We start from the raw sequence: 144,179 nt of genomic DNA on the forward strand, positions 1-144,179 counted from the left end.
AAGAATATCTTACATGTCGTTAAGGAAACGGACATGAAGGGCAAAGAAAGAGGGATCAAAGAAGCAGCTGGTATATGCGTATGGCTTAAGTTGTGTTGTCTTACATCTCCTTTGTGCAAAATTTTTGTGAGAGATTTGTATTCGTTACGGTACCTTTTAGGGAATGTCTTATTAGATTTCAGGTCTCTTCCCAACGGAAGAAAATCTGTTAGTATATATTTTATATGCATATTGTCGTCTTAAAGCCCTTTTCTTTTGGTTATATTCACAACAGAACTGGAGACTGGCGCAGTTATCACTTATCATTTGGTGTATTGCAGTCTCAGACAATTGGCGCTAAATCTGTTACTACAGTGTTTATGGAAGGGAACAAGGCCATTGGAACGGTAAATACCTAATTTTCTACAAGACTATAACCACTGAAAAAGTTTTTGAAATGGTTTTTTTTTTTTTTTTCCTCATCATTTTGGTATTGTAAGTGTTGTAGAACGTAGAAAATATTTGGAAAGAGAATTTAGATGTTTTTTTTTTTCCCCTTTTTGTGTTTTTGAAAATGTGGTAGCATCCGCTGAAAGTATGTATAGAGTATCAGTGGGATGTATTATTTGTTAACTGAAAATACCATACAAAATGTAGTATTGGTTTTTATGTTTGCTTGTCGTGTAAACTGATGATGGTGCCGAGTTAAAAATTTTGTTTGGGAGATGGATACAACTTTTAGTGATTAGAGATGTTTTGAAGGAAAATACAAAAAGGGAAAAATGATTTCTATTTTAAGAAAATATAACGTGTTTGGCCACCAAAGCATGCCCAGATTTGGTCTTAGGGGTGAATTCGATTTGGTCTAGTCAGTCTATAGGGGGTTTTTGAGACTGGACTGAACTGAACCCTTTCGGTCTAGCATTTTTTCATTCTAGACCGAACCGAATATCCATATGGACCGGATCGTTAACTACCGGTCCGGTTGGTCCGACCCAATACCAAATGGGCCACTTTTATGCTTTTTGGCCCAATTGATATTTATAGTTAGATTTTGGCCCAAGATACATTTTATCCCAATTTTAGCCTAAAATTATTTTACAAAAAAAAAAGAAAAGAAAAAGAAAAGAACTTGAAAGTGCCAATAACATCCAAACTCTAAATAAAAGAAAAATATAGAAAAAAGGGAAAAATAAAAATTATCTATATCCATTCAAAAAAGGTTATCAATTATACAAATAAAATTAAAAACAAGAAATATAGAAAAAGAAATTTAAATAATCCCTGATCATCTAAACTCTAAATAAACGAAAAAAAAAAAAAAAGTAAGGGCAACTGACACATAAAAATTATTACAATTTACAATCCACACATCTAGCCATAACCCACCTATAGGATTGTAATCGAGTTAAGTCGAGTTGGTTTTTAAATTATTGAGCTCGACTCAACTAAAAAAACTTGAGCTTGAGATTTTTAATTTTTTTTTTTGCTCGAGCTCGGCTCGATAAGTCAAGTTTCTAGATCGAGCTTGAGCTCGAGCTCGATCTTCAACACAAAAAGGAGCTCAAGCTAAGTCGGCTCGACTCAAGTTGTGTTTTTTTAATTTTTATTTATATAAATTAATAAAATAAAGTATTAGAGAAATAAAAAATGCATGTAAGATAACTTAATTTTTTTTCATTGTATCCATTTACAATTTAAAGAATCAATAAACGAGCTAATGCTAGTAATTTAGAAATATACACAAGGGCTTTCAAAGAAAACCACAAAAGAAAAACAGTTATTTACATTTAGAAAAATGAAAAAAAGAAGGAAAGAAAATATTGACATAGGAAATCCAATTAAATCAGGGATAAGAGTGCATGTCGAATAGAATATTAGGAATTATTTTTCTATAGTATCTCTATCAGCATCAATGGTTAAAAAAATTATTTCAAATAAACAAAATACATGTAAAGAGACTTCAAAGTCTGAACTACATCAAATTTTGAAATCTCACAGAATTCTAAATGCATAAACTAATAGAACTTGTCATATATTTTTAATTCCTTGTATTTTTTATCAAAATTATTTAACCATAGCAAATATGTCCAATGAGGTTTGACAAATAGCACATTTTAATAGAAATAAATTTTGATAAACTCCAGTTCATACTATCATGTTTCAATCATGTTCATAACTTTGATAAAAGTCAGTTCATAATATCATGTTTCAAAATATTAATTACAATATGAAAGGACCCTGCATATATGCTCAAAAAATATTTATAAAGCATTTTTACTCCCCTACATACACAAGCTTGAATTATGCATAATTCTATAAAAGTATTGCATTGCATAGCATCCATCCATAACCTTCAATTATGGCAATACAATTTCTACCAATTCCAACTCCTCCTACAAAATAAAAAATAATCACATACCTTTCTACTTCAAAAAATAATTAAAGTGTTCATGAAAGTGATAGTTCATTTTTTTTTTTTTTTTTTTTTTTTTTAATGAAAGTGATACTTACTTTTAGTTTTTTCTTAACTCCATGGCGTGCTCTAACCCCATCTGCTCCAAATAGTAGTATTTGAACCATTGCAATTAACAAAGATGCTCGATATGGATCGATAACTCTACCACCAGCATTAAATGTGGACTCTGAAGCAACTGTACTTAAAGAAATTGCTAATATGTCACATGTCATCTTAGACAAGATTTTATATTTGAGGATTATTGACTTTCCACCATTCTAAAGCATCAAACTTTGCATCAGTACTTTCCTCACATATGTAAACATCCTCTTCCAAATATACATCCAAGTCTGACTTAATTGACTAAAAAGTATCAACACTTCTAAGGAAATATTGGAACACTGACCGTCCTCTTGGCATGGTTTGTGCAAAAATATTGGTGGAGATGCTCGAAGAACCTACATTAATATTTTTCTGCGTAGTTTGGCCCATAGCTATTGAATTATGAGCTTGGACATATTCATCATATAACTCATGCAAAACTTTAAAAACAAGATCAATATTCTGAGAGGCTTCAAACTGGGGATAAAATAAAGGAAAACATAATTTTATCAACACCATTTTGTATCTTGGATCCAATACCGCAGCTATTACCATTAACAAATTACATTCATCCCAATATTTTTCAAATTTTCCATTCATCTTTTTTTGCCATTGCTTGAATATATTCATTTCTATCAACACTCTTCGCAATCAATACTTTTTTCATCCTCCATTCCTCGGGAAGAAACAAATTAGAAGTTGGATAGACGCTTCCAAATACAATGTTGGTTACTTCATTGAAAACTTCTAAAATATCACAAATATTTTTAACTTTCATCCAATCTTCAATAGTAAGCACCCATTGAAAATCTTGATCCCTATCTTGAAATCTAGGGAACACTTCCTTGAATTCCATAGCAGTCATCAACATCAAGTAAGTACTATTCCATCGAGTGGAAACATCCAATATCAATTTTTTAGAAGGTAATTGCAATTGTTTTGTAATTTCACTGAATTGTCTCAATCTTCCCTCGGATGCTACCAAATACTTGATTCCTTCTTTAACACAATCAATAATATTTCCAATTTGGCCAAGCCCATCTTGCACCAACAAATTTGTTACATGGGCACAACATCGCACATGAAATAATTTACCCCCAACAGTTAAGATGATATGAACCCGCGGGAATGAACTCTCTTGAACCCACAATCAATTTGAAAACTCCCCAAGAAAGTCAAATTCAAGTCAATGGATGGAAAAACCTAGACCCGATGAGAACTCATTTCAAGAACCTAGATTATATCAAAATCTAGACCCGTTGAATAACCCGTCTCAAGAACCTAGATTACAAAGGAGGAACGCCACAAAGGTTGTGATTTACCTTTGATAAGTTTAAGAGTTCAATCAAGAACAAGAGGAAAAACCTCAACTCACAAATAACATTCAATATTGTCTAACCTTTAAATGGGGCTATAATGAGTATTTAAACTAAATCTAATTAAACCCTAGCCAAAATAAAGCCCCTTTTTAGCCAAAATGCCCTTGATGAACAGTGTCGCGCTACAGTATGGCTACAGTAACGCTACAGTACTTCTTAAAACCTTAATTCCTAAAAAGTAACTTTCCAAATAAGCCCTTGGCCAAAATACAAGGCCTTCTTGAAAACCCTAGTTCATTGAAAATAAGACGTGTGGGCCAGGCATCTTCAAGCCCACTTATTCTAAACTAATAAAATAAATCATTTAACCAAATTGGAAGTCTCCAATAACAATAGGCCCTATCTCTAAATCATGTCGTCTTTCACAGTTTGAATCAAGTGGATCAAAGCTGGTTCTCCTTCTTTCAAGCCCATCTTGAGTGTTGGGCTCTTGCTAGCTTCATCCCAAGTGGATTGCACCAATTCGTGCATTGCTTCCTTGATCTTCTTAGCCCTTGATCTTGTAAATGGCCCATCTGGAATTTGCAAATGATCTTTAAAAGTAGGCCCAACTTGGTTTCCATCATCCCCCCTCTCCTCAAAAGGATTCGACCTCGAATCTTCACCTACATCAAAAGGAGAAAGATCAGAAACATTGAAAGTAGCAGAAACATTATACTCACTGGAAGATCCACTTTATATACGTTGTCATTAATTTTCTCAAGAACTTGGAAAGGTCCATCTCCTCGAGGATGCAACTTCGTCCTTCTTTGGGCTGGGAATCTTTCTTTGCGTATGTGAACCCAAACCCAATCTCTCGGTTCAAAAATGACACGCCTTCGCCCTTTATTGGCTTGGGAAGCAATCCTTTCATTCTTTTGGGCAATTTGAAGTCGTACCCTCTCATGAAGTGACTTCACCAACTCCGCCTTCTTTTGTCCATCCAAGCTACTCCTGCCATCAACAGGTAAAGGCATCAAATCCAAAGGAGTAAGCGGATTAAATCCATAAACAATTTCAAAAGGAGAATATGAAGTAGTAGTATGCATAGTCCGATTATATGCAAACTCTATAAATGGCAGACAATCCTCCAAAGTTTTTAAATTCTTCTAAACAACAGTGCGTAAAAGCTGAGTTAGAGTCCTATTAACTACTTCAGTTTGTGGATGATAAGTAGTGGAAAATAGGAGCTTAGTACCCAATTTTCCCCACAACACCTTCCAAAAGTAGCTAAGGAATTTAACATCCCTATCAGAAACAATACTCCTAGGTATACCATGGAGTCGCACTATCTCTCTAAAAAACAAGTCAGCTATGTTTGTGGCATCATCTGATTTATGGCAAGAAATGAAATGTGCCATCTTACTAAATCTATCCACAACCACAAAAATAGAATCTCTACCCCTTTTTGTCCTAGGCAGCCCAAAAACAAAGTCCATAGATATGTCTACCCATGGCTCACTAGGAACGAGTAAGGGTGTATACAACCCATGTGGCAAAACCTTAGATTTGGCCTTTCTACATGTAATGCATCTTCCACAAATACGATTAACATCTCTTTTCATCTTAGGCCAAAAGAAATGTTCATGCAAAATGTCCAAAGTTTTCTTGACACCAAAGTGTCCCATTAATCCCCCACCATGTGCCTCACGCACCAATAACTCACGCATAGAACAACTTGGCACACAAAGTTTGCTTTCCTTAAATAAATAACCATCATGCTTGTAAAACTTACCAAATGCCGCTTTATCACATGCCATATACACATCAGAAAAGTCAGCGTCATCAGCATATATTTCTTTCACATATTCAAACTCAAGCATTTTAGCACTCATAGAAGTAAGAAATATATACCTCCGGGATAGAGCATCAGCAACAATGTTCTCCTTACCTTACTTATAACGAATGACATAGGGAAAGGTCTCAATGTATTCCATCCATCTAGCATGCCTTTTATTCAACTTACCTTGACCCTTGAGATGCTTCAATGATTCATGATCAGTGTGGATTACAAATTCCTTTGGCCATAGTAGTGCTGCCAAGTCTCTAATACACGAACAAGAGTATAAAGCTCTTTGTCATAAGTAGGGTACTTCAGGGATACCCCACTTAGCTTTTCACTGAAGAAGGCTATGGGTCGCCTATCCTGCGTCAAAACGGCTTCAATCCCTACTCCTGAGGCATCACATTCAATCTCAAAAGCTTTGTTAAAATCAGGTAATGCTAACACAGATGAAGAGCACAACCTTTCTTTAATAGTGGCAAAAGTATTCTCTTGATTAGCCCCCCACTGAAACCCAACATTCATTTTAATTACCTCAGTGAGTGGTGCAACAATAGTGCTAAAGTCTTTAACAAAACGCCGATAAATGCTAGTTAAGCCATGAAAGCTTCTTACCTCAGTGGTGTTTTTTGGCATTGACCATTCCTTGATAGCCTTAATTTTCTCTTCATCCACCTCAATACCTTTTGTGCTAACAACGTAACCAAGAAAAACAACTTTTTCTATGCAAAAGGCACATTTCTTGAAATTAGCATACAACTTTTCACATCTCAACACATCAAACACATATCTCAAATGCTCAATATGTTCATTTAAGTCCTTGATGTATACTAAGATATCATCAAAGTACACAACCACAAACTTGACTATGAATGCATGTAGGATATGGTTCATTAATCTCATGAAAGTACTGGGCGCATTTGTAAGTCCAAATAGCATAACCAACCATTCATAAAGCCCATACTTAGTCTTAAAAGCAGTTTTTCATTCATCACCCTCTTTCATTCTAATTTGATAGTACCCACTTTTAAGATCAATTTTACTGAAAATACATGAGCTATGCAATTCATCAAGCATATCATCCAATCTAGGAATGAGATGGCGATACTTTACCGTAATATTGTTGACCGCCCTGCAATCAACGCACATCCTCCACGTCCCATCCTTCTTTGGCATTAGTAGCACTGGTACTGCACAAGGGCTCATGCTCTCCCCCACGTACCCCTTGCCCATCAAATCCTCAACTTGCTTTTGAAGCTCCTTTATCTCCTATGGATTACTCCTATAGGCTGGTCGGTTTGGAATGGCAGCTCCGAGCACAAAATCAATCTGGTGCTCAATGCCTCTAATGGGTGGCAACTCATTTGGCATCTCCTCCTGAAATACATCCTAAAACTCCTGCAACAAAGAAACAGCCAAACTAGGAAGAGACTAGTTAGTTTCATCAAGAGTAAGATAGGACTCTTTATAGACAAGAAAAATCATAGGGCGATCTGCGAAGAAAGCCCTCTTAACCTCACTCTCTCTTGCATAGAAACTCACTTTTGCCTTTCATTTTTTCTCTGCAGACTCTCTTTCTTTTTTCTCTCGTGGCTCCACTCTTTTTTCTTTACTCTCAGCCATCTCTCTACTTTCTTTTTCACTCTTTCTTTTATGTTCATTTGCACTCTCACTCTTTCTTTTTTGCTCAATCACTTTTTCACTCTTTCTTTTTTTATCACACTCATTTTCACTCTTTCTCTTTTGATCACTCTCATTTTCACTCTTTCTCTTTTGAGTAACCTCACTTTTCAATTTCAGTTGGTTCTCATAGACCTGACTTGGAGTTAAAGGAGCAAGCTTGATTGTTTTGCCCTCCTTCTCAAAGCTGTACATGTTCTTGAACCCATCATGTGTCACCCACCTATCATACTGCCACGGCCTCCCCAACAAAATATGGCCAGCATGCATAGGCACAACATCACAAGGCACCTCATCCTGATACTTTCCAATAGAAAAAGTAACTAACACTTGTTTGTCCACCCTAATCTCTCCACAATCATTCAACCACTGTAATTTGTATGGTCTAGAGTGTTTTAAGGTTGGTAAATTCAATTTCTCAACCAAAGTAGTGCTAGCCACATTAGTACAACTCCCCCCATCAATGATCATACTACATACCTTATTGTTGACATGGCATCTAGTATGGAAAATATTCTCTCTCTGTTGCTCTATATCATCCACCTTAATGTGTACATTGAGAGCACGCCTAGCAACAAGAGACTCACAGGTCACGGGGTATACCACTCCATCATCATCACTAGCATCAACCAACTCGGGCACCTCATCACTATCATCCTCACTCTCAGTCATCACCTCCTCATTGTTACGCATAATCATCACCCTCCTATTTGGACATTGAGAAGCAATGTGCCCTGAACCCAAACACTTAAAACATTTAATATCTCTATTCCGTGAAGGTTGGGATTCTACCTTGGGTTTGTTGCTAGCTCCCTCATCTTTTCGCTTAGGTGGTTCGGTCTTTCTTTTTGCTTCACCTGTATCATTCCTATCCCACTTTAATTTCCAAATAGTGCTAGAAACCGAAGTGTACTTTGCTGTCCCTTTTCTCTTTAATTGCCTCTCCACCTTCATTACCATGTGTACCATGTCTTTTATCTCTACATAATGCTGCAATTCAATTACATTGGCTATGTCCCTATTCAAACCACTAAAAATCTAGCCATGGTGGCCTCCCGGTCCTCCTCTACATTAGCCCGAATCATTGCCACCTACATCTCCTTATGGTAATCCTCCACACTCCTAGACCCCTGTGTAAGATTTTGTAATTTCTCGTAAAGGTCTCTATAGTAATGGCTAGGTACAAATCTCCACCTCATGAGAGCTTTCAACTCTCCCCATGTCTCTACTGGCCTTTCATAATTCCTCCTCCTTTTGGTCACTAATTGATCCCACCAAATAATAGCATAATCGATCAACTCAATTACCGCCAACTTCACTTTCTTCTCCTCAGAGTAATTATGGCAATCAAACACAAACTCTATTTTTTTCTCCCACTCTAGATAAACCTCAGGGTCAGCTCTACTTTGGAAATGTGGTATTTTCATTTGGATGCTCCCAAGGTCTCTATCTACACCATCCCTACCCCTGAGATTCCCCTCAAGTCGTCTTTCACGCCTAACTCTTCCATGTCTACCCGACCCAACTTCAGATGCTAAGTCTTCCTCATCCTCACCATCTCCCTCATTCTCATACTCATTTTCAACTCTATGCTCACGTCGCCTTCTATCTCTCTCACCTTGCAGATTTCTAATCGTTGCTTCTTGATGATCTATCCTATCTCTCACTTCACCCAACACAAAGTTCAACCGCTCAAACTGTTGTTGCATGGCTTGCAACACATAGGATGAGTTATCTGCTCTCCCCCTTGGTGATGCGCTACTCCGCTGAGACATTATAAGGTGCTGCACAAAAGAATGTTAGTGGCAAAAAAAGTAAACCTCACACACTCCCTTACGTGTTTACACTCGAATAATGGCACTCCACTCGTGTTTCACTCTTAATTGGCTTTTTCCCGATAATAGTCTCACACTCTCTTGCCTTTTACCTCAAGATTTTTCCCACTCAAGTTCTTTAAGAACTAATTGAAATCAATCAAGACAAAGCAATCATGTTTTATCCCAACTAGTAATTAGGTCCAAGAAACAAGAACAAGAGTAAGACAGAAGGAATAAAAAAAAATGACACGTGAATCTAGGAAATTATACGAATGAAACAGTAACTATAAGACAAGATATCAACTAGAATAATGTATGCAGCCCCTTTGATGATAAGGCTCAAGAGAAATTTCAGTTTTCTTCTTTCTCTTTTTTTTTTTTGGACGATTTTTTTATTTTTTTCTGGACGATTTTTTTTTTCTGGGTGAATTTTTTTTTCTTTTCTGTTTTTTTTTTCACCAACTGATTTGATCACAATCAAGAATAAGCAATTAAGAAAACCCTAACAATAGTGAAGAAATACAACAGCCACTATTTTTTTTTTTTGTAATCAATCTTAGAGCAATGAAACCCTAGAATGAAATAAGCAAGAAATAAAAGATAGAATCAGATCTGATTGGAAACCTTGCTTTGAATACCAAATGATATGAACCCGCAGGAATGAACTTCCTTGAACCCGCAATCAATTTGAAAACTCTCCAAGAAAGCCAAATTCAAGTCAATGGATGGAAAAACCTAGACCCGATGAGAACTCGTTTCAAGAACCTAAATTATATCAAAATCTAGACCCGTTAAAGAACCTGTCTCAAGAACCTAGATTACAAAGGAGGAACACCACAAAGGTTGTGATTTACCTTTGATAGGTTCAAGAGTTCAATCAAGAACAAGAGGAAAAACCTCAACTCACAAATAACATTCAATATTGTCTAACCTTCAAATGAGGCTACAATGAGTATTTAAACTAAACCTAATTAAACCCTAGCCAAAATAAAGCCCATTTTTACCCAAAATGCCCCTGATGAACAGTGTTGCATTACAGTACCCGCGGCTACAGTACATCTACAGTAACGCTACAGTACCTCTTAAAACCTTAATTCCTAAAAAGTAACTTTCCAAATAATTCATTGGCCAAAATACAAGGCCTTCTTGAAAACCCTAGTTCATTGAAAATAAGACGTGTGGGCCAGGCATCTTCAAGCCCACTTATTCTAAACTAATAAAATAAATCATTTAACCAAATTGGAAGTCTCCAATAAAAATAGGCCCTATCTCTAAATCATGTCTTCCACAGCTTGAATCAAGTGGATCAAAGCTGGTTCTCCTTCTTTCAAGCTCATCTTGAGTGTTGGGCTCTTGCTAGCTTCATCCCAAGTGGATTGCACCAATCCGTGCATTACTTCCTTGATCTTCTTGGCCCTTGATCTTGTAATTGGTCCATCTGGAATTTGCAAATGATCTTTAAAAGTAGGCCCAACTTGGTTTCCATCATAAAAGTTTTCTAAATCAAAAATCATCTTTGAGAATTCTAACGGCAACATAATTAGCTTTGGCATTGTCGACTGTCACTGTAAATACTTTGTTTTCATTACCCCAATCAACAAAACACTTTTGCAAAGTATCTGATATGAACACTGTTGCACTCTTCCATAGCTTGTATCACGTGAATGATCACTGAATCTCCTTCTCTCAAGCCCATCTTGAATATTCGGCTCTTGCTAGACTCGTCCCAAGTGGATTGTACCAATCATTGCATTACTTCCCTGATCTTCTTAGCTTTTGATCTTGTAATTGGCTCATCTGGAACTTGCAAATGATCTTTAAGACTAGGCTCACCTTGGTTCCCATTAGTATTAGCAATAATAAACCACTATGCAGAGGCGGCACACTACAAAAGTTCAAGACTCGTTTTTGAAGAAGCCAATCTGGATCCACAAAGTGACAAGTCACCACCATATATGAAACCTTTTGGCCAGAAGTCCACATATCAGTAGCGATGTTAACTTTATCAACACCACTTAACAATGCTTTCAACTTTCTCTTCTGATATGTGTCTATACAATCCTTTTTAGCAGTTGCACAAAATATTTTTTGCCAATGAGGTGTATTTGCCTTCATAAACTTGTTGAATAGCACATGATCCACTATATTAAAAGGATACTCATGATAAAGAATCTTATGAGAAAGAAGTTTAGGTACCTTCTTATGATTGTATGTAAAGTTTTCAATAGTGACGACATCATCATTCTCCTTAGATTCAATATTAGAATCTTTTGCTTCTTGTTAGATACAACACGTGCAAGACATGTATCTCTATGCCTACACAGTACTAATAGAACTTGACCTCGATATAATGAGTAATGCCTTACACCACTTGCACTGTGACTTCTTCTCACCACTAGGTAACTCTATTATTGAGAAGTCTTTTCAAACAACTGAAGTCTTTTTCTTTGTCTTCTTTTCATATGCATGGTCAAGCGGATCCTTGGAAGTCACACTAGTTACACCCGCCGTAGAGGTAGTATTCTCAATATTTTTGAGGTCACCATCTTCGTGGGCAGAGAGTGTAGGGCTTTCAACCAAATTAATATCAACCGACTCATTTTCATTTTCTATATATTGACTTAGATACTCCATAGCAATAGAATTTGTTCTAAAGCATAATAGTGCAAACAAGATATTTATAAGTATAAAAACTCATTTGTTTTTAATTAAGAAGGCATAGAAGTCCAGAAAATGCACACATTATAAAAATAATAACCAATATTGTATACCATTTAATCTATTTTTATTTTCCTTCAAAAGAATTAAGTGCGGGGTTGTTCATATATTACCCGTATGTATGTATAAAGTACTCTAAAAAGTTATTATCTTTTATACAATTTTCAAAACCTAAAGAAATATTTTATTGGATCTAATGAGAGATTAAGATTTCATAATAAGTATTACTAAAAATAAAAAAGAAAATTGTATACAAAATTATTTATACAAAAAAAAAAAGAAGTAAACGTAACACACTACAAGAAAAATGGACTTTTGTGACTAATTTATTGCAACCAAAAGACTATTCGCAACTAATTTTAGTTGCAAATAGTCATTTCACTGGAATTAACTGATCGCAAATAAGCAGTTTTCTTGTAGTGACAATAACAAAACTAATTATATACGTGTGTCATGAATTATATTAGCATTGCAACAGGCAAACCAATCATCAAACCAACTTCTCAACAAATATATGTATTAAAGTTGCTTTGAAAATCCATAAAATTACAAACAATAACACAAATTCATAAAATATATAAACACGTACCTATAGTGGTGAGATAAAAAGAAATCTTTGTCTTGTTGTCCAAACTCTGTGGAGCCAAGAGAATGAGATTCAAAGGCTGGAATCCAAGAGATAAATTACAAACTGAAAAAGTTATTTTTTTATATGTAGAATAGGGAAAAAGATTACTTTTACCGAAAGCAATAAGATCTGAGCCTTTGGCACTTTAAAATGGAAAACTTGCAGTGAAACCCTTGTTACTGACTGTGAGTAGTGCGTAGAATGGTTGAGGAAAGGTGAGAAAACTTTACCGTCGTTTGAAGGGTCTCTGGGTCTGACTTGTTAAAGTAAATTCAATAAAATAAAGATTAAAAGAGAGTTGAGAAGTTTAAAAGATAATTTAAAAGTTATACTCGATCATCGCAAATGCAATCAGTATACATAATCTTAGCATTTAAAAAAAAAAGAAAAAAGAATTTAACTCTTTATCCGCGCGGCTTCAAAACTGCATATACCAAAAAGCACTAAAAGAAATCATATTCATAAAAGACAACATTATACAATGTCAGAAAGACAACTTCCAAGGCAACATTTCAGTTGCCTTTTATAACAATTAAGCATAAAGAAAAGTTTGTCAAAAAAAAAAAAAAAAAAAAAAGCATAAAGGAAAGTATGTATTATAAATAATATAATTTTTTAAATATATTATGCGTTAATAATTTAAGAAAAATACTTATATAACTAAACTTATCAAATATATCCTAGATAGAATTAATAATATTTAACTATGGGCTATAGACCTTGTCATAAACATTTTATACAAGATACAATTATAACATATAACAAATTTTAAATTTATGTAAATGAATAAATGTTAACTAGTTACAGATATCTATCTATATCTATATATATATATATATATATATATATGTATATTAGCATCATGGTATGTGTCTCATATTACGTACGTTACATAATAATATATAGTAACATATCCTATATGAAATTATTAAGTCATACCGGTTAACTATTGTATTAATTATAATTTAATGACTTAAGAAGTCTTAAGTGCTAGACTAAATAATACTCTCACACACACACAAACATATGAATGAACGAGCTTTAATCTAGTTGAGTCGGGCATAAAGGAGGAGCCTTAACAAGTTTTAACTTAATCGAGTCAAGTTTAATCGAGTGGGTATCTGTTTTCACGAATAAACTTTTTTTTCACGAGTCAAGTTCGATTCGAATTTAATCGAGTGAGTATCAGGCAGTCTTTCAAACAGACTGGTTCATTTACAGCCCCATCCACCTACTTATAAAGTAATATTAGAAATTACAAATATTACAAATGACAAAATGGTAATAAAAAAAAAAGAAAAAAAAAAGAAATGGCTAAATGACAATGATGCCACAACACGAACTCCAAGTCTTCAAGTTCACAACAAATAAAAATAATTTTACTGCAAAAACATAGCAAAAAATATCTTAGTTTAAATTTTTTTTTCATGCTAACCAAAATAACTAGTAGAGTAGTATATTTTTCTCACCTCAATCATCTGCATTGAGTATAGACATTGTATTTGATGCCTCCATAAAAATTTCAACCTCCCCAACAAGTTCTATACATAAAAAAAGATAAAACAAAACAAATTATAAAAATTTGCATAACATATAAATCAATGAATCACAAAAAGATATAAAAAGAAATAAATTTGTGGCATACCCATATCCAGTTGCTTTTCACAATCTTCCACCTCATCCATTAAAATCCGAAGGCTAACTGGAGTAGAAGAAGAACGAAGCCAATTCTATACACAAATGAGGCCCTCTATCATCATCAAAGATAAACTACTTTAAAAAGGATCAAATACATGACCCGCTGTACTAAATGCAGATTTAGAGGTCACTGTAGATATCGGTATTGCAAGAACATCATGTGCAACTTTTGAAAGTACGCGATATCTAACGGAATTAACATTCCACCAATTTAGAACATCAAAATTTGCACTAAGTTCTTCACAGCTTTCAGTTAGGTATCTATCAATCTCTAACTTGTTTTCCAATGAGTTTTCCGATTGTAACCATTGTTTAAATAGGGCCAATCTCAGTACCTTCCTATTCTCAAGTCTACTAATTGTAGTATTTGCATCTTCACGTGAGAGACTTGTGCGTTGTTGTTGTTGACTAGAATTGTTCCATTCTTCATTTCCAACGTATGCACCATACATATGGGTTAAATCACTTTTCATATTCAAATTCAAATCAATTGCTTTTGTTGGATCATGGACATATATTGATTTCAATGAAAACTCAAGATATCACATCTTGTACCGATGATCAAGAGTAAGCCCAACATACAACAACATATTCATATTATCAAAATTGCCACAATATTTTTCAAATATTTTCTTCATATTTGTTGCCATTAATCCCCCCATAGTGCTTCCTTCTTCACACTCCATGTCAATCGCATCTAGAATTGTAACTAACTCTGTAAAAAAAGAGTTGCAAGTTACATATTCACCTCCTGAGAAACGTAAAGTTGCATAATGAAATAGTTAAAAAAACCTCACAAACAACTTTATCTTCTCTCAATCATCATTGTTGGGTGGCTCTAAATTTGTTTACGTTCTCCTCCTCATCGTATCATCATCGTCATCATTATCATCATCTCCAATAATAGGAAGGAACTCCAAATCTTCTTCCTATAACGGTTCAAATGTTTTTCAAACTTTTTTAGCCATCTCCAACATAAGATAGCCACGTTCTACCTAGTTGGTACATCTAGGCAAACATAACTTTTGCAAGTAATTTCTTCTAATTGTACACACGAGTTAAATGTACTCCACCTTTGAGGAGAGGATTTAACGTATTTAACAACTAGGTGGGTACATCTAGGCAAACATGATTTTTGCATGTAATCTCTTCTAATTGTACACACGACTTAAATCCACATTTGAGGGGAGGATTTAACGTATTTCATAACTAGGGGTGTAACCGGTCTGTTTCGGTCCACTTTTGTACATTTTTTAGAATTGAACTGGTATACACCGAGTTAAAAAATTTAAGAACCAATACCGAAACAATTCACTACCGAAACCAGAATTTCCAGTTTTTCGACTTTCGGTCCAGTCTTTCCGATTTTACGGATTATCTATATTAGTAATAATATGATATTTACATATATTAAACTATTAATATATTTATATTATAGTGTATGTATATTATTTTATAATAATCAACGCATACTAGTATAACATTGAATTTAACTGCAGTCTATATAAGTTCTAGACTTTTTATACGAGTATATATGATCAAATATGTAAAAATGTATTTACAAAAAGAATATATATATTATAATTTATTATGCCAAAAATGTATTTATCATTGATATATATATATATATATATATCAAAGTTTATATTAATAACTTAATATTAATTTTTATCTTTAAGATCAAAATCTTACGTTATATTAATTTTATATTATAAGATTAAAATTTATATGTTATATCAAATGTTATATTAAAAATTATAAGATTAATTTTATGTTATATCACATGTTATATTAATTTTATGTTATAAGATTAGTAGACTTGAATAATAATATTAGAATTTTATGCTATATTAATTAGCAATTTAGTATATAATATATATAATATAATATAAAAAATTATAAATATATATGCAAGTCTGGTTCGGTTTAAACCGATTTTCAAAATATGAAAATCGGTACCACACCGATTTAGAACTGGTTTTGGTTCTTAATAACGGGTACCGCACCGAACCATTTACAAATCGGACCGAATATGTGAGTTCAGTATGGTCAAGTTTGGTTTAACCAGTTTTTCCAATTTTTTTCTTACACCCCTATTCACAGCACCTCTCACCTTATGGCACAATTTCCATGTGGCATGTGGCTCTTCAAAACCGAAGCCCCTTTGGCTTATTCCCTTCTTGAAATCTCAAATGTTTCATCTTGCATGTGTGCCAAGTGGCACCTTCTTCAATTGAAAATGACCTTTCTCCTTCCTCCTTTAAGCTTCTTCTAGAAGTTTGGTCGCATTCTTGTCAAGTGTCAAGTTTTCTTGTCAAAACCAAATCCCCTTAACGATTAGGGCTTAGGGAAACACAAGGGTCTCTTCTCCATTGGACGCCTTTTCCATATACCTAAACTCTAATTGAGTTCTCCTCCAAAACCGTAAATCCTAATGGTCGAAAATCACTAGACCTTTAGGCTCTCTTGTGGGCTTGGGTGCCTATCTTATTAGCAAAAGGTAGGGTCCATTTTATTTACAAGGTTCCAATCTTAACAGTCTATTGGGCTAAATTCTAATTGGACTAAGACAAAAAACAAAAAAGTAACAAGTGAGGACTTGGCTAAGTCCAGGTTATCAAACCATGTTGGGGTTGCACGCAGGTGAAAAATCCAAGTGATAACCCAGACTCCAAGCCTTGTCACAAACCAATCGAGTCCCCTTGATCTGAGGCTAAAAATGCTTGCCATTTCTTGGGATTTAGCTAGACGACCAAGGGTTTAATTAGCTCTAGCTACAACAACACTGAGTTGCTAGTCTTGAAGTTCCAAATACTAATTTAGGATAAGATATTCACGATCAATCTCGTGCAACATTTTGTGAACACATTGGTACTCTTTCGGCTAATGGTCAATATGCTCAAAACCTTGGATAGGTCTTCCTTCAACTGAATGTGCCCGTTTAGAAAACACCTACACTTCCTGGATGCAATGCCATCAAGGCCTTTCTCCCACACCACAGCTGCCTCAAGTTCATCCTCTGAAATCTTGGACTACATCTAATTTTGCTTGGATAGCCCTGATGGAAGCTTCTAAGTCACAATCTTGATTGCCCAAACAAGGATAAGCCCCCCCCCCCCCCTCCCCTCCCCCCCCCCCCCCCCCCTCTCTTTCATGTCCTTGAGCAAGCATCTCAGGATCAACAATGTTCTTGAAAGTCTAAGTCCCTCCTGTTAGGAGAGAAGAAAGGCGCCTTGAAGGACCAACATTATTAACAGCTTCCTTAAGGGACATATCCTCTATAGAGTTAGAAAGAGGGGGAATGGAAGGTTGTCACACCTTAGGACTATCCACAGGTTGTCATGGCTCAGTAGCGCCAACTTTGATTGGAGCATCACGAGCAGCCAAATTTGAAGGCTCCTCAAATCATGGTTTCTTGCCAATGACAAGGGAACTAGTTGCCTCTCACCCAACACGTCTTTTTGGGGCTCTAGCTAGAGCATCGCCCATCACTAGAGTTAGGGGGGGGGGGGGGGGGGGGGGGGGGGGGGGGGGCTTTCTTGTCAGCGATGCCACATTGAACGTAAGGCTTGATATATGAGAACGATTGAGCTCCAAGAGATACTTTTGGAGATTCTCCTTGAAAAGGACCACCTCAAAGAAGTGTCTATTTGGGTCTTCACTCTCCTAGCATTCAATCAAGTTGACTTGATGCCATTCCTCGGGAAACAAATTGAGACAAATCGAAGACCAAAAGTGCATGAGCATACCAATATCCCTAATCGCGCTTGACAACAAGCTCCCCACGTGTTGACTCCTCGTTGAGAAACTGTCAAACTCAGCCCATGGCGAAGAAAAAGGCAATCCCAATTTTTAACGTCAGCCTATCGTGTCTCCAACTCAATTAATCTATGGCCCTTGCACAAGTGGAAGTTGTAAATGTTTCAATCGGAGTTGAACTCTCGAGTTGTGGTGTAAAGGTTAGGAACAAGCATGCGCTACAAGACCTCTAGTCTGAACACTCAACAAGCGGTCAGAATGAGCCAAGCATTAGGATTTAGTTGCGTTAGGCCAAGATTTAAGAAACACAAGATCTCCCAAATGGGATGGTGGGGTGGCAGTCCGCTGCAATGGATCTAGCCAACTAGATGCTAGGGTGGTCGTAGACCACCCTATCCGTAAGTTGGCCAATGCCACCTCAACCGGGGTGGTTTGGTGAGCTTGCTCTAAAGCCATCACAATGACAAATGGGATGGCATCCCCTTTTGGGGTTGTCAGACCATTTATTACATGCATTTCTTGCAAGTGGAAAATCTTCCTATTCCTTTAATTTTAATTTTTTTTTATTCAATCTAATCTACTTTGGATATGTTTATCTTGTATTTCAATAGAAAACTGGTTTGTTAGCTTTCTATTGAAGGGCGTAGAGGACCTAGTTCATAAAATGTTTTTATTTTAGATAAATTCTTATTATAATTAATAATTGAATAATGCAATGTAACACCACAACTAAGTTGTAAAATGAAAAGTCTTTCTTGCACACTATGCAAGTCCACGACTATAGTTGGTAATTTGCCAATTGCGATATTTCCAAGTGTTTACATCTCTAAAACTTAAATATTTAAAAATTTGTTTTATTTTTTGGTAAATTTGGTCTAACACTCCCTGTGTAGACCCACTTAGAATTTATTTTATTATAAAGAGTATACTTTTCTATTTATTTTAAAGAGTTTTATTTTTGTTAAGAAATTAAGGTTAACACATTGCAGATTGTGATTGGGCCACACGTTTTCCATTTATAGTGACAGAAAATTGAACATAAGAGACCTATTTCTAATTAACTCATACTATAGTGTGTTCTTAAAAAAAAAAAAAAAACCATAGTACAAGGGGTGCTGGACCAAATTTACCTTTTTCTAACCAAGGTTACATTGAGAAAACAATCATTACAATGCATGGAAAAGAAAGTAAAATGAGAAATTGAGCTAAGAAATTAGCTAAGACAGTACTATGTTTACTAAATCAAATGGTCAAGAAATGGACCAATCAGAGGTCGTTTTTAGAAAAGTCCAACTAGGGGTGATACTCGCCTTAAACAGGCAGATTGTCTCCGCACCCTTGCCCCCAACACTGCATTGTATCTGTCCGTCCCACAACAGTTGGGCTCATAAGAGTGGGCAAACAAGGGCTAGGCTTGCCTAAAATCCCGCCAATGCAAAACATCCAAGCCAAAATTACCATATCAAAACATTTGCCAATTACAAGTGTCCATGTTCTCTTTCCTATTGACTAATTGTTAACCCACGATTTTAATTTTGAACAAAGGTTACAATGATGAAAAGTTCAAGATATAAAATGAATGGTGGGTGCCTATAACAAACATCTCATGACAACCAATACAATGAATAAAAAGATGATAAAACCATCAATGAAGCATATAAAGTAGTTCTATACCATTTTCTTCACCAAATTGTCACAAAATGAAAACCATGAATGCGGCTCTAGAAGAAGTCTCATTGATGGATTGCTATGAGTTTAGTCTATGAGTTTATTTTGTAAGATCCCTTTGTGAATTTAAGACTTCTCATTTAAAAAAGGTTATTTGTCCAAATTCCATCAATTCAATGACAAAAAAGTTGTTGTGGCAAGTATTTATTACAAATAACCAATCACAAAATGACACATGTCATGTATATAGAATCAACATTACAAAAAGTTTAAAAAATGCAGAGCTGATATGTCACATCAAGAAGGGATGCTTGGTTAGTCGGTACCCGCCCGCCCGACTCACGCTATGGTTACGAGTTTTATTGTAAACCTTGATCACTTTACACTTTCTTCTCTCTTTGACCCACTTTCTTCTTCCTCCATGTCCTCCTCTATTCCTTTCTTTCTTCTTTCTAGTCTCTCTCGTCTTTTTTCTTCTTTCCTCTTTTCTTGTAACCAACTGTTCATTTTCCTCTCGATTGGTCACAAGTCTCGCCTATACGTTTTAAATCTCAAATCATTATTTTTAAATTTAACGGATCATTTTTAATTAATTGCGTCAACTGTTTCTAAAATCTTCTAAATATTTTTGAGTCCAAACTTATTTTAAATGAGGTATTTTTAATGTTATTGAACCAAACCTAATTTTCATGTAAGTCTCTTTAATTTTTGGAGCCCCGAAAATAATATAGTTTTAAAATATCATTTTAATTAAATGATTTTATTTCTCTATCATTTTATGTTATGTTAAAAACTCTATTTATTTATATGATTTTAATTCTCTTAAGAAATATTTATTAAACTCATCATTTATTTTATCATACAAAATATTATTTTGGATCAAGAAAACAAAGTTGAAATTTTAAATATGGTCTCATTTTATTTTATTTTCATTTCTCTACTTTTATTTAGTTTATTGTCATTCTATTCATGTTTAATCTTGACCCTTGAATTAGAGTTAAGAACTCCAAGATGTAGGGTCTTGATTAATTCCTCAAAAACCCTAATTCCCCCCTCTTTTCCTCTCTTCTCTCCTCTCTCCCCCCTTCCCCACGCCATCACCTCTCAGCCAAAAACTCCCCAATGCCCCTCCCTGTAAACTAGCTAGTGTTGCCAGCCCCGACAGCCTCCCTAGCCACAACGAGCACGCCATCATCGGCCAACCACCCCCATCCTCTCACTTGGCCCCTCACTCCCTCGATGTTGCCGTCTCTCTCTCTCTATCTCTCTCTCTCTCTCTCTCTCTTACAATTGCCACCACCACCTCCTCTCATCCCTCTCGGTTTCACTCTCCTTTTCTCAAATCTCTCTCCCTTCCATTCTCTTCTCTGTCTCTCACTTTAGACTAGGGCTCCATCTCCGCCATCCTCCACGACATGACACCATGGTCGGCGACTGTTACGAGCTCTAAAACTGCCATGTGGAATGAAGAAAAGAGATCAGAGTTGAAGACAAGCTCTCACCTAGGAAGGAATATGGGGCTCACAAGGTGGCGACGTTTAGTTGTAAATAAGAAAATGCTGCGTTTTATCTTAGACTTCTAGAATACCTTATTTTGTATTTCTGTTACTAGATGCCAGCTAGGCATGGGCTGCAGAGTTTGTTAGAACCATGAGGGTTATAAGACAAAGGGAATGGGAAGGGAGCTGTTGTCGAGTAATTTCATGAGTGCTGAATCTGGGAGGTTAGGATTGCCTAAAAAGCCCTTTGTTACCAATGAAGTTCCATATTATCATCTATAATTTTTTATAGTTATATTCTGTTCTTCTTTATAATTACCTTCAAAATCTCAGTACTTCATTGAGGTTCATAACAAGTGGTTTCAAAGCCTCAGTTAAGAAAGCATTTTTTAGAATGGATGAAATGATGCGTGGACAAAGGGGTTGGAAGGAATTAGCTATTTTGGATAATAAAATAAACAAGTTCACTAGCATGATAGAAATGCTGATTTGGTCTCCAAGGAGCAGTTATAGCAATGAACAGGTTGATGATTGGGCTTTCGATCATTCTGACTTTTCTGGACCAACTTCTTGGATCACAGCTTGTGTTGCAATTATTAGAAACAACCAACTTGTACCCAACTTGTTCGATAAAATGCCTGGGCGAGATTTATGTTCTAGGAGGGTGAAATCTGAGGTGACGAAGAAATGAGAACCAAATCACCCACACCTAATAAAAAGTAACCCATTCTTAGTGCATTCTATTACTGTGGAGGAAGTTAATGAGCCAAAACCTGGTTCAATGTTATATGGGTTTTATAAACCTTATTCCATAGACATGGCTTACGGAGATGGTGATGAGGTTTCTGACAAACCTCTCTTGCCACAAAAATTTTATCCCCTCTTTACTGTTGCCGTTAAGAGCCAACATGTTTCCATTAAATTCCAAATCCCTCCTGCTTGTGAAATTTCTCAAATGAGTGCAAACCTTTGTTCACATCTGGTGCCATTGGTTGACTACATTATTTTTGGTGTTGTGGTTGCTATAGTTTGGGATGGGTCAAGGGTAGAAATTGTTGAGACTCTAGAGAATGAATTTACAAAATTATGTGATAAGGGTGATGCACAGATTGCATCTGGTGGTGGTCACATGCAGTTCACAAGGGATTGTTACGTGAATAGCTGGGAACCAGTTAAATGAGAGTGGGATGCCCGATCTAAAGATGGGCAACTTGTAATGCAGGAGCTCGTGATTCTTCCTATGGGTGCTTCTTTCAAGGAGGCTATAAAGATGGATGTGGAAGTGTATCACAATCTAAAGAATGTACTTAATAATGAGGAAATTACAGATTTGGCACATCCAAGGATCAAAGACTATGTTGAGAGTGAAATGTCCCATATGATTGAGGTAGCTGCTACTTGTGCACCATACTCAGCTGCCACGAGGCCACAAATGGGACATGGTTAGAACCTTTGATGGTTTAGCTGCTACATTATTTCAAGATAAATCATGAATGTTGTGGGTATTGGTTATCCATTGGATATTGTAGTTTGCAATGTTTCAAGGGTTGACTTGTATGATTGTGTTTATCCTACTCGGTTGGGAAATGATTTTGCTCAGCCCTCCTTTGCAACAATTATGGTTGTATGTGCTGTAGTTTCCATTTTGGCATGTATATCTTTAGGTGAAAATAATATCCTTATTTTTTACCCCAACTGATGGACATTTGATATCAGTATCTTGGCAATGGATAGTGGGGTTGGGCTCATAGAAGTATGGACTACATCAAATTGAGTAATAAATGGCATGGCAATTTTCTTGAGTTTGGTGCGATCATGGGAATTTTTATAGGGCTCGTATGGAGCTAGTGGAATGGTAGGTGTATTTGTGGGATTCCTATGATGGCTGCATCTACCAGTTCCTCAAGGTACCCAAGGAGTGTTGCAAGGTCTGGAAAGGTTGTTGGTTCAGTAAGGAAGCATAGCCATGGTGGAGCAGCAGCCACAACCAAACTTCCTGCTAGTGCCAATCAATATTTTGCTTCAGACTGCTCTTATCCACTAGAAGTTTGATACAACAAATCTCAGTTTCTCTATTCTTCTCTTAGAGGTGGGTAACAATTACACCAGTACAAGCTTCTTTAAGTAGGGGAGATTGTTATGAGCTCTAGAACTGCCATGTGGAATGAAAAAAAGAGATCAGAGCTCAAGACAAGCTCTCACCTGGGAAGGAATATAGGGCTCACTAGGTGGCGTCATTTAGTATTAAATAAGAAAACGCTACGTTTTATCTTAGAATTCTAGAACACCTTATTTTGTATTTTTGTTACTAGATGCCAGCTAGGCCATGGGCTGCAGAGTTTGTTAGAATCGTGAGGGTTATACGGGAACAAAGGGAATGGGAGTGGAGCTTTGTCAGGTAATTTCATGAGTGCTGAATCTGGGAAGTTGGGATTGCCTCGAAAATACTTTGTTGCCAATGAAGTTCAATTTTATCATCTATAATTTTCTATAGTTATATTCTGTTCTTCTTTACAATTACCTTCAAAATCTCAGTACTTCATCGAGGTTTCATAACACCGACAGCTCCTCCGCATCCCTCTTTCACTTTTCCCCTATGCCGATCAACCCACACTTAGCCCATCGCCTACCTCAGCCCCTATATTTCTCTTCCTCTCTTGGTAGTCTTCCATGCGCCGCTGCAAGCCAACAACGCCACCACTGTCTCCTCTACCTCGCTGTGAACCTTCCCCCATGAGACCCAACCGAGGCCCCCAACACCCCTCAAGGCAGATCACATCCCATTCTCCCCTCCTCCCTCAATCGGCCTCCAACACACACTTTCTCCCTCTCTCTCTCTAGCGTGCACCGCCTTAAACCCCAGCCCCTACCACCACCTAGCTCCGCCCAGTAGCACCACTGAAGCTCTCCCTCCCTTTTTTCTCCTCCCTCACGCCCAATCGGCCTCCTCCTCAAGTTAGCCACGACCAAGGGAAAATCACAGCCCAAACCAATGGCTTTTGATGCCACGAGGCCACCGAATAGAAAGCAGCATCAAGCTCTCAACCCCTCAATTTAGGGTATAACATCTGTCTCCCCTCGAGTTTATTATGTTTGTGAAGCTTAATCAGTGTTGTGAATGTGTTGTGTTGTCAATCATTGTGAATTGTGAATGTGTTCTGTGTTGTGAACTGTGAATGTGAAGTGATGGAATTAAATGTGAAGTTTGTGGTGTGGTTATGATTGTGAAGTGGTGGGATTACTGTGAACGATGCTCTGAGTAGCTTGTGATGTGGCTGTGTAATTTGAAGTGATGAGCATTATTGTGCAATTTATGTTGTGGTTGTGCGTAGTGTTCAGTGAGGGGGGTTGTTGTGCAGTTGGTGATATGACAATATGTTATGAAATGACGGGATTAAATGTAAACTTGTGATGGGATTGTGTTGTGTGAAGTGGTGGGGTGATTATGTAGTTTGTGAAGTGGCTAGATGCCATGTGAAGTGATGGAATCTTTTGCAGTGTCATGTGGTTGTATGTCGTGTGAAGTGTGAAGTGTGAAGTGTCGGGATAAGCTATATAGTTTGGACATGATGTGTGAAGGGATATGTTGGTTGGGATTGTGTTGGCTTGTAGGAAGCTTGTAAAAACAAGTGAATGTTTTGGGTAGTCTATATGTTGAACTTAGGTGATGAAAAGGCATGGTACATGTGTAATTCTAGTTGGATGTTAGTGTCGGTGTGTATAAAGCTTGTATACACAAGCAAATGTTTTAGTGAACTATATGTTAATCTTAGGTGATAAAAATGATAAGGTACATGTGTAAATTAGTTGGACGAGCATGTGCTGGACAGATTTACCATATGTAATGAATAATCTGTCTTAAGAAATATACAATATTTAGGCCTCAAAGTTGGCTTAATATTGTGTATTATGCATGGTTGGGATTATGATAAGGTGTCGGTTAGATTATGCATGAATGAAGGAAGGGAGAGATGGAGTTGATGAGATTGTGCCTTAACCTTTAAAGTGAACTAAGGAGATTCACTTTAAAGTACAAGTACATGAAGTTGAATGAGTGTTGGAAGTGTGACTTAAAATGAGTCTAAGTGAAGGAAGTATAAGTCAATGGTAGTTTTATTCATTTCTAAGTTAATTTGCATATGCACTTGAAAAGGGAATGATGTTAAGATTATGTATACATGTAGGTTACCATCTGACATGCACATGAATGGACTGCATGAAATGAAAATAGCATGGAGTCCAAGTAAATATTATGTTCATACTCCTTTAAAGCTTTCTAATGCTATGAAAATGAAAAAGAAATAATATTTTATGAAAGTATGTTAAGTATTAATGTTTAAATGTATGTGTATGTAATGACCTTCTCTGACAACCCCTATTTATGACCTCAAAGAATAGTTATATGCATATGAATAGATGTTGTTTTATGTAGTACTTCTTGTATTTATGTTCCATGAAATGAGTTTTTGAGGTTTATGCTTGATATTAAGAAATGATGTTTAAATAAGACTATGAAATGATATTTAAATGACGCTATGAAATGATATTTAAATGAGGTTATAAAATGAAGTTTAAATGATACTATAAAAGGATGTTTAAATAATGCTATGAAATAATGTTTATTAATGATGTTTATGATTATGCTATGAAATGATGTTTATGAAATGAAATAGACTGATAAATGAAAGAAATGACTGAAATGAATGAATTAAATGACTAAAAGGAAATTAATGAATGTTTTAATGTATGAAGCTATGTAATGACCATGACTGAATGAATGAATGATGGTACCAATGGACGGGACAATTGCAATGCAGGGTAAGAAGTATTGGTAATGCACCCAGTACTGCCCCCTGACTGAAAGAGATTCCCAACATGTGGCCACGAGCGAAATCTGACTCCAAATGACCGCTAACCCCAACACACAAGACGTAATGGTGTATACCAGTTAAAGGAAAGTGATAAAAATAATTAAATGTATTAATGGTTTAGTTTCTTTATGAATGAATGTACAAGATGTGTGAACCATTTTATAAGAAATGAAAACATTTTTTTAGAAAAACTCCACATTGTAATGCTTTCAAAGGAAATGAATTTTTTATGTAAAGTATATAGAGGAATGATAAATGCATGAATGAGAGCTTATGTTAGTATATTTTTACAGTATGAAGTAATGTTTACTAAGTATTCGACTCATTTTGTTTTTATGTTTATCCCTCCCCCTCTCAGGAACAAAATGAGAAAGAAACGTTAGGACAGACATGACCCAATGGAAGAGTGATAGAAGCCTAGGCACGTTTTGTAATGCATGAAAGCAACTTGTTGTAAAAGGACTTTGTAATTAATTTAATGACTTCCGCAATAAACTCTCTTTTAATTTACAAAACAAGTTTTAATTTTAAACATAGAATCTTTCATATGCTGGGAAGGAAATGAAGAATTTTTAAAAGGTTCAATAATTCTCGTCTTATTTTCTAAAATTATTTCCTAAAGTTCCACCACAAGGACTGGCATTACACCTCTCTCCTTTCTTCTCACATTGCCTCCAACACAAGGCTAGTCACCTCCAATACAAGGCCTGTCACTTCCAATGCAAGGCCCATGGCCGCTAACAAAGTGACCCAAGGCACAATCGTGAGTCCTTACAGACCCATGGAACTGTCGTGGGTCATGGTTCCCTATGCAAAAAAACCAAGATCCAACTTGCCCGACTGACCCACCTAACCCCACATCATAAAGTTCAATTTTTATCAATGTCGAATTGATTCAGGTTAACATTGAACAACCCAATCAGATAGTTCAGATGATTCCAAGTTTAAACAGACTCAACTCAACATACCTTAAAATTCACTTTTTATTTCCTATGTCACATCAACCAAATTCAATGCTCAATCCTTGTGTCTGTTGTGCCACTGCAATCTCCACACCCTTCTTCGTCTTCGCTTCACTTTCTGCATGATCTAGGATGATTAATCACTAATCTGCCCATTGTTCTGCCTATAATGATTGAACTAGCAAAGTAGAGTGCTTCTATCTTCATTGCAAAGGGTGTGGTGGTGGTCGTTTGACATCAGCAGTTTTGGCAGCTGGGACTTAAGAAAGGTTGAGACTGTACGCAAGGCATGCATGGGTTTATGAGAAACGTGAGCTTGGAGCTAAGTTTCGGGCTCTAGATAATGACCTTATTAATCTCGTAGAAACAAATCTATTTGTAAATCTCTTTTGACACACCCAACAAATAAAACTTCCACATCAGTTATGTTAAGAAAATATTGGTGTTTTGACTTTTTGAAAGTTGTAATAGGTCCCACAACAAGTGGTGTGTTAACACACTAACTCGTATGTAGCAAAACTAAATCTCATAATGTTGCTACTACTAACAATGCGATTTAATAATTTTTAGATTTCTTATCTTTGGAGATGGATGTGCAAAACCCTCACTCCACCCATTTCATAATCTCAAGCTCTCTGTCTCTCTACTCTGCAAAAAGATATTTCTAGAAGGAAATAAGTTGATGTGGTATTATGAAGGAGAAGAAAACAGGCTCGGGATGCAAGTGATTAGAAGACAAGAAAGGGCTACTTCTAGAGGTATCCCTTTTTTTCTCCATCATTTTCAACGATCTGCTTCTCTACCATCGCTGACATTTCTATCTTCTTTTGAAAGCCCCCATTAGGGTTGAAAACCGATTGTTTCGATTCGAATTCGGTCCAAAACCAAAACCGAACTGACAACTACTATACATGGATAAAAGCGTCTGAAACCGGCTGGTAAAGGGGGAGAAAACCGGCAACGTCGATTTCAGTGTGATCCCGATCGATCGTCGTCAATGTCCTTTTGACGTCACGAATGGTTTGAAACTCATAAATTGAGCTGCAAGTCGCGACCGTGCAATGAGAGAAAGTGTCAGAACCCCTAGGAAAGTGGCCCCGGGCCACGCCTCGACACTGCTATTGACACACCAGGACAGCCCCATGGCAAGCACCGCAGCCAGCCTTGGCCAGTGCCTTGACACGCAAGGGGCCCCTAGTGAGGCTACCACCTATGCGTAGCCCGGCACGCAGGCCAACATGCGCATGCCTGGCCACAGGCCCAACGAGGTTAGTGGTCGTGCGCAGCCCAGCGCACTGCCTGGCATGCGCATGGCCTTGAGCACGCCCCAGCACCTGCCCATGCGCATGTTGCTGCACCACGCAACCATGCGCCACACACCCTAGCAGCTGCCCTATGTCGCACGATCAGCATGTCAGCGAGGCCAGTGGCATGCCTTAGTAGTCATGCCATCCAGTGCATGGCTCTAGCCCGTGCCCTACAGGCAAGGCCAGTGGCATGCCCACCAGGCATGCCATCCAGCTCATGGCTCCAGCCTATTCTTTGCAGCACTAACGCACAGGCCACCTGCCTGGGCCATGAAGAATGCACGCATGGCACCCTGCCAAGACCAACAGCAGGCCTTGCATGGCACCATGTCGTGCCCACCAGTAGGCCCATGCATGGCACCCTGCCATGCCCACCAGCAGACCATGCCATGCACCACACCAGCCTTGGACCAGACCAGCCTAGCTGAGGGCCATGAACCATCCTAGCCCACCTTGGCCCTTGCAACCTATGTTATTGCTTTCCTTTTATTTTTATTTAATTATTTTTCAAGGGACCTTGTGGGAGTTTCCACTTTGTAATCTCTATAAATTGGACCCTTAGTCATTTTATTTACATCTTTTGACAATTCCCTTCGTGAACGGCTTATTGTTCTTGAGATCATTTTCGATGCTTAGCACTTGGGCTCTTTAGGGTGCAATTCGTGAATCCCTGAGAGAATCATACTTTGCAATTCATAAATAAGTGTGATTCATGTTATCACTCTTATGAGTATTATTCAGTCATTCTCGTCTTCCATTATTTCTCCATTTATCTTATTATTTTATGTGCATTGTTCTTGCATTGCTCATATATGTTCTTGTGAATTTCGGCCAACAAACACTTCCCTTGCATCCATTTCATCTCTTCCATATACATATTTTGGCCACCCTTGTGTACACCTACTTTCCATATTCGGCCACTTCCCAAAATTACCCTTCTTCCATCATCCATCAACCCTAACCGAAATCCCCTAGTCCAAATAAGGTAACTCCTACCTTTTTGGCAACCTTAACCTCATCCAAATCACATTCATTGATTTAAGGAATTGCCAATCATCATCAATTCCTTAAAACTCCCATTTCCTAACATATCTCAAGTCAAACATTGACCTTCCATAATAGCCAATACAGAATCCCTCTTCTTGCCTAAAAAGATTCCTACCACTTAGGAATCTTTCCTAAATCACCGCCCAACCCTATCCAAACCTTCCATTTCAGCAACCCTAGTTGCCTTGCACCCGAAACCCTAATCCAACATCCCAAACTCGGAAACCCTAGTTGCCTCTCACCCAAAACCCTAACCTCACTCCATTCAACCAACCCTAGCCTCCATCTACTCGGCACCACACTCAAGGAACAAGCCCTAGCAATTCCACATTGCATTGCATGCCATCAAACACGTAGAACCCCCATTGCATCATCATCATCACTTCCATCACTCAAACACTAAACCTTCACCAACCTAGGAACCCTCCATTGCCACGGAAGTTGAAGGCCAAGCAAGTTGGCAAGGCCCACTCGGTCATCATCATCACCAAGGCAAGCTCGTGGACCTTAGTGTTTATGGACAAGAATGAAGTCCCTAACATTAATTGGTGCTTTCATTGAGAGTGCTACCTTGCTTGGTGTTTTGAAAAGTTCTCACTTCTCGAGGTAAACGACGCATTAACTTGAACTTTGTGAATTGGTTGGGGGAGTCCCTCGTGGATCCCATTATTATTGTGATTGATTCTTGTTAAACGAAGTTTAAGGGTTGAGGTAGAGGACGGAGTATTGTTGAAGGGATCAACCACCCTTGAAGTTGGGGACCCAAGGTTGGACTTGTGAGCCGTGATCAAGCTCCACCAACCGAATTGTTGTCCAAGTGTCGTGCGCAAGCCCAGTTTGCAAGACTCAGTTGCAAGTTTTGAAGAGCCATGAACCATGTTGTACAAGAGGCGGAGGAACAAGGTGGTTCCAACCGGAAACTCCTTGAGGCCATGGAAGCGCATACCACAAGGCTTACCAATATCCTTGGTGAGGTTAGCACTACATTAGCCGAGCTAAGAATGGCCTTGAATGCCACATCCCGAGAGAGACCGAAGAGAATAGAAGGGCAATGGATGCCATGAGACGTGACAACAATGCAAGCCTTGAAAGGCTTGAGAGAAGATTGGCCAAGACCAATGGCCAAAGAGTACCACCTAGTCCGAATGGGCAAAGGCATGATGCCTTTCTTGATGGAGCCATGACAAGCGTGATGGGCTCCATGCATGAACCACCAAGGGCTGAATACCGAAGAGGGGATTGTGTTGAGAATGACCAAGTGGCAGTGGAGAGGTGGATCCGTGATGATGGTAATCATTCTAGAAGTCCAAGTGTATTGAGAAAGCCTCAAGATGTGAGGTTTGAAGTACCAAGATATGAAGAATACCATGAGGCCAAGTATGAGTTTAGCCATGAAGAACCAAATGGTCATGTTGACCATGTTAATAGAAGACACCACAACCGTGATAAAGAAAGAGGTCATAGGGGCCGAAGACATGATAAGGACCACTTTGATGATCGAAGAGGAAGCCGGACTTATGACCGGGGACCTAGGAGGTCAAAGGTGGATTTCCCCAAGTTCAATGGAGGATCCATATGAGTGGTTGGTTAAAGTGGACCATTATTTTCGTGTTTATGAAGTACCAAGAGAAGAAAGAGTGTCCATGATTTGTTTTCATCTAGAAGGAAAGGCAAGTAAATGGTGGCGTTGGCTTCATGACCAATATGAGAAAGAGAGAAAACGCCTAGGGTGGACGGCCTTTGAGAGGGAATTCTTGATGCAATTTGATCCCTCACCCATTGTCAACCACCATGGGCAACTTGCCAAATTGAAACATGAAGGGAAGGTGCATAACTACATTGATGAGTTTCAACAACTCCAAACCTTAGTGAGGGGTTGGTCGGAAGAAGCACTTATTGACACATTTGTGGATGGTTTGAGACCTTGGTTAGCCAAGAAAATTAAATTGAAGCAACCAACTAGGCTTCAAGAAGTTATGAGGATGGCCGAAATCTTAGAGGAGAGCACTTACTTAGAGAAGCGTCATTCCAAGGACATGGGGAGCAAATTCTCAAAATCTTTGCAAATCAAAGCTCCTTGGTAAGGCAAGGAGGAAATGGGGAGTTTATCAAAACCGAAGCCTTATGAAATAAAAAATTGTCTGGAGAAGAAGTTCAATAGAGGATCAAAAAGGGACTTTGTTTCAAATGTGGTAACAAATGGAGCAAAAAACACAAATGTAGATCCGGTCAAGCATATGTGTTGCTTGAGGAAGGAACAAGTAAAGAAGAGGAAGATGGCCATGAGGAGTCATCTAGTGAAGAATCCGAGCACGAAGAGGCCAAATCTAGTGAACCACTAGAGGAGGCTGAATTGTCCTTGAATGCAATTTCGGGAGTACAAAGACCCACATCCATGAGAGTCACGGCATGGGTTGGGAAGTTTGAGGTGACTCTTTTGGTGGATAGTGGTTCCATGCATAATTTCATCAATGCCAATATTGTTACCAAAATTGGATTGAAGCCGAGTGCTATTGAGCCTTTTGAGGTTAAAGTAGCAAATGGGGAACAAGCTAAGATATGAAGGGCTTGTCAAAGAAGTGAAGATGAAATATTCAAGGTGTGAGAATTGTGGCCGGCCTTCATGTGTTGGCACTAGTGGGCTTTGATGTGGTATTAGGCAATGCTTGGCTCAAGGGCCTTGGGAGAGTAATTCATGACTACCACAACATGACCATGGAGTTCAAACTTGGGTCAAATAAGAGAGTTTGGATAGCCTTGACATCAAAAGAAGTGAAATCATGTGAGGCCATTATGTTTGAAAAGTTGTGCAAAGGTGGAGCCCATTGTTTTGCCATAATGGTGGCCGACGAAGACTATTTGTGCAAGGTTGAGAAGACTGACGAAGAAGGCCACAAGGATGAATTAGAGGGGCTGCATGTGGAAGTAAGAGAGGTCTTGGAGGACCATAGAGGGGTCTTAGAGGTGCCTACTTCATTGCCACCTTTTAGGCTCTTTGATCACCAAATTGTGCTTGTAGATGAGAAGAAACCGGTGAATGTTCCCCCTTACCGTTATGCCCATTTTCAAAATGGAGAAATAGAGAGGCAAGTCGATGATATGTTGAAGAATGGCTTGATAAGGCCGAGCACTAGTCCATTTTCTTCCCCGATGTTGCTTATGAGAAAGAATGATGGATCATGAAGGTTTTGCATGGACTATAGGGCTTTAAATGAGGCCACGATGAAGGATAGGTTTCCTATCTCCACAGTGGATGAGATGCTTGATGAACTTCATGGTGCAAGAATCTTCTCCAAACTTGACTTGAGGGCCGGTTATCATCAAATAAGAATGAAGAATGAAGATGTACACAAGATGGCATTTAGAACCCACTCCGGGCATTTTGAGTATCTTGTGATGCCCTTTGGGTTATGTAATGCCCCATCTACATTCCAAGCTGCCATGAACACTATCTTCAAGCCACTCTTAAGGAAATTTGTGTTGATATTTTTTGATGTCATCTTGGTTTACTCCAAGACTATTGAAGAGCATAAGGAACACTTGAGAATTGTGATGAGGATTTTGGAGGAGCACCACTTATTTATAAAGGCTTCTAAATGTGCCTTTATGGAGAAGGCGTTAAAGTATCTTGGTCATTTCATCTCGGGAGAGGGGGTTAAAGTAGACAAATGGAAGATTGAGGCCATGGTTGATTGGCCATTGCTTAAGGATGTTTCAGCCTTGAGAGGATTTTTGGGATTGACTGGCTACGATAAACGGTTTGTGAAAAACTATGGGCTTATTGCTAAGCCACTTACCTCCTTGTTAAAAAAAGATAATTTAGAGTGGACCCAAGAGGCAAGAAAGGCCTTTGAAGAATTGAAGAGGGCTATGACCAATACTCCTGTGTTAGCTTTGCCTAACTTTGAAAGGCCATTTGAAGTTTATACCGATGCGAGTGGTGAAGGAATAAGGGCTGTTTTGGTTCAAGATAAGAGGCATTTAGCCTTTATTTCTAAAGCACTTGGGCCAATGAAGAAAGCTTGGATTACCTATGCTAGAGAGATGTTAGTAGTTGTTCATGCCATGAAGATGTGACAGCCTTTCCTATTGGGTCGCAAATTCACTATTGTGACGGATCAACAAGCTTTGAAGCACCTCCTTCAACAAAAAATTGTGACATCCAAACAACAAAAGTTCCTTGTAAAATTGCTTAGTTTTGAGTATGACATTGTGTACCAACCAGGTAAAGAGAACAAGGTAGCCCATGCATTGAGTAAAAGAGATTAGAGTTCACTATTATGGGTTGTGCAAGAAGAAGATGACTCTTCCATGTTGGCCTTGAGTGAGGCCGAATGGAGGATTTGGAATAAAATCCGAGAAGCTACCAAGCTTGATGCTAGAGCAATTGAAATTGTGGAACTTTTAGAAGCCCAAAGTGATGGAGTGGTCGGCTTCAAGGTAAAAGATGGCTTGATCTACTACAAAGAATATGTGTATGTGCCGAATGTGCCCAACTTGAGGAAGGAGATTCTTGACCATTTTCATAATAGCAAAGAAGGTAGTCATTTAGGTTGGTTGAGGACCTACATAAGGATTAAGCACTTCTTTTATCGGGAAGGGCTTAAGAAGGCCGTGAAGACTTTAATGGCCGAGTGTGATAAATGCCAAAAGACTAAGTATGATATAAGACCCCCATCCGGGCTCTTGCAACCATTGCCAATTCCAAACTTGATTTGGGAGGACTTGACAATGGATTTTGTGAAAGGCTTACCCATTAGTGGTGGATATGAGGTTATATTGGTGGTGGTGGATCGCCTAAGTAAGTATGCTCACTTCATCCCTCTAAGGCATCCTTACACGGCCAAGAGTATCGACAAGGCCTTTTGTGGATAATGTGGTGAAGCTCCATGGCTTTCCAAAGAGCATAGTGACCAATCGAGATAGGGTGTTCATAAGCACCTTTTGGAAGGAACTCTTTGAGTTACAAGGGAGTAAATTGAAGGCTAGCTCATCCTACCATCCTCAAACCGATGAGCAAACCGAAGTTGTAAATAGAACACTTGAACAATACTTGAGGTGTTTTTGATATGAGGAGCAACGAAGATGGGTTGACTATTTGACATGGGTCGAGTATTGGTACAATACTACTTTTCATGCTTCCATCCAAAGAAGCCCCTTTAAAGTTGTGTATGGAAGATTACCACCCAACTTGGTCAATTATGAGAGAGGCACCACCAAGATTGATGAGGTAGAAAGTGAATTGCTTACTCGGGATGAGATATTGACAAAGGTGAAGAGAGAGCTCAAGAAAGAATGAAGAAGTATTATGATCAAGGAAAGCGTGTAGTAGCCTTTGATGTAGGAGACTATGTCTATTTGAAAATCCAATTGTTTGGACAAATGACCTTAAGGAAGAAGCTTAATTTGAAGCTATCTAAAAGGTACTATGAACCTTTCAAGGTGTTAGAAAAGTTGAGGGAGGTAGCCTATACGTTGGAACACCCTCCAACCTCCAAGCTACATCCAGTTTTCATGTGACCATATTGAAAAAGAGAGTTGGTGATCCAAAACTTATTGTGGAAGAATTGCCAAGATTTGATGAAAAAGGGAGAATGCTTTTGCAGCCGAGGGAGATTCTTGATTATAGGATGGTTACAAGGGGGAGGAAGAGAAGAAAGGTGTGGCAAGTTTTAATTCAATGGGGAGGGGTGCTAAGAAAAGAGGCCACGTGGGAAGACTATGATCACATAGGGGAGAGATTTCCTCAATTGATCCTCGAGGGCAAGGATGTGCTTGAAGGGATGGGGAATGTCAAAACCCCTAGAAAAGTGGCACCGGGCCACGCCTCGACACTACCCTTGACATGCAAGGACAGCCCCATGGCAAGCCCCACGGCCAGCCTACATGCATGCCTTGACATGCACGAGGCCCCCAGTGAGGCTACCACCTGCGCGTAACCCCAAAACGCAAGCCAGCATGCACATGCCTAGCCACAGGCCCATCGAGGTTAGTGGTCATGCACAGCCCATGCACATGCCCCTGCGCATCCCCCTGCGCCGCATGGCCTAGCGCACACCCTATCACCTGCCCATGCGCATGTTGCTGCACCACACAGCCATGCGCCGCACGCCCCAACACCTGCCCTTGTGCCACACGACCAGCATGTCAGCGAGGCTAATGGCATGCCTTAGTAGGCATGTCATCCAGCGCACGACTCCAGCCCGTGCCCTGCAGGTAAGGCTAGTGGCATGCCCACCAGGCATGCCATCCAGCGCATGGCTCCAGCCCATGCCTTGCAGCACCAACGCCCAGGCTACCTTCCTGGGCCATGTCGAGCCCACACCCAGGCCACCTGCCTGGGCCATGCAACACACGCATGGCACCCTGCTGGTGGGCATGCCATCCAGCGCATGGCTCCAGCCCATGCCTTGCAGCACCAACGCCCAGGCTACCTGCCTGGGCCATGTCAAGCCCACACCCAGGCCACCTGCCTGGGCCATGCAGCACACGCATGGCACCCTGCCAAGACCAACATCAGGCCATACACGACACCATGCCATGCCTACCAGCAGGCCCATGCATGGCACCCTGCCATGCCCACCAGCAAACCAGCCCAACCGAGGGCCATGAACCATCCTAGCCCATCCATAGGCCAATGCATGCCACGGGCCACCTTGGCCCTTGCAACTTATGTTATTGCTTTCCTTTTATTTTTGTTTAATTATTTTCCAAAGGACCTTTTGCTGGTTTCCACTTTGTAATCTCTATAAATAGGACCCTTAGTCATTTCATTTACATCTTTTGACAATTCCCTTTGTGGACGGCTTATTGTTCTTGAGATCATTTTCGATGTTTAGCACTTCAGCTCTTTGGGGTGTCATTCATAAATCCCTAAGGAGAGAATCACACTTTGCAATTCATGAATAAGTGTGATTCAAGTTATCAATCTTATGAATATTATTCAGTCATTCTCGTCTTCCATTATTTCTCCATTGATCTTATTATTTTATGTGCATTGCTCTTGCATTGCTCATATATGTTCTTGAGAATTTCAGCCAACAAACACTTTCCTTGCATCCATTTGATCTTTCCCATATACATATTTTGGCCACCCTTGTGTAAACCTACTTTCCATATTCGGCCACTTCCCAAAATTACCCTTCTTCCATCATCCATCAACCCTAGCCGAAATCCCCTAGTCCAAATAAGGTAACTCCTACCTTTTTAGCGACATTGACCTCATCCAAATCACATTCCTTGATTTAAGGAATTGCCAATCATCATCAATTCCTTAAATCTCTCATTTCCTAAAATATCTCAAGTCAATCCTTGACCTTCTATAATAGCCAAAACCGAATCCCTTTTCCTTCGTAAAAAGATTCATACCACTTGGGAATCTTTCCTAAATCACCTTCCAACTGCCCAACCCTATCCAAACTTTCCATTTCGGCAACCCTAGTTGCCTTGCACCTGAAACCCTAATCCAACATCCCAAACTTAGCAACCCTAGTTGCCACTCACCCGAAACCCTAACCTCACTCCACTCATCCAACCCTAGCTTCCATCTACTCGACACCACACTCAAGGAACAAGCCCTAGCTATTCCACATTGCATTGCATGCCATCAAACATGTAGAACATCCCCATTGCATCCTCATCATCACTTTCATCACTCAAACACTAAACCTTCATCAACCTAGGAACCTTCCATTGCCATAGAAGTTAAAGGCCAAACAAGTTGGCAAGGCCCGCTCGGTCATCATCATCACTAAGGCGAGCTCGTGGACCTTAGTATTTAGGGACAAGACTGAGATCCCTAACAGAAAGAGATGGCTCGACATCGCGATGAGAGAGAGAGACGTGTAGCAGACAGCGGAGAGAGAGATATGCCGTTGTATGAGAGAGAGAGAGAGTCAGGGGAAGAAGAAGAATGGAAGAAGGGTGTATTAAACCCTAAATATGGACGCCTAAATTAAACCAAACGGCATCGTTTCATTCTAAATTTTCTTTCTAAACAATCCGTGTAAAACAACGTTGTTTCACTTAAGTGAAACAATGTCTTTTTATCTCAAATATTAATAAAATATATATATAATTGGCTAGTTCAACGATTAAACCAGAACCAAACCGGCCGACACCGATTTCAACTTATTTCTACCACCGGCCAACTGTTTTTCTGCCGGTTTCAGGATGAAAAAGGCCCTCTATTTTGACGCGAAACCTACAAAGGTGGGAATATATTAGGGCATAATTTGGGTTTTCATTCCCACATTTATGGACTCCTTAGATGTTTTTTTTTCCTAATATTTTGTAGCTAAATTTTTTTTTTGGTATGTTGATTAAATTGGTTTTCTTATTTCCCAAGGGCTGAAAGGGGAACAAATTAAAAGCTAAAATAATCTATAGATTTCTTGTAGGTTCAGCTTTTGGTCGACTCAAGACCCAAAATTCCTGCTCGGGTTGAACTCCTAGAAAACCCATGGCGCTGCATAAAAAGAAATAAAATGAGAACTAACGCCAAGGAGTTAGTTCAGTGCCCTTTTTCCTTACCCAAAGAATCAAGAAGTTTGCCACCCTGAACGCAGTTTTTGAAGAAAAACTTGTGCATTGAAGTGAGTCGTCTGCTAAGATTGGTACCCCAAGTATTCGACAATTATAAAAGCATAGTCTGTGACTTGCAAATCAGAGGGCTTATATTCTTCGTTGTCAAAATAAACTTTTAATAGTTTGACTTTTTTTTTTTTTTTTTTTGGCAACATTGCATTCAGAAAATTAATGGTATGAAAAGTGTAGGAGACCCAGAAATACCTCATAGCATTCATTACAATGCATGAAAATGAAATAAAAAAGAGAAATGGGGTCAACAAGTTTGCCTAGTCTCACGTTTCTTAACATGGTTTTCTTCCCTGAGTCAATAAAATGGATCACCAAAAATGCTATTTTTAAAGTAGTTAATTGATTGGTTCTTATTGAGTCATCTACTGCAATTGGAAGCTAAAGCAGGGAAATGTAGACTAAGTTAGACCACATTGAGGCGGGCGATGGAAATCTCCTTTCCTGCATCGTTAGAAAGTGGAGCATAAAATAAAGGCAGCTCTCAACAAAATGGAGATCTAATCCCACGCTTGTCGAGAGATTGTGGGATCCAGACCATATAAAAGAGGATTGACAAAACCAAGAAACAGTGGCTCTCAAGTGTCACCTACAATGGTCATGGGAATCATGTGTTGATGTAATGGCAGACTGATGGTGATGTAAAAGGGATGAGAAGCCAGTGGTGGGTGGGATGTGGTTGCCTCTTGGCAAAGGTGGGAGGTGATTTTCATGTGGACTGGGGCAGAGGTGTGGTGCCGAAAACAAACAGAGATGTATCAGAGCTGTCTACAAACATGCATGTGAGCTCTTTGCTGTGGCTTCAGACGCCGCTTCCATCTACAATATGCAAGGGCTCGTGACAAGTCCAATAAGTGAGTGTTTTTATCCTTCTATTATAACCAAAAGGAAAAAAACTCTTGGTTTTCTTTATGACGGATGTGAGAATTAGTTCAATTAGAGAAAGGAATCATCTTGCTGTGCCGTGACTTGTGTTAAAATGGTCATCCCAGATTCGTGTTAAATGGATACAAAGCAAAGCTTGAGGTGTGTTCCAAATATATTGGTCATCGTACACGCTAAAAAGATGATAACTCTGGTGAAATGACTTTTTAACCTTAGTAACAGTACCCCATTCGGCAGTAGCCTCCACATCTTCCTTGAGTGTATTCAACTTATCGAAAATAGAATAAAACAATAAAAATGAATACCAACTCTTTTGGGTGTATCCTAAATGAATGACTCAAAATTTAATATCAGATCTCTTCACGGGAGTTTTGACAGAATTTGGGTGTATCCTAAATGTATCCTAACTAAATCACCAGAGTTTAGGATCACCGAGCATTTTAACCCAAAACGATGCTCCCTTCAAAACGGGCATTTTCTGAGGAAAGAGAGCATCAAATAATATATTGAGATGAAATTCTGACTTTAATACATAAATGCCGCAAATCCTACCTCTATCTTTGTTTTCAGAGGTAAGGATCTTGCTCACATGATATATATATATATATATATATATATATATTTTATTGGAACCGGGTGTTCAGGAACAGCATCCCGACTAATCTCAAGGGCGCACATGCCCTCAGTAAGAAGTTTCTCGCAAGTACACATTAGGTAATTCAAGAGGAAAAATAAGAAACAAGATAAATTAAAAACCACTATATTTTGAAGAAGCAACGCATGCATTTAGGAGGCAGTCAATCAATCTCAGCACCTCACACTATCTACACGTAATATATTGACACTTTACAAACCACAATCTGGCTTGAATATTAAACCAATAATTTTCCAAATACCATTGGTTTGCTTTTATCCAAACCGAACATGCTACAAACTATCAAAATCATCAAAAGATTAAGAGATGTCTCATCAATAAAATATCTGGGACTACTAATAATGACTTTATAAATCATATCTAGAGATAAATCAGATTAACAATGGAATTTCAAGATGCATGATAAACATGAGAACATCTAATCCAATGGTTGGTCACCTAAAATTTCATTCTAATGAAAATTTATTTAATGGCCTTTTTACCAAGTGTTTCCCCAATTGCAGAAAGCAAAAACCAAAATATCAGTCCATGGCAGATTTAGTAGTGAGGGATCTGAGAGGGTGATGACAAACGATCTCCAATGAAAAATCTTGAAAACAAAATGGCAAAAAACGGCTGCTGTGAAGAAGATTTCGAAATGTAAACACTATCTTTATCACATAAGTGAATGATCGAGCAATCAACAACAAATTTTCTGTGTTGTGTTTATATCATAGATCATGAAGCAGATCACATATATGATAAATAATAAAATGATATTAGAGAAAAGAACCATCTATTCTTGAAGCATGTAAGAGAATTATCATAGAATTAATATCTGAAGCATGTAAGAGAGCCATCCTCATTTGGATAGAAGTAGTCTAACAGGAAAGTGTACTAGTTATTAGCATCATACAACATTTACCTCAAAATCTTGTAGTTATATCTGCCACAATGTATGAAACCATATTAGTGGATTGATGACCAGATTGATAGCCTCAAAAATGGTGGACATTTTGGTTTTAATGTTTTTCCATAACCTGTAACAATACAATATGTTATTACAACAAATTCTGAACTAAATTGTACTTCGGTGAAAGACAAAAGAAAAGGCATATATAGCACAGTACTTGTTGCTTTCCATATACTCCAAGCGGGCTATATTTCAAGCATGTACTACAGATGCATGAAAATTACAGCTGGTCATATCGACAATAATTCCCTGATTCTTACTTATCAAAAAATAATAATAATTCCCTGATTCCATAACCTATTAAAGATAAATAGAACTTTCAAGTTGAACACCCCTCCTAAACTCCCTCAAGGACAAATGCCATCTACTCTTACAAGAAACAAAGTGGACTGCCTCTCTTGGGAAAATTTTGACGTTGGACAATTTAAGGAAGCGGGGTATTATAGTTATGGATTGGTGTTTCATGTGTAAGAAGCATGGGGAAACTGTAGATCATTTACTTTTGCATTGTGAGCTGGCAAGAGCTTTGTGGGATGGCATTTTTTTGTAGATTTGGTTTGGCTCGGGTGATGCCTTTGAAAGTGCTTGATCTTCTTGCATGTTGGAACATGCTTCATGATTGTGCTCCAATGGATGGGGCTAGGAAGTTGGTTCCTTTTGTTACCGTATACTATTTAGGAATAAATATACAATTTAGGAATGTTGACAAGTACATATACATTTATCTCTGTGTTAATATTAGTTTTACAGAATATATTTACCATGTATAGATGCCAAATATTAAGAATACTTGAGACTTTCCGGTGTATAGCATAATATCTACTTTTTTCTTTTCTTATTTTTTTTAAGAAGAGGACGGTATCCCAAATTTATTAATAACCCTCACTTATGGTGGAGGAATACCATGGTTACAATCCGGATGCCTAGGGGTTACAAATAATCAAGAAAAAAACCAAACCTAGGCATCAAAATAAGAAAAAGACTAACTAACTCAAGCACTATACAATATTAAATAGACCAGCATAATATCTACTTTCCTTGTAAAGTTCGGTGATTATGTTGATAATGAGAAGTGGCTGAACAGTGATGGTCAGTTTTTCCAAAAGCACTCTTATTGTTTTCTTTGTTTTATCAAGTTTGACATGGTATCAAGAGCAGGTTCATAATTCTTGCCTGTTTTGAAATTGTTTCTCTCGGGGTGTTTTTTTGGGGATTTCGGCTCTGTTTGTTGCTGCTTTCTGGTTCCTGTGTTGATTTTGGCGCCTTCTGTTGGGTGCTTTTGGTTCTGTGCTTGATTTCAGCGCCTTCTGTTGCGTCTCACTGGTTCGGTTCTTGTTTTGGTGCACTCTATTGCTAATTTCTGGATTTCGGCGCCCTTTTCTGGCTCTGTTCTTGTTTCGGTACCCTTTGTTCCTGGTTTGGCTTCAATTTTGGCACTCTCTATTGTGGTTTTCTGGTGTGGTAATTTTTTGACAACTGTTTCGATTTTCTGGTCTAGGTTTTTCTCGGCACGTCTGTTTTTTTTCATGTTTGTCGCAGCAATCTTCTGGTTGGATAATTTCTTTTCGGTTACATCATGTCATCAGATAAATTAGACTCGTTCCATATTCCGTTTTACTAGCAAAAATTATTCTGCTTGGGAGTTTCAGTTTAAATTATTTGTCAAAAAGAAAGAATTGTGGGGTCATTTTGATGGGAGTGATCCCGCACCTAGAGATGTAGAGGCTTTGTCTAAATGGAAAATAAAGGATGCTCAGGTTATGACCTGGATCCTTAGCTCGGTTGAGCCTCACCTTGTTCTCAATCTAAGGCCTTACAAAACTGCCGCTGACATGTGGAATTACCTCAACAAAGTTTACAATCAAGACAACACGGCTAGGCGATTTCAATTTGAGTATGAGATGGCTAATTTCACACAGGGGAGTCTCTCCATTGAGGAATATTTTTCTGGTTTTCAAAATATTTGGGCTGACTATTCAGACATTGTTTATGCTAATGTTCTCGCTGCAGCTCTCTCTGTTGTTCAAGCAAGAGAGATCAATTCTTAATGAAGCTACGCTCCGATTTTGAAATTGCACGTTCTAATCTGAATGAATCGTCATCCTGTACCATCTTTGGATGCTTGTGTGAGCTACCTTCTTTGTGAGGAGCAGCATATAGTAACTCAGGCTGCCATGGAACATCGGGCTAATGTTCGTGCATCTGTTACTGTGGCTTATGCAGCATAGGGGAGGAACAAGGGTAGAGACATGTGTGTTGTCCAGTGCTTTAGTTGTAAATGTTTTGATCATATTGCTCAGGATTGCCCCAAGAAGTTCTGTAACTACTGCAAGAAATAGGGTCATATCATCTCTGCTTGTCCCATTCAACCTAAAAGGAAGCAGGGTACTGCTTATCATGCCTCCGTTGGTGCCTCTAGTTCTGCTGCATTGCCTGCTGTCTCGCCGGTTGTTCCTATTCCTGCTCATACAGCCTTAGCAAACCCGAACACACTCACTCCTGAAATGGTACAACAAATGATTATTTCTGCTTTTTATGCTTTTGGGCTCTCAAGTAATCATAAAGTTTCTTCCAAGCCATGGTATTTTGACTCCGAAGCCTCTAACCATATGACCAATACTGTTGCTCCTTTTTCCAATGTCAGAAATTATGATGGAAATCTGAAAATTAACACCGCTGATGGCAGTTCTCTGCCTATTAGTGTTGTTGGTGATCTTTTCTCTTCCTTAACTAATGTTTTTGTGTCTCCTAGCCTCTCCACAAATCTTATTTCTGTTGGTCAATTGGTTGATAATAATTGTAATGTTCATTTCTCTCATTCTGGTTGTGTTGTGCAGGATCAAGTGTCAGGGTAGATGATCATGAAGGGACCTAAAGTGGGACGCCTCTTTCCTCTCCACTTTTCTCCTTCCACCATTATTCCTAGTTATCATTTTTACTTTCATTTGCATGTAATGTTGTTAGTTCTGGAAATAAGATATGGCATAGACATCTAGGCCACCCAAATTCTGATGTATTTCGTACTTTGTTTAATTTTGGTTTATTGGGAAATAAAGCATGTTCTTCTCTTGATCTTTCTTTTGATTGTACATCATGTGGCATAAGTAAATTTCTACCTTTTCCTCATCATGCATCTCGTGCCTCACAAGTACTTTGTTTCTCATAGTGATGTTTGGGGGATTACACCAGTCGTTTCTCATGAGCATTACAAGTACTTTGTTACTTTCATTGATGACTTTAGTCACTTTACTTGGATTTACTTCCTACGGGCTAAGGCCGAACTTTTTCAGTATTTAAGCGCTTTCTTGTACTTCTTGAGACTCAATTCTCTGCCAACATCAAGGTCTTGCGCTCTGATTCTGGCGGAGAATACATGTCTAATGAGTTTCAGGACTTTCTTCAAAGCAAAGTGATCATCTCTCAGCGTTCTTGTCATTCGACACCACAACAAAATAATGTTGTTAAGAGGAAAAATTGTCACCTTCTTGATGTCGTAAGAACCCTTTTGCTTGAATCATTTGTTCCTCCTCGTTTTTGGTGTGAAGCGCTTTCTACTTCGGTTCATTTGATCAATCGCTTACCCTCTCTTACATTACATCATGTTTCTCCTTTCTTTAAGTTGTTTGGTCATTCTCCTTCATATTCTGATCTTCAAGCATTTGGTTGTGTTTAGTTTGTGCATCTCCCTGCTCATGAACGACATAAACTTACTGCTCAATCTGTTAAGTGTGCTTTTCTTGGTTATACCATACCTCAAAAGGGTTGTGTTTGTTATGATTCCCATGCTCGTCGTATACGGGTTTCTAAGAATGTGGTTTTTTTTTTTAAATCAATATTTCTTTCCATCTCATGTTAAGTTGCCATCTTCATCTTTATCTCTTATGCCTAGCTTCTCTGATTCTCCAATGATTGTGGAAAGGTTTAAACCTGGTTTTGTGTATGAACGACGTCGTCATGAGTCTGGTTCCATTTCCTCTATGCCCCCTCAAGATCGCGACCTAGTGCCTGATCCTGCTCTTGTTTCCACCACTCTCCGCCGGTCTACTCGTCCTTCTCAACCCCTTGATCGGTATGGTTTCTCATCCCTTGTCTCTCTTGTAGCTACTTTATCCTCTATTTCCATTCCTTCTTCCTACAAATAGGCCATGGAACATGAGTGTTGGTAAACTGCAATGCAAACGGAACTTCAGGCATTTGAGGAGAATCATACTTGAGATATTGTTCCTTGTCCTCCAACAGTCAAACATATTGGAAGTAAATGGGTTTTCTCTATAAAGCTTCATTCTGATGGGTCTTTGGACAGATACAAAGCTCGCCTTGTAGCTCTGGATAACAAACATGAATATGAGGTTGACTATGAGGAGACATTTGCTCCTGTTGCCAAAATGACCACGGTTCAAACCAACTTAGTTATTGCCATTTCACAGTCATGGTAACTACATCAGGTGGATGTGAAGAACATCTTTCTTCATGGTGATCTCCAAGAAGAGATCTACATGAAGCTTCCCTTTGGTATGACTACTTCTTCTCCTCATGATGTCTGTAAGCTAAGGCGTTCTCTGTACGGGCTCAAGCATGCTCCCAGGGCTTGGTTTGAGAAGTTTCGTAGTACACGTCTTACCTTCAGTTTTACACAAAGTCAGTATGATTCCTCTCTTTTTTTCCACAAGTCTGATGTGGGTATAGTCCTTCTCTTGGTTTATGTGGATGATATTATCATTACTGGCACTGATTGTGGTTTGATTACTAAGCTTCAAAAGTTGTTACATGCAACTTTCCATATGAAAGATCTTGGCCAGTTCACATACTTCTTGGGACTGGAGGTTCATCATCGGGCTAATGGTATTTTCTTGAACCAGCATAAGTATATTCAAGATCTTATCACCTTGGCTGGTTTGGAGGACACTTCTTCTATTGATACACCTATGGAGGTAAATGTCAAATACAGAAAAGATAAAGGGGATCTCCTGGATGATCCTACTCTCTATCGGCGCTTGGTTGGGAGTCTTATCTACTTGACCACTACACGACCGGATATCTCCTATGCCGTTTATCAGGTCAGCCAGTTTATGTCTTCTCCTCGGCACCTTCATCTTATTGCAGTTCGCCGCATTATCCGTTATCTTGGAGGCTCGCCTACTTGTGGGTTGTTCTTTCCTACAAGCTCATCTCTTCAACTTGCTGCCTACAATGATGCTAATTGGGCTGAGTGCCAAGATAAGCGTCGATCTACTATGGGTTGGTGTATGTTTTTGGGTGATGCCTTAATTTCTTGGAGATGTAAGAAACAAAGATCATGTTTCTAAATCATCTACTGAAACTGAGTGTCGTACCATGTCTACTGCTTGTTCTGAAATTGTATGGTTACGTGGTCTTTTGGAGGAGCTTGGGTTTCCTCAGACTAATTCTACCCGCTGATAACACTAGTGCTAGATCCCTTTCTCTTTTCCTTTTTTGGTTAGGCTAATGCTCCACCAATGGGACGAGAGCTGACTAGTTTGTTCCCACATAACTTCAACAAGTTTCATTCTTACTCAAAGACCGAACTGGGAATAGAGGAAGAAGCCTCTAATTCTAATTACCCAGATCAGTTTCAAAATAGACTCTATTCAGATTGCAACCAATCATGTATTCCATGAACGCACCGAGCATATTAAGGTTGATTGTTATTCTATCCGAGATACCTTAAGAGTCGGGTGATATCTCTTCCTTACATTTCTTCTGATCGCCAAGTGGCCGATGTCTTCACCAAAGCAATGACTCGACAGCGGCATCAATTTCTTGTTGGCGAATTGTTGCTGGTTGACTTACTAGCATCAATTTGAGGGGAGATGTTAACGTATACCATTTAGGAATAAATATACAATTTAGGAATGTTGACTATTACATGTGCATTTATCTCTCTGTTAATATTAGCTGTACAGATTATATTTACCATGTATAGATGCTAAATATTAGGAATACTTGAGACTTTCTGGTGTATAGCATAATATCTACTTTCCTTGTAAAGTTTGATGATTACGTTGATAATGAGAAGTGGTTGAACCGTGATGGATAGTTTTTCCAAAAAGCACGCTAGTTTTCTCTGTTTTCTCGAGTTTGGCACCTCTGTGTCTTATATGGTGCATTTGGATGCAAATGAATGAGCGGTGTTTTAATGACAAGGAGCATACTTTGGAGCAAATCCAGAACTTTTTGTGCACTCTTTATTGCTTTGGTTTTTTGCTTTAGTGATTAACGGAACCTTTCTTCATGATTTTCTGTTGTCGCTTTCTATTTCATAGAATGTATATCTAGGTGTTTTGTTTTGTATACTTCTTGTGTACATGGGTTTCACCTATACATTCGTTTCTAATAAAATTACGTCTTACTTATATAAAAAAAAGAAACAAATACATTAAAAAAAAGAGAATCTTTCAGAAACACCTGGCTTCCACAACTGTGCCACTCATCTTAAATCAGATACTATGATAGAGTAGGCAATTTGGGAATTTAAGGAAAAAGGATGTCAATATCATACATTATGATTGAAGGTGAAATCAGATGTGAAGTACAGGTATGAAACAAAGATGCTATTTAGACATCGCTAAGAGAATAAGAGTGGAGGCGTGAAGGGAGTGCAGCATATTTAATCAATATAGACAGATCTACAAGAAAACCATATGAAACTAAAAATGCACCATGAAATGTCAGGCAAAAAAAATAAAAATAAAAGGAAAACAGAACCAAAGACACAATTGTAAGCTTCTACTCTTAACTCCTAAATTACTTCTTTCCAACTCCCTTAAACATCCTAATCCACATTATAATGGTATCTGCAAATTTAAAAAGTAAATACGGGGTATCACAGCATGGGAGAAAGAAGTTCAAGCCGGGCTCCAATTATAACATTAACCAGTCTTTTTGGAGTATATGTCCAGAAATCACTTTGGATTTCCTTAAGCCATTACAGTAAAGTGTTAAAGCCATGTTAACCAAAAGTGTGATGATGATGTAATGGCCTGACGAGATGTCAGCAATTTAAGGGGGACCCTGATTGCGTATAGTAAGGTGGTGAATTCTCACTCCAAGCACTTTACAATGATTCCAAGGAGCTCTAATCGTAACATTAAAATCCTTTCGGAGTATCAGTCCAGATTGAGATTTGGACTTTCCTTGGGTCATTACAAGATGACTTCCAAAGCAACAGGAGGGAGCGGAAGAAGTGGGATGGTTAAAAAGGTCATTTCAGGAAATTGAAGTCCATGAGGTGGTGAAAGAAATAAATGGTGTGAAAGGTGGAAGGCACCTACAAAGGTGGCTTTCTTTGTCTGGACAGCAGCTTTAGGGAAGATTCTGACTATTGATAATCTTAGAAGACGTGGTTTAATTATCACAGATTGGTGTTGTATGTGTAAAAATAGTGGCGAATCGGTGGACCATCTATTCTTACATTGTGAGTTTGCAAGAGAAATTTGGAATTATTTCTTCAGTAGAATGGGAATTGCATGGGTAATGCCGGGAAGAGTGGTGGAACTTCTAGCAAGTTGGAGAGGAATTACTGGGACACCACAGATTGCAGCTGTGTGGAAGATGGCTCCTTTATGTATTCTTTGGTGCATTTGGAGTGAAAGAAATGATAGACTTTTTGAGGATCATGAACGCTCCTTGGAAGAGTTTAGGAATTTTATGTGAAAGACTTTATTTATGTGGGCCAGTGCTTTAGATATGAATGGTCTCAGCTTCCATGATTTCCTTGTAACTGTTTTTATTTCCTAAATAGGTGTATTCACATGTATACTTCCAGTGTACCTGGGTTATGCCTACTCTTTGATAAATAAAATATCTTATTACTTAACAAAAAAAAAAGAATCAGAACCAAAGCGAGACTCATGACTTGTCCCCAAGCCTATTGAGAGGAGGTATGAGAGGACTCACTGAGGGTTTTCATGACTTTCGTACTAGGGCAGATTTGAAAAAATCCTTCATGTGACGTCCATTGTCCTTATATTCCAAAGAACCGCCCCCCCCCCCCCCCAACACAAAAAAAAAAAAAAAAAAAAAACAACATGGCAACATATGGTGTATGGACATAAAAGTCTTTGGACCTATAAGGCTTGTGAGCATAATCCACAAAATCAAGGCAAGAGTCCTAGCTAATAGATTGAATTCAGGCTTCTAGCTGTGTATGTTGAGGAGATGCGACTCCGTGGAGATGTGGTGCCGGTGGACTTATAAGTCTTGTTGAATGTCTTTACCAAAAAGGTTTTTTTGAAAGCTCATATGGATTGCGACAATCATAGGAAATGTTATGGAGGCTAGGGGTGGGCAGCGGGGCCCCGCCCGGCTTCCACCCCGCCCCCGCATGGCGGGCGGGCTAACCCGCTCCGCCCATGCGGGGGCGGGGTCCCCCGCCCCGCATAGAGAGGGTATAGCGGGGGCGGGGGGCGTGATGACCCCAGCGGGGCCCCGCCCCGCCCCACATTAAAAAAAATTTTTTATTTATATATATTAAATAAATATATTGTATATAGATATACACAATTTATAAAAGACTTAAAATTATATTCAAGTCTACTAAGTCCCACATTGCTTAAGGATGACTATTGTATTGCCTTGGCCTCCTATATAAAGATTGGCCTAGGAGGCCAAATCAATCCAAAATCTAACTCTAATGAGTTTAAATTTTTTTATATTTATAAATTTTAATTTATTGTTTAAAATATATTATAATTTTGGTCTAAAAAAATATTTTTAGACCAAAAAGATTTTTTTTTTAACATAATGGCGGGGGGCTGGGCGGATGGGGGTTTTTCCCCCGCCCCCTGGCACTGGGGCGGGGGGGGGAATCCCCAACCCCGCATGGTGCGGGGCGGGGTGCGGGGAAGGGCACCCCCCTCCCCGCACCATGCAGGTAGCAGGCCTAATGGAGGCTCCAAGAAGAATGATCTCAGTTTCCATGCTGCGGGTTTGCTTCAAGTGTCTCAGAGGAGACCCATAATGAGGGAGGACTTCTAATCTCAAATCTAGCATTTGCAAATGATACAATGATTGTTTGAGAGGCAAACCCAAAGCATTTGAACTCTTTGTATTGCTTGTTCCTTTCTCTAACGCATTTTCAGGGTTCAACATTAACTTGGCTAAGTTGAGTTTCTACCGATTGATAATGTAAATGACACTGAAAGCCTGACAAGTATCTTGGACGTTGACAATCTAGCATTTCATACTGATAGGTGACTGAAAACACACAAAAGGCTGCTAGAATTCGGTGCATTTAAGAAATATGTGCCTAAGTTCAACATATAAAGGAAAGAAAACCGACCGAACTCCAGAATAATAACGTTTGAAACTTAAGATAACCAAAACAATGAATCTAAAGATACTAGACCAATTAATAAGACTTCACCATCAACACAAACTGGAAATAAGTTATGTGTGGGGCAGTCCATCAGTTCAAAGATTAACTAAGAGCAGGAATGGATGGCAAGGAAGAATTTTAAGTGACAAAGCATTGCAGCTCTCATGCATCCCACTATCACCACTAAAAAAAGGCGCACATCTGTCTGTATGTGTGTGTAAATGTAAGTTCAGGTTTAAACAAGTGTAACCCTTTGCAAATGTCATACCATCATCGTACATAGATATAATATACAAACACATACGCACGTGCACAGTTGTGTTCTATGGCAGGTAATGTTACAACATCAATAATTTCTAATGATTCACTTCATATCAATATCATGTTATTTACAGATCAATCCTTTATTTAATGCTTTTTCCAAAATATAAGAGAATAAAATTTAAAGATGAGAAAGAGTTTAATCTCAGATCATCTTCATCCTTTGCGAGTAGGGTGGCTATAGGAAGACTGCATAAGCCAATGGTGAAATTACCAAAACAGTCAACCAATAAAATGTTCCTGAGTGATAGCAGCTAAATCAAAAGTAACTTAAACCCTACACATATATCAAGTAAAATAAGGGAAGGGACAAGGGACAGGAATGACACAAACCCAATTAGTGGAGCATATTACATATATATGTAAGGGATGATGAGACCAGAGAACAAGCCCAATGAAGAATAATTTAATTTCCCCAAATCTCGAATTTGGTTTAGGAATTCATTGCTATGTACAAAATACTAAAATAATTACAAGAGTTAAGAAACAGATGCACTAACCAAGTCAGAGACATGGGCCTACACTAGGCAGAAAATGTTCTCGGGATACACCTGTCAGGAAAAATTTAAATATACAGAGTCCTGCCCAGAGCCTCCACTAGTTCTTAACACTGCCTTCAAGTGTAGATGGATTGCCCTGAAATTCAATCTTACTCCGAGGCAATTTGTAATTAGCATTTGCTACTTGGTGCAACCAAAGTAGGTGAGACAAATTGATCACCTGAGAAAGAGAATGCCAGTTAAATTAGCTCACCCAAGAACACCCCCTTCAAGCCAAAAGGAAAATAATAACAATAACAATAACAATAACAAGAGGTTTCTATAAGCCAACAAAGGAGTACATGAACTAAATGGAGTGATATCGAGTAAAGAATATGAGAAATGCTTTAGCTACAAAGAAATTCTACAAAAGTAAACCCACAAACTAATGTGGCTAGATGTGGTACGTCAGATTGTAAAGCTACTTCTATTGAAAAGTAGATCTAACATATTACATGAAGCAATGTCAGCTTGTGAGTTTACTTTTGTGAAATTTTTTTGTTGCTGTAGCAGTTCTCTAAGAATATACAAGTGATCAGTCCTAAATGTTTGCTTAATGAAGCAAACAGAAATTTTGGGAATATTTGATCAAATGGTCGTCCAATTATTTAAAATATGCTGACAAGGATTCCCCTGTAATGTGCATTTAATGTTAAAATAGGCACCAAAATATAATATTCAGATAAATTTGTCACATTACATACATGAGACCTTCCACTTCATTTGGAGAACGGTAAGGCATTTCCTTCTAAATTAAATCAGCTGCAAAGTACTGAAAACCAATTAGGTGTTCTCACTTGAGGCTATCAAGCTGGCCTCCAACAGTTAAGAGAAGAACTGTCTGGTCTACAAGGAAACATCTGGGACACAGCCTGACCTGGAGAAAATGAAGTCAAAAAATAATTCTTTGTAATAGAAATCAAGTCCTAAATAGTATAGCAAGCACAGGTACTAAGACAGGATATAGGCAGTTATGTTCAACCATACATGGGTAAACAATTCAAGCAATGAAGTGAATCTGGTATCCACAAATACCAAAAAATTACAACTATAAAATCTTATCTGATAATTAAAATAAAATAAAAAAACAAGAACAAAGGTTTAAGACAAAACTAACACTTGACAGCTTTCCTCTCTATCTATCGTCTCTCCCATCCAATCTACTCCTGAGACAGAATATTCTCATCATGACAAATGTAGATTAAGTTCCAACCGTTTTTCCTTTCTACTTTATATGTTTTTTTTTTTTTTTTTTGGGAAATGAAAGAGTTGCAGGTTTTTTAATGAAGATTACGAGCAGATCATCTTTGGGCAAGAACTAAATGTAATTTCCAGAACTTGACAGACAAAGGCATATCAAGACATATCCTCTGTGTAGTTGCATAGGGCACCAGACAACCCAACATCAAGGCATGTCATGCCTTGTTTATAGTACATAAGGTTGCTTAAAAAATAATTGGCAGTGGCTTTTAGAAAGGGAAGGTCACCTGATGTTGGAGCTCCAGTTGGTAGATTATTAGGGGCTGGCCGCTGAAAACCAATATTATTTGCCAGTGGCCTCTCAAGGTGTGGCTGAAAATAACCTGCCATGGTAACGTGCTTTAAAACCATTCTGTATATATGCACTTCAAACTTTCTATATTAACCTCCAACTTAGAAAATTAGCTTATGACATACAGGACCTAGACAATGAAGATATGCCCATAAGAAACACAAACTGGGAAAAGAGAGAAGCTTCTGGAATTTCCAGTCCATGGTATGGAACAAATGCTAATAAAAAACAAGCTTATAAGTAAACTATGCACGAAAAGCAGATGCAAATAATGAACACGTACATAGGTAGTCAGTTATCCACGAGTGCATGTGAAAGTATGGAACTGAGTCAACCTTTTGCAGCCTTCTTGACCTTTTCCTAAATTTGTAAGTCTCAAATGAAGCTAAAGTTGCCAACCCAATTATGGCAGAAAAAGTGCCTGTTTAGAATTACTGCCAATAATAGAGCTTTTGATGTAGAGCTTTAAGATGTAGAACTTTAGAAAGCTCTATTACCGAATAGCTATTTAACTGTGTGGTAACCACAAATCTAAAGTGCTTTAACACTATTATGCCCGTTAGGTAACAAGATAATATAAATGTGCTTTTACAAACAAAAAAGGACGTTTAAAGTTCTTTTATTCTTCAATATAAAATTTTATTTCAAATAGCTAAAAATAAAATGGTTCAAATTTTCATTATTTTTTATACCAAAATGGTTAATAGGATTTTTTTAAAATTTTATACTGATCGATTTCATACTTCTAACTTTTGAAAAAATATTTTTTATGTAACTTCATATAAAGATTATATGTATTCAGGATATGATAGAAAAATAGAAAATTCATATAATATCTTTCAATTAAATTTCAAATTTAAAATAGCAATAAAATCATATAAACGAATAAAACGACTGATAAAAACTTCATGATTTATAAGATAGGTGTGAGAGAATTCATATCATCAACATTTACACCATAGTTCTGCTTTTACTACCCATTAGGAGCAAGAACAAAGATAATAACACCAAATGAAAGTATAGATTACTGTAAGTTGGTAACTGAGTGGCCTGATGTACCACTGTCAACCTTTAAGGCCAGTTAAGGTTTACAACTAGTAAGGAGAAGACAATTTGTCTGTTAAGTTGGTAACTAAGTGGCCTGATGTGGCCCAACTATTTGGGCAGGGTTGTGATATTTTTAACTTGGTGTCCGCAATTTTCAGTACTTGGGTTGTAGTTTAAATCATCTGGTATGTCGTTAATTATCAAGTGAATGAATAAGAACTAGAAATATGCTAGGTCAGTGATAAAAGTTAATAGAACGTAACAAAATGCGATCCAAATTCATATGTCCGACACCTCGGTCACCCTATCTCCTAACAAAAGGTAGCTGGGGGCATCATAATACCCATGAAGCATTCCACAAGCACTTGGAGTGCAAAATAACAAACCAGTGATTTTCTTCCATGACAAATTTTAACGATGGACTTAGTCTGAAATAGTCAAATTGAAAATCATTCTTGTCTAACTAGAGTCCCTATTTGAGTTACTAGTCCAACCCAATAGATCACCAAATACAAAGACATCCAGTCCTTCACTCCCTCAACTATTGATGTAACATACAGGTCCAAATTTTGGGCTTAAAACTAGTATTATATTTTTTTTTTATTTATTTTATTTTTATTATCATCTTATGAAATATGCTAACAGAGAAATTAAAATAATGATTCTTTCCATATCAAAACCTTCGTATGGTTTATCCATTAGGTTCCAATATTAGATTAGGTTCCTAGTTTGAGACTAACCCCAACTCAAACTCTTTAAAAATCCTCTCAGAATCCATATCCTCATAGGAATAATTTCCTAAGTGTAGCCAACTTCAAAAACTAGCATACCTCCTGAGGACCCACGCCACTCCCCCCCCCCCCCCCCCCCAAACAATCGTCTATAAAATCCCATGAAAACCCTCTGATTTGAACACACAAAAATACCCGGAGGAAGACCTCACTTTCGCATAAGCTTAACACTCTGCCCAGCCACCGCCGACCACCCTAGGACGTCAAAGCACTACCCGGCTGCCCAGAAATCGCCAACCAGCCCAACCCCGTTGAACCCACTCCTTTTCGGTAAGTCCTCGACGAGATCTCTCTCTTCCCGTGATTTTCAGTTCTCGGTCTAACTCCCTCACTCTCTCTCTTGCATTGCACCACTGCCAGAGGACCCAGTCACGTCGCCGGTCGATTCCAGCCACCCCAGAGCCGTCGTCGCCTCAACCTCCTTCCCTCGGTGAGTCCCCTGTTATCACACGACTCCCTCCCATAATCAGGAGCACTCTGTGTCTTAGCCTTGCGCCTTCCAGAGAAAGCTTCTACCTCTTAATCTAGGAATGGGCCTTAGGCCTTGAGCCCAATTGGTCGAATGCCTCCTTATTTTCTGAGTGGGCTGAATCAATGTGGGCCTGATGTTTATTTTGGGCTCGTATTTCACAGAAAAACCCTATTACACTACTAAATTATTAGTCACGATTAACTATATATTACAAGCATTTATTAATTTTGAAAGGAAACAAGATAACTACTATGTTAAAATTCTAATTTTGTTTTAATCACGTAAGCAACCACAACACATTTATCTAGAAAATTAATAACGTCAAGTATCTCGTATAGGTAACACGCTACAAGTTGGAAATCAGGAAGCAGCGCTAAGAGGTAAATAATATGATCATATAAATGCATGCGTACTGTGAATATTATTGTTATGTATGAAAATATGATGTGCTAATGATGGTTATCTACGCTACGCTAAGAGACAAGTCAAAGTTAGATTCCTTTCATGATCTTTGATGAAATATGAGATTATGCTTGAATGAATGAATTTGTTGTTTGATGGATTGAATGTTACTAAAATCATATGGAAGCCATGAGATGTTCATGTAGTAATTCAAGTCAAGTATGCCATGTAATAGAATAGCCAGATTATGTAAGCCATGTTCATGTAATACTTAGATCATGTATGCCATGTTCATGTAGTACTTAGATCATGTATGCCATGGAATGTCATAAAATGTTCAGATCATGTTATGTCATGTCATGTTATGCTATGTCATGTACAAGACAATGCCATGTTAAGTTATGCCATGTACAAGAATATGCCATGTTATGTTATGTCATGAACAAGAATATGCCATGTTAGAAAAGTTCATGAAGCCTAAAAAATTCTCATGCATTAAGAAAGATAAGAAGTTTTAAGACAGTGCCACTGACTCAAGCGTGGTTAACCACAAGTTAAGTGAAAAACGGACTCAAGCGTATTTCACTCCATGTTATGCCACTTAGGTGAAACAAGGACTCAAGCGTGTTTCACTCCATGTTATGCAAGTTAAGTAAAACATGGACTCAAGCGTGATTCACTCCATGTTATGCAAGTCAAGTGATTATGCATTCACGTTACATGTTTGTCATGATTATGTATGCTTCTGCTCATGTTAATGATGAATACATATGCTATATGAATCTGTGATGATATATGTATGTATGTAAAGTTTTTCATAAAGTTATGTTACGTGTATGATTGTAAATCTGTGATGTTGTATGTATGTTGTAAAGAGTCTTCAGAAATTAAGTCCATGTTAGGCCAAATTATATTTTACGGTATGATGTGCTACTTACTGAATATTCGACTCATTTTTTGTTTGTCTTCCAATTTTCTTCTATGTTTAATTCTCATAGATGGTGATTATGATGACGCAGAGCTAGATGGCCAGGAGTAGATTTAGTACAAAGAATTAGGAAGGAATAAGTGATATTCACACAAGAATTAAATTTCTTTTATGTCATTCATAGGATTAGTTTATGTTCTTCTACTTTACGTTCAGTTTTCGAAACACAATTCAGTTTTAACATTTCGATACTTTTCAATAAATGAGGTATTTCAGAATATGAATCTCTTTACCGGGCATGATGTTATGAATGTTAGCAATATCTTTATCCTACGGGAAGGGTGTGTTACAATTGATGCTTGTTCTTATTCTTTGTTTATTGTGAAAACTTCAGCTTGAAGAATTTTGGTTACTAATTCCATGTTGTTCATTCCTTTTCTTCAACTAATTCTTTTGACTATATTGTGTTACCCTTCAATTGTGGTCTCCCCCTTTCTTTTCTTCTACTGTATTTTTTGTATCTTCATCAATTTCCTGGTTCTCTTCCAAGCTTTTGCTGCTTTTCTTTCTTCTTCCTCCATTAATTATTTTTGTGTTTTTCAACTTTGGCAACTTTGGTCCCTCTTTTCTCCTCAATGTTCAAATATGGCTAATTCGAGCGCTTCTCGCTGGAATTAACCTCGTCCTTTCCTTTTTCTGTCTCTCTATTAGTTTCCTTTTACTTATTTCTTGTGAGAGGAGGGATTGATGTCAAATTCTAGGCGTTTGAATGTGGAATCAAAGACCTTCGTTTTTCGGAGGGAGGAAATTATATTTGCATTTCTGAGATGAGCAGAAGAGTGGTTAAGTTTGTCTCTCTTAGAGTGCCGGTGTTGTCATGGGTGGCAAAGGTGTTGGAGGAATGTTTGGCACACCCTTGGCGTGATGGGTTTGTCAAAAAGTTGAGGGAGGGTAATAGAGTTGTGATTATTCAGTGTCATGCTAATTCAAGAGGTCGTTTTTTGTCCTTGGATGAGTATGGGAGCAAAAAGGGCTCTTTGATTATTCCCAAAGGATTACATGGCAGAGGTTGGGAAGAATTCGCGTTTTACATGCGTTCGATGATTGGTTCTGAAGTCCCTGCTCTGGAAGAGGAAAACAGTCCAATATGCTCAGGCTATTGATGTTCGAGAGCGGCATGGGAAGGAACCAAGCAGCATGCCGTCAGTGGGAAGGGCCTTCCTCCCAAACGATGCATCATTTGCGCAGGTCTTCCGGCAGGTAATAGCTTTAATGGTACAGAGGGTGATGGTCGGAGGAAGGGGAAGGTTATTGGTGGTGAAGTTCAAAATGAACGGCAGTTCTCTTCACATGCTGACAAATGGCATCATAAGGAGGCTTGTGGGGTTGGTGGTTCACATTCTATGTATCCCGTCAGTGGGGGAAGTCTAAGGGATGTTGTGGGCAGCAAGAGCTAAGTTGTCGGGTGTTCTGGAAAAGACCAATGTCTTGATGAATAAAATTGATTCGGGCTTGGACTTGGTTATGGGCTTAAGTAGTGTTTTAAGGGGCCTAGTCACTTAAGTTCCTCCTCTGCCAAAGCTTATGGGCCTAAGACTACATCTGGTAAGGGCGATGGGCCGAGCTTGAAAGACAATATTGGAGGCAATGGGCTGGGCTCAAAGCCTGTTTCTCTATCGTGGCGGGTTAAAGCCCATTCCGCGTCCTCTCTCAGACTCGATCGTGAATGTGACTTAGACGTCGCCGGCGGTTGCTCAGGGGACACCTTCATCATCACATAACTTGTCGCCGGCAACCAGTGACTCTTCCTATGCCAACGCCGAGGGTCAATACTCATCCCGGTGCCTCTTCCTTGGGCACAAACGCGTATTTGACTCAAACATCGCCAGCAATTGCTCAGGAGACCGCTTCGTTGTCACAAAACTTGTCGCAACTGGTGACTCTCTTCCTATGCCAACACCGAAGGTCAACGCTCATCTTGGTGCCTCTTCCTCAAGCACGAATGTGTTTTTGACTCCGACGTCGCCGACGGTTGCTTAAGGGACCTCTCTGCCGTCGCAGAATTTGTGGTCGGTTGCAGGTGACCCTCTTCCTATGTCAAAGCCAATGGTTTAAGCTCATCTTGGTGCCTCTTCCTCGGGCACGAACATGAATAGGTCTTAGTCATCGCCGGCAATTGCTCAAGGAACCTCTCTGTCATCACAAAACATGTTGCTGGTCGCCGATGACCCCCTAGCTCCTTTGCAAGCGTTGATCTCTGCTTCACATGACCTTCTCACCCCAATTGTAACCAGTTGCACACCTCTGCTCCTAGTATGATCATGGATGACGAATTTGAGGGTGTCTCCTCAAATTATCAATGAGGATGATTTTTCTAGGTTTTGTGCACAAATGAGGCCGCAGATTTGGTGATTTCGGATGTTCAGATCTGGGGTGGGTGTTTCTATTAATGGAGTGGATGATACGGGGGATGTGCCTAGTCCCATCAGCTCTCTGCCTCCGCCTCACTCTTGGGTTGGTTTACATTCTGATTGTGTTTTACAGAAGGTGGATGAAATTCGTGACTGTGTAGGGATTTTTTGCGAGGGCTTTGACGAACAATTCAAAGCTATTCTTATAGCTATTGAGGCAGGACGGCCTCTTTTGGCTAGATCCTTTTCAAAAAAAGAAAGAGAGTTGAAGGAGTGGTTTGGATTCAAAGATGAGTTGAGATGCGTTGAGATGGTTTGTGAATAGTAGAATAAAGTTGAATTATTTATTATATTTTGTGTAAGAATTTAGGAAAGTGATTTGTAAATAGTAGAATAAAAGTTGAATTATTTATTATATTTTGTGTGGAAATTTGAAAAAGTTGTAACGATGATATGAGATAAATTGAGATGAGTTGAGGTGAATTTTGAATGCAAACGAGGCCTAAGAGATTGTCATGCTCTATCAATTACAATGCAAGGGATTAGTGCAAGCCGAGGTAGGATTAAAGATGGGGCAATCAACAGTAATTTATGAAGCCGAAGATCCTCTCTTGGAATGTACGGGGGTTGAACAACCCGTGCAAGCATCTTCACGTAAGAAACCTGATTCGGTAATGGAAAGTAGACATCATTTTTTTGCAGGAAACCAAATTGAAGTTCATTGATAGAAACATTATCACAAGTTTATGGGGCTGTTCATATATTGGATGGGTCTCACAGGCTTCTCAGGGGGCATCAGAGGGTATTATTTTGATGTAGGACAAGTGAGTTGTAACTCTAGTGGATGAGTATATTGGAGAATTTCTTGTGGCCTGTTCTTTCTTGAATGTACAAATGATGGTTTCAAGTGAGCTTTCGCTGGTGTGTATGGGCCCAATGTTGGCAGGGACGAGATTCCTTTGGCATGAGATTGCTGGTTTGTGCAGTTGGTGGGAGGGCCCGTGGTGTATTGGAGGGGATTTTAACATCACTCAATTTCCGAGTGAAGGGTCGGGGGATTCCAGCATTGGTTCGGCCATGGTTGGTTTTTTTTATTTAATCTTTGATCTGGGCTTGGTTGATTTACCTTTGGCAGGGGGTGATCTCACTTGGTCGAACGGGAGGGCATGGTCTAAGCTGGATAGATTCCTTGTTTCACCCTCTTGGGAGGCGAATTTTCCTGAATTATGTCAAAAACGCCTGCCTAGATTGTGCTCTGATCATTTTCCCATCCTTCTTGATTGTGGGGGCATTCATAAGGGGCAGAGATATTTTAAATTTGAGAACATGTGGCTCAAGGTTGTTGGTTTTGAAGATAAGGTGAGAGCATGGTGGTCTTCTTATCAGTTTTTGGGTACACCCAGCTTTGTTTTACCTAGAAAACTCAAAGCTTTGAAGAATATGACTTCAAGAAATGGAATGAGGAGGTGCTTGGGAACAATGGGGATCAAAGAAAGTCTCTTTTCGAGGAGTTACATAGATTTGATGAAAAATAGGCTATAGGGGTTCTCTCGATTGATGATATGGAAAGGAAACTAAGTATTGCTACTGATCCGGAAAAAAATAATCTCGAGGAGGAGATTTCATGGCGACAAAAGTCTAGGGCTCTTTGGTTGAAGGAAGGAGACAAGTGCACCAAATTCTTTCATAGAGTTGCTAATTCTCATAGAAATAGAAGAAATAATGCAACTTAGGTGCTCCACTCGGATGGTAATGTTCTTATGGATCATTCAACCATTAAGGATCACATTGTCCTTTTTTATGAAAAGCTTCTTACGGAGCAGTTTTCTTGGAGACCCAAAGTTGATAGGCTTGTGTTTGATTCAATTGACCAGCCTAGTGCAGTTTGGTTGGAGAGAATGTTTGAAGAGGAGGTGCTTAATGTGATAAGAGGTATGAAAGAAGATAAAGCGCAGGGACCCAATGGCTTTTCCATGGCATTTTTTCAAGCATGTTGGGACATTGTCAACGAGGATATCATGAAGGTTTTTTTTGAATTTCACTCTTTTATGAAATTTGAGAAAAGCCTTAATGCTACGTTCATTGGGCTTATCCCTAAAAAAGTTGGATCCGTAGATGTGAAGGACTTTTGACCCATTAGTCTTGTTAGTGGTGTGTACAAGATTATCTCGAAGGTGCTCACTAACCATTTGAGTTTGGTTATGGGGAAGATCATCACAAAATCTCAAAATGCCTTTGTCAAGGGTAGAAAAATCCTTGACTCTGTTCTCGTTGTTAATGAATGCTTGGAGAGTAGAATTAGAGACAAAGTTCCAGGCATCCTTTGCAAATTGGATATGGAGAAGGCTTTTGACCATGTCAATTGGGATTTTTTGATATATATCCTTGGTAGGCATGGTTTTGGGGAAAAATGGTGTAAGTGGATGAAGTATTGCATTTATTCAGCTAGATTTTCAATTTTGGTTAATGGACTCCAGCTGGTTTTTTTAACAGCTCACAGGGATTGAGACAAGGGGATCCTTTGTCCCCCTTTCTCTTTGTTTTAGTTATGGCTGTTTTAAGTAGAATGTTGAAGGCGGCGGTGGATAGGGTTTATATCTCGGGCTTCTCGGTGGGCAGTACCGTCCATGGCAGCATTAATGTCTCTCACTTACTCTTTGCAAATGATACCTTGATCCTGAGTGAGCCAAATTCTGATCAGATCCGTTCTTTGAGGGCACTTTTGTTATGTTTTGAAGTTGTATCTGGTTTAAAAGTCAATTTGTTCAAATCTGAAATGGTCCCTGTAGGTTTGGTCAATAATCTAGGGGATTTGGTTGATATATTGGGATGTAAAGTGTCATTTTTGCCTATGAAATATCTGGGTCTTCCCTTGGAGGCACCTTTTAAATCCAAGGCAATTTGGGATGGGGTTTTAGAGAAAATTGAAAGTTGGTTAGCTGGCTGGAAAAGGATCTACTTGTCCAAAGGTGGTAGAATCACCTTAATCAAGAGTACTTTATCAAATATCCCAACCTATTTCCTATCCTCATTCTCTTTGCCTACAGGAGTGGCTAATAGAATAGAAGGGATATTCCGTGACTTCTTGTGGGGTGGATTGGAGGATGAGAAGAAATTCTATTTGCTCAAGTGGGATAAGATTTGCTCTCCTTTATATTCAGGAGGTTTAGGGATTAGAAAACTGAAAACTTTCAACAAGGCACTTTTAGGGAAATGGTTGTGGCGGTACCATCAGGAAGGGGATGCTCTTTGGAGGATCGTTGTTGATGCCAAATATGGGAGTATTTGGGGAGGTTGGTGCTCAAATGAGGTTAGAGGGGCATATGGAGTGGGAGTGTGGAAATTCATTCGCAATGGATGTGGGGAGTTCTTCGGATCCCTTTTTGGCATGATTTATGGTGTGGAGATGTGGCCTTGAAGATTGCTTTCCCTTCCCTCTTTAGAATTGCTTCAGATAAAGGCACTTCTGTAGCTGATTGCATGAGCAACACTGTTGGTTTTACTCAGTGGTCATTAAGCTTAGTAGAGATGCTCAAGATTGGGAGGTGGGGGCTATCACTGATTTTTACAGCTTGCTCTATGCCTTAAATTTAAAATCTTGAGGGGAGGATAGACTAATCTGGAATCAGCTTGGTAATAAGATGTTTTTGGTTAGATCTCGGTACAAAGTCTTGGTGCCACATTCTTCTAGTGATTTTTTTCCCTTGGAAAAATATTTGGAGATGCAAAGTGCCTCTCAAGGTCCAATTCTTCGGGTGGTTGGCTGCTAATGGGAAAATACTTACTATTGATAAGCTGAGAAAGTATGGAATCATTGTAATGGATTAGTGCTTTATGTGCAAAAGGTGTGGAGAATCAGTGGATCACCTTCTTCGTCATTGTGATGTGTCGAGGGCTTTGTGAGATGAGGTCTTTGTCAAGTCTGGCATTTCTTGGGTGATGCCTAAGAGTGTAGGGAAGCTTTTGGCCTGTTGGAGAGGGATTCAAGGAAATCATCAAATTGCAGCTGTTTGGAAGATGATTTGTCTTATGTGGTGTATTTGGAATGAGAGGAATGGACGCTGTTTTGATAATAGAGAACGCTTGGTGGATGGGATTAGGGCTTTCTTTTTTCATACTTTTTTGCTTTGGGCTTCAGTTATTGTAATGGATGGATTTAGTTCCAACAACTTTCGTGCTGTTTTTCAGCTTTAGTTTGTAATTAGATGTTTTCTCTTGAATACTTCTTGTGTACTTGGACTATGCCTAATTCCATGGTTTTTCAATAAATTTCCTACTTATCGAAAAAAAAAATTATTTTTGTTTTCATTGTCTTCCTTCCTATCTTTGATGGGCACTGCTATGTGCTTTTCTTCTTCAAATTTTGCACAAAGTTCATTTGGAATATTGTGTAGCTGATGCTGAAATGCTACATAATTTTCCTGTGCTTGCCAGACATGTTCCACAATCTTCTTGATTTACGCAAACGGGATATTGAGTGAGGTTTGCAAGAATGAGAGGAAGATTGTCATAAGATCTGAGATTCTGGAAGAAATAGTTTTAATATCAGTTGCAAATGGGATGGCTATTTTGTCAATTGCACATTTCATTAAACCAAAACTCCGTCCTGCATTTGAACTCAAATCACTTCCCAAGAGAAGCATCAATTAGAGGCTTTTTCTATAATGTATATTTAGGGGGTTTTTAAATTCTAAAAGTGCCTCAATGTTTGGTTACCAAACAATATCTTTTTACTATAAAAGTACTTTAAAGTGCAGAAAGAACTTTTTAAGCTCCCAGATGCAAAACCAAATAGGCACTAAGTGTGTGTGGGTCTTTGTGTGCGTACAAATAAAAATAGATGGTGCTCTCCATGAAATGGAACCAAAATGGTAACTGGGTGCTAACTGCTTCAAAGGATCAAATCATCAAGTAAAAGCGAGAGAGAACCCTAAACACCCAGACCCGCCGCCACCCCTCCCCCACCCTAGCCGGCGTGTGGCATCTCATCACCGCAACAGACTTGGTCGACGGGCCCCGGCACTGCCGCTGAACGGCTGGTGTCGGTCCTCCCTCCGGCGATCGGATTTCATAGTTTCTATCTCGTTTTCCGTCATCTGTGTAGTCCTTATGTGCCGTCTGTCCCTGTCTCTGCCTCTGTCTCCTGCATCCATCTCTGTCTCCGTCTTTTCGTCGTTTGCCTTTTTCGCCGAAACCAAATCCGTCTCTGTCTCCCTACATAAACGCCACCACCCTCCCCACTCTAGAACGGCATGTGACCCCTCACCGCCGGCACAGATAAGGTCGACGGGCCCACCAAGGGCCGTCCGGCGTTAACCCCCTCTCCGGCGACCGGGTTTTTTTGCAAAAACCAACCTGGATGAAGCTCTGTTCTTTTACTTTAAGAAGATGAAGTTGGAGCAGTAGGGAGCATTGGACACGAAGGGATTTGATGATGACGACGCGCAATGTGGACTCATCTCAGTTGGAAGGCGAGAGGTGGTTGAAAGTGGAATCAAAAACTTTTGTTTTTACGAAAGATGGAAGAAATAATTTTCGTATTTCTGAACGTAGCAAAAGGATAGCTAAGTTCATGTGTCTAGGGAGGATGACAGGTTCATGGGTGGCTAAGGAGATTGAGGATTGTTTAGAACTTATCTGTCATGAAGGTTTCTTCAGAGAGTTAAGGATGGGTAATGGAGTTTTTATCATTCAACATCATGCTAACGCAAGGGGCAGCTTTCTACAACTCTCAGAATTCTGGAATGGAATGAGGAAAGGATTGTTGGTGATTCCAGAGGGCGCAATGGCATTGGATGGAAAGGCTTTATGCAGTCCATTCGAAGTGTTACTGGAGAGTTTGGAAAAACAGTGGAAAGGCCGTCCTCAGTCAAAGGTGCTTCGTACGCTGCGGTGTTGAGGTCATTGGCAAGTAGTCCGGTCAAGAACAGCTCAGCGGTAGAAGGAAAGAGTAAGGCACTTGTTGGAGACAATGGCCGTCAGGTGACATTGGGAGAGGTGGAGCGGGTCTTGTGGGATGTCAAAGCTCAATTGAAGGGAGTTATGGAGTATGTGAGAGATCTGATGATTAAAGTGGAAAGGGGCTAGACTTAATCGTGGGTTTTGGCGGTGGGCCGAGCATGAATGAGGGAGGGCAAGGGGTAGATCCTTCGGGTTTGAAGGCCACAAGTGTGCCGGCAAAAGGCGTTTCAACCCGTCACAGATTGGGTCATTGGACGCTGGCATCTTTATCCATGCCAGTGACACTATGCCTCTTGAGGGAGCTGTAGGACCTGAATTACCATATGCAAACAGGGTTGGTACTTCTGTTCAAGGTTCATCCTTAGTTGAAGACGGGGAACCCTCCAGGGTCTCGAATATTTTGGAAAAAACAGTCAAACCTCTTTTGGAAGATGCAAACGGGGTTGCAAAAGGTAGTGCTTCCCCTTCCTCTGTTACGAAGGGAACAGTAGGAGGGGAGGAACCTGTAATGGTGGCAGAAACAATAGACACTAGCGGTTTGTCGTTGGTGCCTCATGTGGGGGAAGGTTTGGAATCAGGAGTACAGTTGGGTACGGTGGCTGGAGATAATGTCGTTCCCTTGGTTTCTATCCCTCCGTTAAAAGATATAGCGGGTTCACCATCAGATTGGGTTCTGAATAAAGTTAACGGACTTTAGCAAATCCTAGGGCTTTCATATAGAGAACAGGGAGAATATGAAGATCAATTTAAAGCTCTACTCACTGCGATTGAGGTGAGTCACGCGCTTGAAACCAAATCACATTTTAAGAAAAGCAGGGAGTTAAAGCGACTTCTATGTTCAATCAACTACGATGCTAAGGGAGGTAGCTCAAGTCAAGGGAAGAATAAAGGGAGGGCATTGTGAAGACGATCTCGTCGTGGGATGTTTGGGTAGAGGATTAGTTTTATGAAAACAAGGGGTTGGGGTTGGGGAGGTGTGTCCAATTCGGGCTTGGTGTATTTTGGATAGGTTTCATAGGATTTTTAGGTCATTAGGGGCTCTCTTGTAAGGGCTATGTGTTTTCTTGTATATGTCCAGTGTACTTGGTTACTCCTATTGATTTATATATATAATATTTTTACTTATCAAAAAAATAAATAAATAGAAAATGCACACAAACAAACCTGCATATCAATAGCATTGAACCGGCGCATCCTAAGTATTTCAAGACTTCGATTCTTTTACAACTAATTCCCAGAACTTTGAACATGACCATTCGAAAAGCTTAGGGCACATTTAGTACAGAACCGAAACTTCAACAGAACAAGAAATCACTATTCTGGCTATTCCTATTATCTTGTCTGGTGGCAGCATAAGAATAGAGCCTATAACTAGTAAATTGTATCTTATGGTATTCATATAAAATTTTTATCTACTTATCAAAAACTACATATATGTATATATAAATAATTTCTAATGTATGACAAATTATAATTTTATAACTAAGGCACTTGAAATTTAGAACTATTTATTAGCAATTTATATCATCCAATATCAAAAGTCCTTTCAAACATTTGGCAAGTCAAGACAAAAGAAGCATATTTTAAAGGTTCAGTGCTTGTGATTGACCCCAAACAGATAGGAACAGATTACATTTAATGAGGCCCCCAAATACTTAGTTCATGGAAATCATGGAATGTTTATATCTTAAATAGCGCACAGACAAAAAGACATGATGTATGTGTAAAATGTACTTACATTTTCTCAGAAGCACAATAAGAATAAAAAAAACCACAAGGATTAGCAAAAAGTATGAATGGGTACCTTCCTGGGCAAAAGTCAGTCCCAAATGAGCTCTCTCTCCATTCATCCACCCACCATGCTGATGTTCTGTTTTAAATTCCCCCGAGGGCATCCTCCATTGTTCATCAGCAACAAGTTGCCTCTGGCCATCTGGAAGGGACGGTAAAGAATTTGGATGGTGATATGCATGCTGAGCATGTTGCTGAATTGTCTGTTTTGCATAAGAGAAATGACTGGATGGGTTGTGAGGTGGAGCAGGGTGTAAAAGTCTTTGCGTAAAAGAGGTTTCACCTTGTTGAAATTGTTGATTGGGTTGAGAAATTTGTGGGTTTAAATACATCTCATTGTGTCCATATTCTAATTGCCTTGAAGAATTAAACCCAGATGGCTCTCGAGAATTGGAAACTCCTGTTGAAGCAAAACACAATGACTGTTGTTGAAACATTTCACTTTTCTGCGCATTATCAATATGACCCCCATGACTAGCCATTTGGACAAGTTGGTTGCCCTGTAAACCGTAGAAAGAATTTGATACGATAGATAAACCAATACAACCAAGATAAAGTAAAGAAAACAACAATCAAGAGCCTTACACTAGCAGTGCTACAATATTCATGCGGTACAGGTGGTTGATATGGCAACTGTGGCGAAGACTGTACTGATGAGTGATGTGGTAAAAATGGTTGGGAGACTAATGAAGGCTGACTTGGTAAAGCTTGAGCAATCAACAAAGGTGGAGCACCAGAATGGGATAAAGGAGGAGGTGGTAGCTGTGATAGGGGAGGCAGTAGAGGCGGTGGCTGTGAAAGGGGAGGTGGTGGCTGTGATACGGGAGGTGGTGGAGGTGGCGGCGATGGAGATGATGGGGGTGGTGGTGGTGGTGGTGGTGGTGGTGAAGAAGGCAAAGGTGGTGGTGGCGGTGGAGAATCAAGAGGCAAAGGTGGAGAACCTTCTGGCAGCGGAGGCAACTTGGTGGAATTTTTGGGAGTAAATTCAGAGGCCTTATCCAAGCTCTGTTGTTGTGAATCAGTTTCAAAAGAACGATTTGTGAATGAGGGTCTTTCATCCTTCAGGTGTCCTGAAACATCTTCCATTTCGAGCTCAACATCCACGTCCTCCAAGATGCAATGGCGCCTGTCATTTGGTGGAACTATATGAGTTTCTAACTCTTCACATGCATGGGTTGTATCCACTGCTGGTGCATCACCAGCTTCCCTGAATGAACTGCCTGGAAAATCTTCTTCCTCGTCTTCAAATACATGGGAAGATAAAAAACCGGGCAGCTGAAATGTAGCATTACTGATACAACAACCAATAGAAAACAAAATGTATCAGAAAGTCCAAGGCCAAGACAAACGCACATGTGGGCAGGTTTAAACTACAAAGATAATGTATTCAAGATTTCACAAGTATGTGAATGGATCATACAACAATTTACCACAAATTATACTAGAAACTCCTTGATGAAAAACCAAATACAGGTTTGAATCACTAACTTCAAGTCCTACAGATACTATCACGAAAGCCAATAAATCTTTCGTGTATTTGTCTGCATTATATTACTCATACTAGACTGTATTGAACGCTTGATCACTTTGTCCGCAACACTGCCATGGAATGTTATTAATTTAAATGAAACTTTACAGTAATCTTGATCTGTTTACCAATTATTTTCTGGTTAGAAATCTATTAGAATCAATAGCATCTTTACTTTTGGGGTCGGGGTGAAGAAAGATATATATTTTTTATAAGTAGACAGATATATATATATATATATATAGAGAGAGAGAGAGAGAGAGAGAGAATTTCAAAACAAAAATATTAATTGTTCAAAGCCAGAATAGTCATATCATTATTCTTCTTTATTGGATTTGGCATGTCAAATAGTTTCAGAAGTGCTCTCCATGTCCATGGGTATCCAACATAGTCTTGAAGTACTAACTGACTAAATCATGTCGAACAATGTCCAATCTTCATTCTCCAAGGATCAATGATTGTATGAATGACAAAAAATAAGTAGAAGAATGAGAGCTTAGAAAATATTGCGAAGAAAAGAAATATACTGCAGACCTCCCATATTCATCAACAAGCATGCCTTCCATTTCTCTTAATGGATCATCTACAGCTCGTTCTGCTCGTGAAGGACGTCTCAGCGAAAGACCACTGACTGCATCATCATTTGAAACGCCAATGTCATCCATGTAAGGCCGAAGAATAGATTCAGGTAAGATTTTCCTCTCAAGCCACAACCGCAAAACCTGGCAGAAAAGATAGCTTCCTAATACTCGAAAACAACATGAATGATCTCAAACACGCAGATCAAGGTAAATTTACCTTGAGACACTGACGACGATTTTCACGTGCACCAGCTCCAGGTGGAGCAGCAGAGCCAAGAAGACGTGGCAATGCTGCTTGAACCACGGGAATGTATGAAGCTCCAGCAATGCCTACATATTATTTACCATCCTAATTAAACAACATTGTTTCGAAAGAATGATACAAGCACCAATAATTGAGAAAGAAAGAAAGATTGACATATCACTAAAAAAGAGGACCATTCTAAAGACTATATACCTTTCTGACTATGCGAGCATTGGGTAATGGAATCTACAAGAAAAAACAGGTCGACTTTACGATGAAAACTAGCCTCAGTTTCCAGCTTTCGTATGAGAAGTTCCACTACCTGCATATGGTATTGAATTCAAATTCATTAAATCTAGTCCAAAGGAATAGCACCTCTTCCAGTAAATCTTATCACCTATCCTTCTCTGACAAATAACCTACTGATCTACATTGGAACCAAGAAAAAAGACCTTTCAGGACTCTCAAAACTTAATACATTTTGATATGTAAAATCAAGAGCTATACATTCTGAACATAAATGGTTCCTTATTTTCGGTTGCTCCATCATATTGTTTGTTGATTAAAAAGAATATAAGAACAGACGGCATAAGGTAATATAAACAGCCGACCACAACCATTAACCATCAGATGCAATAACAACATTCCTAATGTTATATATTCATACCTACTTATAAATTAGTTTTATAGCTGTCATATGATCAAAGAAGTTAAAGAAAACTCACAAAACATCTCACTTAAAAATAACCCTCGGCTCTGTCAATACGCTACAACCTCTACGAGATGGTACCTTCAACAAAACTCTCAACAATCTCCCAATATTTGCCCATCATATTTTGCATAGATAGGAGGATAGAATAATGGACTCTGATTACTCCTTACATTATCAAAACTTAAAATTTATCCAAAATACAATCAAAGATTAAATGGGAACAAGGAGAGCAAGCAATGCAGACAGCAAATCTTAACTGTATTTTTTTTTTTTATCGAATAAACCAAATTTTATTGAGCATAAAATAGACAAAGACCCAAATATACTGGACATATACAAGAGCATCACCTATGCATGCTAGTTTAGTAATACAAGAAAGTCATGAAAAGACATGCCATTAAAATCAATGACGATCGACCAATAGAGTAGAGTATTGAAAAATAAACTTCTAAGCTCATCCATTGACTGCTCTCGATCTTCAAAGCTTCTTGCATTTCTCTCCCTTCAAATACACCACCATAGATGTGGCTTTGGCTCAAAATGGTGTTCTTGGATCAAACAGTGTATCCCTACTGTTTGTTTTTCTGTCTTCGTGAATGGCACACCTTGAGGCTTGAGACAAGGTGGCCCTCTATCTCCGCTACTTTTTGTTTCTATAATGGAAGCTTTTAGCAAGACGATTTCAGGGGTCGTGGAGGGCAGGTTCTTATCCAAATTCTTAGTGGGGGAGGCAAATACTGGCTCACTTCACATATCTCACCTATTATTTGCTGATGATACCCTAATCTTTAGTGGCATCAGCCATGATAAAATTCGAGCTTTGAGGGCACTCCTTTTATGCTTTGAAGTTGTTTCAGGGTTGAAGGTGAACTTGACTAAATCAGAAGTAGTCCTAGTGGGGAAGGTTCCCATGTGGAAAGCATGGCTCACATCTTAGAGAGTAAGATATCCCAGCTGCCGATGAAATATCTTGGTCTTCCTTTGAGTGCTCCATTCAAATCGAAATCTATTTGTGAAAGTGGATGGTAGAGTTGAAAAGTCGTTCAAATATAATTTTTTAATTGTAGTTTTTGTTTTATTTTTGTAAAAGTTGTTTGGATTTTTGTGTTTGGGTAGTGATTGGATAAAAAGTTGAAAAGTTAATTGGAGATGTTTGGTTTGATTTTTGAAAATTAAGAGAAATTTTGAAAAAAAAGTGGGGAAACCAAACATGGCCAAGACCTCTACCAAGCCCATACAATTGCTTACTGCTCGAGACAAATGCCAAATGTCAAAAGACCTTGAAATATCTGAAACAATGGGTGCATCAACCCGTTGAAGAAACATACGAGTCTACGAAGTTGCAGATAAAACCATTTATCAAAAAAAAAAGGGTGCACAAAAACCACAACCAAAGATTCTTCATATATATGCATCAATCAAAACAAGTAGATAGAAGATAGAAACTACAAGAGTTGAGAGACCAATTAAGATGCATCATACGTTACTTGTTTGAGCTAAGGAAGTCAGAATTACCTAATACTAGTTTAGCAACATATCCCAGACAATTATAGAGTATACATTAAACAAGTGACACCTAAAGACAACTCGAGTTGTGAACTAGAAAAAGAATTACCACCTTAACAATAAATCATAGCGACACTAGCTGCTCGGACCCATATCTCATCAAGAGAAATTGTGAAAATGATGATGTTGCCTAAAAAAGTGCAACCAATGCACAAGTATAAAGATTTTTTATTTATTAACAATCCAGATCAATTAACATCTTTTGGTGTGAACCAATTAAAATAAATAAATAAAAGAAAGTAAGCACTAAGCACATTATATAACCTACCTCAGTAGCAATTCCATACTTTGCACAATCAATAGCAAGGCGAGTTGCACGTCCAATACTTTCTTTAGTCCTTGACAAAGTCTCTATCATTCCTTCAAAAGCATCACGAGCCACAGCTGCATCAGTACCACAACTCAGAGAGCCTCCAGCAGTCGTGGGGCCTGCACTAACTCTTCTCTCCTCAATGTCTTCAATATCAAGTTGGTTTCGCGATGCAGATTGGTGACCATGATTGGATGGAGAAGCCAAAATTGTGTGACTATGTAATCCTTGCAAATCTGCCTGCAGCATATTGCTAGTAGCAGTCATAAGAGACTGCACTGTAGGTGGACTGGGGCTCTTTTCCTGGACATCAGAGGAAGATACAAAAGAACTAAAGATTCCAAGTGAGAAATTCTGAGAGTGAGCCTGTCTCCTTTTTGCCTGTGCTGCAGCGATAAGATGCTTCATGGACGTAACAGATTCTGGAGTCTTAGAATCAACCAGGGAACCATTTTTATCTTCCCTACCAGATTCCCCTCTGAAAAATAAAAATAAAAAGGAAAAAAATGAATAAGGTAGATGAGAAAAACAAGTAAAATAAACAAGATGGATAAATAGTCACAAGGGAGAACACCTTTCACAGGGCAAAGAATTATACTCCACTAATTTCCCAGTCAAAACAGTGGATTCACCAATCCTTGAGATTGATTTAGGAGTGTTTTTAGATCTTTCTCCTGGAGAAGGCCTGGTTCTTTGAATTGTTTCTTGATTCTGAGAAGAATTCATGCTGTTAGAAACAACACCCAAACCCTTAGCAGACCCAGCATGAATCTTCTTCTGAGAACCAGTACCAGAAACTTTAATCGATGCTTTGGCCTCTTTATGCTGTTCTGCCAGTGGTTTGGTAGTAGGACCAGACAGAGGAGACCTTTTTGGGGAAATCAACACTAATTTTGCCACCTTCAACAATGACTGCTCCTTGGATGACAACTGCTCAGAGCTACGAGAAACATGAGCAACAAATTCCTTTTCATCTCTCTTCCCATCAGTTTGACGTTTGCCTGGTGACAGAGACTCATTATGTAATTCAGAGGAAGATTCCTTTGAATGGCCATCCTCAAATGCAACAGAAACTCCAACTTGCTGAGCAATATTGGAAGAATCATTATGTGCATCACTGCTCTTGGTAGCATCTGTAACATTCGAAGTAATATTTCTGGCTGATCCATCATGAACTGGAGTTTTTGGCTTATCGTCGTCATCGTCGTCAAAAAGGCAAACTGCTCTCCGTTTTTTGTTCAGTCGGTTTCCTGGAACCTTAACATCACTGGGAGATGACAGCTCATTTTTCAATGAAGTAGATCTTCTTTCTGTTTTATCATCAATGGGAGCAGTATCGGAGTCGGGCATACCCTCCACTGCTTGACGTCGACGCTTTGTCACGGGTAGAGCAGCCTCATCACCAGAAGCATTAGGTCCAAAAATGCTAGCTTGGGCTCTTGAAGGCAGATTACCATCAGGTTTCACAGATGATGTTGAGCCTTTAAACTCTGACTTTTTCAATGCCTTCTTGTAAACCAAATTGGGGCTGGGAGAGGCGCTCTTTTTTCTTCTTGCATGTGCTTCATCAGCGGCAATATCACCAATATCGTCATGGTTTGACTTCTTGACAGAATGTGAGCCATCATTTGCACCACAATCAGGCTTTCCCTGTCCATTCTGGGCATTCTTTTCCTCGCCAGAAGATTTTTCCTTGGCCTCCTCATTTGGATCAATACCAGGATCCCGCATATTATCAGCAACCTTGACACGCTTTTTCACTCTTAGCAAATCTTTTGATTTTTTTATAGCACTGTTACCAGAATCAGCTTTAAGAGGGCTAGAACAAAACTGGCGTATGCTGCTAGCAGAACTGATTTTGCTCTTAATTCCATCTTTCAACAGCTCAAGAGATTCACGGGGATCAACAGAATGACCATCATTTTCACCCTTCAATAACGTTATGGCAGATGTACTAGTTTTGTGTATTACCATTGCACTATCACCTCTCTTCTTTGAACCACCTATCTTCTTCGACTTGTGAACATTTGTCAATACCTTCTGTCCCTCGCCCTGTTTCTTGGTGCAGGAAACATCACCTTCTACATTTTTACCAACATTCACTTCTTTCTTAAGATATAAAGACTTATCTGGACAGGATTTCGGTAATACCTCTTCCTTTAGTTTTGCACCATCAGATACTCTATTACTGCTCTCAGGAGAAATGACCAGAGAGGAAGAATTATCATTTGCATGACAGGAGACGGGAGGCTTTACTTCTGGACTTTCAGTTCCACCTTGTGTCTGTAAGCTGCACTCTAACTTTGAGTCAGAATCGCTTACAGCCTCATTCAATATTTCAACTTTGTATGTCATCTTACCAGTCTCAACCTTTAAGTCAACCTCTACCTGATCATCCTCTACACCGTTGACAGAGGAAGCCTCACACCCAACATCTGATCTATCAGTATCATCTCCAAGACCACATGATTTCTTCTTTTGCAACTCATCAAATGCAACACAAATTTCCTTTACAGCTTGAGCAAAACACTTGACTGTTTTACCCTGACACCGGGCAGATAATTTACTCTTAACCTCATTAGTGAATGTCTGAATATCCGCAGGTGCAACAAAACCTCTGTGAATGGAGGAAAATAACAAAGGGCAAAGTAAGAAGTAACAGTGCTACTAGTCAACTTCCCAATGAGACAATAAGCACACATGCAAATAAAAATGGATCGGAGAAGCATCCCAGAAGATAACCTCGAATTTTGTCCAGCGCCACAAAACCAACAAAACTTTAACATAGATTTCTGACCAATTGAACATAACCTATAAATTCATCTACACCATTTTTCACCAGTAAAAGAAACAGCCCTTGATGAATTTTAAACAGACACTTGATGGTTTAAAAATCGATAGATTTTAGGCAGACTAATGTTAGTCCAACACTCAGAACATGTTAAAGGGTTCACATAACACAAACAGCTCCCTGCCTACAGCGTCATCTCAGCAGCAGACACATGATAATGAAGCTCCACCTCAGGAGCACAATGCTTAGCCGAGCAGTAAATGTATTAAAACAATACATATGTTTTTCTATGATGAGGGCCTCTGAAAACTGTACAAATGCATCATGTCTTTACCTGATTAAAGCCTGGACTCGTGTATCGTGCTCACATCACACATATAGGCTAAATCATTGGTTTTTCACCAATAGAATGTGGCCCCCAAGAAATTTTTTGCACCCAAGATTCGAACCTTAGACACATGGGAGTAAACCCCCAAGACCATGTTCCCTACCACTTGAACCAAACCCTAGAGGTTAAAAACAATCCAATATTTTTTTTTTTTTTTTTTTTTTTTTGCAAGTAAAATTCTATTAATATTAATAGGTGTAGCCAAGGGTAACGGCCCGACCCGATGCAATTAAAGATTTAATAAGAATAATTTTATAGGGCCCAAATTATATTCAATGGGTCATATCAGAATAGCCCACGAGGCCAAAATTTATTATGGTAGATTATGGAATGTTATAGGGCCAAAAATTGGATTTAAAGACCATTTAATATTTATGGACCAAGTGGGCTTATATATAATTGGTATTAAGCCCAATAATTTAAAGCCCAAAAGCATTTATCAGACGAGTTATTCTCATTTTAGAATTTAAGATCGGCCATTAGAAGATTTTCAATTTAAAATATCACTGATTGAGATCCCCTACACAGTATCAATCACTATCAATCCTACTTTAAATATACTATTTAACTATTAGAGTTTTTTTTTTTTTTCCAAATTTCAAACTCTCTTCTCTCGAATGATCACGAACACCACTTCCATCATCATCCCTCTGTCTCCTCATTGATCACTAACTGAGTTCGGCTTGCACTCTACGGCACCCTCTGCCAATTTCTTTATATATCTATTCCCTTCCCTCTATTAATTCCCCAAGCCGCAACACAAAACTCACTTTCAACCCATGCACGCAACCCAGCCTTCCCCACCCACTTAGTTGCTTGATTTCTTACCCACAGCCCACGGCAAACCAGCAAACCACCCAACCGAGTGCACCACGAAGATCACCCACATCCCGCCACAAAAGACCCCACGTTTAAGCAGTGCCACACGTCCTCCCCATGAACCGCAAGCCTCTAGAGGCGCCACAAGTGGCAACCCAACACCAACAACCCTCTGTCCTCACCTCTCAAGTGTAAATCGTCGTGCCCCACTACCTTGCACTAGCCACCGTCGTCGCATGAGATCGAGAAGAAGCCCAGCCTTCCCAGAGCATGGACAACGTGCACTCAAGCCGAGAGCCATCTTCCACACCAACAGCCTCTCCTCCACCATGAACCACCATGGAAACAGCCGACGAAAACGCCCTATTTTGCCAAACTCGAAACAAAGAACCCCTACACATAACCCAGTCACCACTCCACCTTGGGAAACCGTCGCACGTAGCCAACTCCCTGCACGTCGCCAGCTCCCTGGACAAAAAGTGCCAACCACCATGTTGGTTTCCTCCGCGTCTCAACAGGCTGCCACTGCACTACCGTAAGCCGCACGTTCCACGCTTCATACTCGGTTTACACAAACGCAGCTCACTACCTCAATCATCAGGTTGCACGTAGAAGCCAACGCACGTTGGGGCCAACCACCATGCCTAGCCCTCCACCCCTCTCGGTTCCTCCCTCACATTAGTCTCTCTCTCTCTCTCTCTCTCTCCACGTTATCGCTCCCTCCCCCTCTGATAGAACATAGACCAAATGGCTAGTCTGAAACTTTCTCACAGAAACCCAAGTGACTTATATTTAAATTACAAAACTACCCGTGTCTAATTAGTGTTGATAGTAGGATTGATAGTTTTATGATATTTTGATTAAAAAATATATATAAGTTTGAGGGTGGAAACATTTTTAGGGTTTACTCATGAATATTTAGAGAGTAATAATATTTTAGCGTTTCAAGGATTTTAGATTTATGGAAATATAGGTTAATTAATGTATTTAGGGTTTTAATTACAAGGTATGTGTTCAATTAGAAACTTATGCAAATTACATGCTTATTTTATAGGTGACCGATTACGTGCTGGAAATATTGGATTAACTCTACGAGGTAATAACTTGATCACTAATTAGGATTAGCACAGGTTAGATAGTTATATATATTATTATTAAATCCAATTCTTTGGAAGCCTTGGTTTATGTACCACGTATGTCATGATATCTGCAAGCACGTCATTCATCATAATTCATGATCATGTTTCATTCCGCATATTATAGTTATATATGTATTATACATCTCACGTTGCATAAGACAGGTAAACTTTTATAAGATCAAGTGTACGATACAGACTAAGATTAATCAGATGGTCATTTAGATGCATGGTACCAATGCAGTTAGGGTGGATATGCAAGCATGGTCCACCATAGTATTGTAATCAGATTAGATCAGCGGTTCCCCTTGTGGCCAACCTTGCACACAAAGTTAAGTGTGTTGTTCAATCAAAACAGCCAAAGAAGTTAGATCAGTCAAATAAATCAAATAATTCAAAACAAGTCATGCATGTCATAAACATATGTATGAACGATCATATTTTTAATTCTCAACATAAAATATTTTATGAACCTAATGTCCAGTATTTTTACATTATAATGGATTTCTTACTAGGTCATCGACTTATTTTAGTGTTTTTTAAACCACCCAGGTGAGAATATTTATGAAGCAACAGGATGGGACTTGGCTCGGGAGGCGTAACAGAGGCTTAGATCATATACACAGTTTTTCAATTATGATTTTATAATACACGTTTGCAAAATTTTAATAAATGTTTCCTTGAAGTCTCTTTTATATTTTCAGTATTTAAAAAAATTGATTTTATTTATTATATGGAATATTTTGTATCTAGCACATCGTTAAGAAATTTTTACCATATGAAATTTTTCATTTAAAAAAATGCCAGCGTTTTTAAACATGGGGGAGCGGGGCATTACACCAAGTACACAGAAAAACAATAAAATATGTTAAGAATGCCAACTTGACCCGGAGACCCGGTGCCAATCAAAAGAAATATGAATGCCAACTTGAAATATTATCATTTCAAAATGATTATATATTAAAGCAAGCAAAACATTCTAATATCTTATGTCAGAAACAGTAATATCTTGTAATTCACCCGTTTATCAATACTAGCAGTCTATAAATGCCATTAAAAGAAAAATGTCCAAATATAAGGTCTTCCATGTACGGTTTCTGTTGGCAATCAATAATGTGACTAGCAACATAGCATAAAGCATGAAAGTTAACAAGTCGGGAGGGTTTATAAAAAAAACCACCACAAACACAAATACAAACATAAAACCCACCTCAACTATAATTGATCGGAGCCAAGTCAAACTTTTGGGTTATCGAGTCGAGCTAGACTCAAACAGAAGCTCGAGCCAAGTCGAGTTATTTATTGATCTTTGTTTGTACTCTTTAACGAGCCCGAGCCGAGTCAAGTTATTACTCGAGTGTATATATATATATATTTTTAATGAAATGAATAATTAAAATTACCAAATTACAAGAAAAGAATATTAAATCTAGTGAAATTTTTACAACTAATATATACAAACCTTAAATTATAAAATTATAACATTTTTATGAATACATTTCTTATATGGTTTGTACATTGTAGCATATGAAACTACCAAGTCCTACATACTAACTATTACACATATTATAAAATATATACTATAATTAATCACTTAAAACTTAATTAACTAAGATATAATTATGAACTATATTCAACACAGTTCATAATTATAAAGGTAACTATGCTTATATTATTAAATTTAATGTGTATAGAAGCGCATATATATATATGTGTGTGTGTGTGTGTGTGTGTGTGTGTGTGTGTGTGTGTGGATTTGTGTGTATAAGAATACTAATATATAGAAATAAATTATATACATATATTCAATGATATATGGACGAGCTCTAATCAAGCCGAGTCGGGCATCAACAAGCAAACCTTAATTGAGTCAGGTCGAATTCATCAAGTATGTGCCATTTACTAATCGAGCGGATTTCTACTTTCATGATCGAGCTTTTTTTTCATGAGTTGAGCTCGGTTTGAGTTTCGCTTAGCAAGCATCAGGCAAGCAATCGTACAGACCAATTCATTTACAGCCCTACCCACCTCAGAGTTCAATCCCCGATAACTTCAACTAACCAACCATTGGATCCCTTCCCATTTACGAACAAATAATATTTTTTAAAAAAAAAACTTACCAAACACTTCTCTCCAAAAACTTCAGATAACGAAAATAGGATATCCAAGAGTATTGCTCAAATCACCTTCAAATTAGTCGAAAACTCAAATTCACTTCAAACACTTCAAGCGGAGCAAATGCTTTTTCTCTTGGGTCAAAATGGGAACTTAAGCACACAACAGCTAAATACATTGACATCAACCATTCTCAAAATGGTCATTGCATCAATTATTATTCTAAATACATATGAAAACAATTGTTACATTTTAAAACAAAAAATAAAGAATGTGCAAATACTTTTTTTTTTATAATTAATAAGAAACTTTATTCTCAAAAGTAGGCAAAGCCCAAGTACACAAGACGTATACAAAGGAAAAACCGTCATCTCTCTAAAAACAAAAGAAAAGCTAATACAAATCCAGAAAGTTTACATCTGCCATTACAAGAGTTTTAGCCCACAAACTCAAAGTACTAAAGAAAAAACCCCCAAGTTCTCCCATCGAACATTCTTTATCTGCAAAGCATCTACCATTCCTTTCTAGCCAGGGACACCACATCAGACATGAAGGAATCATCTTCCATATATCAGCTACACTCTTTTTCCCTTTAATCCATACCAACCTGCAAGAAGATCTACCACATCCTTAGGCATCACCCAAACTACACCCGTCCAATTAAAAACCTCATTCCATAAAGACATTGCCACTTCACAATGAAGAAAAAGATGATTTACAGATTCTCCATCCTTCTTGCACATGACACACCAATCAGTTATGCACATACCTCTCCTCCTAAGATTATCAGTGGTCAAAACTTTGCCAAGAGATACCACCCAACTGTAAAATGCCACCTTGGTAGGTACCTTCACTCCAAATATTTTTCCAAGGAAACTCATAGCTCCTGTGATAGGTTAAAATTATGTAGAAAGAAGAAACGGAGAACTTGGAATTTCTTGGATGAACCCACAGCATACTATCCTCCCTTCCCAGCACCACCTTTGAACTATAAAGTCTTCCCAAAAAAACAGTGTCATCATTCACTTCCCAATCATTAGCATCTCTAACAAAATCAACATTCCACTGAATATTATTATCAAAACATGAGAAAAAATGTTCCACTGCTGCGTTTCGATCCCTTGCAATGCTAAAAAGAGAGGGAAAATCCAACTTAAGCCTAGAATCCCTAAACCAATTGTCATGCCAAAAGAGAGTCATCTTCCCATCTCCCACCTTCAATTTAGTATGATTAGAGAATTCCCCCAACCTTTTCGAATGAACTTCCACAAGCCCACCCCATACGCACCTCTAGTTTCTTTGGAACACCAACCCCCCCCCCCCCCCAAAAAAAAAAAATTCCATATTTAACATCGACAACGTTTTTCCATAAGGCATTTCTCTCCATATGATATCTCCAAAGCCATTTCCCTAGTAGTGCTTTATTAAACAGCCTCAAATTTTCTATCCCCAAACCATCACAAGAAATCGGTTGACAAACCTTGTTCCAACTAGCCAAATAAAACTTTTTTTCTTCTCCTTTACCTCCCCACAAAAACTTCAATACAATCTCTCAATTCTTCTTTATACCCCTACCGGCAATGGAAAAAGGGATAGAAAATAAGTAGGGAGATTAGACAATGTACTTTTTATCAATGTTAATCTTCCCCCTTTAGACAAGTAAAGCATTTTCCAACCAGCTAATCTCTTTTCAATTTTCTCAATCACCCCATCCAAATAGTAACTGATTTATGCAAAGCCCCCAATGCAAAACCGAGATATCTCATAGGAAGCGAAGAAATCTTGCATCCCAATATATTGGCCAGATCTAAAATATTCTAAATGGAACCCACAAGAACAATTTCAGATTTGGATATATTGACTCTTAACCCCGAGACAGATTCAAAACACAGCAATAAGGCTCTTAAAGAGTGTAAATACTGAGAAACATGTCGTATACAAGTCAACAATATTGGGGGACATCACTTTGTCACGCTTATTGTTTGCAAATGATACACTAATATTGTGTTAGGCAGATCGAAATCAAATCCAATCCGTAAGGGCACTCCTATGCTTTGAAGTTGTTTCTGGCCTAAGAGTGAATTCCTCTAAGTTAGAAATTGTTCCAGTGGAGAATGTCAACAATATTCAGAGTTTGGCTAGATCTTTGGGATGCAAGGTTTCTTCTTTGTCCATGAAGTATCTTAGTCTTCTCCCCTTGGGTGCCCCTTTCAAAGCGAAGCCTATTTGGGATGATGTAATAGAGAGTTGAGCATAGGTTAGCAAGTTGGAAGAGGTTTTATATATCTAAAGGGAGTCGTACCACCTTTATCAATAGTCCTCTTTCTAACTTGCCTACCTACAGTGTGTGGGGATATTGTGCGATGGTTTTGAGGACCAATTTATAGCTCTCCTTGCAGCTGTAGAGGCTGGACAGACTCACTCTTCACCAAGTGAGATCATTACAGCAAAGAAGAGAGCAAGAGAATTAAAAAGGCTCAACTGGAAAGTCAATGATGGAGCAGAAGAGAGGAGTTCTAACCGTGGAATATCAAAGCGAAGGGCAACGGATGTTTTATGAAGCCAAAAATTGTATCTTGGAATGTGAGGGAGCTGAATGAGAAAGAAAAGTGCCTCGAAATTTGAAACCAACTTCGTAATTGGAAAGTGGACATAGTTTGCTTACAAGAAACGAAATTGGAATATATCCCCCTAAGCATTATTAGGAGCTTGGGTTGTTGTAATCAATTAGGGTGGCTATTTACCATTCAATGGAGCATCGGCTTATGTTGTTGAGCCTTCCAACTGGTACCATCTCTGATTTGTCAAAATTCACTTTCAAACCAGATGCTACTTCAAACCAGAGTAGAAGAGCCTTCAATGCCCAAACCTGATTTTGGTTTGCCTCGCAAAAGATTAACGTATCATCTGCAAACAACAAATGAGAAATATTAATAGTACCCTTATTGGGGTCACCAATCGAGAGTCGGCCATAAAACCATAATTAACCAGTGCCGAGATCATTCTGCTAAGCACCTCCATTATAATGACAAAGAGAAGTGGGGACAATGGATCCCCTTGCCTTAAACCTTGGGTGCCTTTGAAAAAGCCAACTGGGTTGCCATTAATCAACACTGAAAATTTTGTTGTTGATATACACCATATAATCCACGACCTCCATCTCTCCCCAAATCCACACTCCCAAGTAGGGACAGTAAGAAGTCCTAGTTAATGTGGTCATAGGCCTTTTTTATATCTAACTTCCAAAGCATCCTTGTAGTGTCATCTTTTAATCTACTATCCAAGCATTCTTTGGCAATGAGCACCACATCTAAGATTTGTCTACCCCTTACAAATGCATTTTGGGGTTTTGTGATAATCTTCACCAAAACCTCCCCAAGGCTAATAGGCTCAAACTCCTTTACCTCCGAAGCCCCAACCTTCTTAGGTATCAATGCAATAAAAGTAGCGTTAAGACCGTTCTCAAATTTTCCAGCCGAGAACATTTCTTGGAACACCTTCATTAGATCCTCCTTCACTATTCCCAGTCTGTTTGAAAGAAGCCCATAGAAAAGCCGTCAGGATTGGGTGCCTTGTCTTTGACCATTCTCCTCACCACATCATGAACTTCTGCCTCCTCAAAAGGCCTCTCCAACCAAGATACATCATGTGGCCCAATAGATTTAAAACTGAGGCCATCAAGCTTCAGTCTCCACCCCTCTTGTTTAGTAAGCAATTGTTCAAAAAAATCCACAACATGCTCTCAAATAACCTCACCCTCCGTACATTCTACTCCATCAATTTTCAGCATCTCAATGGCATTGGTTCACCTATGAGAGTTAGCAATTCTATTGAAGAACTCCGTGCTTCAATCCCTACTCAAGGGCTTTTATGTATTTCATCTTGAAAAAAAGAAATTGAGTTTAGTAAAACTCCAACCACTTTCTTAAAGCTTTGAGGGTTTGATTGTTCTCTCATTGGGTGAACGTTCTAGGGTTTATCTTCTTCCTTCATACCGAATAACCTATAAATTCCTTCAAGACTCTCTTTTCTAATCAAACCATCTTTAAGTCCTTTCCCATCAAATCTCATCAAAGAAGCCCTCAACAAATTATCAAGAAATTTATCAGATCTCTTTTGTCTCGCTTCTAGTTTATTCTCTCTATACAACAAGAATGATTAGTGGCAAGATTTTGTTAAATCCATATCAAGTCCCGTAATAAATTAGAATTTCTTCCTACCACTCAACCTAGAGCTTTGCCCATTGTCCAACAGTATGAAAACTATTTCCTAAAATTCTTTTGTATGGGCAGAATTGCTCTATCCTAAATAAATAAATTAATATTTTCTACTGCCAATCGACCTAGGACTTTGAGCATTTCCAAAGATATCAAAACTCTTTCTTAAATTCGTTTCCATGGAGAGCATTTCCCTTTCCTAAATAAGACAGATGCTAACACCATTAAATATATACAGTTACCAATAGGCAGAATATAATTTTCCATGAGTCTAGAAATAAACGGAATAAGTAATACCTTCCATGCATTGTAAAATGATACCATAAAACTTCCCCACAATTCAGTACAATTGCAACATTATCAAATACCCAATACTTGCAAGGATAGCACATTAAGCTCTGAAGTAAAAAAGTTATTCCAAACTGCAGCATACAAACTCCACATTATGTTTTGCACTAGTTTCAACATTTCACTTCCATTTAAAAGTGATGTTTTCTCTTTAGAATGAACATCAAGAAAGCCAACTATACTATGTGGGATATGTGAGTGCTTAACAAGAGGCCAGCGAAAATCAAAGGTAGATAGATATACAGGGCACATGTACACCAATGTATTATTTCCCAATTACTTTCTACTTAATTTCCCCTGTTTGTTGAAATCCTAACCATATTAAGGGCTAACCTCAATCTAGCATTGCTTCTCGCTGCCAATTATCTCTAGTCACCAAGTCAAATGCTACATCAGGGTCTATGTGCCGACCATCAACCTAAGTACAGCCAATGCCTTTGAGAGTGTTTCCATCAAAACTCTTCCGGTAACTTTCAGAATAATAGGCACTTAAAAGTTCACATAGTTATTGTGCCATTCAGGACATTAAAAAATATTTAGCATACTTACATTTCTTGTGTTCCAAAGAATTCAACAAAGTATTTCTTGGGGTCAGGCGACTGCTTCCAGTCTTCAGGCTTACTAATCTGTCAACACAATCAATAAAATCTACCTCAAATACCGAACAAACCACTAAATAACCAAAGAATATATGCCTTCAATAAAATCAATATAGGCAACTTTAGACACAAACTTTTTTTTTTTATAAGTAAGAAGATATTTTATTAATATTGAAATTTCAATAGAAATGTAAAAGAACAATACTATGGATAGAAAGCCCCATTTCACATAAATTCACTACAACCAAACCCATAACACAAATGTATGATACAAAATCATCGCATATAAGTTAACAACATAATTATAAATCATCCAGTAAAGTAATAGCCAAGAGCATAAAATACTGTCAACATTTCGTTCTTGTACAAAGACAAAAGCCCTAATATTCGTACAATCAGCATTAAGACGAAAAAACTAAGAATCGTGATATACGGGAAGCGGGGAAGAAAGAAAACGAAGACCTTGGCAGGCCAAGCGGGGAAGCCTTTGACCTTAGCGAGGACAAGATCACCCAGACTCATCTGACTCTTGTCCTTGGCTTTGTTGTTTGCTCCGCGTCTACGCGCCGGAGCCATGGCACTCGCCCAGAGCCCCAAAAACCTTAAATTCAATGGTTCCTCCTCACGATCGAATCGAATGTGTAGAATATTTCAGAGAAAAACTAGAGAGAAATCCTTAACCCGAAGACCTATGAGTCTTGCCTGCCAGAGGTGCCGCCAGAAGAAACTGGCACCGGCCCTGGAGGTCTAGGGCATCGGAAGAATTTTCGAATCGTAGAGATAGATACAGAGAGATAGATACAGAGAGACGGAGACAGTGGAATCGTAGACAGAGATTGAGGCGGTTGGGGAGAGTAATGATTTTTAGTGAGGGAGGGTGTTGGGTTTGGGTTTGGGTTGGGGTTGGGGTTGGGGTCTGGACGCAGTGGTAATTCCAGTATGCTTTTGAGCTAAGAGTTACTAGTTTAGGGCATTTCAGTTTTATCACATTCAATCTTATTTTTAAACATAATTTAAAAACAAAATTTTCAAATTATTCATTATAATCTTTTCAAATTTTTAAATAAAAAAAAATCTAAATTTTTCAAATTTTTAAATAAAAATTATATTATAAAATTATATTATTACAATATTTTAAATTTATAATATTATTTATTCAACTTTATCTCTCTCCTCTCTCAACTCTCAATCTATCTTGCTACTATTCACAAACTATCTTACTACTTATTCATAAAATTCTTATATCATCTCAATCCCTAAACAAGGACTTGTAATAATATAATTTTGTAATTTTGTAATATTATTTTTATTTTTAAATTTAAAAATATTTAATTATTTATTCTATTTTATGTAAAAATTTAAAAAAATTATAATAATTATATAAAATGTGACATCTCTCGAATCAAACCAGGACTTACATCTCCCTCATCCCCAAAGTTAAAAATCCAAAGAGAGTAGTTGAATATAAGCCCATTAGTCTATGCAATATAGTATACAAAATTATTTCTAAAACCATTGCCAACGAGCTGAAAGTCATCTTGCCCAAGCTTATCTCCTTAATCCAAAGTGTCTTTGTTACTGGAAGGCTCATTACAGATAATACATTAGTTGCATACGAGATCATCCACTCCATGAACTCAAGAATGAAGGACAAAAAGGTTTCATGACTTTGAAACTAGATATAAGCAAGACCTATGATAGAGTAAAGTGGAGGTTTGTGGAAGCAGTTATGATTAAGATGGAATTCCCTTCTCAATGGATCAATCTAATCCAAACTTGTTTTACCTCAGTATCCTACTCAATCCTTGTTAATGGTGAGCCTCAAAAGAAGTTTTTGTCTTCTAGAGGACTTAGACAATGAGACCCCATATCCCCCTATCTGTTTATACTTTGTGCTGAAGCCCTTACATCATTAATGAACCAAGCTGAAAGATGTGGTGCCTTAACACCTGCTACAGTAGGAAGGGGCCCAATTACAGTGAATCATCTCTTCTTCGCATATGATAGCATTCTTTTTTGTCAAGTTACTACTAAACAACTCCTTTGTGCCTTTAACATTCTTACCTTGTATGAAAAGGCCTCAGGATAGGCTTTAAATAAAGAGAAATCTTTTGTTTTCTTTAGCAAAAATACACAGCAAGCCATGCAAAAACAGATCTTGGAGATAGTAGGAGTTAAATCATCTGGACCTTTTGAGAGGTACCTAGGGCTCCCTACTTTGGTGGGCAGAGGCAAAATTGCAGCATTCCATTCTCTACTTGATAGAACTTGGACTCGAGTGGCCAACTGGAAGACTAAGTACGTCTCTGCTGCAAGAAAGGAAATCTTCCTCAAATTAGTTCTTCAAGCTATACCTGTTTATGCAATGGGAATGTTTCTGCTACTTGTTTCAATAACAGGAAAGCTGAATCAAATGCTCAGGAAATTCTAGTGGGGCTATAATGAGGATATCTCAAAGGTACAATAGATCAATTGGAAACAACTCAGTTATAGCAAGGATTCAGGAGGTCTTGTTTTCAGAGATTTTAAAAGCTTTTAATGTAGTGTTGCTCTCAAAACAATGCTAGAGGATACAACAAAACCCAAACACTTTGTGGCCATGATCCTTAAACATAAATATTTCAGTAAGATTGATTTCTTACAAGCTCAGTCGGGGTCAAGGCCTTCTCTTGCATGGAGAGGAATACATGCAGGGATCTCCTTGCTAAAAAGAGGTCTCCTGTGGAGGGTAGGGAATGGCCATAAAGTGAATATATGGAAAGATAAATGGATCCCATCATATCCTTCACACAAAGTCCAGTCACCTCGAGCAACTAATTGCTGGTGTGAAAAAGTGAGTGATCTTCTTGATCCTCACCTAAAAATATGGAAGGAACCAATACTTCAAGATCTTTTCTCTCAACAAGAGTGTGAAGCAATCCAACCAGCTCCAATTAGCCTGAGTGGAAGAGAAGATAGGTTGATGTGGCAATTCACTAATAATGACATGTATACTATGAAATGTGGATACCACCTCAGTAGAGAAATAGAAAGGGACTTGGAAGGTGAGACATCAAGTAAAGCTAGGGATAAAATGATCTGGAAGAATCTATGGAAATTGGAAGCAGCACTTGCTACTAAGATGTTTATATGGAAAGCATGTAGCGAGGCTCTCCCTACTTTATCAAATCTCAGGAGGAGGAAAATAGTTGAAGACAGTTCATGCTTAATCTGTATGTAGTGCCTTGAAACGTCTGGTGATGCCTTATGGGGATGCCCTATTGCACAAGATGTCTGGAACCAATGTGTTAAAAGGGTGCAAAATATGTCTCTTCATAGTGACATGTTCATTGACATCTGGTCAGTGCTTGTACATCATCTTGATCCTATTGAACTTGTGGAGGTGACAACCATCCTTGGAGGAATGAATTTATCCACCAGAAAGTTTTCAAACATCCTACACTAGTTTGTCAACTGGCAAAAGCAGAGTTTGTATCTCACCAAGAGGCACTCAAAGATACACGGGCAGCCAGTGTCAAGCCTCAAGCAGTAATTCACAAGTGGTCCAAATCAGAGGAAAACTGTTTTAAGATCAATTAGGACGCGGCTATAAAACCTGGGGAAGGCAAAATTGGGATAGGAGTCATTGTCAGGAACCATATTGGCCAAGTAATAGGTACCCTTCGTGCTACCAGATATCTCAGGGGCAGCCCTTTTGATGCTGAAGCATATGGATTGCTATTAGCAACTTTTTTTTTTTTTTTTTTTTTTTTTTTTTTTTTTTTTTTTGCAAAGAACTAGGCTTGCACCATATATGTTTAGAGGGGGATTCAAAACAATTTGTGGATCTTCTACAAAGTTTGGTCTCAAATTGGAGTTTAGGAGGCTGCCTCATAGGAGATGCCTAACAGATCTTGAACTCATTTGCAAGCCGGACAGTAATGCATGCATATAGAGAGGTAAACATGGCAACTCATCAACTAGCCAAAGCTGCTTTTGACTATGCAAAGGATGTGTATGACATTGAAACGTGTCATGCATGTGTTTTGTCTATTGTAGCAATAGAAATGGTATACTATCCTAGCTCTAAGTCACATGTGACTTATTAAGTCTTTGTAAACCATTGTTCTCTAATTAATGGAATCAATTTTCTTCAAAAAAAACCAGGACTTATTTTTAGGTATGCCAGGTATTTCTGTTTTTGAGTAGATTTGGCCCATTTATTTCAAATTTTTATATTTTTCTAGTTGTTTTAAAATCTATTTGAACATGCTATAGGATGCGTGTATGATTAAAATATTTCGAGTAAAAATCTTTTATTAAATTTTGGTAATAGAGAAATAAAAAGTTAGAGTAAAAATATTTTTAAATAAATATTGTATTGTAGTGTGTGAAAATGAATTCATAAAGTAAAAAAAAATTAATTTAATTTAATTTTTAATATTATTTTTGTATTGAAGAGTTTTTATAAGTTATATTGATTTTTATGTTTGAGTAATGATTAGATCAATGTTTGGACATGAAGTTATGAGAAATTGTGAGAATTTTGATGTTTGCTAAATATGCTCTAAATCTTACAACGAGAAAGATATTAAATGTGAGAGACATGATAGTTGCAGTCATGAGTGCATAAACAACATGCAATCAATTTGAAAAAAATAAATAAATATAGGATCCACATGAAAAAAATAATTATTTAATAGTGGATCCCACTCTTTTTCAAACTACTGCATGGCGCTTGCGCATTCTACGATTGCATGTAAAATTACTCTAAATATTAAATGTTGTCTTAAAAATTTACTCTAGCCATTATAAATAATATAAAGTCTATTTTATGTGTTTATCTCTCATTTAGGGTTGTAATCAGTTCGATTCATTTCGATTTTGGATATATTTTGAAATCAAACCTATATAAATCGGTTTTGAAAATCTAAGAATCGATACTGACCGATTCATCACCAACATCGAAACTTTCAATTTTTCTTGTTTCGATCCAGTTTGATTTAACTAGTTTTTTCATTTTTTTCACCCATCTCTTATTTATTTATATACTAGACTTATACTAATGTTTCATAACATTTTATTATACTAGTGTCTAATTACATATTATAAAACTAGTGTCTAACTCATTTCTATATGTGATTATAAATTATTAATCTATTTATATTATAGTATAAGTACATATATATTTACTAGAAAAGACTTTACATGCAAGGCATATATGCTCGGTTAAAGATAACGTAACCAAGCATTATGTTGGTTGGACTGATCTTTTTTAATGATCTTGATTAAGGGTTGTTTTCTTGTGATGGTTGAAATTTTCAAACAATGTGTCCGTCATACAAGATTTGCTTGGTGATTTTGAACAATAGTTTTTTTTTTTTTTTTTGTGATGATCAAAATTTTTTAGTAATGTGTCAGCTTGACTTGAGTTGTTTGGTGATCTTAAACAAGGGTTAAATTCTTGCGCTACTCGATATTATTGATTAGTGTGTCCATCAAACTGGACTTGCTCGGTGATCCTAAATAAGGGTTATTTTCTTGCAATGCTCAGAATTACCGAGCAATGTGTAGCCAAAAAGCCTTGTTCATATGTCAGTTGGAATCACCAAGTAATGTGTCAGCAGATTGGACTTACTTTGTGATCCCGAGTAAGGTTTATTTTTCTTGCAATGCTCGAAATTTTTAAACACTGTGTCAGTTGGACTGGCCTTACTCGGTGATCCCTGGCAAGTGCTAAATACTTGCCCAATGTGCTAGTCAGACTATGCAAGGCATGTATGTCCAAGTGAAAATGTTGCTACATTTTCTATATGGAAAAATATAATTTTTAAAATGCATATAAATTAGAACTAATCATTAAGACTAAAAATCATTGAAGAAAACCAATACTTGCTAATATGGTAATGAACTAAATAATGTGAAAGTGTTTTAGAGTTTAGTCATTTATAAAAAATAATTATTAAATCGGTAGTAGCAAAGGTAATAAATGATAGATATGTGAATCAAAACATGATTTTTGAACATATTAAGTCAAGAAGCATATATACAACTATTGTAAAGTTTAGTGTTTGTTAGTTGCTGGCATGTATTTGTTTCACACATGATTTGGCTACTAAAAAGATGGCTAATTTGTTTTACCGAAATGGAATTTGTTTTGTTCATAAAATTGATCTTCAAAACTCATGTATAGTTTTCTTTTATTACAAGGCTCATGCCTAGATCTACATTATTTGTATATATGAAGATCATCTTGAAAGTTGAATATTTTGAACTAAACTAATGAAAATGTAAAATAGAAGGGAATAAGAATAGAACATTAATTTGACATTCTTTAGTAGGCTTACATTTATAATTGGACCACATTTTTGTAGATGTAAGTGAAGACGGTATTAGGAGGTTAAGGCGCATATTACATTGATAGAATGAACACATGTTGTCATCCTTATTAATGGATCCCCAAGCCGCTGCTACTGGCAGAATCAAGATATTTAAGATTCACTAACCATGACTTCAAAAGTACTAGGTTAACAATGGGTATCGATCAATGAAGAGAAGTGAAAGACAAGTTAAAGAATTTCATACCTCTAGTTCATATTCATGTTGTTTATGTATATAACTATGAGTATACATGTTTTCCAAGAAGCCTTATATTTATACCATAATTACTGTATGTTGTGTTGCGTATTGAGTATTCGATTCATTTCTATATGTTATTATGTTTTAACTACCTCAAATGAGGATCTTTATGAGGATGGAGTTGCCAGACGGGACTTGGCCTAGAGAGGCGAGGTAAAGGTCTAGTCAGTTATGACCTACTCAATTTTATGATTTTTAGTTTAATAAGTTATTTTTGTTAAGCATATGCTGCTTGATTAATTTTAAGAAGTGCTTCTGCAGCTTCTCTTTTATATATTCAGTAGTTTAGTAAATAATGATTTTGTTTGTTTTATGGAATATTTTGTACCTGACACTTTGTTAAGGAAAAATTCTTTAAAAGACAAGGTTAGTAGCATACAATTCCCTTAGATTTCTAAAATTGACGTTATTTTGAACCCTAGAGGGATTGGGGGTTATATGTGCATGCATACTATTTTAAGAAAAGACAAGTGATTTACTATACAACTGCGAAAGAGTATGATCATGCTACTTACTTTGTGGCACTAATATAATATTTCTGGCACATAATCGATCACTTACAAAATAGACACGTAACTTACGTAAATTTCTAATCTTACGTAAATTGCTCATTAAACACGTACTTCAGAATTAAAACCCAAACACTTAGGCCCGTTTGGATTGAGAGTTGATCTCAACTTATCTTATATCATTTAATCATTACAACTTTTTTCAAATTTTCACACAAAATATAATAAATAATTTAATTTTTTCAAATATCAAAATAATAATAATATTTAACAAATAATATTGTAGCAATATTTTATTCAACTTTTAATTTTCTTTGCATCTCATCTCAACTCGCTATGCAATCCTCAGCTTAAATAAAGTTTAATTATTCAAAATCTAAAATCCTCATAGCCCTAAAATTTCATCACCCCTTAAATACTTGATTTTCACATAATTTTTCCAATCAATTACACGATTCAACCCTAAAATCATAATAACTCCATAAATTACTTGAATTCCACGTACATGCCCTATAACTCTGAACTCGACGTATAATTAACATGACTCGTACGTAAACCATGCATAATCCTATTTAATCCATGAGAACTCATAATCGACACTTGTCACTACATGACCCGTACAAATCTCGTACGCGTGTAAACTCAATGCCTAACACTTTTAGCCCTTGCACCTTAGATTAATGAACCACTAAACCTATGGACCTGTAATAGAGTAGTGGAGGAGGTGGTTTACAAACATGAAGGGTTGTTGGGCAGTAGTTTCTATAGGGCTGAGTGCATTGGTTGCTTGAGATAGGTCCGTTAGGGAGAGGTCGTTTTTCACGAGGGTTGCGACGACTTTCACATAAGACACTGGTGCGGCTTTGGAGGTGGTGTGGGTATGATCTTAGGGCTTTACGGTTGAGGTAAGGGTAAAGGAGAGGAAGAGGAGAAACACTGGTGTAGGAGCTTGTTGGCCTTGGCAGTGCTTTGTTCTTGTGGGTGCCAAACAAAGGCTTGCATGTTTAGCTCACATTTGATGTTGTATGTGGTGCAAATTCGAGTAGTGCCTTGCTTGAAGCAACGACATGTTTTGTTGTGAGAGGTGTGGTGGAGATAATTTCAGATCATGAGTTTTGCTAGAAGTGAGCTTGAGAGAGACAGTGTCGAGTTGAGCTATTGGGTATTCTTCTGTGTGGTTTGGTTATGGTCATGTCAACGATCGCTGGTGGCTAGCTTCATGGTGGCATCAATCAAACTAAGCTTGTGGTGGGTCGCAGCTTGAGGTGTTGCAGATTAGTTCCATGAAGTTTGGCAACGGGAGGAAGTGTACAAAACCGAGGCTTGTAGTGGCTAGTGGCAGATGTGCATGTCTGGACGTGGTTGTCAGCAATGAGGGTGGTTGGACTCGCTCTTGATGACATAGGGAGAGGCTTTAGAGGTTGTTGTTAGGGGTATAACCGATCCGATTCAGTCTAATTTTGTACATATTTTAGAACCAAATTGGTATATGCCAGTTTTGGGAATTGAAGAATCAATACCAAACTGATTCATCACCAAACTCAGAACTTTCAGTTTCAGTCTAGTTTTTCTGGTGTAAAGATTATCATACACTGAATATTATTTATTTTTTAACCTCAAAGATTCCAACACTGAATATATTATAAATCAAAGATTATAATACTACAGTGAAAAACTAAATATTTTAGAAATTTGGTACTAAGCTCATTATCTAAACAAAGCAAATCAAAACAAAACAAATTTGGCATATCTTTTGCTTCTATGTCATGATCTAAGCAAAACAAAGATTAAGTGCGACAAACACCTCTAATCACCTCAAATGTTATATTAATTTTATATTATTAGATTATTATATATGAATAATAAGATTTTGAATTTTTTTGTTATATGAATTAACAAATTAGCATATAATATATATAATATAATATAAACAAATTATATATAATATAAAAAAATTAAAAACATAATATATTTATGTACCTATCCGGTTCGGTTCGAACTGGTGTTCTAAAAATAGAAACCAGAATTGGACCGATTTTAAACCCATTTCGCTAAATAGGAACCGGTACCGGACCAAACCAGTTCATCGGTTTTTTGATATTTCTTTTAAAGCCCTAGTTGCTGTGCAAATAGTGGGTCTGTACAGGCATGGCTTGTGGTGCTTTGGCTTCTCCATGTGTAGTGGTTTGTCCGTGAATGGATGTGAGGGTTTATTTTACGGTGCTAGTACATTCTGGCTTCATGGTTAGTGTCGATTTACAATGGCTAAAAGCAGGGGTGGCAAATTGTGTTTGCGGCACATATTCATATCGTGTCAAGTCATGGATATTCAACTATATGGGTCAACTTGAACATGACATGTTAAGCTAAATGGGTTAGACCTTCAAACCCTAATACGATCCATTTAAATAACATGTCGTGTTGTGTCATTCGTTTTGACCCATTTAATAATTAATTAGAAATGAATCAACATGACAAAATTCATTTCAACCCATTTCATGTAAATGAGTTGAACTAACCTGCATAACCGATTTAACCCGATTAACATAATTTCACATAAAAGTTAAAATTTATATTTATTAGTAGTCATAATATCTAAAATAATAATAAGACTGCCTACTAAAAAAAAATCAATATTTTTCAAATTTCAACCTATAATAAAACCAATATTATAAACCTAACAATAACAAATATGAGCATAGGTCTGGAATTATAACCCCAATAATAAAAACATAAGCATATTAAGAAATGAAAACGTTTCTCCCACTGACAGAAGCTACCGAAAGAATCTATCGATTCTCTATTTTTTTTACTTAATCGTTAAGTAAGTATTTTTTAATGTGTTTGTGAATTTTATTTTTTACAAAATGTTTAAAGGGGTTAAAAAATGTTTGAAAAAAAAACACAAAAAATAAAAGTGCAATTTGCACTATCAGTATAATGTAGGGGCCACCTTTCTCGGTAACCCTAGCAGTATCCATTGAGAAATATCAATATTACAACCCAACAATAATAAAATTATAATTTTGAAATAAAATTTAAACGAATCATTGTGAGTTGATTTCAGGTTAAGTGGATTGACTCGTTTATTAATTATGTCTTAATGGGTCAACCAGTTTTGACTCCAATCCATTTATATCAAACTCAAACTTGCTAATTTCGTATTGTGTTTATGTTAAGTTCACTAGTCGTATCACATATTACCACCCCTAGTTAAAAGGCTCTGTCAATCTAGTTGTAGAAACTAATGAGGGAGGGGGAATTATGCATAGCAGCAACCGTAATTTGTTGAAAAAGATATTCATATATGATGTATGGGCCCTGCTAAAGCTATGGGCTTCCTATATTTATAAGCTTTCAAATAGGGTTTTTGCAACGGGGTCATGGGTCATTTCTTATGGGTTTTGGGTCTTGGGCTGAATTATGGGCTTAACTCATGGGTTCTATGTTTTTTTTTTCTCTTGGGTTTGACAAATAGGTTGGGCTTTTAAAGTAGTCTAATAAAGCTATTGGGCTCAATAAAAGTCGTTAATCCATCATAATAAATTTTGGATCCGTGGCCTATTCAAAGTTATCTAATAAATCTCAATTGGGCCCTAAAAAATATTGACCCACTAATACCATAAAAAATCATCCACTAAACCATAGTAGTCCTTAAAATAAACTTTTGGACTTATGGCCCTAATTAAAATTATTAGCCAAACTCAATAAATAATAGTTTATGAGTTTATCTAATATGATCCATTAATTCTAATTTAGACTCAATAAAATTATCCATATTCTGACCACGAAAATATTCAACCTGGTCGTTACAAACACTACTTACTTGACTTCTCATTAAACTATTTGAGCTTTGAACTTGAATAATTGTAATGTCACAACCTATATCAAGAGTTATCACTAATGTCTTTATAATCACATCAACATAGAATCAATTCAAGTAACATAACTCTATAATTGGGACCACAACTTAATAATAAACCACTCATGAGCCCACACATGCCCAATTCAACATTTACAACATGGTGCCTCAGGTTTGTTATGACCCAAGTCCAAAGTACCCTAAGAATACAGCTCCACCAGTAGTCAAGCCGACCCCTTTGAATTTGCTTAAAATCCCTTACATCTTCATACCAAAGTTCACATTCCTAAACATGACATTCTAGAACAACAACCTAGGTTCATTCTAGTTGATTGCAAACCATCTTAGCGACAAGACTAAATGACAGTTGCAGGCATACACAGAGAGGGATGGAGCAGAGAGCCTTGTGACTTACTAACAGAGGCAATGAATTGAAATTTTGAGCGATGGTGCAACAGTGCGACTCGGACGTGAGATGGGGTCTTTTTCTTATCACAGTTGCAACATAGACATCGTGGCAAGAGAGACATGGTGAGGCACTGCAAGAGAGGAATAAAAGAGTGATGAAGAGATATATATATATAGAGAGAGAGAGAGAGAAGGAGAGAGAGAGAGAGAGAGAGAGAGAGAGAGAGAGAGAGAGAGAGTGAGTGAGTCAAAGAGAGTGAGTCTATGGCCATGAGTACTTGCAACAAAACCTCACCAAGAAAGATCAAAACTAAATTGAACAAGAGTGACAATGATGTATTACACAAGTGTAGGAGTTATGGAGCCACCCAATGATGATTCATGTTATTTGAAATAATTTTTGCAATTGTGTGAAAGGACTTGGTAGTTATAAATTTTCCAGCCTAGCAGGAATATGTAGTGGACATTGTAGCTTTTGATATGTACACATGTTGTGACATGTTTTTGGAAAGGTTTTGTACATGTTTTGGAATATGTATTCAAATTCTTGGCAGTTTTTTTGATAATAGCATCTAGTCGCATTTGAAAATATGGATGTTTTGTAATATCTATTCAAATTCTGTACATTCTTTGTGATCAAGTACGAGACGTCTTACATTGTCTTGGATATTCAGATATTTATAAAATATGCTTGTGAGCCAAAACCTTAAGTTAATAACTTGTTGAAATGAGAGCTACACATTATAATTGATCACAAAAAATACTACATTTTACTGAAGAATATGATCAATGCAAAATAAGTAACTACACATTACCACTTGGACAATACACATTACAACCTTTATATCACCATTAGAACAATACATCACAACATTTACACGCCTAAGTGTTTTAGACATTGTGTTAGTCCAATTCATTAACATAATTCGCTTTGCTAACTACTTTAAAAATATAGGCAACCAACCTGTGATGACTATTATCTAAGAAAACATAAGTAGTTTTAACCATTCAATGTCCTTTCTCGTGATCTATGCTCTGTCTTGAACTTCTTATTCTTCTTATACATCTTAATTAACAAATATTTTCTACAGGCAAAGTCTTCACCATGCCAATCAAAATAATTATACATCCCTTAAACCTCATTCTAGAATTATAATTGTTGATGAAGTTCTTAATGGTATTTGTCTATTACAATGACACCATCAAGTTGTCTGTTTAGTTCCAATTGAAAACTTTGACCTTTATGATGACGAACTTGTAAAGGAGATATGGTTAATCAATCACGTTCAGTGGGGCATTATATTAAACACTTATATAGAAAGCATTAATAAAACTGAAGTATCATATGAATGATTAAGGCATTCTAATAAACACTTAAGGAGTTTTGGGGAATTATTAACCAAACTTGCTCAGATCAAGCGGGATGGCCAATTAGTCCCTCGTAAAGAGTAGGTCAAACCCATGACTATAAATGCCTATGGACGAAAGATGAAAGGTCCACGCCACACGTATCAAGGGACCAATCGCCAAATTGCACATGTTCAAAATTCGAATTTCGTTGCCATTAGCAATGATTTAATGTTATAATGGGCCGATAATATCCCGCGCGATGTCCGCCCGTGATACTCGCATAGGGTATCAATTCCCTTTGGCATGATGGCTGATTTGGAGCCCCAATAATCCACAATCCAACAAGGATTAGAAAAGGTCAAGCCACGAGGCAAGCCCTCTCATCACACACCCTACTCATATAAATAAAGGTCAAATGACATGCCTGAGGTAACTTCTGAACTCTTGAAAAGTTGAAACACTTTCCATACTCTTTATCGACTTAGGCATCAAAAGTGTCCCCCATCACACAAAGCCCACACATCTTCTTGTTGAAGGTTACTAGAAGTCATTGGTAGAGATACAAAATATGTCTGCAACAGTTGGCGCTGTTTGTAGAATACTACTTCCTATATCTCAATGTGCTTTTCGTATGCCTACGACAACACGTTCTCAAGTAATCTGCGATCAAGAAACAACAATGACAAGTGATTAAGCAAGCAGCAGGATGGAAGGAATATTTGTAGAGATAGAACAAAGGTTGAAGAAAATGACTCTATGGAGAATCTCCAGAGAGAGAATTAGGCTTTTAGGCAAAAAAGTGCCGAGGATGCTGCACCAAACCACACCGAAAGAAACGAGGCGGAATCACAAAACACAGGCAAGATGAACTTCGACGACGAAGGGAAGAGGAAAATTTACCAAGATTTGCATCACCTCATGGAAAAATATGAGGAGATTGACAGGAAGATAGGCATATCCTCCTCTATTGACAATCTCCACAACAACATTGAGAAAATGACGATGCCACTCCCATCTAAGTTCAAAGTTCTACAAATGGAATTGTATGACGGATTTAAGGATCCCGTTGAGCATCTGGAGACGTTTAAAACTCACATGACTCTATACATATTTTTCAAAGAGATTGCTTGCCAAGCTTTCTCCTTGACTCTAAAAGGGGTGGCAATAGGATGGTTTGGAGCCTTATAGCTAGACTCCATAGATAGCTTTGAAGAACTCACCAGACAGTTCTTAACATAATTTATGGATAGTAAAAGAAGGAGACGCCCTATAGCGTACCTCTTGTCTATTAAATAATGAGAGGACGAGAGCTTGAAAGCATATCTAGTAGACATCAAGATCATAGATGTCGTCGACTCATCTAGGACTTTTACACATGCAGAGACATATACCCAACAACGATGATAACAAGGAGCTTGTATAGCAGGTTGACCCAGCGCACTTCGCCATCTTGATTTACGACCACTATACTATCTACCTCAGGATACCATTGCAGTGGATTTCAACTCACCTCCACCCGCATCGCCCATCAAATTTACATCTAGCGAAGGGTAGTAGCTTTGTGAGTATCATTTCTTTTGTTGTGGTAGTTAGTTATATACTTTTTTTGTATGCACACTTAGATTTCGTGAACAAAATTTTCTTTTTAGGAAGGGAGCATGTAACGACCCAAAAGAAATTTGATAGATGAATTTGTTTAGATATTAAAAAAGTCGTGAAATCCTTTCGAGATTTCACGAATCGAGTGATCGATTATGTTTTAATCTGTTAGAGTAGTCGAATCCCGATCTAATATGGTGACGAAATTATCTTTCTATTTAATTGAGGGTAACTAGGAATATAATTTTATGTAAGGAGTTGCACTATTAGACTCTTATACATATTTAATATTTTATGGTTTAGTAAAATGTTGAGTTTTTCGAGTTGATAGTAACCATTTGGGAGAGTGCCACATGGCAACTGATTTAAACAGTTATCAAATCGCCATGTAATATGTCCAAATACACTTATGATCACTAGAAAAATTTTTAGTTTGACACATGGCACAATCCTAACCGTCCACTTAAACCTTAGGAAACTTATCATGAGGAGGACAAAGTGTGTAAGAGATGAAGTGTGAATCAAGCTTATCATCATGCTCTCTTATACCAATCAATATTCCATCCAACTAAACACTATTTGGCCAACCAAAAGACGGTTTAAACCCTAACAAAACTCCAAATCCTTGAAAGCCAACGGAAACCCTAAACACTCTTAGAGAAGCCAAAACCCTAAGTAGTTTCAAAACCCTAAACACACTTGGTTTGTAACTAAGTGTTTACTCATTTGGTTTAAATCCTTCCACAAGCATCAAACCGCTCAAGTACATACTCTTAAACTATTATCCACTCTCTTATATCTTAGTAACTATACTTGACCAAGAAAAATTTGATTGGAACCAAACCCTAACTAAAACCTTAAGGCTTTGTTTGGATGTTCAACTACTCTCAACTCATCTCAACTCATCATTACAACTTTTTCAAATTTCAACACAAAATATAATAAACAATTCAACTTTTTCAAATCTCAAAATAATAATAATATTAAAAAATAATATTCTGATAATATTTTATCATCTCAACTCAACTCACTTCAACATCCAGACACACTCTAACTATACCCAAAATGAACACCATTCAGTTAGCCTCATTTTAGTCCCACTGAAAGCACCCCTTTGCCCAAGCTTCTTCAAAAGTTTCGTCCTCCTTACAAGGCCATACCATGGCTGTCATGCCACCTTAAAATCAGCTACCAATAGTGCTTTGATGGCAAGTCAAACAAACCAATACTCAACCTCACCCACTTAGCCTACAGTAATAGAAACAACAATCCCACTCCCTTTAGCCTTGTACCCTCTTTTCACTAGTCAAACTTATATCAAATGGTTATTCACTCACCCACCCAAGGCCAGCCCCTATACACTCCCATGCCCTTTTCACTTTCCTCCCATACTTGTGCAAATTTTTCCTTCATTCCAAGAGAGCAACTGTGAGCTAGAGGAGAGGAAAAACTGGACACTTTTTTGCTTTTTTATTCCAACCGCTTTGTAAGTATTTCTTGGGTTCTAATCTCTTCCATTTTATCTAGCATTGATTCCAGTTTACTTGGGTGTGTGTTGGTTAATTTTTCTTGAAGTTTTGATTGATGAAAATAAGAAAGGTTCGGTGTTGACAATGTTTAGTGTTTGTGATAAACTTTGGATGTTTAGGTCGTGGTTTTAGCCTTAGGTTTTTTATTCAATGGCTACGATCTATGAAAATCTTGTTTTTAAAGCTTAGACCTATAGATTTAGAATAAAATTTTGAGGAGTTATGATTTAGATCTTTGTTGGAATGATAATGAACATGCAAGAGTTTGTTTTAAACTCAATCTAAAGGCTCTTGAGTTTGATAAATTGTTGGATGAAATATTTACTATGACATGATAGATTTAATGCTTAGATCTAGTTAGAACTTGAATGTGAGGTATATGCTTGTAATCTTTCAAGAGTTAATGCATGAAAATCAAGGATATAGTCACTTTGTTTGACATCCAAAAACATGCATGCTCAGTTTCTAAGTTTTCATGCAAATTAAGTATTCTACGTATGTTTTGTGATTTTTGGTTTATTAGTCAATCATGCTAGTACTTAGGTTTGAATGATGAACATGTTAGAAGAGTTATTTATGAGCTTTTGGAGTTCTTGGAGTTGATATGAATGTGTTAGACCAAGAATATCAAAAGTTTGTTCATTTTGACCTAATCTTAATGTTTGGCATTATCCTTGATGTGATGAGTTCAATTTTTTTATGAAATATATGATTTATTATTTTAATATGCTTTTAGAACTAAGGACATGATTTTGAGAGTTACCATTTTCGGTTTAAGCATGTCAAAGTGTTAGATGACCAAGTAGCAACAAAAACATGAGTTTACGCCAATACATGAATCAACCAAGAGGGATTTCTCGTAGTGTGGTTTTGTTTTAAAAACTTCTAAGTTCATATTTGGGTTTAGGATGAAATTGACATGAGCAATGTAAATCTTGGTAAATTTTGCAGTCTGTTTGCAAATTCCTTAATTTTATGGGCAAATTTGTAATTTTCCATTAGTTGAGGGGTAACTTTACAAATTTGATCATAGGTTAGTGAATTTTATTATTATAAGGATGTAGTGAGAAATTCTAGCATATCTCATTTTAGCTTTTGTTCTTTTTACGCTACACTAATTATTACTCTACAGTCTATAAGTTAGCTTCTAACTTACTCTCGGTATTTTTGTGTATTTATGGTGATAAAACTGCAATTGTTTACTTTCATGTCATTTATGCTTATAATATTTGTTTATAATTTGCTATGCCATATCACTTATTATTGTTCATGATTATTTATCACATGTTACAAATGTCATGTCATTTATTATTTGTTATTCATGACGTATTCACAGTTGGTGGAGGTGCCTGTGTTGTGAAGCGATACCGGTAGAAGCATACAGCCATTGGGAGTTGTGGACAAAGTGCAATACATGTAAGCAAACATGTATATGTAACAAGGTCATGTTCATGTCAAGCCAAGTCATGTTTATGTCAAGCCATGCCACGTTCAAGTTAAGTCATGCTATATTCATCTGTAACCAAGTTATTTTCAAGTCATGTCACGCATGTTCAAGTTCATGTCATGATGCATACATTTTGTATTACTATCATGCATACTGTTAGTAGTTTAGGAACTATACTTGCTGGATTTTATAAATATCACTTGGTAGTCCCAACTATTATTCCCCCTAGAATGGTAGACGATGTGTCAGGGAATTAAGGATTAGGACTTAACCATTGGACGAGATTGAGTAGGCTGTAGAGGACACTCGAGGAGCTTATGGAGTTGGTACTCCAACTTTTGGATTCCATTTTGGCCCTTATAGCAGAGATGTGTGAGCGGCTTGGTGTTTAGTACAATAGTTTGTACTTTATGTCTGTACTTATAGAGCCTTATCTCTAGTACTTATCTTGATACAAACTTGTTGGATAGCTTTTGAGATGTGGATTTTATGAAATTATGGTTATATTTTGGGATATAACATTTTGGTACATTGTGTATTGCTAAAGGAAATTATCTACTGCAAATACTATATACTCTTAGATGCATGATAGGTGCACTGCATCCTTAACTGTCATGAACGAAGGTATGCAACATTATATTGCTTGTCCCGACACTTAAAACTCCCTCAAATCCCAAAAGGAATTTGAGGGGTCACATTATGCATGTAAATCTAGGATTTAGTCACTATGTTCACTAGGATTTAGTCACTATGTTCAAGGTCATGCATGCTAAGTTTCTGTTTCTATGTTTTCCATGCAAGTCGATTTTCATTTGATGTATAAGTTGATTTTTGTTGTCAGTCAACATGTTATCAACTAGGTTTGAATGATGAACATGTTAGAAGTGAAATTTGTGGACTTTTGGACTCCTAGGTGTTAAAATGTAAGTGCTAGACCAAAAACACTAAGATTAGGTTCGTTTTGACGTAATCTAATATTGATGTTTTGGGTGATTCTTTGAAATGGTGAGTTTAGGATTTTGAAAAAAAAATGCTTGATGTAGTGTCTTGGCATGATATTAGAACTAGAGATTTGATATTTATGAGTTGTTAATTTCGTGTTAAGCATGATGATGTGTTTAATGGCCAAATAGAAAGCAAATCTTGATTTTTAACCGATATATGTTTCGACCTAGAGGAGTTATTGTACTAGGGTTGAGTTTTTGTAAAATTATAAGCCCATAAATGGACTTAGAATGGAATTTACATGATGTATGTAAATTTTAGTAAGTTTTGGAGCCGTTTGCAATTTTTAGTTTAAGGGCTAATTTGCAATTTTATGAAAGTAAAGGGATAATTTTGCAAATTAAGTCCAAAGTTAGTAAATTCTGTTTTTATGAGGACTAAGTGAGAATTTCTAAACTTAGAATGTCTCTCCTTTTAGCACAAGCTATGCTTATTTTGAACAGATTTATGTAAGTTAGCTTCTAACTTACTTGTAATATATTTTTGTATATGCGATGGTAAGGTTCATGTAGTAAATTCATGTTATAAATTATGCTTATTTTATTTGAAATGTTTATGCCATGCCATGATGTCATGATTAAATTATTATTATATTCGCACTATTTATGCCATGCCATTTTGTTATAGTAATATGATTGTTAAATTTGCCATGTTTCTGTCATGTCGTATTATCATATGTAACCGTTATGAATAGCTGTCACATAGTATTAATACATGTCATGCAAAATGCGAGTCCGTCATGAAATATTTTTTAAGTCAAATAGGCATAGGGTACTTGTGGTGTAAGCATTCTCCTTGTTAGAGTGTTTCTAATAAAAACTTGAATAAGGTACTCATGGAGTAGGCATTCTGCTTGTTAAGAGTACCTCTAATAAAATATTCATGGCATAGGCATTCTGCATGCCTGAGTATCTCTAATAAAATATTCATAGTGTAGGCATTCTGCTTGCCTAAGTATCTCTGATGGAAAACCCTTGGCATAGGCAGTCTGCTTTATTTAAATGTTCCTGATGAAACAAAATGATGAACTCATGGTATAGGCATTATGCTGTGTTTGAGCAAACCTTTAATAAAAACATGAACAAGGATGCATGAGTTTGTTTATGTGAGCAAGCATGTCATGTAATTGAGTAAGCTCTGATGTCATTAAGTTACATTTTTGCATAAGCAAGTCCATGTCTATCATGCATATACATCACGTTTGTTATCTTGCATGCTTAATATATTGTTGGTATGCCTGCAACCCGATCAGTTGCAGTTGGGTTCGCACTCGACTCGACCCGACCCGACTTGTTTAGTCTTGATTAAAGTGCCAAACCGACCCGACCTAATCCGACCAGAAGAAAATCAAATCGGATCGAACTCGTATGACCCGACCTTTAAAAACGTTGTCTACTCTTCCTTTTAGAAACGACTTGTTCATAGAAAAAAGCTCATCATTTTTTGCTTCTTTTCTCTTCTCTACATAGCAAACTCAAAAAACCCAGAAAGCACACAGCCCACAACCATCCGAGAACGAAAGAACCAAAAAAAAAAAGAAAAACCTCTAATCATCAAAGAGTTGCCGACAGAGATAGAGAGAAATGGCGAAATCAAAGAACCACATGGCCCACAAGAATTGCATCAAGAAACCCATAAAGCACAGGCACACTTCCACGAAGGGATGGATCTGAAGTTTTTGAGAAATTAGAGATAGGTAAGAAAGCACAACAAGACGAATTGGTTCTGCAACCGAGGAAGAGTAAATCAATGAGGGTTGGGATTCTCCAGTTTAGATATTGTTGAAAACTTGAAATGGTTTTCAGATTTTAATGTGTTGGAGTTTTTTTTCGACATTTTCAATTAAAAATAAAAAAAGCAAACTCAAAATAGCATTTTTTGTGAATTTCTTCTTTGCATTGCAAACCCAAAATTTTTTTTCACTAATACTTTCTTCTGGCTTCTCAGTGGTTCTCTTTGCTTTATTTCCATCTTCTTCAATCTTCATATTGGATAGACGGGTCGACACAGATAAGTATGTTGCGTCACCTCATATGCACTCGATTGCCATTTCCAGTGGCAAGAACGCTCTCTCTTCCTCAACCTGTTGCCTCCCCGATTCTTCTACTTAAGCATTTCAATCCCCGATGTTTCGTCATGCTAGAGCTGGAGGTGTTGCAATTGTGGGAGAACAACTTTATTGAGCACATTGCTCAGAGGCGGCTCTGGCTAGGGTATGAAAACAAAGTATACTTTTATACTCAAAAAGCTCGGACGGGTTGACACCTAAAATACGAACCCGCTATTTTCCAGTTTGGAGACCCACTCAGATTATAACCCGAAAAAAGTCGGGTCGGGTTGGGTGAGTCTCATTGGATCCGATGGGTGATCGGGTCACATGCACAACCCTAATTATTGGTAGCTTAGGAGTATAACTTATTGAGATTAGCATAACTTATTGAGATTTGTGAAAAACTTACTGTAGTAATCCCAACTACCATTCTTACCCAGAATGGTAGAAGCTGTGCAAGGTCCACTGGAGCATCGCATCCCAGGCTGGATGACGTTAAGTAGAGCAGGGACAAGTTTTGAAGAGCCAATGGAGATGATACTCCAGTTTTTGAACATTATCTTGGCGTTTATATTAGATTCTTGTTTTATCTGTAACTATAGAGTTATGTCTATAGTATTATGTTATTTTTTTTTACAAACTAATTGGACGGATGATGTGACTTTTGATCTATGATTATTAATGGAAATTATTTATGTTTTGAGATTAACATTCTGGTACAATGTGTATTGCTCAAAACAAAAATTAGCTGCTGCATTTACTGCATATTGTTAGAAGCATGCTAGGTCCATTACATTCTTAACTGTCATGAATGAGGATATATAACCTTGTGTTGCATGTTCTGATACTTCAAGTTTTATTGAATTTCAAGCGGAGTTTAAGGGCGTCACACTAACTCTCGCCCCTTAAGCCGAGTGCCCTTGCACTCGCACATGGCGACCAAATGGCGATGACACTCCCGTGAGTGTGTTGACCCTCGCCCTTTAAGACGATTATCCTTACACTAGCACATGAAGACCAAAAGGTGATGGCACTCCCTTGAGTGCATTGACCCTCGCTCCTTAAGCCGAATGCCCTTAAACAGAGTGCCCTTGCACTTGTTAATGGCAAGTAAAGGATAATGACGCTTCTTTGAGCACAATAGTCTTTCTCACGAAACATCGTCACTTGGCCATTAATACAAGAAAATCTCAAACATAGATCACCACAAAGAGTATCCATACATCCATGCAACCACACCAGTTCTACAATAAATATCAAAACGCAAACATATGCAAGCGTTAAATTTCAATTAGACACCACAAAAGCTCAATTTGAAGCAGAGTTGTCCAAGTCACAATTGAAAAATAGCTATTGAAACGTAGTAGTTCAAAGAATGATCAAGATATAAGGAAAACAACCAAAAATTAGGAGTTCTGAATTGGAGTAGGAGAGGCGTTAGACATCACATCTCACCCCACATAGTCAATTAAATGGAAGGTGACACGACTAGGATGAATAGAGTCCAAGTTCAGAGACCTCAAATTTGTGCGAGCATTCTTCAACAAGTGGCTCTTCCCTAGACTCAGTCACGGACATCACTAGCCACCGCAAGCTAAGGTGAAAGGTAAATAACTTCCTCTTTGGAAGCTCTCAGCTTAACTTCCAACATGGCGACTTTTTGCTCGAAATCGATGGATTTCTTCTTATGACTCTTAGTGACATGAGTGAGCTGAAGGAACTTCCTGTTATGCTCCTTGAGGTCCTTATTGGCCGCCACGTATCGAACCACCAATTGAGTCATCTCACCGCGAACACAGTCAAGGGTCAAATTGAGCTTCTGATGAACGTTCTCCGAATTGGCCACCATACTGGCATACTCCAATGAGCATTGCTTGGTCTCCTCCAACTCTTTCTCCAGGCGTTGCACTTTTATTTTTTGTGTTTTTTTTTTCAAATATTTTTTAAACTCCTTTGAAAATTTTGTAAAAAAAATTCACAAACACATTAAAAAATACTTACTTAACATTAAGTAAAAAAAAAAAAAAATAGAGAATCGATGGATTCTCTCGGTAGGAGCATTTTCCATCAACAATTGGCCTAGCACAAATTGTTAGTTATAAAAAGAACGCATAAGAGGATCAAAGAGATTAACTTCAAACAGGACCAGGAGAATAAGGGGTTTTCATATCCTCCAATAGAATTTTGACACATAAGCATTTTAAAAGGAGAATAATAGAACCACATACAGGCAAGCAAATCCCACTCTCTTTCTCTCCTCTCTCCTTCCCCCTGTCGCTATCTCTCTCTTTCTCCCTCTCTACTCTCTCTCTCTTCCCTGTGCCGAGCTGATTTTTGGCATATGTACTCAAACTTTCATGCTTTTTTTTTTATGAGTTTGCAAATGTTTTACTTTTAATTAATGGGCCGGCTATTATTCCCTTTACCAGGAATTTACACCACTGACATAGATTTAGAGCAGGGGAATGTGAAAATCACCAGAAATGTAGACCCATTAGTTCTCATCAAGAAGCTTGCAAACTCAAGAAAACATGGAGAGCTCTAGGGCAATCCAAAGGCCAACACCAACAATAACCAAAACCACTTAGTGAATCAATTCAAGAACTTACAATTTGAGAACAACAAAGGTGGGGAACAACAAAGGTCAGAAGGGTGGTAACAACCAGCCTAAAAGAGGACAATTTATAGAGTAATCGACGATGGAGCAGTAATATTGATAATACTTACAGAGCAATTGGCGATGGATATTTAATGGTGATGGAGAAAGACTGAGGGTTGTGGATGCGATCAGTTGAAAATAGATGTGTAGGAAAGTGAGAGTTTCGGGACTACGATGGCTAGCAAGGAGAGAGAGAGAGAGAGAGAGAGAGAGAGAGAGAGAGAGAGTGACGAGAGAGAGAGAGCACTCAAGCAAAGAGAGAGGGGATAATGAGAGAGAGCAATAGGAGAAAGAGACAGGGAGAGAGGGGAGAAAGGAAAAGTAGGTTTTACTTGCATGTTGTGTAGTTCTATTATTTTCCTCTTAGAATGCTTATGTGTCAAAATTCTATTAGAGGGTGTAAAAACCCCTAATTCATTATTCACCTGTCGGGTCCTAGCCTCTCCCTAGATCAAAATAGGTCATAGCACCATGTAGGACTGAGCACCAACTACGACGGAGTCGGAGTAGTCGTTTCCGACCTCTGTCGGAGAAAAATTGTCGCTTTGACTCTGAATGGAGTCGGAGTTCGACTCCAACGGAGGTCGGAGCTCCGATTGTTTATTAGGCTAACTCAAGGTCATTTTTTGACTTCTGGGCTCACCAAAGCCCAATTCCAAACCTGTAAAAGAAATATTGAAAACATAATAAAAAAACTTAATACAATAGTTAAAAAACTAAATAACATGTAGCCGTAAGTTACAGTAGTCCCATTTATTATAACATTAAACATTGACTTAGAGATAACTACATAAACACTAAACAGTAAACATTGTAAACAGTTAACAACATGTGCACTTGTGCAGCAAGAATTTCACTCAATGGTCATACCTGAAATGAAGATAGAAAGTCGCAATCACTACAAGGAAAAAACTGATAATAAAAAATGAACACAGTAAAAGTAGAATTTGATTCTCACTAATAAAAGAGGTTCTCCATAGTCCATAGTCCCTCAACTCTATCTCAACTCTCAAGAGACGTCTGTTTCAAACTCTCAATCATCGACAATTATATTAGGATTCACAATTAGGTTTATAAAATTATAAAAAGTAGAAGTTAAATAAATGAAGCATTCAAAATAATTAAATAATCATTTAAAAGCATATAAATTTACCCGATTTAAGTCTATAGCTCTCGACATCAACGCCGACGGTATCTATCCAATGGTCGTTTCACTTATCCAGTTCTGTGTGCAAACGAGGGCCTCTATGGTTGACGGTGATAATGAACTTCGATAAGCATACAACACACCGACACCAAGGTAAGCATAGTAACATGAATGACTAGCACATCTCGGGCTATATGAGAAAGGACTGGATACTTGGTGAAATTAACCTTCCACCAAGTTAATAACTGAAATGCACCACTATGTGCCTTGATAGCTTCCATAAAATATCGTTTCAATCTCAGACATATACTGCATAATATTCCTTATTGCAATGAGTTGATGATATTGTTGCAAAATAAGATGGCATGTACCCTCTCAAGATGGGTCATGGTCATCTAAGGAAGATGTCGACCCCGTCGGCTTCAAGTGTGAGGAGCTACTAGTTGAGGATGAATGCTGACCACTATTGCTGTAGTATATAAGTCATCAATATCACTTTTTAGCACTCTAATAAACTGTGCAGCCTTCACTACGCCGATAATGGAATTTACTCAAAATTCTATAACGACCAATTTATATCGGGAGGTCAAGGATCACAACTACAAATACTAATCTATTTATCTTCTCAATATTCTCTCAATATTTATCACATATGGTCTTCATCCTCGTAGTTATAGCAGATAGCAATCCCCTAAAGTCAGCAAAACTATTTTTCAAGTGGAAGTGAAGCCCAGAGGCTCGTTGAAGTATAAGTTCACAGTCGTATATTTGGATTCAGATACCCGCATAGTTATGTCATAAAATTTTTTCAAAATCTGAACAAAGTACCTCACACTAGTCCAATCATGTGTGTTTGGCGCATCGAGCCCCTGTCCTATTGGCTCCAACAAAGCATATCTCAAGCCTCCATCCTCGACCTTCATCTGCTCGAACTCTCTTTGGTACTTCTGTGCGACATCCAACATCATGTATGTAGAATTCTATCGAGTCGGAACATCCAAGTACAACATACTAGAACATCCAATTTAAAGCTATTTTGCTATTACCTTAAAACTTGTCAGGCCTTTGGGAGAAGCCCTCACATAATCGCACAATACTACGGACTCTAGTAATGGAATCATCAACCTCTTTTAACCCCTCAACAACTATGAGGTTGATGATATGAGCACAACATCAAATATGAATAAACTCGTGCTGACAAATGACATCATCTTTCACCGTCGTATTCCGATTGAGCCAATCAATTGCAGTGTCATTGGCACTGGCATTGTCAACTGTAATATACATCACTTTTTGAATTCCCCAATCCTTTATACAACCATCCATCTCCGCCCCAATGGATGCACCCTTATGATCAACAACAATGATATTCAACTTAAATGTACCTACAGGCATGGAGGATACAATATCATGACTTAATTGCAGGAAGCAACCACTACGAGTATACAGTATGGTCAAGTATGCTGTTATAGCCCGTGGGGAAGCTGAGATTTTTATGAAGTTTGCAAGGGCTAGTTACAAGGAGAAAATATGGGATCATGCTACTGGAGTCGTTATTATACAAGAGGCCAGAGGCATGGTAACTGATGCAAGAGGGCACCCACTTGACTTTTCAAAGGGCATTTACCTAGAAGGCCTTCATCGAGGTGTAATTGCATCTGCTGGAGCCAAACTACATCCCAAGATCATTAGTGTCGTTAATGCTAGCTGGGATTCCTCTAGTCTATAAGGTTTTACCATTTTTTACATGATTAGACAGTTGGGAAACTGGGAACCCTAATTTTCTTTTTAAATTCTTCTTGTTCTTATTTTTCTTGTTTGGAGGGAAAGAGGGTTCTAGCTTTTTGTAATTATGGGTTTGTCTATTCAAAGTCACCAATAAATGAAATGTGGACAATACTGTAAGTAAGTGATCCTATTTTATTTGCATAGGATTGTGAATGATGTATTCGGACTTGAGCTTTAGCAGCTAAGGTGGCTTTCTTGCAAAAGATGTGGTCTCTCACTAGTGATTCACCAATAAAATTAGTTCAAAAAACAAAAGTTGGTTAAAATACACTAAGCCTGCAACCATTTACAAATGAACAAGGAAATAGCCAACTACTTGCATAAATTGCTACAAGGTTTATTGGGAGTTCTTTTAAGTTTGGGACATGTGAGGCTCCTGCTTACAAAATAGTCATGGTTCAACTAACCCAAAACTACAACAAGTGGTAATAATGGAGCCAAAATATTGGTTCGTCCGGTGGACAACTACACTGTCTTTTGTGAGAGTCTTTTGCATGCTCTTACTTGGGTACCATTCTTTACAACTACACTGGTGCCATTTCAATGATTTCACAATGTTCCACATTTACAAGCAACCCAAGCCATCCATTTCACAAACACCTTCCCTGTATACACTTCCACTCCACCGTAATCCATTTCATTTTACATTTACAAGCAACCCAACATCATGGCAAAAAATAAGCAACCCAACTTCTAGGCAACCCAACATCATGATAAAAAATAAATATTGCGAAATTTAATTAATTTAGGGCTTGGAGTCTTGGACTACACTAAGTATACTTACTAGTTACGGCGTCGTAAAGGCTAAAGACGCATATGACGACAAGATCAGTGGATCACAACGGCAAATGGGAATGGAGCAATAAAGAAGACAGAGCTGAGAGAGAGGTACAGATAAGATTTAGAAGAAGGGAGGGAGAGAGGGGAAGAAGAAGGAAGAAGGGAGGTCCTACGTTTTGGACCCTCGTGTGAAGAAACGACGTTGTTCCACAATAAGTGGAACGATGTCGTTCCACACTGAGAGTCACTCCTACTCCGAATTTTGATAACTCCGATTCCGTCAGAGTCGGAAATGGAATGGAGGTCGGACGGAGTCAAAGTGGGCGAAGGGTTTGCATAGCCTTGGCACCATGCATGCATAAGCAAGATTTTTTGAAATAAACTTTGTAAAATTCTTGTTTATAAAAAAATATAAAATTTTTATATAGAAGTTCTAAAAAACTTCGACTAATTTTTTATATTTAATTTTTAGTTTTTCCTTTTTTTTTCTTGAATTTAAGCTTCGTTAAAAAATTATCTTTGTTTTTGTAAAATCTTAGTTTTTGTTTTTGTTTGGTTGTGTTTTTCATCGTTCAATCTTTAATTTTCTTTTCTTAAAAGAAAGAGTACTGCTAGAGTGTTGCCCAGCAGTGACCACTGGTCGAGCCCTAAGCAAAATTTATTTTTTTATTTTTGTTTTTCATATTTTTTTAATTTCTCTAAATATTTTTAAAAAATAAAAAAATTTAATATATAAATATTAATTTCTTATCAATAAGATAAAAAAATTAAAAAAGAATTAAATATATAAGTGGTGAGGGACAAAATAAGGAGGCATATAGATTATTCTAAAAGAAAATTTTAGTTTTATTTTTCCGATTTTACCAAATATGGGCTTTCTGCCTGACCACAGGGTCCAAACTCGCACCGCACTCCCGTCATAAAAAACCGACAGCTCCAACTAACTCCGGTCTCTTCTCTTCCTCGGCCAAGCTCCGCTCGCCTGCCTCGGACAAAAATGCTGGCTCGCCTCGCCGCCAACCGTCTCCTAGAGATCCGTCAGCTTTTCCGTCAGGTCCCATTCTCTCTCTCTCTCTCTCTCTCTCTCATTTTTCTCTCATCCAGTCACTTCTATCTCTTTCAACCCAGTTTTGAGTCTTCCTATTTGTACTGCAGCCGTTGTCGTCGCGATCCTTCTCTACCGCCCTCAACTACGTGAGTCAATTACTTCCCAATCTTTTCCTTACACCAATCCAATGATTTTTTGTTTTCTTTCCGTTTGCTGATCTGATTATCCGATTTTAATTTGAATAATCTTCATTATTGAAATCTTTTTTTTTTTTTTTAATATTGATTGAGTAGCACATTGATTCTCCGGAAAACAAGCCGGAACTTCCGTGGGAGTTCACTGTTGCAAACAAAGAGAAGGTAAAAGCGACAGCAAATGCGAATATTTTCATATATCGTTATTTTGATTTAGTTTCCCCTTTTCTTGTTTTTTTTTTCCCTATTTTTATATCATTATTTTGATTTAATTTTCATTTTTTCTCTCTGTGTCCGTACTTTTACAAGTTGAATAGTCCCCGAAATCTCTCTGATTTGCCCCAATTTTACCGAATCCTTTCATGACGGTATATGCTCACAAATTTGCACTATAGTATGCATATTTATGCTGAACTTTCAGTTCCAATCCCGGGCATTGGATCATTGATAGTTCGGTTCCCAGGTGAAAGGATGCTGATTATAACAACAGAGTGGTATAAAGTTTTTGACAATGGTTTGGATGTTGTTATACATTATTTTGTTAGTTTTGATGGCGGCATTGTAATAGTTGCTGAAAGTTTTTAGTGTGGCATATTTCCGTGCTTGGCTTGGTTTGAATTTCCAACTGAGTTCAAGCAAACTCTGTGATGTTTGGGGGTAGATAAATACCCCTTCAAGCTTGATTGGACAATTTCTGGCCATACATCCTTCGCATAACCTTTTTTCTATGAGTAATCGAAATTCATTAAAAACCGAGGTACCCAAATACACACATTAAGTGTACGAGAGAATCGCCTAAACAAAAGATAGAGAAAACAAACTACTGAAACCAACTGCGCAGAAGCCTAACCTTGCAATCCAATTTGAACTTCAATCCTTTTTTTCTCATGCCATTCTTCTCACACAAATTCAAGTACTAGAAATTTAATTGGAAAAGTAAAATGTGCCCATTGCAAAGAATTGCATAAGAAAGCATCTGAATTCTCAGAAGATAACCTTTTATTTTATACACTTTATGAGACGTAAGGTGATAATGTTAATTTAGTATTTTACTTACATGTACGGGTTTAGATTATACCTTCTTTGCCTTACTTATAAAATAAAAGATTATACCTTCTTTACCTGTTAGAACTAGATAGGGTGAAATCTGAGGTCCAAGGCCCGCCAAGTGAACGTGTATCATATCCATCGACAAAAGCAAATTTAATTTGTGTTTGAGCTGGATCCTTGAAGTCTTTCTCTTAGTTGAACTAAGCAAAGGGAAAAAAAACTAAAGGGTTCACCATTTCTGGGAGCCACCATGAAGAACAAATTTGTTTTTTGTTTACTCTTTTTTAAGTATAATATTTATGCTAATTGGTTTGGAAAATAGAACAATAGAACTAATGACCAAACCCTGACATGTGAATCTTATGATCAATTTAGTTATAACTGCTTCCTCATAAACTTTGACTTGTAACTTCTAAGAGATACACGAACTGTACGTATATCCATATGTACATAGGTTTGTGTTTTTGCGCACCTTATGATCATCTTTGTTTCTTAGACTCTCACCAAAATTCCTACACTCTCATTGTGCTTTAGAGTTCAAAAATAGTGTTCACCACCATTGTCACAAGCCCTTTAAAACATATTCTAAGCAACAATCAGTGTTATTATTTTCCTCTGGAAAAGACACCCCCCTTGGCGCAGGGGGGGTGGACTGTGTGACACTCTCAGTTCATATGGTAAAGGAAAGGCGAACTATTTTTTGAACATTTTTCTCCTAAAACTTCTTTTTTTTATTGGCACTGGGTGTCCAGGAACAACGTCCTGACTAATCCCGGGGGTACATAGGCCCTCAGCAAAGAGTTTCCAGCAAGTGTACCTCGGTTAATTCAAGGGAAAAATTCCCCAGTTTGATGGCCCAAGAGATTGTTTGCACCCAAAGGGATTTGAACCTTAGACCTGGGGGAGTATACCCCCAAGCCCAAGGCCTTTACTACTTGAGCCAACCCCTAGGGGTTAACTGGCTTTGGTACATTTTTAAAAGGTTGTTGCGTATAAAGGCCATGAATATTCTAGTACAGCTATAATTCTAAGTAATTTTACAGTCTAATACAGCTATTAATCTGGAGTAATTTTCCTCCTTATCCTTTACTGAAGGATGTTTGTTTTGAATATTTCCCATGTTTGAGGGACATGATCGAGTCCTGGGGTGTGATAGTAAGAAATTTTGGGTAGGAATTTCTGCCCCTTGTCTTAGTTGGATGAGTTACATAATCATTTGATGGAAAATAAGAAAAGAAAAGAAAATAATGAATTCCCCAAATTATATAAGATGTTACAAATACAGCTAGTAGATTCTTGATTTCAATATGGAGCTGCTACATAGTTTCATACAACCTATCTAACCACAGCCACCAATGAATCATGATATTGCTCAGCAAGTATAAGTTCTTTGTTGTTAAATATGTTCTAACAATTTAGCTTATGCATTTGCAGGTTAAGGAAATATTGTCTCACTATCCATCAAACTACAAGCAATCTGCCGTGATTCCTCTGCTAGATCTTGCACAGCAGCAGCATGGAGGATGGCTTACTGTTTCATCTATGAATGCAGTATGTTGGCATCATTTATTTGAGAGTTTTGGATTCATCTGATCCTTCATGGACTTATATTGAAGCTTAATGACAAACAAAATATCATGAATGCAAAACACACATGGCACACACTATTTTATATAATAAATTGATCTCTTTTTCATACAAGAATGTATGTGGTTGGCTACAATTGCATATGATGATGCCATTTTCATCGCTATAAAATCAATTTTAATGTTATTACTATGATTGGTCCATCTTGATCATCATCTAGTCATTCATATTTTTCTGTGACATATCAATATCTAAAAGTATCTGTAATATACAGAGGATAAAATCTAAACTTGATCTAAAATAAGCATCACCACTCTTTGCCTATTGTTATTGAAAACTCTTAGGGAAGTAATAATAACTGATTACAAAAATCTATGATTTTCGTAATGAAAATAAAGTGGAAACTTGAGATGGCTTTACAGTATCTATAGAATGAGTACTTTACCATTGTTGTAATTTAATTCTAAGCCTAAAACATAGGCTAAGATTCCGGGTCAAGCCCTAGGAAGTAAAAAACTTAAAGCTTGATTTTTGGAAATCTTCAAGAGTGAGGCAGCAAGATGTGACTGGAAAACTTAATCTAAGACATCACCATCTCTTTGCAATATTTTGACATAATGTAGTATCATCAAATGTTATTGAAGACTATGCCTAATTTGATTCCATGGACATAATAATGCCCAGCATATTTCAAGGTTATACCCTGCATAGATGGTACCTTATTTTAGTTGCAGGGCACCCTTTTCTGTTGTTTTCACTTCTAGTTTTTCTTTTCATTATTATTATAGAAGTCACTAATAGAATGATATAATTCTGCAGAAATAGAAAGTTAGGTAAAATATTCATGTATTAACATGGCATTAACCGACACAGTTGTTGCATAATCATCTCCATTGATATCTAGAGGGGAAAAGATGTTTTGTTTTCAGCCACCTTCAAGTTTTCTGCTTACACTTTACCAATAGCATTTATACCCTTGGAAAAAAAGAAAAGGAAAAAACTGAAAGCATCTGTTTCCCTTTTCGCTCTTTTGTAGGCGTGATTAATGAAACCCAATTCTACTAAAATTTCACCTCTAGTGGTTGAAGTCCAAACCAAATCGAGCAATTGGCATGATGACATATCTGATGAAACTCCCTTTCTCTTATTATTATTACCAATTGGTACAGTGTCTAGAGCTGTCATGCACACACAATATTCCTCTTCTACTTATCTTTTTTATTTGGGGTTGGGGGTGGTGGGGCATGGGTGACTTATTTTCTTAAATAGATCCAAACTTGGCATTTTCTGCACCCACCCGTTCTCTTTCTCTGCCAGAGCAGAAGCTAACCCAACTAAATTAGTGTATTTAATCCATACTGTCAATTGCTAGGGTGTTGGTGGTAGATGACCACCGCAGGCCTGGATTTTGCAAGATAAATATTTTCCATGCAAGTTGTATGGAAGATCAACAGAGATCCCTTGCAATAGAATCCTCACATTTTAGCACCACATTTAGATTCTTGTTAAAATAAAATGAAAGGTGATCCTCTGTGATAGGTTTTTAATAGGTAATCAAGAAGTTTTATTCATAAGAAAGCCAAAGCCCAATTACACAGGAAGTAGATGGCGTTCTGTACTACATGGTGATCCTTTGTGACAAGTTTCTATAGTACATGGTGTTCTGTAGAAAAAGAGATGGGGAGGGAGGCTTTATGTGAGAAAGTTTTATTTTTGTAAGTAAAAATGTATTAATATCAATAGGCATAACCAAGTACATTGGGTGTATACAAGAGAAAACACCTAGCCCATAATAGAGATCCTCTAATGAACATCACCCAAGAGGGAGAAATTAGAAACCGATCCAATATACACGAAGCCCTATTGGGACAAAACACGCCTCCCCAAAGCAAAGCAAGTCACTGTAACTACCCCAACCCCTTGTTTCCCACAAGACTAATACTCCACTCTAATGATCCTACGAGAACGGAGGAAGGCTTTGTGCCCTTCCTCTAGTCCTCCCTCAACTTGTACCATCTCCCTTTGCATCGTAGTTGATTACCCCAATAAGATGCTTTAACTCCCTACCCTTCTTAAATCTTCATTTTGTTTCAAGCGAGTGACCTGCCTCAATTGCAGTGAGTAGTGCTATGAATTGGTCTTCAAATCCTCCACATGTAATCCCCACACACGGTTGTATCTCATTAAGCTTTTGCAAAACTCCATATGATGATGATCCAACTATAGTGTTTATCAGAGGAAGAGATAACAGGGGGACAATATCTTCCCCAGACACAGCTCCCAACTGTACACCAAGCCCTAAACATTCATCCTCGCAAGGCACCAACGACAAACCCATATCCCCCCCCCCCCCCTTCTCTCCACATCATCTTTTGCATCCAAATCATGTACCTCCTCAACAACTCCATTAGTTCTCTCCAACATGAGTGGTGAGGTCACCATTGGAGGTTTGGGTTGGCGGCAAGTACATCAAGTTCCTTCACCTCCAGCAACCCCTTTCTGTGCAACTTCGATGGACCCTGCATCTGCCTCAGACCTCGGTGTTACACCATTTTCCTTCAACTTTGGCGTGGGTGCCTTAGTTTCTTCAGGGAGAACATTGATCAATGGTGTAACATCGACTATCGGCCTTTCCTGTGTCATCTGTGGTAGAGGACATTCCATTACGAACGTCTCTACGCCAATACCTGATGTAGAACCCACTTTGAATGACCCAGTTTTCCTTTTGACCCACACACTCTCTTGGATCTGAAAGTAAAAAAGGATAAGGATGCAAAAATTAATTCCCATGAAAAAAAAACAGAGAAGGCAGTTGGGAAAGCCCTAATAGGGTCTTTGTTCAAGTGAAGCGAGCTTAGAGCAAGAGAGAGGTTCTTATGAACTTTAAGTCTAATGCACAACTTTTTTTCAAGTTAAACCATATTCATGCAAATTTTGATCCTAATAATTGAGATGGTGCCACAGCTTAACGTGCTTCTCAGTTTTGGTGAATGGGAGCCCTGTTGGTTTTTTTAGCAGTTCCCGTGGGCTTAGACAAGGGGATCCTTTGTGCCCACTCTTTTTTGTTATAGTCATGGAGGCATGCAGTAGAATGATTTCAGTGATGGTCAACAGTGGGTTCTTGACTGGTTTTTCAGTTGGTGATAACCATCGAGATACTCTCCACATTTCTCATTTATTGTTTGCAGATGACACCTTAGTTTTTTGCAAGGCAGAACTTAACCAGATCCAGGCATTAAGGGCATTTCTACTCTGTTTTGAGACTTTGTCGGTTTGAAAGTGAATCTATCCAAGTTAGAACTGGTTTCAATTGGTAATGTTCGGAATATCCGTATGTTGGCTAACACTCTTGGTTGTAAGGTGTCGTCCCTGCCTATGAATTATCTGGGTCTTCCTCTGGGGGCTGCCTCTAGGGCGAAAACCATTTGGGATACAGTTATTGAAAAGATTGAATGAAGATTGGCAGGTTGGAAGAGATTGTATCTGTTGAAAGGGGGTAGGATTACTCTGATCAAAAGTACATTTTCCAATCTACCTACTTATTTCTTATCTTTGTTTCCCATTCCTGCGAGTGTGGCGGCATGCATCAAAAAATTGCATCGTGATTTTCTTTGGAGGGGAATTGGGGAAGAATTTAAATTTCACTTGGTCAAATGGGACAAGATTTGTTCCCCAATCTCTTCTGGTGGTTTGGAAATTAGAAATCTGAGGTTGTTCAACCAGGCTTTACTTGGGAAATGGCTGTGGCGATACAATACAAAACATGAAGCGCTATGGAAGTTGGTGATTGATCACAAATATGGAAGCTTACAGGGGGGATGGTGTTCTCAAGAGGTACGCAGGGTATATGGAGTGGGATTATGGAAGCACATTAGACGAGGGTGGGGAGTGTTTGCTCGTCATACTAGAATAGTGTTTGGAGATGGGTCTGGAACCCAATTTTGGTATGATATTTGGTGCGGAGATAGGGCTCTCAAAGACTCATTCCCCACATTGTTTTTACTTGCCTGTGAGAAGGAAGCATCATTGGCAGATGTTATGGTGATAGATTGGGATTCAATCCAGTGGAATGTACACTTCACTAGGGAGGCCCAAGATTGGGAAATCAGTAGTTTTGTAGAGTTCTTCCAACTCTTATACTCCATGAGATCGAGTAACCAAGGAGCTGATTCCTTATGGTGGACACCTGTCAGAAAAGGTATATTTTTTGTTCCTTTTTTTCTATAAAGCCCACACATTACCACAGAATATTCAATTTCCATGGAAAAAATATGGAGAAATAAGGCTCCTCAGGCGGCATTTTTTGCATGGACTGCGTCTTTCGGGAAGATCTTAACGATTGATAATCTATGGAAACGAGGGATGATAGTGGTGGAATGGTGTTGTATGTGCAAACAAAGTAGTGAGACTGTGGACCATCTTCTACTACACTACGAGATTGCTAGAGCGTTATGGGTAGACATTTTCAGGCGGTTAGAGCTGGCATGGGTTATGCCTGCATCAGTAGTGGAACTTCTAGCATGCTAGTCGAACCTTGGTGGTCTTCCACAAATTTCAGCCGTTTGGAAAATGATTCCTATATGTATTCTTTGGTGCATTTGGTAGGAATGAAATGACTGGATATTTGAAGACCGGGAACGCTCCTTGGAGGGGATTAGATTGCTTGTTGTTAGCACTTTATTTTCTTGGGCCAGATTTGTAGACTTTAATGGCCTTGATTTTCATGAGTTATCTCTTTTCTATTTCTACTGGCGAACTAGGTGTAATCTCTTGTATACTTCGGGTTTACTTGGGCTATGCCTATTCTATTAATATATTATAATCATTTACTTATTTAAAAAAAAAAAAAAACAACAGACTGCTAGTCCTTATGTGGCTTTAGTACATATTTTTCCAGTACAAAGTCATTATTAACACATGGTTCGGCCATTGTCTACATCTGTTCTTATGTTAATAATCTGTTGTCATACTGGTGTTAATGTCAGCCATAGTTTGTCTGATTTAAAGAAACTCTCCCTAAATCGTAATTATGATTGTCTTTATACAGAGAATTGCACATGGTTCTACTGCTTCTATAATATATTTCATCATCTTACTACATGAAAAAAGTCGTTATTTCGCAATTGATGTTCTGATCAAACTTCTTGTGAGTTGACTGAATGTTGTAATGCTGGAGGATATATGTATATTTATGTAATGATAGTGTATTATGGATGCTTCAGGTTGCTAAGATTATAGAAGTTGCTCCTATCCGTGTATATGAGGTTGCTACATTTTATTCGATGTTTAATCGATCAAAGGTGAGAAGTATTTCTTTATTATGATTTTTATACTTCTGCAAGTACCAGGCTACATTTACGGCTTAACTGTGTGGACTTTCTTTTCATTTTGCAGGTTGGCAAGTACCACCTGTTGGTTTGTGGCACAACACCCTGTATGATACGTGGTTCTCGAGAAATTGAAGATGCCTTACTGAAACACCTTGGAGTAAAGCGCAATGGTAGGTTTTAAACAAAAAAAAAAAAAAAAAAAAAAAAACTCATCTTAGACCTCACCAAAAGTCATAAATGTTCTTTAAGTTAAACATTTGAAGAATAAGTTGCCAGTGTTTGCGATGTGCAGAAGTGACTAAAGATGGTCTGTTCTCTGTTGGAGAAATGGAATGCATGGTGAGTTTTTGTTTTGAGTGTTACTGATCCAAGCCTGTAGCTTTTGTTTTTTATATATAAGATAAAATTTTATTGAACCAAGTACATAGGTGTAGCCCAAGTACACAAGAAGTATACAAGAGAGAAATGCCTAGTTACGAGTGAAGAGCTAGAAAAGGATACAATAAATTCAAATCAATAACAGAAGCTAATAAATAAAGTATCAAAAAATAATCTTCTGAGTTCTTCCAACAATTGTTCACGATCTTTAGAGCTCTGATTCTTCCTCTCCAACCAAATACACCACATAAGACATAGGGGGATCATCTTTCCCCTGTAACTTTTTAACAGTACAACTGGCATTAACACTTGTTTTGCTTGACTTGATTCTGGAAATAGAACATTTATTGGAAGGGGAGTAAATGAGATTTTTTTCAAATGGATTTCCTGACAATTTGTTGATGAGCATACTTGAGGTCCAATGTTTAATTATTTCTCAATCTCATTAGTGGCAAAGTATGAGTTGAAATTTGTTGCTGCTTATTCTTCCTGTCACGGTATATTACAAAAGGACCTCTTAGTTATTAATAAAATCTATTCTTACTCATCAAAAAAATATTATTAAAGATTCATTGCTCAACACTTAAAAACTGTGGTGATAAAATGGAATCAAGAGTTAATAGCTTTTCTATATTATATTTTTACTTATTTGACTATCATAGAAATAAGACGAAGATATTTTTGTCATCTTAAACTCATTTTTAAATACTAAGCATGGTGTGGTACAAATTGTTGGTTCTGCAGGGATGTTGTGTGAATGCTCCCATGATTACAGTGGCTGATTACTCTAATGGATCCGAAGGATATACTTACAATTACTATGTCAGTGCATGATCATCCTTTAATTTTGCAAAATTATTGTGAATTCCTCGGTCAAATGATTGGTAACTGTTGGAATTTACTCTTTTATATTAATTTCAGGAAGATGTTACTCCCAGACGAGTTGTTGAGATAGTTGAAATGTTAAGAAGTGGGGAGAAGCTACCGGTAAGGCAATTGTGAATGGGATTAATCAGCTCTTTGTAATTTTTTCCCCTTCCCTTCTAAACCGGAGTTTTCCATTACTTAGTATTTTTGCTGCACTGGTATTCTAATATATATGATTTTCTTTTTCTTTTATTAACGTTTCAGCCTGGTACACAAAATCCACAGCGCATTAAGTGTGGACCAGAAGGAGGGAATACCACTTTGCTGAGTGAGCCCAAGCCACCTCCATGCCGAGATCTTGATGCCTGCTAACTTTATGGTATATGTTGTCTCCAATAATATAAAGCTTGGATACTGTCAGGCTTCCATGAGATGCTCTTGTTGAATCTATAGGATCCTTATCAATTCTTAGAATTCCCTGTGCCAGTAAGTATCTGGTAAATGTTAGTTCCATACAACATATTTTCAAGTCATAAACTTGGTATAAATCAAGATATTTACAAATATCTTCATGGTTGAATAATTGCCATGGTAATTAAGCAGAGGACTCCCATCTCACTTCTAATGTTTAAGGATGTCATGATTTTTATCACCTCAAGATTTGACTGTAAACGTGAGGAAAGGGCTATTCTTTTTGGTGCATTGGATTTTCATTTGATTTATGCATTGAATTATACCATCCTACTTTTGCCTGGTTTACATGATTCTCATATTTGTAAGGTTAGTAGCTAAAGATCAATAAAATCCTGTAAGTTTCATAATTCTGTTTTTCATGTTGAAGGTGCAAAACTACCCCCTGTAAAGATCATCTCAGAAATATATTAATAAGTTCAATACTTCGATTGCACCAAATATTATTTCAATTTGTTGGAATCAACGATCTATAGCAGTTAATAGTTAAAGCAAAGGATCCGATGTGTACCATACAAAATCCAAGGATCTTTTGAAAAAATGGTCCCGTTTGTTTGCAAGATTCAATTGAGATCATTCAGTCTAATTTTAAGTCGAGTCTAACATTCAAACATCCAACTTTTAAATTATTAAACTAATTTCAACTTAAAACTTCTTTACACGTAGGATCCATAATATTTTTTAACTCAGTACATTTTTATACGTGAGATTCATAACATTTTTTAATTTCTTATAAATAGTACTAAACTCATCTTAATATCTAAACACATCTAAATTCATTCTAGATGGATCTCACATAACTCATTCAACTTACTCAACTCATTATTATTCATAAAGAATTCAGTTCAGCTCAACTAAACTCAGCATCTAAATGCAACTTAAATTCAAGAAGAATGTTAGAGTTTGCATATTAGTTTCCTCTTGGATTTTTATTTTTTATTTTTTATTTCTTATGCATTGTGTTTCATAAGCACAATGCAATTATAATTATAAGGGCAATTAGGATTTTTTAGTTGTTCTAAGTACCCATCGATGAATCTTCATAAAGTGTTCTGGCCTACAAAATTCTTACAAAATTGATTAACAATATTGACAAAAAGGCATCATATTTGAAAGGGGTAAACTCAGTCGCAGTGGGGGAGAGAAAAAATGAGAGGGATTGACAAAATTGAAATTGAATGAAGAACAATGTCCATAAAAAAATATGACTTGTAGATAAACATGTCCATAAAAAAAAATTTAAATATTTAAAAAAATAAAAAGAAGAATATAAATAGAATGGACAAAAATATTTAATGAAATACAGTTATTTTGAAAATAAAATAATCTATTTGAAACCTCGTTTATAAAGACATCAATCACATTAATTTGAAAATATGACACATTAAATAATATAAAAATATTTTTCTATTTTATTTTGATATAATTTTAGCCCTACAAGAATTTTCGAATTGTAAATAGCTAAATTCTTTAAAAAATCACAATTCCAATAAAAAGGAAAAAATTTTCTTCAAATTTTGAAGAAATAAAGGATCAAGAGCTACATAGAGCTAGAAGTCCCCAGAAACAAATATACCCCCTACGTGGTTGAAACGATGTGTTTCACTAAGTGGGAAAGAGGAATCGACGAAGTGGAAAGAGGGCAAACATAGACCGACGTCTATCTCTTTCCCCCTACCTTAGCGTGAGACTCATCTTAGCCCTTGTAAGCTCGAGACTACTGTCGCCTTCGTGGAACCATACACTGTGTATTGTCCCCTTCCTCAACAAGGTAATGATTTTGGTTGAACCATACACTGTGTAATTTTCTATGCTACCATACACTTTAAGTGTACAATTTCGGTGGAACCATACATTGAGCCTTAATTTTTATTATTTATGTTCTCTTTGAGTTTCTAATTGGTTGCTTGGATGGTGGGTTTTGTTTTTGCCCACCAAATATTTGCTTTTAGGCTCACTTGGAAAGGCTCACTTGTTTTCTAAACTATAAGTTTGCTAAAAATAAAGTTCTATCAAGATAAACCAAAACTTAAATTTGAAGAAAAAATCAGTTAACAATTTGGTAGGAAAAAAGAAACAAAGGAATTTTTGGAAGCCAATGCACTTCATTGAAATAATATAGTACGACAAGTTGTGTCTTTCTTTTATTTCAATTGCTGATTAATAAGGTTTCGCCTATCATTTACAATGTCGTCAAAAGTTTCAAATTGTTTCATCATTTTGAGATCTCTTCACCCAAAGGCATAAGAGAGGAGTTGGTTTTTCAATGCTAATAATGAAGTAAAGAAACAATTCCAAATTTATTTGCTGAAGGAACATAATCCAAATATAATTTCATATAGAACTTTTCTGCATTCTCTGTTTTGTTGGATGGACTTCTATACATTCCATTGTCGTTGTGTGACGCCCCAACCTTCATTTGGGATGGAATGAAGATTTAAAACGTCAAAACATGCAACACAAGGTTACATACTCTCGTATATGATAGTTAATATGCAACACATCCTAGTATGCAACTAGCAGTATATAATAATCGCAGTAGAAATAAAGGTGAAAGTATAACTTATGCCAGAATAACTAAAATATCTCAATTTCATTAGTAATCATCAAGTTCAAAATACCAATGTAGCATAGACTTAGTACAACTAAGAGTTAAAGTCGAATCATTCTCTTCATGCGATCTAAAGCATGAAGGACTTGTGCCATAAACATCGGGATTAAATCCAATTTCCTCTCAAGATCTAGCTCCTCCTCAATCAGTCGGATCCAGCGCTCCATCTAACTCGTCCTCCTCAAGACCGGACACAACTTCTACCATTCCAAATAGAATGATAGTGGTCTTATAAAAAGTGAGATTTATTCAAAATTTCAGTAAGTTAAACAATCAACTTGCACAAAGATAAATTAAACATGAAGCATGATAAATATGCAATGCATGAGATGTAGAAAAATCAGTATGCATGTCTCCCATCCAGATTCCTTAACATTTTAGAAAAATGGAGACACATGTTTTCATTCAGTAAACATTTTTGCCAACATTTTTGAAATCACAACTTCATCATAAACTTTCATCATTATTAGCAATTCATAATTAACATTATAATGTATGGTAATGTCACAATTCCCCTTATATACACTGTGAGTACCTGCTGTTGTCTGTAGTACAACTCACGTTGAAACTACATTGTCTATAGACTCATTCTCAATGCCTTGGTAAATATAACATAATATCATAACGTGTACACCCACTAGCATTAGGTGTCATAACATATTGATTTCGCTCTGGTGTTCTTTAAAAAGAACTTATTCGAAGCCTGTTGAATGTTCTTTGTCAACCTAGGGGTTATCACTCCATTCTTAAACACTCCAGAGTGGATGGAGGAGTTCCACTAAAATAATTCCTCATCCTAGCCATTGGGGTTGTGACAAAAATTATTTTCATACTATACTTGAAAAAAATATTTTTCATGACATGTGCATACGTAGCAAGCTTTTATGCAAAAATGACATTTATAGATGTAATATGCAAAAATGGTGAAAAATATCACTTGTTATGTAAGTATGCACTCAATGTATTATATAATATGATATTTTATGCTCAAAATGACAATTGAAGTATGGATAAAACATTTATCAATAATTCATAAATAATCAATCAAAGTGTAAGTTAGAGACCAACTTACAAACATCCTGATAAATTTGAAAAATCATTATACCGGCTGAAAACAAGTACGTGCTAAGTTAGAATTAATAATTCTATGGTTGAAGTTCAAAATCCAAGGCTTTAAAAATAGTTATTTACAAAAATACCCCTAGACTCTCAAAAATTACCTTTAAGGTCCTGAATTTTCACTAATTGCAGACAAACTTCAAATTTAACCAGAATTCATATACTTCATATTTGTGGTATTCTAAAACCATCTATTCTCTTTAATTTTCAAAAATCATAGTGAAATTTGCCCAAACATTCCCAACCCGTGGCATGCACTAGTTTATGCCTAAGTGTGTTTTCAACTATTGATCCCAATGAATACATGCATATGAGATTTATTTAATCACAAATGATCATTAACATATTTGATGACATAATAAAGGCTAATTCTTGGATAAAAAAGGTTCATCCCAACAATTAATCATGGCTAAGATATCCTAAATCTTCAATTTATTCAAAACCGATTCATACTTGATGATCAAAACAAGATAGATTTAAAACCTATCATGACATGCTTTTAATCACAAATAAAACATTCCATAATAATTCTAAGACAATAATAAATCACAGCAAATCATGCTTAAGACATGCCATAACTAAATTTTTACTTAAAATCATTTAATCATTCAAACCACCCATTAATGACCTGTTTCTGAACTAAGCATGATAACCTTCTCAAAACTCAACCAAATTTCGTACCAAAATTTAGAAAAAAATCTTGAAATTCTAACTAAGATCAAGAGCAAGAAAAATTATAAATTTCGTGACCTTCCAAGAATTCAAGACAGCCTTGCTCAAGGACATTCGTGAACTTACCAAAACTCACTCGGTTTCACTCTTTTGATCTTTAAGGGGGAGAAGTGCTCTCAAGACTCAAGAGAAAACTTGGAGATGAGGTTTGGAGGAAATGAGGAAGTGAGGGAGGTATTTATAGGGTTCAAGAGGGGAGGAGACGTTGGCTTGGATGCTTGGTGATTGGGTGAAGTGGGCGGTGCACCAATCTGGAAATTTTCTCGATTTGCTTCCTCAGCTTATGTCACATTGTGCAGGGGCAATAGTGGCCTGAAACCACCATGATTTCCTCCTCACTGTAGCTACATTGGTCCTATAGAGGTGTCCAAGTCGTGGGGCACGATTCAGATGACAAAAAAGTCACTCAAACCACCATTGCAAACCAGCGGGTTGAGGTGGTTTTATTTGAAAGATTTTGGACTTCAGTTTTGGATGGTTTTGCATGGGAAAAACTGAGTCAATTTCTTCATGATGGTCATGGGACCTCTTGGGCATTGGGTGGTGAAGAAGGTGGCGTAGGGTGGTGGCTCAACCAGGATAGATGGTTGGTTAAATTGCAACCGAACTAGTTCCCACTCAAACTAGACTAAGTTGCAATCGGTTTGGTCAATTGAATTGATTTGTGTAACCAATTTTGTCCAAGGCTCAAACTGGGTTTGAAGGGGTCTCATGAGGTATTTAAGGACCATATTAACCTTGAGGTCAAGCCACAAAAACATTGGGCCTAAGGGCAAACAGTCCAACTGTTCAAAGGACTGTTTTTAGAAACTCTTTTTGAGAGAAGATATATGGAAAACATTGTGGATTCCTTGGAATTCCACTGGAAGATCTAGTCTATAAGTGACTGCCCCTACTTTCTCCAGAATCTCATATGGTCCCAGGTATCTTGGACTTAACTTCCTCTTTTTACCAAACCGCAAGACTAATTTCATGGGCAATACTTTGAGATAAACCCAATCACCAACTTAAAACTCAAGGGTCCTTCTTCGATGGTCAGCATAGCTCTTTTGCCTATCTTGGGTAGCCTTCATCCTTTCCCTTATTTGACGGATTGGATCCTTCATCTCTCAAAGAATTTTCGCACCATAAATCTTGCCTCCTCCTATTTCATCCCAGTATAAGGGAGATCTGCATTTCCTTCCGTATAAAGCTTCGTAGGGTGCCAGTTGAATGGTGGCTTGGAAGCTATTATTGTAGGCAAATTCTATTAAGGTAGAGAGCTTCTCCCAATCGTCATTTTCTTGTAAAACACATTCTCTTAGCATGTCCTATAGAGTCTCAATTGTCCTTTCAGTTTGCCCATCAGTTTGAGGATAATAGGCATTACTAAACTTCAACTTGGTGCCTAAAGCGTCTTGAAGGCTTTTCCAAAAACGAGAAGTAAAATGCGTATCCCTATTAAATACAATTGTTTTTGGTACTCCATGTAGTCGCACTATTTCAGATACAAATAGCCGAGTCAACTTCTCCATGGGGACAGTATTTTTCATTGCCAAAAAGTGAGCACTTTTCATTAAGCGATTGACCACGACCCATATAGAGTTGTTTCCCGTCGAAGTTCTTGAAAATCCAATCACAAAATCTATGGATATGTCCTCCCATTTCCATTATGGGATTGGAAGTGGCTGTAAATCTCAGTGGATCTTTGATGCTCTGCCTTTACTGTTCTACAAATCGAGTACCTATTAACATACTCCACTACATCCTTCTTTAATCCTTTCCACCAAAAGTGTTGCTTCAAATCTTGATACATTTTGTGCTCCCTGGGTGAGCCGTGTATGGAGTCTGATGCACTTCCCTTAGTATCTTATCCCTGATCTCCTGATCAACTGGAATAACCTTTCGGTTCTTGTAGTATAACAACCCATCATCTTTGAGGGTGAAACCTTCTGGTCCTTCCTTCTTTTCTACCTTCCATCTAACTTCTGCCCATTTAGGATCCTCCATCTTACGCTTTTTCACTTTTTCCCATTCCATCGGTACAATTTCTTGTACTGTGGTTAGGAATACTTCAGTAGGAAGATCCTTGATTAACAACCCCCTTATGCTATGCAGCAAGGACTCTACTTCTGAGGCAGGGCTTGTGGAATTATCCTCTTGCGTCTTTCAACTCAGCGCATCCGCCACTATATTAGCTTTGCCAAGGTGATACTTAATTTCACACTAGTAATCGCTAATAGTTTCTAACCATCTTCTTTGTCTCATATTCAAATTATGTTGACTAAATAAGTACTTGAGGCTCTTGTGATCGGTGTAGACTTCGTACTTTGCACCGTATAAGTAATGCCTCCAGATCTTTAAAGCGAAAATTACGGTGGCTAGCTCCAAGTCATGGATGGGGTAATTTTACTATGGTTCTTCAGTTGTCGTGAAGCATAGGCATAGTGAAAATTACGGCGGCTAGCTCCAAAAAAGGGAGGAGGACATCCAAAATAGAGTGTTCAGACTTCTTAATGATTGGGATGAGCTTTAAGGTCAAATGAAAGATATTAGCGATGCATGCATGCTACTCTGCATGTATTGGGGACTTTCAATTCTAATCTCATGTTGTTGGATAGGATCAAGAACAATTACAGATTAGAACACAATGTCTACCAAACTATGTAACTTTGTTAATGTTGTAATAAGTTTATGTGACAACCCCAGACCCCGCTTGGGATTGGATGAAGATTGAAGCGTCGGGACATGTAACTCAAGGCTATACACCCCTCATTCATAATTTTACATGCAATGCAAATAACAAGTCACTAGCAATATGCAATAATTGAAATGAAAAATGTTCAAGTCTAAGTAAAGATGGAGCAATTAAAGTATGGCACCAAATAAATTAATTAATAAAATCCCAAAGTACTTGTTCAGAGACTTCGAAAATACAAAATGAGGGTTTTAAACCACAACCCTTAAAACCACGTTTACGAAATCCCTCAAAGGTCAAGGATGACATGTAAGCTAATCAATTTCCAAATATAACGTTTCTTCTGATCCAACAGTTCTTGGACTTCCTTGATACGTTCAAGTAGTATTGTCAAGTTAATGACCGCATCTTCTAGACTATCTCCCTCAACATGTAAGAGCTAGATGCTACATTACCCTTGCCCTTGCTAGAATTCTCCTTACTAAGCTCCTTTTTAGTCCTTGGGGAGTATGGACGCTTGCGTTTCTCCATCGTTATCACCTAAACCTGTCACAACTTCTATCATTTTGAGGGGAATGGTAGTGAAAATTATCACAGTGAGATTTCAAGAAATCTGAGCAAGTTAAGCCAATAACATACAAGAAGATAACATAAGCATGCAGAAGCAATCTAGAAGTATGAATGAATGAACATGAACTTGACCAAAAGCTTCTTTTGTTCTTGTATTCATTTCAAAATCATTGACCAAATTTTCATGTAACAAAGTAACAAAATAGTCATGTAAAAGTACTGTTTTCAAGTCATATTGATCACTTATAGCCATTTAATTCAATAACATTATGGGTGGATACCTCACGGCTCCCCTAAGCACCATGGGCTCCCTGCTAGTTACCGCATCACATAGCCGGTCTTTTTGATCGAGTGTGAGTACATCAGAGTCCATATAATACGACAATTCACAATTCGCCTTCACTGCATTTCCAATGTGTTACACCCATTAGCATTAGGTGCTACTTCGTTCCGAAATCCTTTAATAAGAACCTATTCGAAGTCCGTTGACTGTACTTCGTCAACCCAGGAGTTACCATTCCAATTTAAGCACTCCGGAGTGGGTAGAAGAGTCTCACTTGGATATTCCTCTATCTTAGCATTTGGGGTCATGACAAAAATCATTATTCTTTGTTTTCCTTTAATGCATGTGACATGTACTTGTGACAAAAATTTTGATGCATAACCCGAGAGCGTGTAACATGTGACCATGTGACTTTATGCAAAAATATTATGTTCTTATGCCATATATCAAGAGTGCATCATGTTTACAACTTGAAGAATTTAAACATTCAGAAACTTGTACCAGAAAATTAACATGCGGAAGCTCAACCAAGCATACAACATAACTCAGAATTGAAAGCATGTCATTTAAATAAAAAAGAAACTTTTTAGCATAGCAAGTATGCTTAAGCCGAAACCACAACATGTGACAAGAAACAATTCCATAATCCAATTTGAATGACAAAATGCAAAGTTTACACACTACATAAGTATATTATTCAAGAATAAGTTAGAGGCTAACTTACACAAAATGCAAAGTTTACACTCTACATAAGTATATTATCTAAGAGTAAGTTAGAGATTAACGTACAAAGTTTCAAAATATTATTTTCAGATGATCAAACAAGCTTAAAGTATATGTTTCAATCATTAGACTTAACAAAATCAACATACTACAAACCAAACGTGTGTGTCGTGTTCTAGGGTTTAACCCTATTCGATTCTAGGGTTTCTTGACCCTTCCTCTGCCTTGAGCCTCATAGGCTCATACCTTGGGGAAAACCCTAGGCCGAATGGTATTAATACTCCCCTTGCTTGGTAAAACCTACAATGGTTTGATCCTTATGACCCTAATAGCCATTAGTGTGCATGGTGTGTGTAAGGAGTACACTTTGTGTGTCTATCAACTCTTATGGTCGAAAGTGCAAGGATCTTTATCTAGAGGGAAGAACCTTCTTAGAAGCCCTAGTGGTGCTAACTCTGCAAAAGTTCCTTTATTTCCACTATTTTGCTATTGGTGGTTCAGGCTCCTTAAGAAGAAAACCCTAGACACTCATATTCGACAAGATCAAGCATGGTTGAACCAAATATTTCCATCATCCCCACAAACTCGTGACAAGGTCGTACATCCTTTACTCACCCAGGCTGAGCCTTGTTTGACCCAAAAACCATTGTCTCTGTGTGTGTACTCAAGAGAAGTGAGTGAGGTAGAAGTTTGAGGATTTCTCATCGTGCAAATCCACCAAATGTGATGCCCAAATCTTCTTCCTATGTTTGTGGGTCGAAGACATTTGGAAGATAGGAAAAATGGTGTTTGGCTTGTTCTTCCTAAGGTAGGTGAGATAGAGAGATGAGAGGAGATGTGAGATCTGAAATATGGAACAAATGACCTTTCGGTGTCTTTTGGTGGGGTGTAGGGTGCCGACCCCTTTAATGCACTCTTTAAATATACTCCTCAATTCCCCACGCACTCTCTCCCATCATCACTTCTGATTGTGAAAACCAAAGGGCCTTTGTGCATGGGCGCCATGTAGCATGTTGCTTCCTCCCTTAGCTGAAATCCTTATTCTTTCTATTCAGCATTGCATTCTCGCTTAGAAATGCCAAATGGCACCTCTAGCATGGATGACAAGTAGCAAGCTCTTTGCCCTAGCCGAAACCTTAAAGCCCTTTTCCTATCTCTTTCGAGTCCAGATGCAATGAACTTAGAATTGAGCAAGGCATGGTTGCCAAATGGCATGCTATTCCCGAAATCCTCATTGTCCCTTCAACAAAGATTCTTCTAGAAAATGCCTAGTGGGTGGTCTGTTCATTCCCCTAACCGAAATCCTAGAGATTTTCTAGAGGCTTGTGTCCCAATCTCATGGTTCCCCATGCGTCTTTTACACTCCTTCATGAGTGTATCTCTTAGAGATTCCCATGCATGAATGTTAAACGGTGGGTGACGTGTGTCCCTTGGGTATCAAATTTACTTCTCTCTTTCGTCCTTCCATTTTTAAGTCTAGATACAATGAATCTTGGATGAGAGGTTGCATGTTGGCCAAGTGGCATAGTGGTTGGTGTAGTGGACGTGGACGTGTGCCCTAAGTGAGCCAAAATCCTTGTCTTCCCTCCATCATTTTTCTTTTTCTAGAAGCTATCTTGCATATTTGCCAAATGACAAGTGTTTTTTCAAACTGAAATGCCTCTTCCTAAGGTTCCAAATGATCGAAGCTTAGGAAACCTAAAGGTCACTTTCTTCCAAACAACGTCTCCCTCCATATTCAAAACCCTAATTAGATTTTTAAAATCCTAAACCTTCTAGTGGCCGAGTAACACTAGCTTTGGGCCTCCTTGTGGGCTTGGGCGCCTAACTCATTAGCAAAAAGGTGGGACCCTTGTCACTTCTTAAGTTCTCATCTCACCAAATTCTTGGGCTAAATTCTAATTGGACTAAGACTAAAATATTAGAAGTAATAGGTGAGGACTTGGCTAAGTCTGGGTTGTCATAGTTTAGAACCTTTGTCAATATTGTAATCTTCAAACCTAGCAACTGTGTACTAAATTCTTAGAATCTATAATATTTATTTAATATATTATTAAGCGTTGTTATGTTTTCAACAGTTTGTATTGTTATGTTGACAATAATATCAGAATATCAATGATGGCAAATTGAACACATGGAAAATGATGGCAGCATATACTACCAGGATTTAGACAATTATAATGACCAATCTGGTTTACTCGAACAAGTTACAAAATACATGAACATATTCTTTTAACGTAGTCAAAATACGACAATCTACATAGTCTTCTCATCTCTCGACCATCACACAAATCTGATTAAACCAAACCTATGCAAATCTCATTACAAACAACGACCATCATGCAAAAGCGATCATCAATTCTCGAGAGGGTCATGATATTGGAAGTTCACTTGCAAATAGTTTGGAAAATTGTGTAAAAATCATGACTAAAAATCTCATTATTTGTTCAACATAGAAACAAATCATGACTAAAAGAAAAGAGTAATAGCATATACCTGCAAAACAACACTTTGTTGTGTGCCAGGCAATGCTACCTCATCTGTTGGGTTGAATACATCTTTCAGACGTGCGGTTGTCTACATCTGAATATATAAACAAATTAAATAAGTAAAAAATTAAATTTTACCTATATAAAAACGTAAACAAATCATCCCGCATTTTTCCTCTGTCGCTTGCCAACGGGTTGTTTATTTATGTTTGTGACCTGTTTATAACTTTCTCTATTGTAGGTTGTCTCCTCTTCGATGAGGGCATCCCTTTGCATTTAATGACGTGAAGACTTAGCACTTTCTTTGAACTTCCAGTTTCGAAATCAATAGAACTACCAATATTTGCAAGTGCCGGCTGAGGTTTTGTTTTAGTGTAAATCAAATTCATGGCCTGTAACTTCTATGCCATATCTAGGGAATTATTTTCACTTTTTTTTGCATTTGTGGATACTTTGTAGCATATCTTTATCAAACTAGAGTACCTACAAACAGCTGGTTTAACACTCAAGTCATCGTAATTGCTTTGAATAGTAGCATATCTACGTTTAATGTCCTTTCTCCACCTTTCTATAATGTACTTTTTCGGCAATGATTGGACATCCCTCGCGGCAACAATTACAAGAATGTGCTTATATATAATTCATCTCATCTCAAATAGTCCGCATTTGCACTTAGCGTCACACTTATTTTTATTGAAGTATGCCTGATAAGTAACTCGTTTGATGTAGTCTTCAACTTGTCTCTGGTCATTAACTTGATATGTTGAAATCATCCATTTTGTTTTGATGAGAACACAATGAGAATAGATAATCCCTATTATTCCGGATTGTACTTCCTTAAATTTAGAATTAATGTACACTTCTTGAATTTTTTTCTCCATGGATAAATGAGATATACATGAGATTGTGCAGCTGAATGAGTGAAAGTTTGTATCTCCTTTGCCAAGCCTAAGGTGTTGGCTTTGTCAATATAATTTCGTGCATCTTTCTCAATCAATGAAAGATTCTTGAATCCACCAGCCCCGACAACTAATAAGTTGAAACTTTTAGCCATACCTATACTTGCCTTATTGTTAATGTCTAGCTACCACTTTACGGATTCATCAATAGCTCTATTACATCTAAAGAATCTTGTCTTTTTTGGACTTACCCCATGGTTATGTGCATTCTCAATATTAGTTATGCGCAAGACCCCACCAACCAAGATTGCATTAATTTTCGCCTTACAATTAGTCTTCATTATCGAACGTGGTTTAGCAAAGTTGGCAGTATGGTTCCTTGCCTTACCACCACGACCATAGCCAAATGTTACATATCTAACACTCCCATCATCTTCCTTTTTACTTCTTTGGGTCATTACACCAAACCTAACTGATTTTCCATATTGCTTATAGTAGTCAATAAGTTCCTACTCAGTTTTAAAAAACATCCCCAACGTTGGCTCTAAAACTCCATCATCATCATTTCCTGGCATTGACTCTAATACTAGTACTTCTTCATCAGTATTCCCATAAGACACAATTGAAGTACTTGTAGTGCCTTCATCTACATGTTTCTCTCCTGAACATTCATTCTCCTGCATGATACCATAAAACATAATATCAGGGAAGGTATAAACCCAACTTGACTATAAATTATGCTTGTTTAATATGTACATGAAATCAAATATTTATGGTATACCAGTTGTTCAAGTATCTCATCTCTCACATTTGGGGTATCCGGATAAGTACTTCTTTTAGAAGAAAATAGCGATCGCCTAGTAGATGAGGTGAGTTCTGTCACCTCCTTAGGATTACTTGAACATCCTGAATAGGGAATTGACAGTCCAAATGGATATAGATTTTGTTGTCCAAATGGGACTCCCGTTGATTACTACAATTTACAATATGAAATCATAGATGTAATTTTGACACATCCCTTTGAACATAAGCACTTCGAAAAAATAATATCGACTAATGATTTTTAGCAAAATTATACATCAAACCAATAGCATTGCTTCGGATAAGATAAGAATACCTGAGTGCATGCAATAGTGTTGGTAGGCATTGCAACAGTATTGGCAAATTGCATCAGTGTTGGTAGGTCTTGCAGATGTGCTTACTTCCCCTTTTCCCATCTAGTTGTACACAAAGAATACCTCTTTAGACAAGAAAACTAACATAAAAAATGGACCAATTAACCATCTTGATATATTTAAAAAAGAATTAAATAATTTATAATGTTGTCCCTAACTGTCTCATCATCCATGAAACATATATTAAACCTGAAAATGGTTAACATCCTACCTGATGGATAAATTGCAATTGTATGCATCCACTTAACACTAATGATTTGAGGAATAAGCGGCAATAGTAAACATGTTTTCTAAAATTAAGAATAACAGGTAACTAAAACTTGCGCTGACAATGTGCCAGTTAGTGATTGAATCTCCTTCAACATTGAACAAATTCAAGCTTTTGTTATGGACATAACAAGTGTGTTAACATGAAGTAATGTAAAGTAAACAATTGCTGAAGGATCTGAGATATAGTCATTTCTTAGACATGAAGTTCTCATAGACAATATCATTGTTGTGAGTTTTTTTAGATGGAAAATTGTTACTGTAAAATGAATATGATTTCCTAGTAAGTAGAATGCATAAAAAATGATGCAGTTACACAAAAGACATAATTAAATTTCTATATGATAACAGTGTAAACAAATAAGATTGTTGGAGACCCAACAAAGAAAATCAAATAAAGAATAGTAAGATAAATTGCTTCAAAACGAACCAGTGATGGGAACCAAGGTGGGTCTAGTTTTAAATATCCTTTGTAAGTTTCAGATGGGCTAATTACAAGATTAAGAGCCAAGAAGATCAAGGAAGCAATGCAATGATTGATGCAATCCACTTAAGATGAAGCTAGCAAGAGCCCAACACTCAAGATGAGCTTGAAAGAAAGAGAATCAGTTTTGATCCACTTGATACAAGCTGTGGAAGATATGACTTAAAGTTCTTGTTTGGGCTTATTGTTATTGTAGGCTTTCAATTTGTTTAAATCATTTATAGGATTTATTTTATTAGTTATAGGAATTAGTCCAAAATAATCGAGCTTGAGGATGCTTGGCCCACATATGTTTTATTTTGTTGAACTAGGGTTTCAAGAGTTACTGTAGCCGCGATACTATTCATCTAGTGACATTTTGGATAAGATGGGCCTTGTTTTGGCCTATAGTTAATTGGGATTTAGGTAGTTAGGTACCTTGTAGCCGTCCACAAGCTCTTTAGACAATATTGGATTTTTATTGTGAGTTGAGTTTACTCCTCTTGTTCTTGATTGAATTTATCAAAAGTAAATCACAACTTTTGTGTCATTCCTTCTTATAATCAGAGTTCTTGAGATAGGTTATTCAATGGATCTAGATTTTAATATAATCTAAGTTCTTGAAACGAGTTCTCAACGGGTCTAGATTCTCCATCCATCGACTTATTTTTAGCTTTCTTGGGTGAGTTTTTAAATTGATTGTGGGCTCAAGGGATTCCATTCCCACGGGTTCATATCATTTGGTATTAAAGCTCGGTTTCCAATTAGGTCTAATTCTATCTTTTAATTTTTGCATTACTTATCCAAAAAAAAAAAAAAAAAGTGCAGAAGTTTCCTTCATCCTAGGGCTGCCGAATTTCTCATTATTTCTAGGGTTTCCTTATTCTTTGATTAGGGTTACCTTGTTCTTTGATTAGGGTTGCTAAAAAAAAAAAAAAAAAAGTGCAAAAGTTTCCTTCATCCTAGGGCTGCCGAATTTCTCATTGTTTTCTAGGGTTTCGTTATTCTTTGATTAAGGTTACCTTGTTCTTTCATTAGGGTTACAAAAACAAAACAAAAAAAAAAAAAAAAAGAAATAAGAAAAAAGAAAAAAGAAAAAAGAGAGGGGCTGCCATATATTACTTATTCTAGAGTTTTGAGTTATTGTTAGGGTTTTGTCAATTGCTTATTTTTTTGATTGTGATCAAATCAGTTGGTGAAAAGAAAAGAAAATCGTTAAAAAAAAAAATTAGAAATTCGATTTTTTTTCTTGAGCCTTATCATCAAAGGGGCTACATACTTCATTATAGTTGGTATATTGTTTCATTCGTATAACTTCATTGATTCTCATGTCATTGTATTCATTTCGTGTTTCTCTTGTTCTTGTTTCTTAGACCTAATTACTAGTTGGGATAAAACAAGTTTGCATTGTCTTGATTGAGTTCAATTAGTTCTTAAAAAACTTGAGTGAGAAAACTCTTTAGGCAAAAGGTAAGAGAATGTAAGACTATTATTGAAAAAAAATCAATTAAGAGTTAAACAAGAGTGGAGTGCCATTATTCGAGTGTAAACACTTAAGAGAGTGTGTGAGGTTTTTCACTAACATTCTTTTTGTGCAGCACATTACGATATCTCATAGGAGTGGCTCATCACCAAAGAGGATGACAGATAACTCATCATTTGTGTTGCAGGCCATGTAACAACAGTTTGAGTTTTTGAACTTTGTGTTGGGTGAAGTGAGGGATAGGATGGATCATCAAGAAGTAGCAATTAGAAATCTGCAAGGTACGAGAGATAGGAGGTGACGTGAGCCTAGGGTTGAAAATGAATTTGAGAATAAAGGAGATGATGAGGATGAGGAAGACCTCACATATGAAGTTGGGTCGAGTGTAGAAGAGTTAGGCGTGAAAGAGGACTTGAGGGGAACCTAGGGGGTCGGGATGGTGTAGATAGAGATCTTGGGAGCATCAAAATGAAAATACATTCTTTCCAAGGTAGAACTGACCTTGAGGTTTATCTAGAGTGGGAGAAAAAAATAGAGTTGGTGTTTAATTGTCATAATTACTCTAAGGAGAAGAAAGTGAAGTTGGCGGTGATTGAGTTCATTGATTATGCTATTATTTGGTGGGATTAGTTAGTGACCAATAAGAGGAGGAATTATGAGAGGTTGGTAGAGACATGGGGAGAGTTGAAAGCTCTCATGAGGCGGAGATTTGTACCTAGCCACTACTATAGGGACCTTTACCAAAAACTCCAAAATCTTACATAGGGATCTAGGAGTGTGGAGGATTACCATAAGGAGATGGAGGTGGTGATGATTTGGGATAATGTAGAAGAGGACTGGGAGGCCACTATGGTTAGATTTTTGAGTGGTTTGAATAGGGAAATATCTAATGTAGTTGAATTATAGCATTATGTGAAGATAGAGGACATGGTGCACATGAATATGAAGGTGGAGATGCAATTAAAGAGAAAAGGGATAACAAAATACACTTTGATTTCTAACACTATTTGAAAATCAAAGTGAGACAGGAATGATCCAGCTGAAGCAAAGAGAAAGACCGAACCACCTAAGGGAAAATATGAGAGAACTAGCAACAAACTCAAGGTAGAATCTCAACTTTCAAGGAATAGAGATATTAAATACTTTAAGTGTTTGGATTCAAGGCACATCGCTTCTCAATGTCCAAACAAGCAGGTGTTGATTATTGATTACGCCCAAAGAATAATGCCGTAGTTATAGCATAGCTTTGGAGTGTCGATTTCACAGATAGACAAATTAAAAGAATTGTAGAAGGAACAAAGAAACTAAGGAAAGAGATTAAATGATTAATGGAGAAAAAAATTAATTTTAAATGCAAATTAAACTGAAGCAAAGTGACTAAAGGAAAAAGTACTCAAGTTTGACAAACAGTAAAACGTCGAGAATCCCTTGTACAAATATGATATTTTAATTATTCTCAATTCATTGAATAACTCAATTGGGAACTTAATTCCTAATATTCCCAATCGGAAGGTATAGATTTATAAACCAAGATTAAACCAAATGTAACCCTTTGAAAAATCATTCACCATTTTTAAAATATGTAAATTATTATCACTATTTAGAAAATTCAACGACGACAATATACCCAGGAAGCGATATTGCAGCAAAGAATTAAATCAATATAGAAAAATAATTGATCCAAACATAATCAAAGAGCTAATCTATTCAATAGAAAAAGCATGACTGAATCCATAAACAGAATAAATTCTATGATTATTCAGAGAAGAAAACATCAACAATGAATTGAGAAGGATAAAATAAAAGAGTTTTAGTAATTGAAAATCAAATACATAAATAAAAAATAAATTAAAAATACCATCTAATGTGCAAGTTTATCCCTAGCCCTACTTGAGAATTTAGTTACCCATAAATATAATGGACAACAAAAATCTTAAAAGAAAAATAGAGCAAACGGCAGCCATAAAAATTAATTTAAGATTTTCCTCCTTCAAACTGAGCTGTCTCCCATCTTCAGAACTCCCCAATTTCATGCTAATGATATGCTTAAATAGGGTAGGAAAGAAATCCTAATGTCTTCATATTCTCGCACACAAAATTGCCTAAATTTTAGGACTCACCTTGGCAGCCACTTAAGTATTTGAAGAGTTTGAATTAGAAATTCTTATTAGAGGCAACTTTATAGCCCTTTAAGATAGATTTTCAATGCATGCAGAATCGCTTCAATCCGATATTTGAGCGGAAATTTATGATTAAAATACTAAAGTGTATCCATTTTGTCTCCTAGTGCATTTTGGACTCTGATCCGAATTATTCTCAAACCCCATCATTATCCTTATTTGAAGAGTCCTACACTCGTTGAAAGTTCTTAGATTGTTCCAACATCTTGCCCGCTTGAAAGTCCTTTGAATTTGAATGAGTTTGAACTTGCTCTTTTATAAACTCTGAAATTAAACATAAAAATCTGCTCAGGAGTATCCGAAAGTAAATATAAACTCAATTCAAGAATACATATTAATTCCAATGATTTCTATTAACATTTTAGCATTTTAATCCAATAATAGAGTATTTAGAGTTTACTTTCGTACACTCATTAATTATGCTTGATAATGAGGAGGTGATGACTGAGAGTGAGGATGATAGTGATGAGATGCCCGAGTTGGTTGATGCTAGTGATGATGATGGAATGGAATACCCCGTGATAGGTGAGTCTCTTGTTGCCAGGCGTGCTCTCAATACACACATTAAGGTGGATGATGCAGAACAACAGAGAGAGAGTATTTTTCATACTAGATGTCACGTCAACAACAAGGTATGTGGTATGATCATTGTTGGGGGAGTTGTACTAATATGCCCAGCACTACTTTGGTTGAGAAATTGAATTTACCAACCTTAAAACACTCTAGACCATACAAATTGCAGTGTTTGAATGATTGTGGAGAGATTAGGGTGGATAGACAAGTATTAGTTGCTTTTTCAATTGGGAAGTATCATGATGAGGTGCTTTGTAATGTTATACCTATGCATGTTGGCCATATTTTGTTAGGGAGTCCATGGCATTATAATAGAAGAATGACATATGATGGGTTCAAGAACATGTACATCTTTGAAAAGGAAGGCAAAACAATCAAGCTTGCTCTTTTAACTCCAAGACAGGTCCATGAGGACCAACTGAAACTGAAAATTGAGGTTGCTCAAAAAAGAAAGAGTGAAAATGAGAGTGATAAAAAAAAGAAAGAGTGAAAATGAGCGTGATAAAAAAAGAAAGAGTGAAAAAGAGATCGAGCAAAAAATAAAAAAAAGAGTGAGAGTGAAAATGAGCAAAAAGAAAGAGTGAAAAAGGAGGAGAGTCTACAGTGAGAAAAGGAAAGACAAAAGTGAGTTTTTATGCAAGAGAGAGTGAGGTTAAGAGAGCTTTCTTAGCAGATCACCCTATGATTTTTCTTGTCTATAAAGAGTCTTATCTTAATCTTAATGAAATTAACCAGTCTTATCTTAATCTTGATGAAACTAACCAGTCTCTTAATCTTAATCTTGATGAAAGTAACCAGTTTCTTCTTGAGCATCAGATTGATTTTGTGCCCGGAGTTGCTATTCCAAGCAGACCAGCCTATAGGAGTAATCCAAAGGAGACAAAAGAGCTTTAGAGGCAAGTTGAAGATTTGATAAGTAAGAGGTATGTGAGGGAGAGCATGAGCCTATGTGCAGTACCAGTGCTACTAGTGCCAAAGACGGATGGGATGTGGAGGATGTGCGTTGATTGCAGGGTGGTGAACAATATCACAGTAAAGTATTGTTATCCCATTCCTAGGTTAGATGATATGCTTGATGAATTGCATGATTCATATATTTTCAGTGAAATTTATCTTAAAAGTGGGTACCATCAAATTAGAATGAAAAGAGAGTGATGAATGGAAAACTGCTTTTAATACTAAGTATGAGCTTTATGAATGGTTGGTTATGTCATTTGGACTTACAAATGAGCCTAGTACTTTCATGAGATTAGTGAACCATGTCCTACGTGCGTTCATAGGCAAGTTTGTGGTTGTGTACTTTGATGATATCCTAGTGTACAACAAGGACTTAAATGAACATAAGCATCTAAGATATGTGTTTGATGTGTTGAGATGTAAAAAGTTATATCCTAATTTTAAGAAATGTACCTTTTGCATGGATAAAGTTGTTTTTCTTGGTTATGTTGTTAGTACAAAATGTATTGAGGTGGATGAAGAGAAAGTCAATGTCTTCAAGGAGTGGCCAACACCAAAGAGCATCAATAAGGTAAGATGGTTTCATGGCTTAGCTAGCTTTTATCGGTGTTTTGTTAGATACTTTAGCACCATTGCTGCACCACTCACTAAGGTAATTAAAAAGAATGTTGGGTTTCATTGGGGGTTGATTAAGAGAATGCTTTTGTCACTATTAATGAAAGCTTGTGCTCTGCACCAGTGTTAGCATTAGCTGATTTTAACAAAACTTTTGAGATTGAATGTTATGCCTCAGAAAGTGGGATTGGAGCCGTTTTGATGCAGGATAGGCGGTTGATAGCCTTCTTCAGTGAAAAGCTAAGTAGGGCGTCTTTGAAGTACCCTACTTATGACAAAAAGCTTTATGATCTTGTTCGTACATTAGAGACTTGGCAGCACTACCCGTGGTCTAGAGAATTTGTGATCCACACACCGATCGTGAATCATTGAAACATCTCTAGGATCAAGGTAAGTCGAATAAAAGGCATGCTAGATAGATGGAATACATTGAGACTTTTCTATATGTCATCCGTAGCAAGGTAAGGAGAAAATTGTTGCTGATGTTCTATCCCGGAGGTATATACTTCTTACTTCTATGAGTACTAAAATGCTTGAGTTTGAATATGTGAAAGACATGTATGCCAATGACGCTGGCTTTTCTGATGTATATGGCATGTGATAAGGCTGTATTTGGTAAGTTTTACAAGTATGATGATTATTTGTTTAAAGAAAGCAAACTTTGTGTGATGCGTGAATTATTGGTGCGTGAGGCACATGGTGGAGGATTAATGAGACACTTTGGTGTCAATAAAACTTTAGAAATTTTGCATGAACATTTATTTTGGCCTAAGATGAAGAGAGATGTCAATCACATTTGTGGCAGGTCCATTACATGTAGAAAGACCAAATCTAAGATTTTGCCACATAGGTTGTATACACCATTACCCGTTCCTAGTGAGTCATGGGTAAACATACCTATGGACTTTGTTTTGGGGTTGCCAAGGACAAAAAAGGGTAGAGATTCTATTTTTATGGTTGTGGATAGATTTAGTAAGATGGCACATTTCATTTCATGCCATAAAACAGATAATACCACAAACATAACTGACTTGTTTTTCAGGGAGATAGTGCGACTCCATGGTGTACCTAGGAGTATTATTTCTGATAGGGATGTTAAATTTCTTAGCTACTTTTGGAAGGTATTGTGGGGGAAATTGAGTACTAAACTCTTATTTTCCACAACTTGTCATATGCAGACTGATGGTCAAACTGAAGAAATTAATAGGATTTTAACTGAGCTTTTACGCACTGTTGTACATAAGAATTTAAAAACTTGGGAGGATTGTTTGCATTTATAGAATTTGCATATAATAGGACCATGCATACTACTACTTCATATTCTCCTTTTGAAATTGTCTATGATTTTAATCCACTTACTCCTTTAGATTTGATGCATTTACCTGTTGATGATAGGAGTAGCTTGGATGGACAAAAGAATGTGGAATTGGTGAAGTCACTTCAGGAGAGGGTATGACTTCAAATTGCCGAAAAGAATGAAATGGTTGCTTCCCAAGCCAATAAAAGGCGAATGCTGTCATCTTTGAACCAAGAGATTGAGTTTGGGTTCACATGTGCAAAGAAAGATTCCCCAGCCCATAGAAGGACTAAGTTGCATGTAACAGGTCGCTAGAAATTCACTGGTAAAATTTCTATTGACTTTAGGAACCTCATGAAAACCCATAAGTTTTTACGAATCGACCAATCACATAGGTTTTAGTTTGTCAACATAGTCAGTGTTATCACTCAATATGGTACTAAAAATTTGAGTTTAATTATTTGAGATAGTTAGAAGTGTCAGAATGCATTATGGTATATGCCATTTGACTTAGTTGATTATTTAGGATTTTATGGCGCAATAGCCAGTTTTCATAATTCCGGACGAAACGCCTGCTCAAAATTGTGAAATTATTTTTAGGGACACTTCGGGATTGAATTTCTGTAAACGATCTTCACTATAAGTTAATATGAATATTTAAGATTTTTTTGTACTAAGTTTATTATGCATTTCTTCGGAGTGAATAGTAATATCGATAAGCGCATCTAGTATAGTGTTTTCAAAATCATAGTGTGGAATGTCTAAATTAGGTTAGAAAAGTTTCATTTGGATACTTGGTAAGACCTTAGCCACACATAGTGAATAGTATCAGATACTTAGCACCATGAGGAACCATTAGATAGATTCATGAAGGAAATCAAGGTGTGAAATCATGCCACCTAAACAAAACTTTGTTTCATCTGATCAACCAAATTGTGCCAGACCAAAGAAGGTTTCAATTCTAGCGAAACCCTAAATGGTTGGAATCCAATTGAAACCCAAAAGTTTGGTCGAAATCGAAACCCTAAAGGTGGCTTCCAAACCTTTTCTATCCCGATTTATAGTATTGTGTTTAATCACTTGATTAAATCACTTCCATATGCTACTAATTAATTAAATCCTTGTTATGACATCATTATCCAACCTTTTAAACCTTGAAAATTTGATTGGGTCAAGAAAAATTGATTTTGGGTTGATAGTATCTCAAACCCTAACCAAACCCCCTTCAAACCCCAAATTGAAGCCCACTTGGTTGAGGCCCACCAAGGCCCGCGAATTTGGCCACTTTGTCAAAGTTTCTTGAAGAAGTTTCCTCCCCCACATGGCAGACCATCCACTGCCATTGGCTACACCCAAAAGTGCCTTGATGTGAAGGAGAAATCCACTTCATCAACCTCCATCTCTCATAGCTGCTGCAGGCAGTCCTTACCCCTCACTATTCTCCACTTTATGTCACATAGCCAACTCCAATCAAGGGTCATTCAAGCCCAAAACTTCTCCCTCCAGGAGTCTAAAGTCGTGCAAGGTACATTTCACTCAATTTTATCACTTCTTCACCCTGTTCTTAGAGAGAAACTCAAAAGAGCTCTATTGGGCAGATTTCTGGGTCTTTTTTCGTGACAATTTTCGCTCCTTTGTAAGTATTTTCACATGATGTCTCATTCATAAAAGTTGTTTCTTTTTAAGTGTACATGGATATATTATTAGTCTCATTCGATGCTCATTTGATTGGTCAAAAGTATTTTTAACCATGAAAATTTCCTTATGGGAGTGAAACTGGAGAGTATGTAATATTTTGGAATTTTTGACCAAACTAATGGACATATATTGGTCCAAAAATTTTATGGAGTGTTGTTAGCATGTGTTTATGAATGTTCATTGAGGTTTTGTTACATGGATAAAGCTTTCGATGATAGATTTCCTTAGATTTAGAAACATGAAAATTGGAAGTGGAAACACAGTTTTTGTTTTGGGAAAGTTTGAATATTTCGTGGTTTGATCTTATTCCAAAAGCTTTGATATTTTTATATGATGATCCTAAACCTCTTATATACATGTTAGGA

At 37.5% G+C, this 144,179-nt stretch overlaps 3 protein-coding genes and 1 long non-coding RNA gene across 20 annotated transcripts in view; 2 read left to right on the forward strand and 2 right to left on the reverse strand.

Annotated features, from left to right (window-relative positions):
• LOC121258205 overlaps positions 1 to 81 on the forward strand; it is a 3,907-nt gene extending 3,826 nt beyond the window's left edge. For both annotated transcript variants that reach the window (XM_041159608.1, XM_041159607.1), the window contains one exon: positions 1 to 81. This exon is cut by the window's left edge and continues 934 nt beyond it. The gene's annotated coding sequence lies outside the window, so the exon portion shown is untranslated.
• A 38,877-nt stretch (positions 82 to 38,958) lies between these two features.
• Positions 38,959 to 39,517, reverse strand: LOC121258217. The gene is made up of 2 exons (XR_005939370.1): positions 39,367 to 39,517; positions 38,959 to 39,292 (listed from the first exon to the last, which is right to left on the reverse strand). It is a non-coding gene; the product is annotated as an uncharacterized LOC121258217 (long non-coding RNA).
• A 148-nt stretch (positions 39,518 to 39,665) lies between these two features.
• LOC121258216 (ENHANCER OF AG-4 protein 2-like) lies at positions 39,666 to 84,240 on the reverse strand. Of its 15 annotated transcripts, XR_005939361.1 has the most exons (14): positions 83,790 to 84,239; positions 83,278 to 83,354; positions 71,489 to 73,531; positions 70,873 to 71,392; positions 68,540 to 68,648; positions 68,300 to 68,412; positions 68,036 to 68,223; positions 66,559 to 67,264; positions 65,987 to 66,473; positions 52,106 to 52,201; positions 51,323 to 51,495; positions 50,580 to 50,799; positions 40,374 to 40,488; positions 39,666 to 39,907 (listed from the first exon to the last, which is right to left on the reverse strand). XR_005939361.1 is itself a non-coding variant. In XM_041159621.1 (12 exons), exons 1-11 carry the CDS (start codon positions 83,901 to 83,903, stop codon positions 51,425 to 51,427), a joined length of 4,524 nt encoding a protein of 1,507 aa, XP_041015555.1. In that variant the 5' UTR covers positions 83,904 to 84,240; the 3' UTR covers positions 51,172 to 51,251; positions 51,416 to 51,424. The 15 variants fall into 15 exon arrangements, 5 of the variants coding, with proteins under 5 accessions (XP_041015555.1, XP_041015558.1, XP_041015556.1 ...); XR_005939364.1 differs by lacking the exon at positions 39,666 to 39,907 and having other exon boundaries at positions 40,165 to 40,488; positions 51,416 to 51,490; positions 83,790 to 84,240; XR_005939363.1 differs by lacking the exon at positions 39,666 to 39,907 and having other exon boundaries at positions 40,165 to 40,488; positions 83,820 to 84,239.
• A 26,654-nt stretch (positions 84,241 to 110,894) lies between these two features.
• LOC121258248 (NADH dehydrogenase [ubiquinone] flavoprotein 2, mitochondrial) lies at positions 110,895 to 121,234 on the forward strand. 2 transcript variants are annotated; one of them, XM_041159683.1, is made up of 10 exons: positions 110,895 to 111,132; positions 111,234 to 111,272; positions 111,420 to 111,485; positions 113,805 to 113,921; positions 119,180 to 119,257; positions 119,352 to 119,457; positions 119,580 to 119,626; positions 120,410 to 120,487; positions 120,587 to 120,652; positions 120,797 to 121,234. In XM_041159683.1, exons 1-10 carry the CDS (start codon positions 111,076 to 111,078, stop codon positions 120,902 to 120,904), a joined length of 762 nt encoding a protein of 253 aa, XP_041015617.1. In that variant the 5' UTR covers positions 110,895 to 111,075; the 3' UTR covers positions 120,905 to 121,234. The 2 variants fall into 2 exon arrangements, with proteins under 2 accessions (XP_041015617.1, XP_041015618.1); XM_041159684.1 differs by lacking the exon at positions 120,410 to 120,487 and having other exon boundaries at positions 110,954 to 111,132.
• The last annotated feature ends 22,945 nt before the right edge of the window (positions 121,235 to 144,179 follow it).

Source organism: Juglans microcarpa x Juglans regia, chromosome 3S (genome assembly GCF_004785595.1).
Source record: "Juglans microcarpa x Juglans regia isolate MS1-56 chromosome 3S, Jm3101_v1.0, whole genome shotgun sequence".
Classification (NCBI taxonomy): Eukaryota; Viridiplantae; Streptophyta; class Magnoliopsida; order Fagales; family Juglandaceae; genus Juglans; species Juglans microcarpa x Juglans regia.

Coding starts and splice junctions, on each gene's coding strand:
- LOC121258216 (XM_041159621.1), bottom strand. CDS start 83,903: ATGGCTCCGGCGCGTAGACGCGGAGCAAACAACAAAGCCAAGGACAAG. Junction 83,355..83,789: donor TCCCCGCTTGGCCTGCCAAG/GTCTTCGTTTTC, acceptor TTGTGTTGACAG/ATTAGTAAGCCTGAAGACTG. Junction 52,202..65,986: donor ACTGACTTTTGCCCAGGAAG/GTACCCATTCAT, acceptor TTACCATGGCAG/GTTATTTTCAGCCACACCTT.
- LOC121258248 (XM_041159683.1), top strand. CDS start 111,076: ATGCTGGCTCGCCTCGCCGCCAACCGTCTCCTAGAGATCCGTCAGCTT. Junction 111,486..113,804: donor CTGTTGCAAACAAAGAGAAG/GTAAAAGCGACA, acceptor ATGCATTTGCAG/GTTAAGGAAATATTGTCTCA. Junction 120,488..120,586: donor GATATACTTACAATTACTAT/GTCAGTGCATGA, acceptor TATTAATTTCAG/GAAGATGTTACTCCCAGACG.